This window comes from Dendrobates tinctorius, unplaced genomic scaffold, assembly GCF_039654945.1.
Source record: "Dendrobates tinctorius isolate UK_male_01 unplaced genomic scaffold, ASM3965494v1 ptg000091l, whole genome shotgun sequence".
In the NCBI taxonomy this organism is placed as follows: domain Eukaryota; kingdom Metazoa; phylum Chordata; class Amphibia; order Anura; family Dendrobatidae; genus Dendrobates; species Dendrobates tinctorius.
The window spans coordinates 13,162,465-13,306,643 of NW_027361759.1; positions in this window are offsets into that span (position 1 = coordinate 13,162,465).

Sequence of the window (144,179 nt, forward strand, 5' to 3'; positions counted from 1 at the left end):
TCCACTAGCTGCTCGATAGGGGGACACCTCGTGTGCAACAGTGGCAGCTGCAGATGGAGTGCTCGTACGACTGCACTCTGTGGACGAGCTTTCGCTTCTGGAGGAGAGGAGGAGGAGGAGGGTCGAACGCCTACAGCCAACTGTTTCCTATACCGTGGGCTAGGCAGCACTGTCCCACCACCGCTGTCCCCTGTGGACCCTGCATCCACCACATTAACCCAGTGCGCAGTGATGGACACGTAACGGCCCTGGCCATGCCGACTGGACCATGCATCAGTTGTGAGGTGCACCTTTCCACTCACTGACTGCTTGAGTGCATGGACAATGCGGTCTTTTACATGATGGTGGAGGGCTGGGATGGCTTTGTGAGAGAAGAAGTGGCGACTGGGTAAGTCATAGCGTGGTACTGCATAGGCCATGAGTTCACGGAAAGCTGCGCTTTCCACCAACCGATAGGGCATCATCTTAAACGAGATTAGTTTGGCAATGTGGGCGTTCAAACCCAGTGTATGCGGATGAGAGACTGAGTACTTTCTTGACCTACTCATAGTGTCTGGGAGGGTGAGCTGGACTTGAGAGCTGCATATGGTGGAAGTAGCGGTGGACAGGGCGGACTGAGAGAGGGTTGATGATGGTGATGGAGTTGGTGTTCTTTCTGATGGCCTAGATTCAGTATTTCGTTGATATAACAGTGGGATTCCCTGACTGCTGTGGCCTTGCAACGACACCTCAACATTTGCTGCTGTGCTAACCGGTGGGCTTACAGTGGGGGAAACAATGTAACGTTGCTGACTACCTTCTTTGCGCACTTCTTACAGATAACCTTGGCCTGATCATGAGGATTTTGTTCAAAAACTGCCACACTGCACTCCTTTGGCAGACATTTTGCGGCCTAGCACGCTGTGATCTTTTGACCCTCTGGACAAGCTGTCCAGCAACTCTTTTGATTTTTGGAACCTGTCTTTGGAGTGCTCCGGGCCTGCCAGATAACAGCTGTTGCGATGTCGATGTCTGCTGTGGATGCTCCTCATCTGAGCTATTGGAAGCAGCACCCTCTTCCCCCAATGGATGCCAATCTGGGTCAACAACTGGGTCATCCATCACCTCCTCTTCAATGTCATGTGCACCTTCCTCTGTGTCACCGTGTATGGTGGTATAGTGTGCGGGAAGGGGCACCTGAGTCTCATCAGGGTCAGAATCTGGCTCTGTACACTGCGAGGACAATGTAGTGCTCTGAGTGAATGTACCAGCAGAATCATCTATCAGCGGCTGTGCATCAGTGCACTCCATGTCAGATTCATCTTGGCCTGGGTAATTCACCATTTCACTTGATAATCCAGGCATGGTATGTGAAAACAGCTCCATGGAGTAATCAGTAGTATGGCCTGCGTCATCCTTCAATCTTGGTTGGGGTGAAGGACACAAGGAAAGGTGTGGTTCATGAACATGAGCCTCCAATGACGACTCAGTGCTTTTACTTTTTACAACTTCAGAAGAGGAGGCGATAGAGCTGGAGGCTGAGTCAGCAATGTAAGACAAAACTTTTTCCTGATGCTCTGGCTTTAAAAGCGGTTTGCCAACTCCTAGAAAACTAAGCCTTCGAAGCCTTATGGAGCCAGACGATGACGCAGGCTCAACAACTCCTGCATTCGGTCCTATTTTGCACTTGCCACTACCATCAGATCCACCACCAACACCATCATTACCAGCTGCTAACCCCCGCCCAATTCCACGGCCTCTTCCAAAAGCCTTCCTCATTTTTTGTAGAAATGTAGACAAAATCCAACAAACTATATAGTAATGTAAAACAAAGTATAAGGTGTCTATAGGACAGGGGAGATTTTGAATTTCTGCACACACTTGTGGACACTGGACACTTATGGATTGTGTGAGGCCCACTGAATATCAGAGCGCTATGTCACAGGCTCGATGGCACAGGTGTGAAAAAAGTGACTACAGCATAAGGGAGATTTTGAATTTCTGCACACACTAGTGGACACTGGACACTTTTGGATTGTGTGAGGCCCACTGAATATCAGAGCGCTATGTCACAGGCTCGATGGCACAGGTGTGAAAAAAGTGACTACAGGATAAGGGAGATTTTGAATTTCTGCACACACTAGTGGACACTGGACACTTTTGGATTATGTGAGGCCCACTGAATATCAGAGCGCTATGTCACAGGCTCGATGGCACAGGTGTGAAAAAAGTGACTACAGGATCACAGAGATTTTGAATTTCTGCACACACTAGTGGACACTGGACACTTTTGGATTGTGTGAGGCCCACTGAATATCAGAGCGCTATGTCACAGGCTCTTTGGCACAGGTTTAAAAAAAGTGACTACAGGATAAGGGAGATTTTGATTTTCTGCACACACTAGAGGACACTGGACACTTTTGGAATGTGTGAGGCCCACAGAATATCAGAGCGCTATGTCACAGGCTCGATGGCACAGGTGTGAAAAAAGTGACTACAGGATAAGGGAGATTTTGAATTTCTGCACACACTAGTGGACACTGGACACTTTTGGATTGTGTGAGGCCCACTGAATATCAGAGTGCTATGTCACAGGCTCGATGGCACAGGTGTGAAAAACGTGACTACAGGATCACAGAGATTTTGAATTTCTGCACACACTTGTGGACACTGGACACTTTTGGATTGTGTGAGGCCCACTGAATATCAGAGCGCTATGTCACAGGTTCGATGGCACAGGTGTGAAAAAAGTGACTACAGGATAAGGGAGATTTTGAATTTCTGCACACACTAGTGGACACTGGACACTTTTGGATTGTGTGAGGCCCACTGAATATCAGAGCGCTATGTCACAGGCTCGATGGCACAGGTGTGAAAAAAGTGACTACAGGATCACAGAGATTTTGAATTTCTGCACACACTAGTGGACACTGGACACTTTTGGATTGTGTGAGGCCCACTGAATATCAGAGCGCTATGTCACAGGCTCGATGGCACAGGTGTGAAAAAAGTGACTACAGGATAAGGGAGATTTTGAATTTCTGCACACACTAGTGGACACTGGACACTTTTGGATTGTGTGAGGCCCACTGAATATCAGAGCGCTATGTCACAGGCTCGATGGCACAGGTGTGAAAAAAGTGACTACAGGATAAGGGAGATTTTGAATTTCTGCACACACTAGTGGACACTGGACACTTTTGGATTGTGTGAGGCCCACTGAATATCAGAGCGCTATGTCACAGGCTCGATGGCACAGGTGTGACAAAAGTGACTACAGGATCACAGAGATTTTGAATTTCTGCACACACTAGTGGACACTGGACACTTTTGGATTGTGTGAGGCCCACTGAATATCAGAGCGCTATGTCACAGGCTCGATGGCACAGGTGTGAAAAAAGTGACTACAGGATAAGGGAGATTTTGAATTTCTGCACACACTAGTGGACACTGGACACTTTTGGATTGTGTGAGGCCCACTGAATATCAGAGCGCTATGTCACAGGCTCGATGGCACAGGTGTGAAAAAAGTGACTACAGGATCACAGAGATTTTGAATTTCTGCACACACTTGTGGACACTGGACACTTATGGATTGTGTGAGGCCCACTGAATATCAGAGTGCTATGTCACAGGCTCGATGGCACAGGTGTGAAAAAAGTGACTACAGGATAAGGGAGATTTTGAATTTCTGCACACACTAGTGGACACTGGACACTTTTGGATTGTGTGAGGCCCACTGAATATCAGAGCGCTATGTCACAGGCTCGATGGCACAGGTGTGAAAAAAGTGACTACAGGATCACAGAGATTTTGAATTTCTGCACACACTAGTGGACACTGGACACTTTTGGATTGTGTGAGGCCCACTGAATATCAGAGCGCTATGTCACAGGCTCGATGGCACAGGTGTGAAAAAAGTGACTACAGGATCACGGAGATTTTGAATTTCTGCACACACTAGTGGACATTGGACACTTTTGGATTGTGTGAGGCCCACTGAATATCAGAGCGCTATGTCACAGGCTCGATGGCACAGGTGTGAAAAAAGTGACTACAGGATCACAGAGATTTTGAATTTCTGCAGACACTAGTGGACACTGGACACTTTTGGATTGTGTGAGGCCCACTGAATATCAGAGCGCTATGTCACAGGCTCGATGGCACAGGTGTGAAAAAAGTGACTACAGGATAAGGGAGATTTTGAATTTCTGCACACACTAGTGGACACTGGACACTTTTGGATTGTGTCAGGCCCACTGAATATCAGAGCGCTATGTCACAGGCTCGATGGCACAGATGTGAAAAAAGTGACTACAGGATAAGGGAGATTTTGAATTTCTGCACACACTAGTAGACACTGAACACTTTTGTATTGTGTGAGGCCCACTGAATATCAGAGCACTGTCACAGGCTCGATGGCACAGGTGTGAAAAAAGTGACTACAAGATCACAGAGATTTTGAATTTCTGCACACACTTGTGGACACTGGACACTTATGGATTGTGTGAGGCCCAGTGAATATCACAGCGCTATGTCACAGGCTCGATGGCACAGGTGTGAAAAAAGTGACTACAGGATAAGGGAGATTTTGAATTTCTGCACACACTAGTGGACACTGGACACTTTTGGATTGTGTGAGGCCCACTGAATATTAGAGCGCTATGTCACAGGCAGAAATTGACTAGTGTATCACAAACTACAAGGTGTATGTAGAATTGGGCAGAATAGGAATCTCCCTAGAGTGTAGGTCTGTAAGAACGGAACAAGTCCTCCACTTATCCTTCCACAGTGACACACAGATATCTTCACTGTGGCCGTGATAACAGCCGTTACACGGTACTGAGAGGAGCGTGCACGTACACGGGTGTCCGGTGTACGTAAAATTGTCAAGCTCCGTGTTTTTTAAGTATACGGACTGACACGCTGTCTCTATAGTTTAAATGTGATCAAACAGCAAATATATTTAACTGTTTGAAAGCTAGACAAAACTAGTAGGTGCAGGTCTGTAAGAACGGAACATGTCCTCGACTTATTCTCACAGAGTGACACACAGATAGCTTCACTGTGGCCGTGATAACAGCCGTTACACGGTACTGAGAGGAGCGTGCACGTACACGGGTGTCCGGTGTACGTAAAATTGTCAAACTCCGTGTTTTTTAAGTATACGGACTGACACACGCTGTCTCTCTATAGTTTTGAATGTGATCAAACAGCAAATATATTTAACTGTTTGAAAGCTAGACAAAACTAGTAGGTGCAGGTCTGTAAGAACGGAACATGACTTGACTTATTCCCACAGAGTGACACACAGATAGCTTCACTGTGGCTGTGATAACAGCCGTTACACAGTACTGTGTGAGGAGCTTACACAGCTGTATGGTGTGAAAAAATGCACGCTCAGTACCTCAGCAGGACAAAAAAAAAAATTGGGATTGCTTTTAAAAAAGCAGTTTACAGAGCAGTGGGTAAACAGCAATGCAGCTGTCAGGAAGCCTTAGAAGGCAGCCTAACAACCAACACCGCTGATCCACCACAATATAGCCTCCCCTTGCACTGCACACACAGTGACTGGTGTGTTGTACAGGCAAAATCGCTAGCAGCAGAAGCAGTTTTTTTTTCTTCTTCCCTGCCTAACGCTCTCCCTACAGAATCAGCAGCAGCAACCTCTCCCTATGCTAAGATCGGCAGAAGTAAGATGGCGGTCGGCGTGCACGCCCTTTTATAACCCCTGTGACGCCCAACAAAGCAAGCCAATCACTTGCATGCCCTTCTGAAAGATGGTGGTGACCCCTGCCTATGTCATCACGTTGCCCACAGTGTCCGTGGATCCTGATTGGCTGAAAAAGAGCACAAAACAAACTTTTGAAACGCGACTTTGGCGCGTAAGTCGCCGACCTCGTGGCCGACCTCATCCTAGGGTCGGGTTTCGTTTCATGAAACCCGACTTTGCCAAAAGTCGGCGACTTTTGAAATTTTTCGACCCGTTTCGTTCAACTCTAGTGAACATGGTTAAAAAAAACAAAACAACTGTGGCATTGCACTTTTTTGCAATTTCACCGCACTTGGATTTTTTTTCCCATTCTCCATTACACGCTATGTTAAAGCCAATGATGTTGTTCAAAAGTACAACTCTTCCCGCAAAAAACAAGCCCTCGGCCATTTTGACCAAAAAATAAAAAAGTTATGGCTCTGGAAGAAGGGGAGCAAAAACGAAAATGCAAAAACAAAAATTCCTTCAGGGGTTAAGGGGTTAATGTGTTAAAAAAAATATTCTGTCGTGAGATAATCTTATAAATGTGTCTCCGTTGTGTACTGTGTAATAGCTGCATCTGATCTTGCTGGTACATGGTCTGATCATACCACAGCTCCAGGGAAAGGGAGGAAGCAATAGAGAGTATACAGACAGGACAACATGGGATTGCAGCTGCTGCTTTGTTTGAGGTAAAACACATTTAAAAATTAGCAGCAAAAGCTTTACCTCACAGAAAGAATCAACTGCGATCACATGCTGAGTCTCCTCCAGAATCCATTTTTAAAGTAACAATTTGTAGTATTTAGTGATGAGTGTACATGGTCAGATGAGGTGTTATTAGTGTTGAGCGATACCATCCGATATCGTGAAATATCGGATCGGATTGGATCGGACCGATACCCAAAAAGTATCGGATATCGCTGATTCCGATACCGGAAACTAATGGAAGTCAATGGGACAGAAATATCGGAATTAAAATAAACACTTTCTTTCCTTGTAGGTTAATTCTACATGAAGAAAAACAACTAATAATAATGTAGAATGTATTTGGGGAGGTGGAGGAGACATTAATGGCATAGAGGTTTAGCCCAAACAAATGGAATAGAAGGAATATTTTTTTTTTTAAAAGACGTTTGGAGTTACAAAGATATTGACTGTTAACCTTTTTTATATTTTGTCAGATATGTATATTTCACTACTTCCATGCTCTTCACCTTCGTTTTTACTTCTCCCACACTTTCTCCTTCATGATCCTCAGCAGCAGCAGCAGCAGCATCTTTTTCATCAACTTCTTCTTCACCTTATTCATCTTCTTCTTCTTCATCTTCTTCCTATTATTCTTTTTTTTTACATTCTTCATATTCTTCTTATTCAACTATTCTTCTTCTTCATATTCTACTTCTTCATCTTCTTCCTATTCTTCTTCATCATATTCTTATTTGTGACAGGCATTCCTGTAGTTGTTATCTATAAAAGTTTGAAGATTACACCTTCCGTTCTGCCTGTCACAAAAGATTTACAACAGGATTTGTCCGCGTTCAGTTTGGCCTGCAGCAGCAGGCATTTTCCAGGGACACCACGAGGAGGAACGGATTCACCCCCATACTCTGCTTAGTCTTCTTCTGCTTATAATTTATATAATATCTTTTGCTCTGATTTTTAGTCTTATGCTTAATGTTCTTCTGCTTTTTGTTCTTCTGCTTCTTGGTCTTCTGCTTCTTGGTCTTCTGTCTCTTGTTGTTCTGTATCTTGGTGGTTGTCTTCATGTTCTTTGTCCTCTTGGTCATCTTCTTCATGGTCATCTTTTTGGTATTCTTCGGGGTGGTCTTCCGGGTCGTCTTCAGGGTCATCATTTTCGTGGTCGTCATCTTCTTCGGGGTGGTCTTCAGGGTCGTCGTCTTCAGGGTCGTCGTCAGGGCGATCCAGAGTGATAACCAAAAACCATTTCCAAAAGCTTGAACTTGGAAATGCAGCAGAAGGTACAAGAAGTCTGAGGAACTACCAAGAACCAGTTGACGGTACTGGAACTCGGATGGGTAGCAGAAGGAACAAGAGCCAATGGCACTACCGAGGACCAGCTGATGGTACTGAAACCCGGTTACTAAGCAGGAGGTACCTGTGCTAGAAAGCACTACCAAGGACCAGCAGACATTGCTGGAACTCGGATACCGAGAAGGAGCCACCTAAGCCAAAGGCACTGCCGAGAACCAGCTGATGGTGCTGGAACCCGGATGGGTAGCAGAAGCTGCAAGAGCCAATGGAACTAACGAGGACCAGCTGATGGTGCTGGAACCCAGAGGGGCAGCAGAAGGAACAAGAGCCAATGGCACTACCGAGAACCAGCTGACGGTGCTGGAACCTGGCTATTAAGCAGGAGGTACCTGTGCTAGAAAGCACTACCAAAGACCAGCAGACATTGCTGGAACTCGGATACTGAGAAGGAGGCACCTAAGCCAAAGGCACTGCCGAGAACCAGCTGACAGTGCTGGAACCCGGATGGGTAGCAGAAGCTGCAAGAGCCAATGGAACTAGCAAGGACCAGCTGACGGTGCTGGAACCCGGAGGGGCAGCAGAAGGAACAAGAGCCAATGGCACTACCGAGGACCAGCTGACGGTGCTGGAACCTGGTTAATAAGCAGGAGGTACCTGTGCTAGAAAGCACTACCAAGGACCAGAAGACATTGCTGGAACTTGAATACCGAGAAGGAGGCACCTAAGCCAAAGGCACTGCCGAGAACCAGCTGATGGTGCTGGAACCCGGAAGGGTAGCAGAAGCTGCAAGAGCCAATGGAACAAGCGAGGACCAGCTGACGGTGCTGGAACCCGGAGGGGCAGCAGAAGGAACAAGAGCCAATGGGACTACCGAGGACCAGCTGACGGTGCTGGAACCCGGTTACTAAGCAGGAGGTACCTGTGCTAGAAAGCATTACCAAGGATCAGCAGACGTTGCTGGAACTCGGATACCGAGAAGAAGGCACCTAAGCCAAAGGCACTGCCGAGAACAAGCTGAAGGTGCTGGAACCCGGATGGGTAGCAGAAGCTGCAAGAGCCAATGGAACAAGCGAGGACCAGCTGACGGTGCTGGAACCTGGAGGGACAGCAGAATGAACAAGACCAATGGCACTACCGAGGACCAGCTGACTGTGCTGGAACCCGGTTACTAAGCAGGAGGTACCTGTGCTAGAAAGCACTACCAAGGACCAACAGATGTTGCTGGAACTCAGACACCGAGAAGAAGGCACCTCAGCCAAAGGCACTGCCGAGAACCAGCTGATGGTGCTGGAACCCGGATGGGTAACAGAAGGTACCCATGAAAAACAAAGTTGCAAGGCCGCGAGCCGGCCGCAGTTACCGAAACCCACAGTCCTACAGGGGGTGCTTGTCCTATTGGCACTACGGAACCAGCGTTTGTTGCCAGATCCCACAGCCCACATAGGAAGCCCATAAACTGCAGGCACCATAGACTTGGCTAACCCAACCGCAACATGACAGGAAAACGTATTGGTGGCAAAGTGACAGTGACACTACCCGGAAACAGCAGGCGTGCTGGAACCAGGCTGGGTAGGAGGTAGTACCTGTGCCAAAGACACTGCCGAGAACCAGCTGACGGTGCTGGAACCCGGAGGGGCAGCAGAAGGAACAAGAGCCAATGGCACTACCGAGGACCAGCTGATGGTGCTGGAACTTGGTTACTAAGCAGGAGGTACCTGTGCTAGAAAGCATTACTAAGGACCATCAGACATTGCTGGAACTCGGATACCGAGAAGGAGGCACCTAAGCCAAAGACACTGCCGAGAACCAGCTGACGGTACTGGAACCAGGATGGGTAGCAGAAGGTACCCATGAAAAACAAAGTTGCAAGGCCGCGAGCTGGCCGCAGTTACCGAAACCCACAGTCCTACAGGGGGTGCTTGTCCTATTGGCACTACGGAACCAGCCTTTGCTGCCAGATCCCGCAGCCCACATAGGAAGCCCATAAACTGCAGGCAACATAGACTCGGCTAACCTGACCGCAACACGACAGGATAACGTATTGGTGGCAAAGTGACATTGACACTACCCGGAAACAGCAGGCGTGCTGGAACCAGGCTGGGCAGGAGGGAGAACCTGTGCCAAAGACAATGCCGGGAAACAGCTGACGGTGCTGGAACCCAGGGAAAATACTACAGAGTGAAGACAGAGGCCTAATTGGAGCAATTTTAAAATCTGTAGTTGTGTGAGTGTGGACAGAGCAGGAGAAATTGCTGGACACACAGCTGGGGATCAGATGACATTTCTGAACCCCAATAACACTGGAGCATATGTTGACTGTGCAGACAGCACTTCTGAGCAGCAACTGGCGATGTTGGAGCCCAGGGTCAATCAGGGTGTAGGCTGAGGCCTAATTTCATCAAGTTTAATATCTGTTGTAGACTACTACTGATTTTAAACGTGCTCCAATTAGATCTCTGGCTCCACTCTGTCTCTAGTATTTACCCTGGCCTCCAACACAGCCAGTTGCTGCTGAGAAGTGCCGTCTGCACAATCAACACTTGTTCCTGTGTTACTGGGGTTCAGTAACGTCAGCTGATCCCCTGATGTGTGTCCGGCAATGTCTCCTGCTCTGTCCACTTTCCCACTACTAGTAGTGGGAATGTGGACAGAGCAGGAGACATTGCCGGACACACATCAGGGGATCAGCTGACGTTACTGAACCCCATTAACACAGGAACAAGTGTTGATTGTGCAGACGGCACTTCTGAGCAGCAACTGGCGGTGTTGGAGGCCAGGGTAAATACTAGAGACAGAATGGAGCCAGAGGCCTAATTGGAGCACGTTTGAAATCAGTAGTAGTGTGAATGTGGAGGCAGTAGTAGACATTGCCGGACACACAGCAGGGGAGCAGCTGACGTTACTGAACCCCACTAACACAGGAGCTAGTGTTTTTCTCTCTGCAGATGGCACATCTGAGCAGCAACTGGCAGTGTTGGAGCCCAGGGTCAATCATGGAGTAGGCTGAGGCCTACTTGGGGCAAGTTTTATATCTGATGTAGTTTGAATGTGGAGGCAGCAGGAGAATTTGCCAGACACACAGCAGGGGGGCAGCCAGCATTACTGAACCGCACTAACACTGGAGCATGTGTTTTTCTCTGTGCAGACGGCACTTCTAAGCAGCAACTGGCAGTGTTGGAGCCCAGGTTCAATCATGGAATAGGCTGAGGCCTACTTGGAGCAAGTGTAAAATCTGATGTAGTTTGAATGTGGAGGGAGCAGGAGATATTGCTGGACACACAGCAGGGGAGCAGCTGGCATTACTGAACCCCACTGACACTGGAGCATGTGTTTTTCTCTGTGCAGACGGCACTTCTGAGCAGCAACTGGCAGCGTTGGAGCCCAGGGTCAATCATGGAGTAGGCTGAGGCCTACTTGGAGAAAGTGTAAAATATGATGTAGTTTGAATGTGGAGGGAGCAGGAGATATTGCCGGACACACAGCAGGGGAGCAGCTGGCGTTACTGATCCCCACTAACACAGGAGCTAGTGTTTTTCTCTGTGCAGACGGCACTTCTGAGCAGCAACTGGCGGTGTTGGAGCCCAGGTTCAATCAGGGTTTAGGCTGAGGCCTAATTGGAGAAAGTTTTATATCTGATGTAGTTTGAATGTGGAGGCAGCAGGAGACTTTGCCGGACACACAGCAGGGGAGCAGCTGGCGTTACTGAACCCCACTAACACTGAAGCATGTGTTTTTCTCTGTGTAGACGGCACTTCTGAGCAGCAACTGTCAGTTTTGGAGCCCAGGGTCAATCATGGAGTAGGCTGAGGATTACTTGGAGCAAGTGTAAAATCTGATGTAGTTTGAATGTGGAGGGAGCAGGAGATATTGCCAGACACACAGCAGGGGAGCGGCTGGCGTTACTGAACCCCAATAACACTGGAGCATGTGTTTTTCTCTGTGCAGACGGCACTTCTGAGCAGCAACTGGCAGTGTTGGGGCCCAGGGTCAATCATGGAGTAGGCTGAGGCCTACTTGGAGCAAGTGTAAAATCTGATGTAGTTTGAATGTGGAGGCAGCAGGAGACTTTGCTGGACACACAGCAGGGGAGCAGCTGGCATTACTGAACCCCACTAACACAGGAGCTAGTTTTTTTCTCTGTGCAGATGGCACTTCTGAGCAACAACTGGCGGTGTTAAAGCCCAGGGATTACAGTTCAGGTGGTAGAAACATGAACACAACAGGAGACCTGGATACTGTTGCCAACCAATTATTTATTCTGGAAGAGGACTGGCAAATTCCGATGAGATCCAGGCCTTGTTTATTTTCAGAAAAGTAAGCCGGTCAACGTTATTGGAGGATAGTCGCGTGCGACGGTCTGTTAGTACACCACCTGCGGCACTAAAGACGCGTTCCGATAATACACTAGCAGCAGGGCAAGCCAGCACCTCCAATTCATACTGGCTAAGCTCTGGCCATGTATCCAGCTTAGAGACCCAAAACTTGAAGGGGGAAGAGCCGTCTGGGAATACACTGACAGGGCAAGACATGTAGTCTGTCACCATCTGACGGAAACGTTGCCTCCTGCTGACTGGAGCCGTCTGTGATGGTGTAGACATTTGTGGTGGGCACACAAAACTTTGCCACATTTGGGCCATACTGGTCTTGCCTTGTGCTGAGGCGCTGCCTCTGCTCCCTCTTTGTGGAGAGCTTCCTCCACTGCCTCGACGCACAGAGCTGCTTTGTAAAGTACTAGCAGCACTGCTCTTGGGTGGAATGGAGAACATGATGGAATGCACCAGTGTGTCTTGGTACTCCCACATTTTACGCTCCCGGTTCAACGGTGTTATGAGGCTTTTTAAGTTGTCCCGGTAGCGAGGATCTAGGAGGGTGTACACCCAATAATCAGCCGTGTTGAGAATGTGGGCGATGCGGCGGTCATTTCTCAGGCACTGCAGCATGAATTCAACCATGTGATGTAGACTCCCAACTGCCCAAGAAATGCTGTCTCCTCTTTGAGGCATCATCTCTGCCTGCTGTGCATCACTCCATCCTCGCTCTACATACTGAGTACTAGAGCATTGTGTACCTCCCTCCTCTGTAGAGATGTCTTCCTCCTCCATTGATTCCTCCTCATCCTCCTCACAAAGTGTCCCCTGCCTAGGCCTTTGTGAGGAACCACGTTGCGCAGACTGTCCAGAAGCAGATGGCATTTGTGACTCCTCATCCTCCACCTCTTCCAAAACCTCCTCCCTTAGTGCTTGCAGTGTTTTTTGAAGCAGGCAGATAAGGGGGACAGTCATGCTGACTAGTGCATCATCTGCACTCGCCATCGGCGTGGAATCATCGAAGGCATGCAAAATGTGGCAGATGTCCTTCATAGAGGCCCACTCGGTGGTGCTGAAGTGTGACCGGCGCACAGTGCGACTTGTTTGCGCCTGATGTAGCTGGTACTCCATTACTGCTGCCTGCTGCTCACACAACCACTCCAACATATGTAACATTGAATTCCACCTGGTGGGTAGGTCCCATATGATGCGATGTTCCGGAAGGCAGAATCGCTGCTGCAGAGCTGCAATGCGCGATCTTGCCATGCTGGAACGCCACAAGTGAGCGCACTCTGTGCGGACCTTGTGCAGCAGTGCATCAAGATCCGGATAGTCCCTCAGAAATCTCTGCACGACCAAGTTGAGCACATGTGCCAGACATGGGATGTGAGTGAGGTTGCCTAGGCCCAGAGCTGCCACCAGATTTCGGCCATTGTCACACACTACCAAGCCTGGCTGGAGATTCGCTGGCACAAACCACATGTCGCTCTCCTGCTTGATGGCATTCCAGAGGTCCAGCACTGTGTGGCTTCGATTCCCCAAAGAAATTAATTTCAGTACGGCCTGTTGACGTTTGGCCACGGCTGTGCTCATATCGGTCGTAACAAGCTCCTGCAGCGCTGAATCAGAGGATCTGGAGTATGAGGAGGAGTTAATGTGTACAGACTGGATTCCTGCAATCCTTGGAGTTGGCAGAACATGTACAACGCTACTCTCAAGATCTGTACCCGGCTCCACAACATTGACCCAATGGGCAGTGAGGGAAAGGTATCCCTGTCCATGGTTACTGGTCCACGCATTGGTGGTCAGGTGGACCTTGCTACTGATGGCGTTTAGTAGCTCATGTTTAATTTTTCCCTCCACATGCTTTTGCAGGGCAGGGATGGCTTGCCTGCTGAAATAAAAGCGGCTGGGCACGGTGTATTGTGGGACTGCCAATGCCATGAAGTTACGGAAGGTGTCAGTCTCCACCAGCCTGAATGAGAGCATTTCAAGGGCCAGTAGTTTTGCAATGCCAGCATTCAGAGCCTGTGCTCGGGGATGGTTTGCCGAGTATGACCGCCTTTTCTCCCATGCCTGTGCTACCGATGGCTGTAGAATGGCCTGGGAGTGTGAGGATGACAGGGAACGTGGTGCTGTGGGTGGAATGTCACTGAGTCTCTGGACAACAGTGCCAGAGGTTCTTCCATGGCGATCCTGTGAGGAAGCCGAACCAGCTGTGTGTGAGCTGGAGGAAGAAGCTACAACAAGAGCTGAAGAGGTGATAGGTGGTGCTGTAGGTTGGCCTACGTCTTCAGTGTGTCTTTGTAACTCCACCACGTGCTTGGTCCGCACATGTTTCCACATATTTGTGGAATTCAGGTTGCTGACACTTTTCCCTCTTTTGACTTTATGATTACACAGCTTGCATTTGACAAAGCAAATGTCATCTGCAACTGTATCAAAAAAGGACCACGCACTGCAAGTCCTGGGAGCGCCCGTTTTGGGTTTTGGAAGAGGAATGCTCCTAACGGGTGCCGAAGTGGAGGCTACAGGCAACCAAGTCTGCCCCCTCCCTCTCTCTCCTGTTTTGGCCGTTCGGGGAATCTCTTCCTCAGAGCTGCTCCCACCACCTTCCTGTTCCTCACGCCATGATGGGTCAAGGACCTCATCATCTACACTCCCCTCTTCAAACACCTGCTTCTCCTTTGTAGTCTCGCCAGCACAGTACGCACCAGAAAGTGGCACCTGAGTCTCATCATCTGATGCGTACTGAGGTGTGCTGACCATAGGCACTGGCCCACCCACCTCTTCAGATTCAGAGGGAAAAAGCAATTGCGCATCACTGCATACTCCCTCTTCTTCACATTCTAGAATGCTGCTTGGCTGGCCCCCTGTTTCCAAGCCAAGAGATTCAGAGAACAGAAGTAGAGATGGCTCCTATCCAGGGCTCTCTGACTGCCTGGGCAATTTGGCAGGTGGTGAAGAGACAGATGGTTGCTCTTTAGTGCTCTGGACCTGAGAGGATGTGGAAGTAGTTGAAGTCGATGCGTTAGCTGCCATCCATCCGACAACGGCTTCAATTTGTTCCTCCCGCAGCAGTGGGGTACGGCGAGCTCCTACAAAGCTGCGCATAAAGGCCTGTTCCCTGTTAAAACTGGGGGATGCTGAGTCACTGGTGCCCGCAGCAGGCACAGAATCCCCACGTCCTCTCCCTGCTGAAACTCTACGCCCACGACCACGACCACGTGCCTTACTCCCTGCCTTCTTCATCTTGGTAGACTGATAAAGATAGGCAGAAAAGTACAAAGGGGGGGCTTAGTGTGCTTATTCCTGAACAGCTGCTAACAGGTATAAGAAACACTAATTTTATAAAGTGTGTGGACTACACTTTAATATGGCCTACACAACTGTCAAGTGGAGTGTTTGGTGAATTTTATTTACATGTTTTTTTTTCAAAAAAAAGAAACGATGTGACCAAAGGTGTGAATGCGATAGTATCACAAACTTTTTGGAGCTATTACAATGCAGGAAGGTAACCTACAATGCAATAGATGAGGCTCCAAAAAATAGGCTAATACTAATCTGGCTGCGGCTGCAGGGCACAAGCCAGAAAAAAGGCTCCTCTATCTACTCCTATATAGTGTTTGCAACCAACCAATGTAGATGGATACGGATGGAAGCACACTAATAGGAGAAAAAAATCAGGAAAAATGAGCTGCAATAAAACAAAAAAAGGACTATGTATGAGGCAGTGACACACGCTGAGCAGACTACAACCAGAGGTGGCTGCAGAACACACTACAACGTGAGCTGCACTCACACACAGAGACCTCACAGACAGCCGTGAACAGTGCAGAGAACTGGGCACTAGCACTGAAAGGCTCCGCTGTCTACTCCTATAGTGTTTGCAACCAATGTAGATGGATACGGATGGATGCACACTAATAGGAGAATTAATGAAAAATGAGCAGAAATAAAACAAAAATAAATATATATGAGGCAGTGATGCACGCTGAGCGGCCTACAACCAGAGGTGGCTGCAGGACACACTGCAGCATGAGCTGCACTCACACAGACCTTGCAGACAGCTGTGAACAATGCTGCAAGGCAAAAGAAAGCTACACTGATTGATAATGTAGCCTGGGTAAAGCACAATATTATATAGCAAATCGCTATCTCTAACTGTCCATCAGAGTCTTGAACAGCAGCCTGTCCCTAACTGAATTCACAGCAGAGTGAACCAGAAATGGCAGTGGCGGCTTTTATAGTGCATCATGACATCATTTCAGCAGCCATTCACAGGCATGCCATTAGTTAACATGCCTACATGCCTAGCAGGATGTGCCCACACTTCTTAGGATTCCTCATTGGCTGAATCAAATCAAACTGGCTCACAGCATTATGGGAACTTCCAATTCCGGCATTCGATATGCAAAAAGTACGGGAACTTAGTATCGGAATTCCGATACCGCGAATATCGGCCGATACCCGATATTTGCAGTATCGGAATGCTCAACATTAGGTGTTATGCGAGAATGCTCGGGTGCTAATGGAGTGTCTTCGGCATGCTTGAATAATGTGTTTGAGTCCCTGCGCCTGCATGTCTTGAGTCTGTTCGAAAACCGCAAACAGGCAATCCATGCAGGAGTTGCAGCTGTTGAACAGCTGCAAGACATGCAGCCATGGGGACTCAAACGCATTATTCGAGCAAACTCAGTTAAGACTCAAGCATACTCGGATAACATCTTATCCGAGCATGTATACTCCTCAATAGTAGTATTACATTGCTCTTGGAAACCTAATAGTATATGATAACAATTTTATGGGCCTTAGTTGACACAGGAAGCCATTTCCTCATAACCGCTTTCAGAGAGTCTGCCTCTGTATGTAATTCAACCTCACTTACCCCCTTCATTCATGTATACAGTAGAGCATAGTGACCTATGTTGAAAAAGTGCACTAACCCTTTATAAAACCTACAGCATCTAATTAATCAAGAAAGAAACATACAAATCCTCTTCCAAACATTCACAACTCTGTCTTATAACAGTTGTAAAATTTTCCTAGAATATAAATTACAGTCAATCTTCAATCAGTTTATGTTCCTCAATATAATTTGTCACCGGATTAGCATCTTGACCATCGTGTCCAGTCTCATGACATCTATGGTGCGCCCTGTGCTTGACCAAAAGCTTGTGTACAATGTCTATAGCAGACTAATATTATGACATTAACTTTTTTCACCTCCCCAAAAGTAATACTGAAATATGGTCTGTAGCTTGTCTTACACTACCTGTAATCGCACATGCATACTTTTCATAAATAGTTCTCTGCTTTATTATTTGACTCAGCCTTTTCTAAAAAGTCAAGCACTATGAGGTTTCTAAGCAGAACATATTTCTAAATGAGGAGATACAAATGTTAAGCAGATGAATTATTCTGCATTATTCATCTAATTACTTGAATAATAATCATAATAAATCTGTAATAAACATGACATGCAAAGAAAGTACAAGGCACATAGAACAAAGCATCATAGAAAACTTGCTAGTAAGGTGTGTGAATGCTAAACACTGTAGGTGATATAAAGCAATTACCAAGCTGTTAGAGAATACAAAACAGCTTGAAAATTGCTATTTTAATTATTACTTTTTGCATTTTCCCACTTAATCTACAGGAAATGTTTAAGTAATAACCTCTAATTGAATTAATAGTTATGCCAAACAATAGCTCGGAGGACTGTTAGATAGCGCTTATTGCTGTTCCATAAATGAAATGTGGGTAACGTAAGCCCCGTGCAGCTGTCATGTGCTATTTCTCTAACAATCTGCTACAATTTGCTAAGTTTGAGCCTTTATGTGATAATTTGTTTACTACAGGACCTGTAGATTGAAAAATCCTGAGATTTAGTATTTTCTTTCTAAAGCCCATCTTTTTTAGGCTTTTTAAAGGTACTTTATTTATAGTAGTCACTAAGTCTTCAGATAAATTTTGCATAATATGCAAAAATAGCTAGAATTTAGGATAGAGAAAAGGAACATGGTCTTAAATATGGAAAACTTCCAATACAATTGGAGCAATGAAAAGAGAACATAAGAAGCCTATACACCCCCCTCCAAAAAAATAGAAAGATAGTTAAGGAACTTAAATGTCATAAAACATTACATTTTAATTGTAAATCTTTGTATGTAACATAGGTTTCAATAGTACAGTATATTACAAAGAACACAAGTAATAAACATTCAGGCAAGTGAAGAGAACTGTGAAGACCACAACACAGGCCATATATAGATGTTAGTATAAGGGCACTTCATTAAATGTCCATGTACTATAAAGACATGAATGGTGACTGTTATGAACAAGCCCATATGGGAAAAAATAAATAGAATCAAAAAAGTAAATGAAAAAAACTGAATAGAATGAAAAAATGTATATATGTAGGCAGATACAGTATGGAACATAGAAAAAGCAGTGCTGCAGCATATTGTACAAGCGGAGCACCAAGGTGCTGGTGAAAACAGGTAATTACCCTTATGCTACGTTCATAATAGCTACACTGCTTGTATCATACAATAGCAATAAAGGTGCATAAGTTAGCATGTAACTAGAAATAAAGGATGGTTCTTACCCATAAAGTGCAGATGGGCCTGTGCGTGTCAGGAAAAGCCCCAATGCAGGTTTCACGTTGTACCATGGGTACATTGCTTAAAGTTCATCCCTTGCTTGTCTTTTAGATGATCTGCAATATTAACCAAATAAGAAAGCCCCATGCATCTGTAACCGGGTAGCAGAGTTAAAAAACGGAAAAAAATAAAATAAAATAAAACACCCAGAGGAGAAAAATAATATAAAAGCAACAGCTGGCCAATTTTCACCTGGTGACAGGTCATCTTTAAATAGCTCTAATTGGGCACTGCATGATGCTCTCTAGACAATACTCAGTTTTATATTTGTGCAGTATATATAATTGGATGAGTACCATGCGGCACAACCTCCATACTGTAAAAGAACATCTGAAAATATTAACACCTTCCTAACAATGTATGAAGTACATGTATGGAGTGCATTTCCACAAAATGTGAATGTACTGAAGTGGGCTGCGAAGCTCATGCACTCAATTAAAAAAGGGACAATAATTTATTTTAAAATTTGCTATTTTTTTATAGTTTTTTTTCTCCATTGTGTTTCTTTGTATTTCACTTTGCATGAAATCCACTGTGAACGTCAATAATCCATAGCAAAAATAACATTTTAAGATACAGGCACTCTAATAAGATTTAACTTTTAAGTTCCTCATCATATTAATGGTGAATGTGTGTAAGGTTTTGTGAATGAAATACATTTGTTTCTGAAACTTATCTGTTTCATGATATTTAGCTCTAACCTGGTATCATTAAAATTCTGATATATCTCAATTAATTGTGTCCCTGGTGGAAAGTACAAAGTGCTATTTGAAAGTTAGTACATAGGGTAAGTATTTAGGAGAAAACTTTTCTCATTATAGATAGTATTACAGCAACTAGCTGAAGAGCCCAGCATTGCCCGGGCATAGTATCCCCTGTATATAATAAAAACCTGAATGTCATCTCCTTTTGTATATAGTATATACACCTCTATGTCATCTCCTCCTGTATATAGTATATACGTATATGTCATCTCCTCCTGTATATAGTATATACCTGTATGTCATTTCCTCCTGTGTATAATATATACCTGTATTCATCTCCCTCTGTATATAGTATATACCTGTATGTCATCTCACCCTGTATATAGTATATAGCTGCATGTCATCTTCCCCTGCATATAGTATATACCTGTATGTTAGCTCTCCTGTGTATAGTATATACCTGTATTCTATCTCCCCTGTGTATAGTATATACCTGTATGTCATCTCCCCTGTATATAGTATACAGTGGGAAAAAAAACTATTTAGTCAGCCACTAATTGTGCGAGTTTTCCCACTTAAAAAGATGGGAGAGGCCTGTAATTGACTTCATAGGTAGACCACGACTATGAGAGTCAAAATGAGAAAACAAATCCAGAAAATCACCTTGTCTGATTTGGCAACATTTATTTTGCAAATTATGGTGGAAAATAATTATTTGTTCATTAACAAAAAAGTTAATCTCAATATTTTGTTATATATCCTTTGTTGTCAACGAAAGAGGTCAAACATTTTCTGTAAGTTTTCACAAGGTTGGCAAATGCTGTTGGTGGTATGTTGGCCCATTCCTCCATGCAGATCTCCTCTAGAGCAGTGATGTTTTGGGTCTGTTGCTGGGCAACACAGACTTTCAAATCCCTCCAAAGGTTTTCTATGGGGTTGAGATCTGGAGATTGGCTAGGCCACTCCAGGACCTTCATATGCTTCTTAAAAAGCCACTCCTTCATTGCCTTGGTGGTGTGCTTGGGATCATTATCATGCTGAAGGACCCATCCACGTTTCATCTCCAATACCCTTGCTGATGGAAGGAGGTTTGCGCTCAAAATCTCACTATGCCCCATTCATTCTTTCAGGTACACGGATCATTCGTCCTGGTCCCTTTGCAGAGAAACAGCCCCAAAGTATGATGTTACCACCCCTATGCTTTACAGAAGGTATGGTGTTCTTTAGATGCAACTCAGCATTCTGTTTCCTTCAAGCACAACAAGTTTTGTTTCTGCAAAGCAGTTCTACTTTGGTTTCATCAGACCATATGACATTCTCCCAAAACTCTTCTGGATAATCCAAATGCTCTCTAGCAAACTTCAGATGGGTATGGACATGTACTGGCTAAAGCAGGGGACACGTCTGCACTGCAGGATCTGAGTCCCTGGTAGTGTAGTGTGTTACTGATGGTAGCCTGTTGTGAGTTCATTTTTCCCTTCACCATTGAGGTCTGATGAACTCCCTCCTCTGGTGAAGGAAGGTAGTGGGACTGATTACCAAACACCTGGGCAGCTAGATGATAACTGGGTGGCTGGAATTGAGGACTGGATATAAGGCTGCCGACGCCCTTCTTCCTGGCTGGTGATTTTCCTGCTGGATTCTTGGAGACCAGTCTGATTCCTGCGTCTCAAAGCTAAGTTTTTCTGCTCTGCTTTGTACTCCAGTTTTGTTTTTGTTTTGCCTTGTTTTTTGGGAGTTCTGCCATCCCCGGCCGGGGGTGAGCTGAATTCCATTTTTGTCTCTGATCTGTTGATTTTTTGCTCTGTCTTCAGAATATACCTGAGTGCTGATATAGTCTTTTGAAGCCTAGCGACTTCAGGGCCTGTTTTTCCTATCAGTCGGTTGGCTCATTTTGATAGGGTTTTTGCAGATGGCAGACAGCAGCTTTCCTATCCTGTCCTATGTAGTTAGCTTGGGCCCCATCATTTGCTCAACCTATCTTTCTATCTGTGGTAGTGTTTTCATCTTGCTTCACAGTCATTATATGTTGGGGGCTGCCTATTGCTTTGGGGTCTGCTCTGTGGCAGTTTAGTTTTTCCCCCTTTCTGTCTTTAGGCTATGTAGCTCTCCGGCTGTGATCGAGGGGTCTAGGGCACTGTAGGAACCCCCCACGGCTACTGCTAGTTGTTGTGGATAGGTTCAGGGGTCTGCAATCCGATAGCTGCCAACCTCTCTGGTTTTTCTGGACTTAGCTGGTATTTTGTTTTTTCCTCCTTCGGTGACTCATCATAACAGTAGCCTTTGTTACAGTGGTCCCAGCACTATGCAAGTCATTCACTAGGTCCCTCCATATGGTTCTGGGATTTTTGCTCACCCTTCTTTTGATCATTTTGACGCCAAGGGATGAGATCTTGGGTGGAGCCCCAGATCAAGGGAGATTATCAGTGGTCTTGTATGTCTTCCATTTACTTATTATTGCTCCCACAGTTGATTTCATCACACCAAGCTGCTTGCCTATTGCATATTCAATCTTCCCAGCCTGGTGCAGGGATACAGTTTTGTATCTGGTGTCCTTTGACAGCTCTTTGGTCTTCACCATAGTGGAGTTCGGAGTGTGACTGTTGTCTTTTTTTACTAATAACAAGTTCAAACAGGTGCCATTACTACAGGTAATGAGTGGAGGACAGAGGAGTCTCTCAAAGAAGAGGTTACAGGTCTGTGAGAGCCAGAAATCTTGCATGTTTTTAGGTGACTAAATACTTATTTTCCACCATAATTTGCAAAATAAAACTTGCCAAATCCAAGGTAATTTTCAGGATTTTGTTTTCCCATTTTGACTCTCATAGTTGTGGTCTACCTAGGATGTCGATTACTGGCCTCTCTCACATTTTTAAGTGGGAGAACTTGTATAATTGGTGGTTGACGAAATACTTTTCTTCCCCACTCTATACCTGTATGTCATCTCCCCCTGTATATAGTATATGCCTGTATGTCATCTCATGGCCTGTGTTGTGGTATTCACATTTGTCTTCACTAGCCAGATTGCTTATTGCTTGTGTTTTTTGCAATATTCTGTACTATTAAAACCTATTTTTACATATTAAGATTTTCAGTTACAATTTTATGTTTTGTGACATTCAGGTTTCTTGACTATCTTTCTAGTTATTTGTGGTGTATATGCTCCTTATGTTCTCCTTTCATTGCTCCAAATGTTGCATATTAGATGGAGATTTTTCAGCTTCAAGTCCACATTGTACGACAGAAAAAGATACAAATGTGGCAAACAGCAAACTATATGTTGTAGATATTGTACCACAAGCTAATGGTCATGCAATGCAGAATGAAAAGAATGGCATTTCATTTTTTTATTTTTTTTTTATTGGCAAATTTCTTTGCAGACTTCACCCTAGCAATTTAGGGGGTCATGTTTGTAGCAATTCTGCAGCAAATTTCATGTCAAAATCCACACATATCACATCAAGATTTTGCAATGATTTGGGGTGCAGTGAAAATGTTGAAATGGTTGGAAGAAGTGCTGAATGGAAGGAGAACAGCATGGGGAAGACCCCTGGAAGCATCTCTGACTCCCAGATCGCTGCTGAGAACAATGGTGTCACATTTTTACTCCACTTTAAAGACTGGCAATAAAACAGTTTACAGGAGGAAAATGACTTGTATATACAGTCATGGCCAAAAGTATTGACACCCCTGCAATTCTGTCAGATAATACTCAGTTTCTTCCTGAAAATGATTGCAAACACAAATTCTTTGGTATTATTATCATCATTTAATTTGTCTTAAATGAAAAAACACAAAAAGAATTGTCCTAAAGCCAAATTGGATATAATTCCACACCAAACATAAAAAAGAGGGTGGACAAAAGTATTGGCACTGTTCAAAAAATCATGTGATGCTTCTCTAATTTGTGTAATAAACAGCACCTATAACTTACCTGTGGCACCTAACAGGTGTTGGAAATAACTAAATCACACTTGCAACCAGTTGACATGGATTAAAGTTGACTCAACCTCTGTCCTGTGTCCTTGTGTGTACCACATTGAGCATGGAGAAAAGAAAGAAGACCAAAGAACTGTCTGAGGACTTGAGAAACCAAATTGTGAGGAAGCATGAGCAATCTCAAGGCTACAAGTCCATCTCCAAAGACCTGAATGTTCCTGTGTCTACCGTGCGCAGTGTCATCAAGAAGTGTAAAGCCCATGGCACTGTGGCTAACCTCCCTAGATGTGGACGGAAAAGAAAAATTCACAAGAGATTTCAACGCAAGATTGTGCGGATGTTGGATAAAGAACCTCGACTAACATCCAAACAAGTTCAATCTGCCCTGCAGTCCGAGGGTACGACAGTGTCAACCCGTACTATCCGTCGGCGTCTGAATGAAAAGGGACTGTATGGTAGGAGACCCAGGAAGACCCCACTTCTTACCCCGAGACATAAAAAAGCCAGGCTGGAGTTTGCCAAAACTTACCTGAAAAAGCCTAAAACATTTTGGAAGAATGTTCTCTGGTCAGATGAGACAAAAGTAGAGCTTTTAGGGCAAAAGCATCAACATAGAGTTTACAGGAGAAAAAAGAGGCATTCAAAGAAAAGTACACGGTCCCTACAGTCAAACATGGCAGAGGTTCCCTGATGTTTTGGGGTTGCTTTGCTGCCTCTGGCACTGGACTGCTTGACCGTGTGCATGGCATTATGAAGTCAGAAGACTACCAACAAATTTTGCAGCATAATTTAGGGCCCAGTGTGAGAAAGCTGGGTCTACCTCAGAGGTCATGGGTCTTCCAGCAGGACAATAACACAAAACACACTTCAAAAAGCACTAGAAAATGGTTTGAGAGAAAGCACTGGAGACTTCTAAGGTGGCCAGCAGTGAGTTCAGACCTGAATCCCATAGAACACCTGTGGAGAGATCTAAACATGGCAGTTTGGAGAAGGCACCCTTCAAATATCAGGGACCTGGAGTAGTTTGCCAAAGAAGAATGGTCTAAAATTCCAGCAGAGCATTGTAAGAAACTCATTGATGGTTACCGGAAGCGGTTGGTCGCAGTTATTTTGGCTAAAGGTTGTGCAACCAAGTATTAGGCTGAGGGTGCCAATACTTTTGTCCGGCCCATTTTTGGAGTTTTGTGTGAAATGATCAATGTTTTGCTTTTTGCTTCATTCTCTTTTGTGTTTTTTCATTTAAGACAAATTAAATGAAGATAATAATACCAAAGAATTTGTGTTTGCAATCATTTTCAGGAAGAAACTGAGTATTATCTGACAGAATTGCAGGGGTGTCAATACTTTTGGCCATGACTGTAAGGCGAAGTTTTTAAAGGATTTTAAAAAAAACCATAATTAAAGTAAACTAAAATTTAAATTGGTATTAAAATATTGGAAATGTCAGTTAAATTTATGAAGGAAGGATGAACTGCCAAAAATATGATGTAATATGTCTCAGATACACCCTTTATTTGAGATGAAGGAGGGTCTCATACACATTCTGTTCAAATTATCATGTAGTGGTACTCCTAGACTCAAAAAGGCTATGCACAAAGTGGAATGTCTGCTAAAAATTACAAGCAGGGTTATTCATACACCCTTGAAGGCACCAACTGTAGTACCTGATTAAAATATTGTGAACAAAGTGTAGTTGTGGTACTTCTACAGTCAAAAAGGATCTGCAGACAGTGCAAAGCCTGCCAAAAATTACAAGCTGGGTAATTCATACACCCTTGAAGGCACCAACTGGTGTGTCTCCCAAGCAAATTAAGAAAGTGTAGTTGTGTCACTTCAACACTCATAAAGGCTATTCACACAATGTAAAGCCATGAAAAAATGATAAGGAGGGTAATAGAGTCATCCACAAATGCTTAAAAGCAACAATTGGACAGCCTCATTAAAATATTTTGAAAGTGTAGATGATTTACTCCTACACTTATAGAGGCTTACCACAAAGTGCAAAGCCAGGAAACAATTATAAGTATGGTTATCCAGTCATCGATAGACCATTAACGTCAACAACTGGTGGGCCTCATTCAAATATTGAAGATTAAAAACACTTTGCACTGCTGCCATCTGGTGGTGTGGAAAAGCTGGGACCAATCTAAACATTGTTCTTTTTTATCAGAGTGAACCTGTCAGCACTTTCTGTGGACAGGCGAAAGCTCCTGTCTTTTTTGACCCCCTGGTGGCCCTAAAACCCACTCAGACAAGATGCTAGCAGCATGGCACCATAGCTATCCATAACCTCCAAGGCATAGAGGTACAGCTCATGTCAGGTGTCCAACTTTGAGACTCAATAGCTGAAGGTTGCAGAGGAATTACTTTTTATCAGTCATGTATTGCTTGACCATCTTTAAAAACATTTCCCTCCTTGTCAAAAATACCCAGTCATCAGGGCCTGGATGCTGGGAGGGAATCATGAAATTTATCCATGCCTTTGACAGTGTACCATGGACTTTGCTGTACCTGGTGTGTGTCCCCCACATCTCTCCTGCTTAGTTGGACAAGAAAACTTTCCCCCTGTCGCTAGTGTTGTCTTATGGGAATTTTAGCAATATATGTTCCACAATGCCCTTCTGCTATAGTACCATTTTAATTAACATCTCAGTAAGGAGAGATACAAGGTTCTCCTTGCAGTGTGGATTTAGCAGGATGAACAACAAGTACTCTTTTTTGTGCAAGATGAATGTAACGTGAGGGCCACAGGAAAGGCAGCAGGCGTTTTAGAGCTGGTATTCCAAAACTGTTTTCTGCTGCTCACAAAGCCTTGCGAGCATGTGCAGTGTGGTGATGCAGCACACCAGTCGGTGAGCTGGCACTTGCACGTGCTGCTTCAGCACTACCAGAGCGCATGGTAGCTGTAGCTGACTTGCTAAAATGGGGGCTGACATAGTGTATCTTTACCAGGAGCTCTGGGAAATCTCACTAGGTTTTCAGAAACCTCTGAATGCCAATCTGAGCATGTGGGCCAAACATGGTACATGTGTGAGCTTGCCCAGGTTAAGGCCATTATCACACATGACAATGCCTAGTTGGAGGTTCAGCAGCGAGAACCACAGATCTATCTAGTCTGTTATTCCTTTCAATAACTGTGCCATTGTGTGTGGTTTATCTCCTAGACAAATTAGCTTCAGCAGAGCCTGATGCCATTTCACTGAGGCAGTGCTGCCAGGGTAGTACTCAGCGCTGCCCTCCACAATGTTCACCTAGTGTGTCATCATGGAAATGTAGCATCCCTGGCCACGAGCACTTGTCCATGTGTTGGTTGCTAAGTAGACAATCCAAGTAACTACATTGGTAAGGGCACGGGTGATATTCTACGTGCTGGTAAAAGGCAGGGATGCCACAATGGGAAAAAGAGTGACTGCTGGGGATGGAGTACCCAGGGACCTAATTTGTACACCTGTAATATGCCAATTTTTGTTTTTGTTGAATCCAATGAAATTTCACACAAACCAAGTTCTACAGTACATATTACAATAGTCAATTTTTGAACAACCAAATTTGTACACCTGTAGCAGGCCAATTTTGAATATTATTTCAAACCAACGATAGTTCACACAAACCATATTCTACAGTACATCTGACAATAGTAAATTTTTGGAACACAAATAATTTTTGGACTGCGCCAAGCATAGTGGTTTTCAAAAATGTTAAACCACTGTATTTTTACACAAAGCACATTAAACTATATGGAGAACTAATTGAATCCAGAATTAATTTTTTAATTTTTTTTGAGTTTTATATAGCACCGTAATGTAACAATAACTGTGTTAAACTGTATAGGTGATTAATTGAATCCAGAAAAAAAATTTATTCATGTTTTTTGGAGTTTATATACCATCGAAATGTAAAACAAAGCATGGAATACTCTATGGATGACAAATTCAATCCAGAAAAATAGTTAACGCTTTTTTGGAGTGTTATATAACACCAACATTTAACAGAAAGCATTTAATACTCTATGGAGGACTATTTGAATCCAGATAAAACTTTGAATGCTTTTTTGGACTGTTATATACTTCCAAAATGTAAAACAAGGCACATAATACTCAATGGATGAAAAATTCAATCCAGAAAAGTTTTTGAATTAATCAATGAAGTGTTCCTGTCAAACCAATCTAATCAGTTTTTATGAAGAGGTAAGCTATAGACTGGACTAAGGTGAGTTCATAGGACATGATATATCTTGATATATGTGAAAATGGGTAAGTAACTGGCTGAGTCATAGAAAGCAGAGGGTGGTTATAAAGGGTATATAACTGGGTCGCTGTGACCAGTGGGATATGGCAGGGGTCAGTGTTGGGACCTATTCTCTTCAACATATTTATTAATGATCTAGTACAAGATTTCTACAGTAAAATTTTGATATTTGCAGATGATACAAAACTATGTAAAGCAGTCAATACAAGAGAAGATAGTATTCTGCTACAGATGGATCTGGATAAGTTGGAAACTTGGGCCGAAAAGCGGCAGATGCGGTTTAAAACACATTACATGAAAGGTAAACTCACCAAAACCTTGACTAATGCACTAGCAGGATGCAGCAAACCTCCATTGATAAAGTCTGGGGTAGCACAGGTGCATTCCACTGATGAAAACAACCAGTCACACAACTAGACAATGGAGGGGCTGACTGCCCAGTGGAAAAATGCACAAAAATAGGGCTTGCATAATACATCAGTCACACAAATAAGTGTGGTGCAAAGTGTCTAAACAGCCTATTGATAACTCTCATAGTATTAGCAGGTGGTCTGTTCAGCAATATATATGCATCACACAGAAAAACCAAGACAAAATAAAGACGCCTGGCTGCATTCTGCAAAAATGATAAAAAGTGCAAAAAAGATGAAAAAATATTTGGGGTATTATTTACTATTTTGGTCAAGACAGCTCGCAAGCCAACGTCAAGGATCCCCAATAATTGTGAGTCCCTAACACTAATCTCAAACAGCAAACATAGAAAATAAAAAAAACAACACATTACATGAAAGGTAGACCTACCAAAACCTTGAGTAATGCACCTGTGCTTCCCCAGCCTTTATCAATGAAGATCTGCTGCATCCTGCTAGTGCATTAGTCAAGGTTTTGGAGAGTCTACCTTTCATGTAATGTGTTTTTTTTTAATTTTCTATGTCCAGATGCGGTTTAACCATGATAAATGTAAGGTTATACACATAGGAAGAAAGAATCAATATCACCATTACACACTGAACAGGAAACCACTGGGTAAATTTAACATGGAGAAGGACTTGGGGATCATAGTTAATGATAAACTTACCTGTGGGAGCCAGTGCTAGGAAGCAACTACCAAGGCAAACAGGATCATGGGGTGCATTAAAAGGGGTCTGGATACACGTGATGAGAGCATTTTACTGCCTCTGTACAAATCCATGGTTAGACCACACATGGATTACTGTGTACAGCAGTTTTGGACACCAGTGCTCAAGAAGGATATAATGGAACTAGAGCCAGTACAAAGGAGGGCAACAAAATTAATAAATGGGATAGGAGAACTACAATACCCAGAGAGATTAGCAAAATTAGGATTATTTAGTCTAGAAAAAAGACGAATGATTGGCGATCAGTCATTAGGGGATATGGCAGTCAAAAGTTGAGGTGCTCAACCATCTCCGGTGCACTCAATTAGCCTCTTATATGGAGGATTCCATCAAACATGCCTCGTTATATACTTATTGAAAAGGAAGCTCCCATTCCCATTTCCTGTTCATGCACACCAATCAAGTGACGCTTCAGTCCGGCAGCCAATATCATGCCAAAAAAACTCTCACCTTATACGTGCACACAATGTGTTCTAATGCCACATGAAATGCTCCATCACCCTGGAATGCACACCACTCATGTGTAAGGAAGCGTTCCCAAAGAAACCTTGTAATACATTTACACAAGCTGGACTTCCGGACTTTGGAACACATGACCTATACCCATATACTTCCGGCCACCTCTTATCTTAGAGCGCATGTGTGAACCGCATACTAATGGAGCAGATAAGAAGTGTTTCCTGACGCTACTCACTTCCTATGTGTATCCCTCGAGAGTGCATGCGTGACATGCATAACGCTGGAACACATAAAAAGATTTTTTTGTATTTAATTCCACGCAGGTTAAATGTTATCAATTGTTAAATCACTTAATGTGCATGCGTGAACATCAGAACACCTAATTAATACCAAAATATGCCCAGCCGAAGCATACAGCGTTGTCAAATATTGAAAACTAAGGGCACACTACGTATGCTTTATTGCACTTAAAAAATGTCATAAATCATATCCACAAAGAAAAACCTTCTTATCTTTGGGGATTTTTTTTCAAATCATACAAATAGAAGGTTATTGGCCAACAAAAGGGAGCATATGTATTGTGTCTCAAAAAGTCACATTCTGGATCATCTAAATCACCAAAAAACGATCACAAAAATGGACCATTCACCAAATAACACCTTTATTCAGCGTAATCAAAAAAGAGCTTAGGCTGACCACCACTTAACCACATGAATAGAGATCATAGGACTGACCTAAAAGGTTTTGATATTATTGGTTGTATAAATTTCTATAATAGAGGAGGGAGGAGAGGATGTTGGACACCAGCACTTACAGGACAATCACAATACCATTAAGGGAAATGATGAAAGGAAAATACAAAAGAGAGATTTAAAAAAGCCTCTCAGTATCCCTAACAATTTTCCTATCACCTCTTCTGCCCTATCTATCAGCGGAGGTTGGAGCCCTAAAACCTGGGCCAGTGGCCCCACGCTCCACCCCCCGCTCATTGCTTTGAGTTCCTTTACGTGTGATCAGGGCCGCCATCAGGGCATGACAGGCCTTACATGTGTATGGGGCCCGGTGATTAGGGGGGCCCGACTATGCTGGCAGCCCGATCTGCGCTGGGGCCCCCCTACATTTTATACAGGCTTCTGCAGCTATATTTTAAATTCAGACTCAGCGCCTGCCGGGCCCCCAGGCCCCCGGGCCCCTCGGGCAGGCCCCCCCCGCACCATGGTCCAGCCAGCGCCGAAATCCCCCCCTGCACAATGGTCCAGCCACAGCTCCGCCCTCACCTGACGTCACACACTGCTCTGCTCCTCCACTTCCTCATTCAGTCAGTGTGCCACGTGGGACTGGGAGAGGGAGGGAGCCTCGCCGCTGGAGCACAGCCAGATAACAAGGTAAGAAGAATTTTTTTTTTTTTTTTTGAGAGCGGCTATCCCGGGGGCCTGGGGCAGAATGCTGGACGCTGGGGGCAGAATGCTGGACGCTGGGGGCAGAATGCTGGACGCTGGGGGCAGAATGCTGGGGGCAGAATGCTGGACGCTGGGGGCAGAATGCTGAAGGCAGAATGCTGGACGCTGGGGGCAGAATGCTGGGGGCAGAATGCTGGACATGGGGCAGGAATGCTGGGGGCAGAATGGACATGGGGCAGAATGCTGGACGCTGGGGCAGAATGCTGGACGCTGGGGCAGAATGCTGGGGGCAGAATGCTGGATGCTGGGGGCAGAATGCTGGACGCTGGGGGCAGAATGCTTGGGGCAGAATGCTGGACGCTGGGGGCAGAATGCTGGGGGCAGAATGCTGGACGCTGGGGGCAGAATGCTGGAGGCAGAATGCTGGACGCTGGGGGCAGAATGCTGGACGCTGGGGGCAGAATGCTGGGGGCAGAATGCTGGACATGGGGCAGGAATGCTGGGGGCAGAATGGACATGGGGCAGAATGCTGGACGCTGGGGCAGAATGCTGGACGCTGGGGGCAGAATGCTGGATGCTGGGGCAGAATGCTGGACGCTGGGGGCAGAATGCTGGGGGCAGAATGCTGGACGCTGGGGGCAGAATGCTGGGGGCAGAATGCTGGACGCTGGGGGCAGAATGCTGGACGCTGGGGGCAGAATGCTGGGGGCAGAATGCTGGACGCTGGGGGCAGAATGCTGGGGGCAGAATGCTGGACGCTGGGGGCAGAATGTTGGACACTGGGGGCAGAATGCTGGGGGCAGAATGCTGGACGCTGGGGGCAGAATGCTGGGAGCAGAATGCTGGATGCTGGGGGCAGAATGCTGGACATGGGGCAGAATGCTGGGGGCAGAATGGACATGGGGCAGAATGCTGGACGCTGGGGCAGAATGCTGGACATGGGGCATAATGCTGGACACTGGGGGCAGAATGGACATGGGGCAGAATGCTGGATGCTGGGGGCAGAATGCTGGACATGGGGCATATTGCTGGACACTGGGGGCAGAATGGACATGGGGCAGAATGCTGGACGCTGGGGACAGAATGCTGGACGCTGGTGGCAGAATGCTGGATATGAGGGCAGACTGTGAGACGGGGCAGAATGGTGGACATGGGGCAGAAGAATGCTGGACGCTGGGGCAGAATTCTGGACATGGGGCAGAATGCTCGAAGCTGGGGCAGAATGCTGGAGACTGAGGCAGAATGCTGGACGCTGGGGGGCAGAATGCTGGACATGGGGGCAGGCTGTGAGCTGGGGCAGAATGTTGGATGCTGCGGGCAGAATGGTGGACGCTGGGGGTAGAATGCAAGACACTGGGGCAGAATGCTGGACATGGGGGCAGAATGTGACAGTGAGACACAGGAGGGGGCAGAATGTGACAGTGAGACACAGAAGGGGGCAGAATGTGACAGTGAGACACAGGAGGGGGCAGAATGTGACAGTGAGACACAGGAGGGGGCAGAATGTGACAGTGAGACACAGGAGGGGGCAGAATGTGACAGTGAGACACAGGAGGGGGCAGAATGTGACAGTGAGACACAGGAGGGGGCAGAATGTGAGACACCGGGCATGATTGGAGATAGATGGAGCAGGGTCATGGGGCAGGATGGATACGATTTAGACAGATTGGTCAGGAGGGGAGATCATATGGGGCAGAATGGATACTGATGAGGGTGGGATGGGAGAACATATGGCTGAAGCCAAAAATGAGACACACGGGAGTCAGGATGGGGGATATTATTACCATAGGGGCTAATTAAGGGATATTATTACTGCAGTGATCTATTTTATTTTCTTGAGGATACTGTTGTAAATGGGGGGGCGGTCCTGTTACTGTGTAGAGTGATACTATGTCGCCTTTTTTTCTTCATGTGGTGTAATGTAGAAGTTGGGAAAAAATAAGTAATGTGTTCTGCAAGCGGAGCTCTAGATAACTGTGTTATTTCCTGCAGAGACAAGTCCTGGCTGGAAGACGTGATGGCGATCTGTGCTGGATGAAAGATGAAAAACAAAGATGAAGGACTTCACCTAGAGACATCACTGGTGAGTTAGTGTGTTACCTGTACACTGACACTATGTACAGAGGTCCTGTGTATAATGTCACCGGTGATCACTGTGTTACCTGTACATTATATACAGAGCTCCTGTGTATAATGTCATTGATCACTATATTACCTGTACACAGACACTGCATACTAAGTACAGATCTTGTGTGTATAATGTCTCTTATGGTCATAGTATTATGTTTTTTTAATTAATGTCAGTATTGTAGTATTCAGTCTCCATGTGGTGGTAATATGTGGTCTGGGCGTGGTGCAGTGGTATTTGTCCCTTGTATATTCTATTATTTGGTCACTTTGTGGTGGTAATTTGCGGTCTGTTCATGGTGCGGTGGTATTTGTTCATTGTATGTGATATTATTCGGTCACTATGGTAGTAATATGTGGTCTGGTCATGGTATGGCGGTATTTGTTCCTTGTATGTCTTATTATAGGTCACTATGTGGTGGTAGTATGTGGTCTGGACATGGTGTAGCGGTATTTGTTCCTTGTATGTGGTGGTAAGTTGTGGTCTGGACATGGTGCGGTGGTATTTGTTCCTTGTATGTGATATTATTGGTCATTTTAAAAAATTGAAAAATAAATAAAAATATACCTAAATTGTATTGCATATTTTAACAAATATTTAATAGGTTACAGTAGAGTAGGGCCTGGCCAAAAGTGTCTACCCTGTTATGGTGGCGACTTAAAACAATCTTTTGGCCAAAGCAAAAGCTGCTGGCTATATGTGTGACCTGGTGATGGGAACTGTTAATGTGTGATAGGTGAGAAGTGGAGTTTATCCAAGAGAGAGCGGTGGGACTGTGGACAGTTCGAGTGGTGGAGGCGGGGCTGGATGGAGCCTGGGCGGAGTCTAAAGGGGGCCCCGAAAATTTTGCCAGCATGGGGCCCCGAAATTCCTAGTGGCAGCCCTGCGTGTGATACTACTGATTTGAGTAAAATTGAGGAAGTGATGTTGGAACCGGACACCATTCTTGCAAGTATTGATGTTGAGGCCCTCTATTCCTCAATTCCCCACGAGAAGTGGGTTACTATGTGAGGAGTAGAGGGTTGCATTTAACAAAATGACAGCGAGTTCATACTTGAAGGTTTGAAATATCTATTGACACACAATTTCTTCACATTTGCCGGGAAGTACTTCCTCCGTATGAGAGGCTGATTGAGTGCACCGGAGATGGTTGAGCACCTCAACTTTTGACTGCCATATCCCCTGATGACTCCAAATTGGAAAAAATGCATTGGGAGGCGGTTCCATTTAGGAATGGCATAGTAATGCCCTTATGGATTCCTTTCTAATGAGCTATAGGAGGCGTGTTTCTGCTATTTGAAAGTTGGACTTCTTTCCAGATTGGTGAGATTTTTCTAATTATTTAATATACACCTCCTATATGTACATATTTTTACAACAAGATCATCAGTGGTACTGATTTATCTATGTTATGTCTGATCTATATTTCTATTGCAATAATTTTTGTCAGTATTACTGGTAGTCTCTTTATTCATAATCAGTTCCCTCTTTAAACTGATCATGTTATTTATGTGTGGGGATTTGATTTTTTATGATTGTGTCGCGCTATTTTAAACTTATATATTAACTGTTAAGTTTTAGTTAGGAAATTCCTTTCTTGCTGGTTATCTATGATAGACTGTAAGCTTGCGAGCAGGGCCCTCACTCCTCTTGGTATTTGTTATAATCTACTGTATGTGATTATTGTTATGCTGTAATGTCTATTGTCTGTACAAATCCCCTCTGAAATGTAAAGTGCTGCGGAATATGTCGGCGCTATAAAAATAAAATTTATTATTATTATTATTATTATATTCTGGGATCTGTGTATCTATAATATAACGGGCTAAGCGTCACTCTGTCTGAAGCCTGTATAGACTGCGCAAGCGCGACGCGCCATGCGCACTGCGCAGTGTTGCTCCAGACAGAGTGACGCATCCCCCCCAAGAGATCGTGGTATGCGGTATGCGTAAGCACTTAACGCATACCACGATCTCTGCAACACCTTACCAAGCCGGTATTGCTGCTGCCACGGGGTCTTGCGCCTTCATGTGACGTCAGGAGAGGGAGGGTTGTGGTGCTGGAATCGGCGCATGCGCAGTCCGCGCTTACCACCACCATTTTGTAGAAGACACACTGCAGTGTGTCTTCAACAAAATGGTGGCAGAAAGCGAGGACTGCGCAGGTGCCGAGTCCGGCACCACAACAAGCCCACTGCAGACATGAATCGACGCCTGTGCAGTCCGCGCTTACAGCCGCCATTTTCTTGAAGACACACTGCAGTGTGTCTTCAAAAACATGACGGCGGAAAACAAGGACTGCGCAGGCACCTAGTTTGGCACCACAACACGCCCAAAACAGGATGGCGCTGGACACAGGGAAGAAAGGTGAGTATAAATATTTGTTTTTTTTAATGTGTGCAGTTTAATAGGGGTGAGGGGGACCGATCATATCAGGATTGGGGGGTGAGGGGACCATGCATACCAGGATTGGGGCGTGAGAGGACAGTGCATACTAGGATTTGGGGGTGAGAGGACCATGCATACCAGGATAGGGATGAGGGGTGCAGCACATACCAGGATGGGAGACCATATACCAATAACAATGCCCTCCACCCGGGCGTAGAACAGGTTCATAGCTAGTATTTATATAAAGGTTGTTTGCTTCTTATGGTAATTTCAATTAATTAGAGCTCAATACGTTTTAGTTTCTTTACTGAAGGTCTTTCATTATAGTAACAGCTCTTTCAAAGATCGTGTTCTCTTTAGATTATTAAGCTATTTTTTTGCATCAGATATGTCAGTCAATGAGATAATACATTTTATTTGCTATAATGACAACCTAATCTAGGCAGTCCAGTGTGGAGATACTTAAAAGTGGGATTATACTTACTGTAGGGAGAACCTGTTTTAGGAAAAGTGGGGCATTTGTGTACTGACCTCTTTACAAAGGCTGATGAAGAATGATAGGCAAAGAATGATGACTAATAGATCTTTCTGTCCCCTTATATATTATGTTATATGCAGCACATCTGCTTACATCGAGTGATGTGCTAATGGTAGCAATGTCACTGATTCATTGAGACTGGCATTGTGCATGCCAGCTTGAATGAACAGGGCTGCTAGAATAAGATGCACCCAATTCATCAAAAGGCTCACACCACTTAATAAATTAGGAATCTTAAAAGAGCTATGCGCCTCCATACACACACACGTAAATACACACACAGAAAATACATACACATGTATGCGCATACACACAACCCATACACAAACAAGGAAAAGCGTAACAATGTTTTGAACTTAGAAACATAAGACTCCATAACTTACCACCCACTACTTCTTCAAACATGAGACTAACATCATTTTATTAACAATTATCTTGGCTATGTTAGGCATCAGGTTTCTGTGTCTGCTCTGCAGGAATCCAGAGCCTCACATTCTGCGGTCTCCTGCTGTCTTTCTACTGCAGTGGAGATTACTTTGCAGCAGACCGCTCCAGAGACTAAGTTCCTCTGTGCTCCTACTGGGCATGCTCATGAGATGATCTCCCATTGAAGATCGGGAGTCATGTGCCCAGGACCTGCTTCAGATCTCATTGGTCCATCTCGGAGATCTGGAAGGTCCCACATGGCTATAAAAATCGCGCATAACCGTTCGGCCATGCGCTAGTATAGACTATACTGCTATGTGTGAATGGTGACGGATGTATGATTCTGGTGACTAACTTATTATGAAACCCCTTCCCTCTGATATTACGCATGTGGTTAGGGAATTAGTTCAGTAGTCTGCGCCAGTCTGTGGCAAACCTTAGGCCACTGTGCACACCGCACCTCTGCGCTAGCGACCGACATAGCGCCTGCTTTCTAGCTGTGCCGTCCAGCGGCAGTGTCCTGCACCGTGCTGCAGTTGCAGACCTTCTTGGCATTCGCAGTAGCGACGCCGCACACACGGTAGGTCTAGACGGATGCAACCCCTCTGTCTTAGTTCCTGCTCCTGTGACCTTATACCGTTTGTGCATTTACCTGAGACCTGTGACTCTAACAGGCTCAGCCTTTTGTATGTTTTTGTTGCGGCGCCTCTGTGTGTGAACAGAGCCAGCTCTGCGCATTTCGGGTGAAGTTGAACCCGTGCACATTATATCGCCATATTGCTCGTCTGCCATTACTCAGCAGCGGTTGTAACACCTACTGCAAGGTAGACCCCGAGCGGCGAATGCACTTTATTATTATTTTTATTTAGTGCGTTCCGCCGTTCCTAACATTATACTAGCACCAGGGTCTGGCTAGTAATGGCAGATCAGCAGCATCTCCTTCAGTGCACTCACCAGCTAAAGGGCCGGTTGGCTACTCTTGAGAGTGTTATCGCAGCGGCAAAGTCTTCGGAGGCTGCTGTACAGGCGATCGCAGAGGCGGTTTCTCGTATGTGCACGTCCTCCTATGCACCGACAGTTACCCGCCTCCCGCTGCCTGATAAATTTTCTGGCGATGGCGCCTCATGTAGGGGTTTCATCAGCCAGTGCTCTATCCAGCTGGAGTTACTGGCTGCACGATTCCCTACAGAGCGGGCCAAGGTTGGGTCTATTGTTTCCCTTCTGTCGGGCAAGGCGTTGGAGTGGGCTATGCCACTATTGGAGAGTGGTGACCCAGAGGTTCGGACCGCTGCTCAGTTTTTAACAGCTATTAAGCAGGTCTTCCTGGGACTACGGGTCACGCACGACACCTCTCTACAGCTACTGGCTTTGACTCAGGGATCCCTCTCGGTTAGTCAGTATGCCGTTCGTTTTCGGACACTGGCTTCCGAGCTGGAGTGGTCTGACAAAGCCCTCATCCCTGTGTTTTGGAGAGGTTTAGCTGAGCATGATAAGGATGTTCTTTCTACCAGAGAGGTTCCTGCAAGTCTGGAGGAGCTGATTGCCATTGCCACCCGTACTGATCTGTTTTTCAGAGCATGGGCTGGAGCGTGCTCAATCCAGATGGAAGGTTACTCTGGCTCCCAACCTTTTTGAACCTCTGGAATCACCCGAGCCAGAGTGTTCACTCCCAGAGCCCATGGAGGTGTCTCGCACCAGTCTCGAGGCGCATCCGGCACTAAGCTCCACTTGCGGCTGCCACTGTCAGCACTCTGTTTACCAGGATAATGGGGCCCCGCAATGACCAAACTCTGTGCCACCGGGCAAGACCTTTGTCCCCCTCGCCTTCGGCCGAAGGTTCTCGCGTGGGCACACGCGTCCAGGTCAGGTGGTCACTGTGGCTACATGCAGACCACAAAACTCCTGGCAGGGTCGTATTGGTGGCTGCACAGGGCTCGGGACATTAAAAAATATATTCAGGCATGCGCCTCGTGTGCTCGGGTAAGCTTCCTTAAACAGAGAGTGGAGACAACCGCCGACACACCGCGGCATCCCACTTCAACTTATGCTCCGGGCGATTTTGCGGCTCCCGTTGTCTCCTACGTGTCCCTTCTTAAACCTGGCGATCTTGCCACCTCTGATACCTTCCACGTGTCCCGGTTTTCCATCTCACCAACCGGGACATCAGACTTGCCTTCGGACGAGTCTGAGGCCTATGCCTCTGATGGGCACAGGGTGGTGGATTGGAAGGCTCAGAGAGGAGGGGGCCCTAGGAGGGGGGGTAATGTTAAGCGTCAGGTTTCTGCATCTGCTCTGCAGGAATCCAGAGTCTCACATTCTGTGGTCTCCTGCTGTCTTTCTACTGCAGAGGAGATTACTTTGCAGCAGACTGCTCCAGAGACTAAGTCCCTCTGTGCTCCTACTGGGCATGCTCATGAGACGATCTCCCATTGGAGATCCGGAGTCATGTGCCCAGGTCCTGCTCCAGATCTCATTGGTCCATCTCGGAGATCTGGAAGGTCCCGCACGGCTATAAAAAGCGCGCATGACCGTTCGGCCATGCGCTAGTATAGACTAAACTGCTATGTGTGAATGGTGACGGATGTATGATTCTGGTGACTGACTTATTATGAAACCCCTTCCCTCTGATAATACGCATGTGGTTAGGGAATTAGTTCAGTAGTCTGCGCCAATCTGTGGCAAGCCTTAGGCCACTGTGCACACCGCACCTCTGTGCTAGCGTCCGACATAGCACCTGCTTTGTAGCTTTGTCGTCCAGCGGCAGAGTCCTGCGCCGTGCTGCAGTTGCAGCCCTTCTTGGCGTTCGCAGCAGCGATGCCGCACACAGACGCAGCCCCTCTGTTTTAGTTCCTGCTCCTGTGACCTTATACCATGTGTGCATTTACCTGAGGCCTGTGACTCTAAGAGGCTCAGTCTTTTGCATGTTTTTGTTGCAGCGCCTCTGTGTGTGAACAGAGCCCACTCTGCGCTCTTCGGGTGAAGTTGAACCCATGCGCATTATATCGCCATATTGCTTGTCTGCCATTACTCAGCAGCGGTTGTAACACCTACTGCGCAGTGGACCCCGAGCAGTGAACGCATTTTATTATTATTTTTATTTAGTGCGTTCCGCCGTTCCTAACAGGCTATCTCATGCATAAATTTGACTTGCAAATATTTTGTATTTAATTAGTAATTAGTGATAGGCAAGCACTAAAATGCTCGGGTGCTCGTTGTTCGGGTCGAGCAAATTAGAACACTCGGGTACTCGGACAGAACAATGAGCCCAATGTAAGTCTATGGGAGACCCGAGCATTTTTACCACGATCCCCCGGGGGTCCTTTAAAGGTCTAAAAACGTCTGAAAATGATGGAAACAATGCTCTAATGACATGGGGACATTATGGGGATCACCCCTGGAAGCATTCATGACTCCTAGTTCACAGTTTTAAACAATTTTTTCAGAGTTTCATGCCATTTTTACCGGTGCACCAAAAAACATACCAAAACGGATTTTGCTGGGAAATATGTTAAGGTACATCCTTTCCAGGTTAATGACTTGTATATAAGGCAAAATAATTAACCTCAGACCAAAATATTCCTCCCCCACTTGGACGATGTTCAGATGCAGCGTTTTTTAAGTGTTTTTCAACTTTAACATTGCTTTCAACCAATACAAATGCATTTACTTGGAAATATCATTGTAACATTTAACAACCCTAGCTGGCCATGTGGTGTGTGACACATAAGCAGACATATCTTGTTTCATTTATGAAGGAGGGACTCTTAAAGTCACAGAGCCTATTTTTACAGGGCCATCAGGCAGCATTAATCTTCTTAAAGGGCCATTATTAAACAGTGGGTCTCCTAAACTGTTATAGACTCTGCAGTGAGTGGATGGGCTGCCAATAGTTACAACAAACCCCAATACCCCTTCAAGAGATGTCCAGGATGGCTTCCATAAAAAATGTTGCATTGACTGCAAGGCCTGCCCTGCTATCAATCATATGCACCCCAATAAGCCTTTGAAGCCACATACTGGATGGGCCCAGGAAAATCCAGTTCACATTATTCATTTTGTACTCCCATTCTGTTTTCTTATGCATTGACTGCAAAGCCTGCTCTCCTGCCAAGTCATCTGCACCCCAATATGCATTTGGACCCAGGTAGTGGATGGACACAGGAAAATCCTCTTTGCATTATTCATTTTGTACTCCCATTCTGTTTTCTTTGACTGCAAGGCCTGCCCTGCTACCAAGTCATATTCATCCCAATAACCCCAATACCCCATTGGAAGGAACATGGAGTAGGGCCTCTTAACAAAACATGTCCCATTAAAAAGGAGCGTGTCTCCTTGACTTGTAATGCCCATGCACTAAGTGTGTTGACTGGCAAACATGTTCCCCTGTGTGGTACACCTCAATGTTTATCATAACATGTATTTTATGCCCAGCGAAACCACCCACCCTTGTTTGTGTTACGACTCCTGGAGTGGACCCCCTGGGCCATGATACCAACCCACCCCAGGCGAGTTGACCTAGTGAGGACCACCCCCTATACAGGGAGCATCAGGGGAAGGCCCAGGGGAATAAAGTACCACGAGTGCTGGAACCAGGTGGCCGGCTCGAAGGAGGCACGAGAGACCATGTTTAGCAGGGTGAAGACGGGGCACGCAGGGTACAGGAATATGTAAAGTGTGTACTTGGGGCACTCTGGGTACGGAAGTGTGTACAGCATGTACACGGGGGCACGCAGGGTACAGGATGATGCAGGATGTGTACTGGGAAACACGCCTGGGTACAAGACAGAGCAGAGCATGTGCTGGGAAGCACGTCTGGGTACAAGACAGAGCAGAGCACGACATAGTACAAGGTAGTGGACCTGAGTACAGAGAGCCACCATGCAGGCACCAAGAATGCCTAGCAAGGAAGCAAAAGCGATAATCAGGCACCACCTACAGGAAGAGGCATCCTGAATTAGGGAATGCGTGCCGTGACTTCCGGGTCAGGTCCTCCAGGACCATATAGACATCCAAGTTAGTGCGGGCACAGTCAGAGCTGCGGGTTGTGCGCCAGGGTGCCGGATGGAAACTAGTACTGGGCGCGCAGCCGCAGAGTCAATAGCACACGGCACGCATGCACACCCTACGGAACCTCAGCGACGGACGCGAGACCAGAAGTGAAGAAGTCGAGTGGCATGCACCAGCTGTGGAAGTACGCGGTGAGAGCGGCATAACAGTTCGGAATGCTATGCTGACTGTAGCAGCACAGAACACGTTAACCCTGTTGATCTAGTGGGGATGGATGATGAGACATGGAGGAAGGCCTGATTTAAAACTATGCCCAATTTAAAGGAGCCGGTCTCCTAGACTTGGAATGCCCATACACTAAGTGTATGGGCTGGCAAACATTTCCCCCTGGGGGTACATATCAACATAGTGTGTAAATTGTTTTTAGGGGCATCATAAACACCTTGCAAAACTGTAACTTGGTTTCCTACACAGTGGCTGCTGGGAAGGTGCAGGTTTTTAGTAAAAATATGGCAGATGAATCGTTGGATAAAGTGATCAGGAAAAGGGGCATGGTGATGACAGGAATGGGAACGTACATTATTAATAACAGCAGTCGCTATGGATGGTATTAGATCCAGGATACAGCCTACAATGATTCATTGTTTAGTAGTGTTGAGTATTCCGATACCGCAAGTATCGGGTATCGGACGATATTCGCTGTATCGGAATTCCGATACTGAGTTCCGATACTTTTAGCATATTGAATACCTGAATCGGAAGTTCCCATAATGCTATGAGCCAGTTTGATTTGATTCAGCCAATGACAATCCTCAGAAGTGTGGGCACATCCTGTTAGGCATGTAGGCATGTTACGTAATGGCATGGCTGTGATTGGCTGCTGAAATGATGTCATGATGCACTATAACAGCCGCCGCCGCTGCTATTTCTGGTTCACTCTGCTGTGAATTCAGTTAGGGACAGGCTGCTGTTCAAGACTCTGAGGGACATTTACAGATAGCTATTTTCAAAATCATATTGTGCTTTACCCAGGCTACATAATAAACCACTGTAGCTTTCTTTTGCCTTGCAGCAGTGTTCACAGCTGTCTGCAAGGTCTGTGTGAGTGCAGCTCACGCTGTGTAGTGTGTCCTGCAGCCACGTCAGGTTGTAGGCCGCTCAGCGTGTGTCACTGCCTCACACATATTTTTCTTTTACTGCAGCTCATTTTTCATTCTCCTATTAGCGTGCATCCATTCGTATCCATATACGTTGGTTGCAAACACTATAGGAGTAGACAGCGGAGCCTTTCTGCAGCCTTTCAGTGCTCGTGCCCACTTATCTGCACTGTTCACGGCTGTCTGAGAGGTCTCTGTGTGTGAGTGCAGCTCACACTGTAGTGTGTCCTGCAGCTACGTCTGGTTGTAGGCCGCTCAGCGTGCGTCACTGCCTCATACATATTTTTCTTTAATTGCAGCTTATTTTTCATTCTCCTATTAGTGTGCTTCCATCCGTATCCATCTACATTGGTTGGTTGCAAACACTATATAGGAGTAGATAGAGGAACCTTTTTTTTTGGCTTGTGCCCTTCAGCCGCAGCCAGATTAGTATTACCCTATATTTTGGAGCCTCATATTTTGCATTGCAGGTTACCTTCCTGCATTGTAATAGCTCCAAAAAGTTTGTTATACTATCGCTTTCAAATCTTTGGTCACATCCTTTTTGTTTTTTTGAAAAAAACAAAACAAAATAAAGTTCACCAAACACTCCATTTGACAGTTGTGCAGGCCACATTAGCTCATATTAAAGTGTAGTCCACACACACTTTATAAAATTAGTGTTTCTTATACCTGTTAGCAGCTGTTCAGGAATAAGCACACTAAGCCCCCCTTTGTACTTTTCTGCCTATCTTTATCAGTCTACCAAGATGAAGAAGGCAGGGAGTAAGGCACGTGGTCATGGGCGTGGAGTTTCAGCAGGGAGAGGAAGTGGGGATTCAGCAGGGAGAGGACGTGGGGATTCTATGCAGTGATGCGCAACTGCTTTGTCCCTCTGAATCTGAAGAGGCGGGTGGGCCAGTGCCTATGGTCAGCACACCTCAGTACGCATCAGATGATGTTGAGACTTAGGTGCTACTTTCTGGTGCATACGGTGCTGGCGAGACTACCCAGGAGAAGCAGGTGTTTGAAGAGGGGAGTATAGATGATGAGGTCCTTGACCCATCATGGCGTAAGGAACAGGAAGGTGGTGGGAGCAGCTCTGAGGAAGAGATTCCCCGAACGGCCAAGACAGGAGGGAGAGGAAGGGGGCAGACTTGGTGGCCTGTAGCCTCCACTTCGGCACCCATTAGGAGCATTCCTCTTCCAAAAGCCAAAACGGGCACTCCCAAGACTTGCAGTGCGTGGTCCTTTTTTGACACAGTTGCAGATGACATTTGCTTTGTCAAATGCAAGCTGTGTCATCAGAAAGTCAAAAGAGGGAAAAGTGTCAGCAACCTCAATACCACAAATATGTGGAAACATGTGCTGACCAAGCACGTGGTGGAGTTACAAAGACACACTGAAGACGTAGGCCAACCTACAGCACCACCTACCACCTCTTCAGCTCGTGTTGTAGCTTCTTCCTCCAGCTCACACACAGCTGGTTCGGCTTCCTCACAGGATCGCCATGGAAGAACCTCTGGCACTGTTGTCCAGAGACCCAGTGACATTACACCCACAGCACCACGTTCCCGTTCATCCTCACACTCCCAGGCCACTCTACAGCCATCGGTAGCAAACCATCCCCGAGCACGGGCTCTGAATGCTGGCATTGCCAAATTACTGGCCCTTGAAATGCTCTCATTCAGGCTGGTGGAGACTGACACCTTCCGGAACTTCATGGCATTGCCAGTCCCACAATACACCGTGCCCAGCCGCTTTTATTTCAGCAGGCAAGCCGTTCCTGCCCTGCAAAAGCATGTAGAGGGAAAAATTAAACATGCGCTACTAAACGCCATCAGTAGCAAGGTCCTCCTGACCACCAATGCGTGGACCAGTACCCATGGACAGGAACGATACCTTTCCCTCACTGCCCATTGGGTCAATGTTGTGGAGCCGGGTACAGATCTTGAGAGTGGCGCTGTACATGTTCTGCCAACTCCAAGGATTGCAGGAATCCAGTCTGTACACATTGACTCCTCCTCATACTCCAGTTCCTCAGAATCAGCACTGCAGGAGCCTGTTATGACCGATATGAGCACAGCCGTGGCCAAACGTCAACAGGCTGTTCTGAAATTAATTTCTTTGGGGAATCGAAGCCACACAGCGCAGGAATGCTTTCAAGCAGGAGAGCGACGTATGGTTTCTGCCAGCGAATCTCCAGCCAGGCTTGGTAGTGTGTGACAATGGCCTGTTATACCGTTTCTACTCTGTGGAAATTGATGCCACTTTAGTGGAGTGAGACAATATTTTTTTGAAATGTGGAGAATCTTTATTTAATAATAATCTTTATTTTTATATAGCGCTAACATATTCCGCAGCGCTTTACAGTTTGCACACATTATCATCACTGTCCCCGATGGGGCTCACAAACTAAATTCCCTATCAGTATGTCTTTGGAATGTGGGAGGAAACCGGAGTAACATAGTAACATAGTTATTAAGGTTGAAGGAAGACTTTGAAGTCAATCTAGTTCAACCCATATCCTATCCTAACTTGCCCTAACATGTTGATCCAGAGGAAGGCAAAAAAAAACCATGTGGCAAACAGTAAGCTTCACATTGGGGAAAAAAATTCCTTCCCGACTCCACAAACGGCAACCAGACTAGCTCCCTGGATCAACGCAATATTAAGGAAACTAGTGTATATATCATGTAATATTATACTTTTCAAGAAAGGCATCCAGTCCCTTCTTAAATTTTATTAGGGAATCACTCATTACAACATCATATGGCAGAGAGTTCCATAGTCTCACTGCTCTTACAGTAAAGAATCCGCGTCTGTGAGTATGCTTAAACCTTCTTTTCTCCAGACGTAGAGGATGCCCCCTTGGTCCCGTCACAGGTCTAAGGCCAGAGTCACACTAGCGATTAAATCGGACGAATGCATGCGATAAAAAATCGCATTGCATTCATCCCAATGTTATTCTATGGTGCTGCTCCCATCATGCGTTTTTTTATCGGATCCGTTCCTCAGACCGAGACAATCGCAGCATGCTGCGATTGTCACCGATTTTCGGATCGGATTCAACAATGCAAGTCTATGGATGCGATTAAAAATCGCATTGAAAACGCACCACACGTGTGACTTGCGATTAAATCGCAAGACTTTTCCAGGTCAACAGGAAAGAGCATCAGGCATTGGCATTGGATGTCATTTTGATGCTTAAATGCGAATAAAATCGGTTCATCGCCGGAAAATGGGATGACAGACGGATCTCTGGACAATAAACCTTTGTGCGATTTCGTACCGTTAAAATCGGACCGATTTTTACAATGTTGTGTGTGACTCCAGCCTAAGAGTAAAAAGATCATTAGAAAGGTCTTTGTATTGTCCCCGCATATATTTATACATTGTAATAAGATCACCCCTAAACCTTCGATTTTCCATACTAAATAACCCCAAGTATAATAACCTGTCTTGGTATTGCAGACCCCCTAGTTCCCTAATAACCTTGGCCACTCTTCTCTGCACCGGCACCAGTTCAGCTATGTCTTTCTTATACACCGGAGACCAGAACTGTACACAGTATTCTAAGTGTGGTCGCACTAGTATAATATAGAGGTAAAATTATGGTCTCCTCATGAGCATTTATGCCTCTTTTAATGCATCCCATTACTTTATTTGCCTTTGCAGCAGCTGCCTGACACTGGCCACTAAATGTGAGTTTGTCGTCCACCCATACACCCAGGTCTTTTTCAGTGACAGTTTTGCCCAGTGTTTTACAATTAAGCACATAATTATACATCTTGTTCGTTCTACCCAAGTGCATGACCTTACATTTATCCCCATTAAAGCTCATTTGCCATTTATCAGCTAAATCTTCTAGTTTACATAAATCCTCCTGTAATATAAAATTGTCCTCCTCTGTATTGATTACCCTGCAGAGTTTAGTGTCATCTGCAAATATTGAAATTCTACTCTCTATGCCCCCTACAAGGTCATTAATAAATATGTTAAAAAGAAGCGGGCCCAAAACTGACCCCTGTGGTACCCCACTGCTAATCATGACCCAGTCCGAGTGTGCTCCATTAATAACCACCCTTTGTTTCCTATCCCTGAGCCAGCTCTTAACCCACCTACACATATTTTCCCCTATCCCCATTGTTCTCATTTTATGTATCAACCTTTTGTGTGGCACCGTATCAAAAGCTTTTGAAAAGTTCATGTACACCACGTCCACTGCATTCCCTTGGTCCAGTCCTGAACTTACCTCTTCAGAAAAGCTTATCAGATTAGTCTGACAGGAACGGTCCCTCGTAAACCCATGTTGATATTGGGTCATGAGGTTATTCTTCTCCAGATACTCCAGTATAGTATCTCTTAAAAAACCCTCCAGGATTTTACCCACAGTTGAGGTTAAACTTACTGGCCTATAATTTCCAAGTTCAGTTTTTGTCCCTTTTTTGAATATTGGCACCGCATTTGCTATACGCCAGTCCTGTGGTACAGACCCTGTTATTATGGAATCTTTAAAGATTAAAAATAATGGTCTATCTATGACTGTGCTTAATTCCTGCAGTACTCGGGGGTGTATCCCATCTGGGCCCGGGGATTTGTCAATTTTAGTGATTTTTAGACGCCGCCGTACTTCCTGCTGGGTTAAGCAGGTGACATTTAATGGAGAATTTTCATCAATGATCATGTTATCCATCATGGGATTTTCTTGTGAAAATGCTGTTGAAAAAAAGTCATTTAGCATATTTCCTTTTTCCTCATCCTCATCCACCATTTCACCCAGACTATTTTTAAGGGGGCCAACACTATCATTTTTTAGCTTTTTACTATTTATGTAGTTAAATAATATTTTGGGATTATTTTTACTTTCTCTGGCGATGAGTCTCTCTGTCCCAATCTTTGCTGTCTTGATTTGCTTTTTACAGAATTTATTTAATTTTCTGTATTTATATAATGCCTCATCACTACCTACTTGCTTTAATTCCTTAAATGCTTTATTTTTATCTCTTATTGCACCCCTTACAGCTCTATTTAGCCGTAGTGGTTTCCTCCTATTTCTAGCATGTTTATTCCCATACGGTATATATTGTGCACAGGTCCTATTCAGGATGCTAATAAACGTCTCCCATTTTCTTTGTGTATTTTTATGTCTCAGGATATCATCCCAGTTAATTGCACCAAGATCATCTCTCATCCGTTGGAAATTTGCCTTCCTGAAGTTTAGTGTCCTTGTAACCCCTCTACTACACATCTTATTAAAGGATACATGAAAACTTATTAATTTGTGATCACTATTTCCGAAGTGACCCTCAACCCTTACATTTGATATGCGGTCTGGCCTGTTGGTTAATATTAGGTCTAGCAGTTCCCCCCCTCTTGTTGGGTCCTGAACCAGTTGTGAAAGGTAATTGTCTCTCATAGTTGTCAAAAACCCATTACCGTTCCCCAATGTATTTCAGGGTAGTTGAAGTCCCCCATAATAATGACTTCTTGTTGAGTCGCAGCTTCATCTGTTTGCTTTATGAGGATATTCTCTGTTGCTACCATTATTTTTGGAGATGTATAACAAACCCCTATCAGTAATTTATTATTTTTCCCCCCTCCCCTTATCTCTACCCACAGGGACTCTACATTTTCATTAGATTCATATATATTATCACAAAGGATGGCTTTTAAGGATGATTTTACATATAAACACACGCCTCCCCCTTGCTTATTTGCTGGTCAATTAGCCGCCCAGTCATGGCTCTCGTCCAGCCATGTCTCAGATATCCCCACCATGTCATAATTATGTTCCAACAACATTAACTCCAATTCCTCCATCTTGTTGGCGAGGCTTCTGGCATTATAAGAATAGAGGCACAGAGAGATACATAAAGTGCATGTATACTTTATGTATCTCTCTGTGCCTCTATTCTTTCTTAAATTATTAACTGTTCTAACCCCCCCCCCCCATGCCACCCCCACCCCCAATTTCATTATTTGTGCTCAGGTCTCTATCTGCACTGTCTTCCCCTCCTATAAAAGGAATACCCTCCCCCCGTACCTAGTTTAAACACTCCTCCAACCTTCTAGCCATTTTATCCCCCAGCACAGCTGCACCCTCCCCATTGAGGTGCAGCCCGTCCCTAGCGTAGAACCTGTAGCCAACTAAGAAGTCGGCCCAGTTCTGCAGGAACCCAAACCCCTCCTTCCTACACCAATTCCTGAGCCACTTATTAACCCCCCTAATCTCCCGTTGCCTCTCTGGCGTGGCACGTGGTACAGGAAGTATTTCCGAAAATACCACCTTGGAAGTCCTTGCTTTAAGCTTACAGCCTAATTCCCTGAAATCATCTTTAAGGACCTTCCACCTACCTCTAACTTTGTCATTTGTGCCAATGTGCACCATGACCGCTGGATCCTCACCAGCCCCTCCCAGTAATCTGTCAACTCGATCAGCGATGTATCAGACTCGAGCGCCAGGTAGGCAGCGCACCGTTCGACAATCCCTGTTTTTGTGACAGTTTGCCCTATCTGTTCCCCTAGTAATTGAGTCTCCCACTACCAGAACCTGTCTGGCCTGCCCTGCTCTCCTATTTCCCCCCTTACTGGAGCAGACACTCCTCCGGCTTTCAGAGGACATGCCTTGCTGCAGCAGTGCCACTCCTGCACTAACACTCCCCTCATCTGCCAACTTAGCAAACTTATTGGGGTGTGCCAGATCAGGTCTACCCTCCCTGGTGCTCTTCCCTCTACCTCTCCTTCTAACTGTCACCCAGCTAGCTGCTTCATTGTCCTGCAGCTCCAACCTAGCATCCCCCCATCTATCCCATTGAGCGTCTGCTCAGTGAGCAGAAGACTCCTTTCCATATTGTCTATGGATCTCAGTGTTGCCAGCTGCACATTTAGATCCAGTATCTGGGCTTCCTAATGCACAATGTGCTCACATCTCACACAGCAGTGTGCACCCTCGACCGGCTGCACTCGACGTGCACTGGATGGCATTGGCAATAGTGGAGCACATTCCTAATGGGGATTGCACCAGACAAAAAGATAAGCAAAAATAAATAAAAAGTATTAATAAAATATAACAGCAATTCAGTAATACCTCCCTTGGAAACTCCCTGAATCCAAAGTCACTGAATCACAAGTCACACACTTACCACAGTTCGCACTTACACTCAGCTCGTTCACACTGGCTCAGGCAGAAGATTTAAAAGATTTTTTTATTTTTTTATTTTCCTTTTACAAGCACACCACCCTACTGCTCAATGCACTTCCAAAAGGAGTTGAGCCCCAACCAGCTGCCCCTTATAAACCCTCAATTATGAACTCCCACCCTTAATTATCTCCTTGTGAATATAGTTACACCTCAAGATTTAAATGCAATGTAGTTAACCCTTAAAAACACAGATAGTAAAATAAGAGATTAACCCTGTAGAAAGAAAAAATAGGTTAAACAAGCCCTCCAAAAATTGAACAGGTGGAAAGTACTCAGCAACCTACAATTCAGAAACTCACACAGGTATTTGTTATAGGTTTTCCAAATACCTCTTCACTGAATCACAAGTCACACACTTACCACAGTTCGCACTTACACTCAGGTCACACTCAGCTCGTTCACACTCGCTCAGGCAGAGGATTTAAAAGATTTTTATTTTTTTTCCCTTTTACCAGCACACCACCCTGCTGCTCAATGCACTTCCAAAAGGAGTTGAGCCCCAACCAGATTCCCCTTATAAACCCTTAATTATGAACTCCCACCCTTATTTAACCCCTTGTGAATATAGTTACACCTCAAGATTTAAATGCAATATAGATAACCCTTAAAAACACAGATAGTAAAATGAGAGATTAACCCTGTAGAACCCAGAGGGAACCCACGAAAACATGGGGAGAACATACAAACTCCTTGCAGATGTTGTCCTTGGTGGGATTCGAACCCAGGCCTCCAGCGCTGCAGTGCTATCCACTGAGCCACCGTGCTGCCCGAAAATCCAAGTTAGGTCTCCTTCATGTGTCTTGTCTGTAGAAGTTGGGCTCCCAGAAGGTCAGGAATGCACTTACATTCACTCTACTACCTGTCCTACTATCCTTACATTTTCCACCATTAGTACTGTGTGAAGCTTATGTTTATGCCATCTGAGTATGGCTGGAAAAAAAAGAAGCTGTTGTATGAGGTTTCAGGGCTCCGAGCTAAAAAGGCTTACACTGCTCCCTTAACCACCAGGTTCTCATTGAAACTTCAATTACAAGCTGTAAATGCTGGGCCAGACCCTGATACCTCATGCATAGCCCATGGCTGTCTGCTTCTGTGCTATTATGAAAGGTTCTAGTGTGAGTCAATTCATCAGTCAGCAACCTATGTTACTTTTCTTATATTTTTCTACCAATAGTACTGTGTGAACCTATCGTTTGTGCCATCTGAATGTGGCTTAAAAAAAAAAAAGAAATTGGAGGTGTTGCATCAAGTATCAGGTCTCCCTGATAAGAAAGCTTACACCATTCCTTTAACCGCCAGGTCCTCATTAAACTTCAATTCCAAGATGTAAATGCTTGGCCAGACCCTGATACCTTATGTATGGCTTGTGGCTTACTGCTGCTGTGCCATTTGCAAATTTCTAGTGTGGGTCAACTGATGCCACTTTTCCTGGTGTCTGCCCCTAATTTTACTGTTTGGGAAGCTTTTTGTCACCCCTTAAGGTTTTGTGTATACATTTGTTTTTTCATCCTGTTGAATCCAATGGTGTTCGGGTCTGTTCCTGGAACCGTTTGCAAACACGTTCGGTGAAAGTCTAATCGTTCAGTGAATCAAACTGAACCTTGTTATAATTATACACAGCTAAGCAATGAGATAAAGGAGAGCAGTCATTACATGTTACACTGGTAACTCCCTCTTTTATTTCAAATAATCTCTGGAGGCAGAATTTTATGCTGATTAGTGTAAGGCCCATAGCCTGGAACAGCTCATTTACATAAAAGAAAGATGATGATTTTTCTGGAATAAGACGTCGAAAGGCAGATATCAAGGTATCATTATATTTAACTTCCTATGACCTACATGTCCATATAGATGGCTTGGGAAGGTTGATCCTGCTGACACGTCACCTTTAAGAACCCAGTGCTAACAGACTTTGTAAGCCACTTGATTTATAAAAATTGTCCAAAAATTATCCCTTTTTTTTGTGGCAGATTCCTACCTTGCTGGTGGCATGTACAGGTGTGATGTAAGAGTGGACAAAAAATTTGTCTAGTAGTATTTTTTTATTATTAATGTTTGCATGGAGGGCACAGTTATGAATCAATCAATATATTTACACCAGCAGCTGTATTACATCTTACAGTATTAGCTACTTCTTAGCATGCTAGGTGAATTTTGTTATAAAAAAGGGATTTTAATGGATTAATGGAGTGTACAGGTATAGTAAAGGTTTTATCGGTTAGGCACTGCCCAGAGAAAGACTATTGGGCTGGAACTGTCAGACTTAGAATGCAACCAGGAGCATAAAATCTGAAGTATTTCCTCGTAATCTATACTGATATGAGCAACCATGACTGCAGATCTACTTACTGCAATTTCAGATGATTAATGAAGCAAAGGAAAATTCAGCAACATTGTGCTGCAATACCATATGAAAGCATTATGTAAAGGAGGCAGAAAATTCTTTTGTGTTAATAGTGGACAGGCACACTATTGACAATCATTTAATATAACGATTACTGCAAATGAATGGATTTATGCCTATAAAATGGTATGTAACACTGGTCGTAAAAACCAATGTGGTACACAGAATCAGTAAACAATTTAATTTACTCCAATTATGGCAATAATATCTGCTTTAATGTGTAATCAATGGGATGTAAAGGATTGTGAAATAACAATATATTCAGTACAAAATGTACATAAAATCTTACAATTCATTTTCCAGAATAATGATAGAAAATCCATTAAAATATGAAATACTGTAAAATAATAACGTTTTACTAATACGGTAACTATGCAAACGTATATACTTTATCTTGTTTTCAACATTTTTAAATTGTTCCCCATCCCCTGTTGCATGTTATATTAGTTTAACTCTCTACATAATTTACATTTGATTGCTAAAAAAATGACTTTTTAGAAACTACATTTAGGGCATAATTGTGAGTATGCAAAAAAGTAAACCAATTACTAATTTAAAAAAGATTCTAATACAAGCATTTTAGCAATCATATAAACTAATAAGATTTACTTTGTGGAGAAAAGTATTGAAACACACTTCTTAAAGAGTGACCTTCGTTTTAAATAAGCAACACTTTATTGCTGTTACGGTGTTACTAGTACAAAAGAGGACAGAAAAGGTACCCGAAAGTGGACCCTCTGGGTCACGGCTCCAGAGCCCCGGAGGGCCAGCGCCCAGGTGAAGACCGCCCCCTATACAGGGAGCGTTAGGGACAGACCCCCAGGGGATAGAACCTCGACAGCCGGAACCAAAGGGGCGACTGGGCAAATAGACGTGTTAGGAGGCACAGAAGTATCCATAGAGTTAGACAGTGAGACACACAGAAACCTAGCAAAGCATCGGACTGGAGAGCCAGGGGAAACAAGGACTGGAGGCTGCAATTAGAGAAGGAGCACAATGAAGTATAAGGCAAGAGAGAGGATGAACAACAGAAAGGTACGGTGTGGGATAAGATGGAGGCAGGAACAGAACAGAGGAGCTGGATGGGTACGGGAGGCAAGAAACCCAGGGCACAGAGGGAAAAGACAGAGGCTGCGCAGACAGAGGGCAAATGCGAGGTACCCGGAGGAGTAGCACAGCGCAGACAGAAACAAAGAAGAAGGGGCCTGAGGACACAGCGAACGCCACACGGGGCAGAGTTACCGTATTTGATAATCAGGCGTCTTACCTGTCCAGACGCCAAGCATATGTAGCGGTGGGCGCCACCATGTTGGGGGGTGGGGCCAGCGTGTTACACTACCCAAAAGGCTGTGCGTCAGGTATAAGGCTGTGATCAAGTGCCCGACGCCGCGGTAGCTGGAGGCCGGGAGCGGGGACGCGCTGCAAAGCAGGAGCGCACCGGGTGGAGCATGCAGAGAGGTAAGGGGCTGTGACAGTACCCCCCTTTATGCCGCCTCCTCCTAACATTGGAGAGAAACCATTCCATAATGCGTGGAGCATCAATATTCTCCTGAGGCTCCCATGATCTCTCCTCAGGACCAAAACCCTTCCAATCAATCAAAAACAGATTCTTTCCTTTAGCAGACTTCATAGCCAAAATATCTCGTACCTCAATGGTGTTGTCAGAGCTACATGGTTGGGAGATTTGGGAAGGTGCAGAGTGGAAGTGGTTAAACACTGCTGGTTTAAGGAGAGATACATGGAAAGTGTTGGGAATCTTTAGTGAGGCGGGTAATCTCAACTTGTAGGCCACGTCGTTGATGCGACTTAAGACCTCAAAGGGACCAATGTAATGTAGACCTAAATTGTAGGAGGGGATTTTCAACCTGATATGCCGGGAAGCTAACCAAACCTTATCCCCAGGGCGATACGGAGGAGCATCTAGCCGTCTCTTGTCGGCATACCACTTCATTCTGAGGCTGGCACTCTCAAGAGCTACTTTGGTCTTCCTCGAAATCTGAGAGAAGTCCACAGACAAGGAATCCGCTGCCGGCACACCCGAGGTAAGGGGATACGGGAAGAGGAATGCCGGGGTGTTGACCAAAAACCACAAAAAAGGGAGTCTTGGTAGAGGCTTCACTTGGATGATTGTTGTAGGCGAATTCCGCCCAAGGAAGAAGAGAGACCCAGTGGTCTTGATGAGCATTGGAAAAATGCCGAAGATAAGATGTTAGCGCTTGGTTGACTCGCTCGACTTGGCCATTCAACTGGGGGTGATAGGCTGAGGAGAAGTCCAACGTTATCTTCAGCAATCCGCACAGAGCTCACCAAAAACGGGAGGTAAACTGAACCCCTCGATCCGAGACAATATGCTGAGGGAACCCATGGAGGCGAAAAACGTGAAGCAGAAAGATCTTCGCCAACTCGAGAGCGGTAGGCAAACCAGGCAGAGTGATGAAGTGGGCCATTTTGGAAAATTGATCCACGACCACCAATATTACCGTACATCGAGAAGAGGGGGGCAAATCAGTGACAAAATCCATGGCAATATGGGTCCATGGGTTGGCAGGTACTGGTAACGGATGCAAGAGTCCCGAGTGAGGATGTCGAGGAACCTTGTTCCTGGCGCAAGAAAGACAGGAGGCGATGAAATCTTGGACGTCCTTGCGAAGCAAAGGCCACCAGTAATGGCGGGAGACAAGCGAGAGAGTATTTTTAACTCCAGCATGCCCGGAAAATTTTGATGAGTGACTCCAGCGGAGAACCTTTGATCTATCTCCACTCTGAACAAAGGTCTTACCTGAGGGTGGGGAGACCAGGCTTAATGGGGCCACGGTAAGGATCTTGGCAGGGTTGATGAGATGGATTGGACCCTCCTCCTTGTCGACAGCCAGGAATGACCGTGAAAGAGCATCCGCCTTGATGTTCTTCTCCCCAGGTCGGAAGTGGAGTTCGAAGTCAAATCTTTCAAAAAAGAGTGACCATCTGGCTTGCCATGGGTTGAGCCTTTGGGCGGACCGAAGGTAGGCCAAATTTTTGTGATCCGTAAAAATAATGAACAGATGGAGGGCACCTTCGAGAAGATGGCGCCATTCCTCAAGAGCCATTTTTATGGCCAAGAGTTCTCTATCTCCCACGGCATAATTACGTTCAGGAGCGGAAAAAGCTTTAGAAAAGAATCCGCAGGTGAGAGTGCGACCCGAGGAGGATTTCTGCAGAAGAACTGCTCCTGCTCCTACCGAAGATGCGTCGACTTCGAGGATGAATGGCCTACTGGCATCCGGGCGATGGAGTACAGGAGACTTAGCGAATTCTTGCTTCAGGGCCTCAAAGGCAGTCTCTGCATCAGGGGACCAATGATTGGGATCGGCTCCTTTGCAGACAAGAGCAGAGATGGGTTTAGTCAAGGAAGAGAAATGAGGGACAATTTGCCTGTAATAATTGGCAAAACCCAAAAACCGCTGAATGGCCTTAACTCTGAGAGGACGAGGCCAATTGAGAACTGCCGAGACTTTTTCAGGATCCATCTCTAATCCCGAGTTCGAGACGATGTAACCAAGAAAAGGCAATGAAGTTTGCTCAAAGAGGCACTTCTCCAACTTGGCAAAAAGGTGGTTCTCTCTGAGAAGTTGGAGGACTTGGCGAACGTCTCGACGATGTGTGGCCAGATCGGAGGAGAAGACCAAGATGTCGTCTAGGTAGACTACGACACAGGAGTAGAGGAGGTCTCAAAAAACATCATTAACGAGTTATTGAAATACTGCAGGTGTGTTGCAGAGCCCAAAGGGCATAACCAAATACTCATAGTGTCCATCTCGCGTGTTAAACGCAGTCTTCCACTCGTCCCCGGAACGTATGCGAACCAGATTATAGGCCCCTCGTAGATCAAGTTTAGTAAACACACGTGCCCCCTTGAAGTGATCAAAAAGCTCAGAAATGAGTGGCAGTGGATACTTATTCTTCACCGTGATTTGATTCAAGCCACGATAATCGATGTACGGGCGCAGAGATCCATCTTTCTTCTTTACGAAAAAGAAGCCTGCTCCTGCAGGGGACAAAGACTTCTGAATGAAGCCTCTGGCCAAGTTGTCCTGGATGTGTTCAGACATCGCTTGGGTCTCTGCCGAGGACAGAGGATAAATCCTTCCACGAGGCAGAGTGGTACCAGGAACGAGCTCAATGGGGCAGTCGTAGGGACGATGCGGAGGAAGAGTCTCAGCCTCTCTCTTGTCAAAAACATCCAAAAAATCATGGTACACTGATGGCAATCCATGGGGAACAAGGGGAGAACGAGGGGTACCTATGGAGCGTACCGACAGCAAACACCGAGTCTGACACGACCCCCCCAGCGCAAGACGTTACCGCTATGCCAATCTAAAGTGGGCTCATGGAGCCGCAGCCAAGGAAGACCAAGCAGGATAGGATGAGAAATACCTGCTAAGACGTAAAACGTAATTTTCTCCTTGCGCAGAACCCCTACTTGCAATTCCACCTCATGAGTAACTAGAGTGACTGTCTCTAGCAGGGGTCGACCATCTACGGAGGCGAGAACTTGAGGTTTTTGCAGGGCCCTCACGGGAGCAGAAAGTTTATTAGCCTCCTCTAACCTAATAAAATTTCCGGCGGCACCCGAGTCCACTTAGGCCACTAGAGAAGCCCGCTTACCACCAACATGCAAGAGGACAGACAAAGCGAGAGGGAGAGAGGTATCACATACACCTAGGGAGGCCTCTCTTACCTGGCCTAGGCGGAGAAGTTTTCTGGACATTCTGAACAGATTCGGATGAGATGGGAACTGCTGCCACAGTAGAAACACTGACCATGGAGGCTCATCTCCTTACAACGCTGGTCAGAGAGCTTCAGGCGGTCCACCTGCATAGGTTCGGGTGCCGGAGATGAAGGAAGACTCCTAGGTCGAGGACTGGGTGGTCTGCGGACAGAAGAAAATGGACGAGAGGCCCTTCTCTCCCTAGCCTGCTCTTGAAACCGAAGATCAATCCGAGTGGCTAAAGAGATCAGAACCTCTAGGGCTGTTGGGGTATCGCGACCAGCGAGCTCATCCTTTATACGACTCGAAAGGCCTCGCCAAAAGGCGCCCACCAAGGCCTCGTTATTCCATCCTAAGTCAGAGGAAAAGGTCCTACACTGGATAGCATACTTAGCCACAGTTAGAGAACAAGTTAAACAAAGCCTCAGTGGTAGAGGCTAGATGGCCCAGTTCGTCAAAAACCCGACGGAAGGTATCAAGAAAAACAGAAAGCTGGGTAACTACTGGGTCATCACGCTCCCAGAGAGGATTGACCCAAGCCAAAGTGTCCCCCTCCAGGTGAGAAATGATGAAGGCCACTTTGGCTCGGTCTGTGGGGTACTGCTGAGGTAGCAATTCAAAATGGAGACATGACTGATTAATAAAACCCCGGCACAATTTGGTGTCCCCGCTATACCGGGGAGGCTTGACTAACTGCGGAGGAGGATGGGAACCCACAGCAGGAGGAGCAGACGCGGCCAAGTGCAGAGCGAGCAACCGATCGTCCACAGAAGCCATGTAGCTGAGGATATGTGACTGTCTCGCTGCCGAGCCAATTCCTGTTGTAAGCCAGCCAACTGGGCAGTGTTACCAGGGTCAGAGGACTGAAGGGCGGAAAGGCGCGAGTCCATAGTCTTCATAAAGGACATTATGCCCGTCTGGTTCTCCCAAAGGAAAACTAACTCTTTTTGGGCTGCCGTGGCTCCAATGGGGTCCATGGCCTGATTATGCTGTTACGGTGTTACTAGTACAAAAGAGGACAGAAAAGGTACCCGAAAGTGGACCCTCTGGGTCACGGTTCTAGAGCCCCCAAAGGCGAGCGCCCAGGTGAAGACCGCCCCCTATACAGGGAGCGTTAGGGACAGACCCCCAGGGGATAGAACCGCGACAGCCGGAACCAAAGGGGCGACTGGGCAAATAGACGTGTTAGGAGGCACAGAAGTATCCATAGAGTTCGACACCGAGACACACAGAGACCAAGCAAGGCATCGGACTAGAGAGCCAGGGGAAACAAGGACTGGAGGCTGCAATTAGAGAAGGAGCACAATGAAGTATAAGGCAAGAGAGAGGACAAACAACAGAAAGGTATGGTGTGGGATAAGATGGAGGCAGGAACAGGACAGAGGAGCTGGATGGGTACGGGAGGCAAGAAACCCCGGGCACAGAGGGCAAAGACAGAGGCTGCGCAGACAGAGGGCAAATACGAGGTACCCGGAGGCGTAGCACAGCGCAGACAGAGACAAAGAAGAAGCGGCCTGAGGACACAGCGAACGCCGCACGGGGCAGAGTCACCGTATTTGATAATCTGGCGTCTTACCTGTCCAGACGCAAGCATATGTAGCGGTGGGCGCCGCCATGTTGGGGGGCGGGGCCAGCGCGTCACACTACCCAGGAGGCTGTGCGTCGGGTGTAAGGCTGTGAGCAAGTGCCCGACACCGCGGGACCCAGAGGCCGGGCGCGGGGACGCGCTGCAAAGCAGGAGCGCACCGGGTGGAGAGCGCAGAGAGGTAAGGGGCCGTGACAATTATATCTTAATAGAGAAATCTGCTTCTTTCTCCTCCTGAACTGATCTTTCATTCACAATAGCCTCAATTCACAGGCAAAGTTTGTCTTTATAAAAAGAGTAGACTCACGCTGAAAGAAACCAAGAATTGTTAGAAAAAAGTATAAAATATTTATTAGTAATACTCAACAGAGCAGATGTGAAAACAAGGCTAAAAAATCAGTGGGTGCTGGCAGATGTAGCAATTATTGCAATTAGCCCGGTAGTGGAATCAGAGCTAGAAAAATAAATGCTAGAAAATAAATAGTGGTTAGATTAATATTAGATTAATAGAAGCAGTAGGTACAGTGGTCACTGAGTAAGTGGTTCACTATTGCTCACAAATAATGCAACTTGCCCCGTGGTCAATGGAGGCTAGAGAAAAATAATAATTAAATAAATAATTGGTTGAAGCAATAAATTGTTAGCTGAAATAATAACTCATTAGCTATAGCAACTAGGTCCAACAAAAGAGAGATGTGAGCAAATGGATTTCTACTAAGGCTGGTTTCACACTTGCGTTTTTTTGCACTGTATTTTAGCGCTAAAATACGGATGCGTTTTTTTCCCCTATATTTTGCAAGGGATGCGCTTATGTGCGCATACACATGCGTTTGTATGTGTTTTTCCGCGCATGCGTTTTTTTGTGGTGTGCGCTCGGGCGCACAAAATGCATCCTGTTGCATTTTTTGGGCGTCCGACTTGCCTCAAAAAAAAACATGCGCGCACAATGCGTTTTTTTTTACAGCAAGACACCCATTATAAGTCTATGGGTGCGCATTGGCATGCTTATGTATGCGTTTTTTTGCCCATGCGTTTTTTTGCTAACCATTAGTTATACAATGGAAATTAGGGGTTTGGGTTAGAGTTAGGGTTAGTTAATGGGGTTTAGGGTTAGGGTTTGGGTTATGGTTAGTATGGTTTGGTTAAGGGTTAGGGTTAGGGTTAGTATGGTTTGGTTAAGGGTTAGGGTCAGGGTTAGGGTTAGGGTTAGTATGGTTTGGTTAAGGGTAAGGGTTAGGGTATGGTTTGGTTAAGGGTTAGGGTTAGGGTTAGTAAAGTCATGGATGAGGTTAGTGTGAGGGGCCAACTAATGTTGGAAAAAAACGCAAACGCGGTAAAAACGCACTAAAAATGCATAAAAACGCTGCGTTTTTTTCATGCATGCGCATAAAAATGCTTGAAAAAAACGCAGCATTTGTATGCGTTTGTATGCGTTTTTTCAATGCGTTTTTTTGTGGGAAAAACGCGCTGCAAAAAAAAGCAAGTGTGAAAGTAGCCTTAGAGCTGCAAAATTAAGCAGCAAGAAATAAGTGGTTAGTGGAAATAACATGTATAAAACTATAATTTTCAATCATGAGAAGGTAGGTAATAAGTCCTGGCATAAAAAATTAGTCCAAAGTGTCCTGATACCAGGGTCTATACAAGACGTGTATCCATACTATAGTTGATAGCGCAACGTCTATTAACGTTTTGAGAGCTGCCCCGGCCGGTGGCAGCTACTCCAGGTAGATTCTTCGGTAAAAGATGGAGAGCCTGTTACCCGGTAAAGTGAAGCGTGCTCAGGGGCACAAAAACTTCCACGATTGCTGAACCCCTAGCTGTGCCTCTGGCCACCGGTACATTTTTTTAAACTGGGGTTTCTATGTGGGAGAAAGAAGACAGAAACTGAGAGCAAGGATGAGATCTCATCACCACACGATTACAGATAAAATTATTTTGGTGCTGATCATACATTCCCTCTTGGTACCATTAGGTCCTTGGAAATCCATGTATACCATTATTGTATCCTATATTTTTTACATGTGTTAGGCTGGTTTCACATTTGCGTTTTTTTTCGCGGTAATTTAGCGCTAAATAGCGCATGCGTTTTTTTTTCCTATACTTTGCATGGGATGCGCTTATGTGCGCTTACACATGCGTTTGTACGCGTTTTACCGCGCATGCGTTTTTTTGCGGTATGCGCTCGGGCGCACAAAATGCAACTTGTTGCATTTTTTGTGCGTCCGATTTGCCTCAAAAAAACGCATGCGCGCGCAATGCGTTTTTTTTTACAGCAAGACACCCATTATAAGTCTATGGTGAGCATATGTGCGCATTGGCATGCTTATGTATGCGTTTTTTTGCACATGCGTTTTTTTTTTTACCATTAGTTTAGACAATGGAATTTAGGGGTTTGGGTAAAGTTAGGGTTAGTTAAGGGGGTTTAGGGTTAGGGTTAGGGTCAGGGTTAGGGTCAGGGTTAGGGTTAGGGTTAGGGTTAGGGTCAGGGTTAGGGTTAAGTATGGTTTGGTTAAGGGTTAGGGTCAGGGTTAGGGTTAGGGTTAGGGTTAGGGTTAGGGTCAGGGTTAGGGTTAAGTATGGTTTGGTTAAGGGTTAGGGTCAGGGTTAGGGTTAGGGTTAGGGTCAGGGTTAGGGTCAGGGTTAGGGTTAAGTATGGTTTGGTTAAGGGTTAGGGTCAGGGTTAGGGTTAGGGTTAGGGTCAGGGTTAGGGTCAGGGTTAGGGTTAAGTATGGTTTGGTTAAGGGTTAGGGTCAGGGTTAGGGTTAAGTATGGTTTGGTTAAGGGTTAGGGTCAGGGTTAGGGTTAGGGTTAGGGTTAGGGTCAGGGTTAGGGTTAGGGTTAGGGTCAGGGTTAGGGTCAGGGTTAGGGTTAAGTATAGTTTGGTTAAGGGTTAGGGTCAGGGTTAGGGTTAAGTATGGTTTGGTTAAGGGTTAGGGTCAGGGTTAGGGTTAGGGTCAGGGTTAGGGTTAGTAAAGTCATGGTTTGGGTTAGTGTGAGGGGCCACCTAATGTTGGAAAAAAACGCAAACGCGGTAAAAACGCACTAAAAACGCATACAAACGCATAAAAACGCTGCGTTTTTTTCATGCATGCTCATAAAAATGCTTGAAAAAAACGCAGCAGTTGTATGCTTTTGTATGCGTTTTTCAATGCGTTTTTTTGCGGGAAAAACGCGCTGCAAAAAAAAGCAAGTGTGAAACAGGCCTTAGCTTGTCATCTAGCTGTGGTTTATGCAACTCTATTGTGGGTTGATTTATATATATCATTTCATGACTTTTTAAATGTTTTTAATTGTTTTGTGGCTATATTGTTCTTCAATAAAATTTGATATTTTCACGGTGATTCCTGTCTTTCATGGCACATTTCTTTCCTTTACATTGCAGCTGCATTTCTCACCTACTGTGTCCCCCCATTTCCTTGTAGATTGTAAGCTTGCAAGCAGGGGCCTCACTCCTAATGTCACTGTTTGAATTGTCTTAACTTGGATTGAATTTATTGTCTGTACATGTCCCCGCTTAATTGTAAAGTGCTGCGGAATATGTTGGCGCTATATAAATAAAAATTATTATTATTTATTATTAGCTGAAAAATATATCTGTCATAAGACCTATATTGCAAACCTGGTAGCTCTCACACCTTGCCCAGCGGCCCCTTCCCCACTGGGCAAGGTGTGGTAGCTACCATTGACTATGGGTAAGCAGGATTGATTTATTGCAGCGTTTGGTACAGTGTCTGGTATTGGACACTGTTCCTCTGTACTCTTTTCTACCAACCTCTCTATGATACGAAAAGCTGCATATAATGGTTACTGATCTGATCCTTCCCCCTTTGGGTATATACTGTCTACTGCCTCTTCTCTAGCTTACCTTCATGTCTCCTCCACATTCTCCTTCTGTGTTGATACCATAGTGTTTGTTAGACATTGCATTTGTATTTGTATGTGATTATTTAATAAAAGTTTTTTTATTTTATCATGATTTGTGGGATGTTGTATATACTCCATTTTGTTGTTTGCAATATCTTTGGGAGTTGCCGGTTTATGCATCCCTACTGGTTGCTCACTCTGGGAGAGAGATATTTTCTTGCTCTTGGCCACAGTGTTACGTTGTGCTTGACGATTATTATTTTAAGCACAAGACCTATATTGTTCAGTTTATCTAAGACATTGCAAAAATCTCATTCTATATAATTCATAAAAGTCAGAGAACTAATTAAAATAATAATCTACTTCTGCAAAAGTTAATAAAGTTCAATAAAGTAAACTTTACAACCTACTTGTACCCCGGATGCTTCATTTTGTTTCATCCCCTAATAATTCATGCTATTTTTCCTTTGGCATGAGCATTTTAGCATATTCCCCAGTTACAGCAGTAGAACATATCATTGTACTGAACAGCCATTTTTTCATTTGTAATCTTTCTGTCATTACATATTCATTCAATTATACATTACACTAGAAGGCAACATAATATTCATAATAAGGATTGTTCTATTTGCCTGTAATCTGTGATCTTTTATTTAAGCTTTTTTGTCTTCCTCCTGTACTTTTTACTTCAGGCCCATTTGACTCTTTAATAATTCTGTCACGGTCAAAGCCAATTAAAACTTATTCCCATTCTAGCCATATTTCAGTCCTTGGAAGTAAAATTTTATTCCACAGAGGTATGTAAAATTGTCTGCTACAAAGTTAAAGGACGTATATTCTCTGCATTTGCAAATGAAACCTTGCTCATGCACAAAAATAACGAAATGTGGCATCGTATTGTCATCCTTGAAAAGTCACATATGTTACTGAAATGTCATAAAGATTTTTTAAATGCTATTAGCATGCAGGTATCATTCTCCTGATCAAAATGAAAGCATTGAAGTGGCAAAAGCTTCCAGCTCTGTTCCACAGAAGATAACTTCTCAAAGGGGCTGATAGCAAAATGGCACATATGAAGGAAGGACAGGATGCAAATATTGCTACTACAAGCAGAACCAATTGAATAAAAAAAATTTCATTCAGTATTTTCATATTTTTACTTTAAATACCATTTTCCACTTAAAGTACAGTTAAAAAATGTTTTAATACCGGAAACCCTCCGTAACTCATTCTAAAGGATATTTTCAATTACTTTATAACTACAGAAAAATATTTGAGGAAAACCTAGAAGTCGATATTTTTTATAAGTTTCTATTTATCTGCTTTGGCATTCTCTGCGGCACTTTATTATAGCTTTTGCACTTATCTCGTACACTTTAGGAGAAAGCTTTCATTTTGACAAGCACCCTTCTCCATTGTAGTAAAAGTTATGAATGTATTAATGTCACACTTTAGGAAATTATTTCAAGAGACGCCCAACTTACTAGCAACTTATGAAACATCTACCAAGTTCCTGTGTTTCTGTGAGTAAATAAATTATAATCAAGCTATAGCTTGAAATGATGGCTATAAAGTTCTATGATGGAACTCTTCTGTCATGTTTGCTGCATAACCTTTCAAACCAGCTAAAACATAAGTTATAGTAGAAAATGTAAGCTTATCTTTTGGCAAGTCACATGGAGCTCTACAACTCCACTAAGGTCCAATTACCTTAATCCCATTGTCTCCATTAAAAAAGATCTTGTGCTCTACTAGTTAGCTAAAGCCCTTCACCAACAAATGTCACTGGAAGACTGCTTATCAAATATTACCATATTCACAGTGAATCAAATGTACTGCAAAGTATTCAATTGGTATGTAACATCATGTATTGCAATCTGAGATCTCCTAGGAAAGAAGGACTATTTTCAAGTACTTTGTAACAACCCTTTCGGCATCACTGCATGGCCTCCCATCCCCCACCAGCCTTACTCACTACTTCAGGCCATGCTGTGAGTTCTGTGTGCTGCTGGTTCCATGCTGTATGCCTCTTGCCTCCTGCCTCCTCTCTGCATACTTCCTGGCTGTGGGCCTAGGGGGGCGGTGCCGGCACTCTCTGGTTCTTTTAGAATCAGTATGCACCTGGCTATGGTGTTCCAAGCCAATTACCAAGAGGCCTCTAGTATTTAAGGCAGCTCCACCCGGTGGAAGCTACCTGAGCAACTATTTCCCTCAGTCAGTGGCTTGCTACTGAGGTACCAGGTCCTGTTCTGTTTCTGCCTTCTCTGGGGGCATTTCACCATAGTTGTGGACTTTGGTCCGTAAAAAATTTTTCTGTTACTCATAAATCCGTTTTACTTAACCATGTTCTCACCCTCATTTATGGCACAGACGAAATCTGAAAACTGCATCTACACTTATGGAATGAGTTTCTGCAGTCACTTTCCTTCACTATAGATCCTGCTTCTGACGTTAGATTATTATTTATTATTTTGAAAGTGTACTATATGTCTATGGCATTGTTCTGACATATTCTTTTGTTCTCTTGTTTATTTTTTTGTAACTTATAGTCTACTCTAAAGATACAAAAAGACCGTTCTGATGATGGTCTGTTGTTGGACCGAAAACGTTCATATGATATGAGTCTATTTTTGTCTGGATGCACAATAAAGAAAAAATTGCTTCCCCGATTTTGAGTGCCAAGTATTTTTGTACTTGTCTGAACTCAGTCCTAACCTCTGTCTGTTGGTCTCCTTGCCTGTGGCTCCTGTCCCTGCGGTGTCTATCCTTGTGTCCTCTCTGCCTGCCTCTGCTCCGCACTCTTGCGGCTCTGCCTTTTGCTCCGGACTCTTGCGGCTCTGCCTTTTGCTCCTCAATCTTGCGGCAACTCCTGCTCCGCAACCCTGTGGTTTTGCTGTTCCGTATCTTGCGGATCCTTGTCCTACCCATCTGTACTGGTTCCTAGTCAGTACCGACTTCTCCAGTGTGAACAGGTCCCATCCTGTTCCCTCATTCCCCTCATACCTGTCTATATTCATATCCTTCCCGAACCAGTTCCTTCACCTCCCGTGTGAACAGCTCCCTACCTGTTCCCACATACCACTCATAGCCATCCTTGCCTTCCTGCTAGTGTCTCAGCCATGCCTGCCTGTCCTGCCAGAGTACCAGCTGTGCATGCCTTTCCTGCGAGAGTGCCAGCCGTGCCCATCAGAGTGCCATTCATGCCGGTCAGTACCTGCCCACACCTGCTGTCAGTGTCCAGTCCCTCAGTAAGATCAGCAGCCACAGCCAGACACCACCCTGGAGTGGGACCTGGCAGCTACCTGCTGCACAAGCCTGACCTCACCATCAGAGGCTCCAGTGAATACCAAGGTAGCTGCTTAGTCACGCCCCTTCCAGGGTAGTCTGGTTTGTGGCACAGTGGGGCCACACCCCCATGCTCACGCCAACCAGTCAGTGTGCGAGCGTTACACACTTTATCTAAAACACACTCTTAATAATGTCAAAGTCGACCTCAACACATATGGATATGGGTTCAAATTGCGTCTGGTGGTAACCAACAGCCTGTTCTTGACACATTAATCTTCCTCACTACTGGTCTGTCAGACACACTTTTTGTACAATTTGTTTACTATTTCATGACTTTCTGTCCATTTTTTTCTGCTAAACTGTGAGCTTGTGACATCATAAAAATGGGCGCTGCACTTCTTGCTTATGCCTTTATACAGCCTACGACATTTCCTACTGATTGGCTTTGCTATATCATGTGACATGGTAGCTGCAAGGTATTATAGGAAAGTCCGGCCATGCCTGTAATCATGTGAGCTTTTTCTAACTGATGTAATATTATACAAAGTGTTAAATGGTGATGACCAATTTGTCATTTGGTACACAGAGAATAGAAATTAATTTTAATTCACCAGGGTTTAGCAAATTCCTAAAATTTCTACCTAATCACCTAGTCATCTATATTGATCATAGATTTTTGCTTTCAGCTTTATTTTACATTATAGTTTTTGACATATATGGTATATAGATACAGCTCTGACAAAAATTAAGAGAAAAATATTAAGATATGTCTGTGCTGAAGTATTCACACTGCTCCAGAAACCAACCTAGTTGCAGGACTTTAGGCCACCACAATAAATTGCAAGAAACTATAGATGTTTCCAAAATGATGAATAAGAATATAAATAAAAATATATAATAAAAATAAAATAAAAATAAAGATATATAGAGAAAATATATCTGATGTGAATATATATTATAGGAACACTATAAATAATCACTAATTGAGAATATATACCACAGATAACTCCATCAAAGTGCTAGGATTCACATGAAGGGAAAAAACTGTAGCCATTTCCTTGGAGCAGAACGGGATTGAAGCTTCGTCACTTCGGTGGTTATTAGGAAACTATCCTTCCCACATGCGATTGTACATTTTCCTTAAAAGCAGAGCGGGGTAAGTCGCTATCAACAGTTAATTATTAGAGAACTGTCCCGGCTGGTGACAGTCTCTTAGGTTACTCACTGCTCCCTCGGTGCGCCAGCGTTCATCACAGCGTTGTGCCGCCGGCTGCAAGGTAGCTGCAGGACCTTCGTGACGTCAGGAGTCACATCATGTGAATCCTAGCACTTTGATGGAGTTATCTGAAGTAACAGTGTGGATACTTCAGCACAGACATATCTTAATATTTGTACTTCAACTTACAAGTGTGGTGTGTTGTTCTGTCGTGCGGCGGGTATCCCCTTAGGTGTACTAGCGCCCCCAAATATACTCCTTTTTTTCCAAAAATTAAGAGACCACTGCAAAATTTTCAGTTTGTCTGATATTTCTGTTTATAGGTATATTTTTGAGTAAAATGTAAATTGCTCTTTTATTCTATAAACTACTGACAACATGTCTTCAATTTTCCAAGCACTAAATTTTGTATTTATTTTCAGAAAATGAGAAATGGTCAAAAATGCAAAAAAAATGCAGTGCTGCAGACCTCAAATAATGCTAAGAAAACAAGTTCATAATCATTTAGAAACAACAATACTAATGTTTAAACTCAGGAAGAGTTCAGAAATCAATATTTTGTGGAGTAACCATGATTTTTAATCACAGCTTTCATGCATCTTGTCATGCTTTCCACCAGTCTTGTACACTGCTTTTGGGTGACTTTATGTCACTCCTTGTATAAAAATTAAAGCAGTTCTTCCTTGTTTGATGGCTTGTGACTATCCATCTTCCTCTTGATTACATTCCAGAGGTTTTCAATGGAGTTCAGGTCTGTAGATTGGGCTGACCATGAAAGGGATTTGATTTGTCCTTCATCCACACATTGATTGACCTAGCTGTGTGACATGGTGCATTGTCCTGCTGGAAAAAACAGTCCGCAGAGTTGGGGAACATTGCCTGAGCAGAAGGAATCAACTGTTTTTCCAGGATAACCTTGTATGCAGCTTGATTCATACGTCCTTCGCAAAGATTAACCAGCCCAATTCCAGCCTTGCTGAAGCATCCCCAGATTATTACCAATCCTCCACCAAATTTCACAGTGGGTGCAAGACACTGTGGCTTGTACCCCTCTCCAGGTCTCTGTCTAACCATTAGATGACCAGGTGTTGGGCAAAGCTGAAAATTAGACTCATCAGAAAAGATTACCTTACTTCAGCCCTCTATGGTCCAATCCTTATGGTATTTGGCAAACTTAAGCCTGGCTCTCCTTTGCTTCTCATTGATGAAAGGCTTTTTTCCTACCTTTACATGACTTGAGCCCTGCTATTCGCCATTCCTTTTGTAGGTCATTTGATGTCATCCTGTGGTTACTGAGTGAAATTCGAATAAGATGACGGTCATCCCGGTCAGTGGAGAGTCGTTTTCTCCCTCTACCGGTCTGTAGCTTTATTGTCCCCAATGTCTGCTGCTTGACCTTGTAATGGACTACAATCTTAGAAATTTTAAGAATGAAGGCAACATGATGCTCAATGTATCCTTGTGCTAGTAATGCCAGAATTGAGCCCTTCTTTTCCTCACGCAAGACTTTTCTTTTCAACTTCATTGGCATGGTTAAAAGTTAATTTCTCATTCCTATTACTTTTGGGATATTACTAGCAATTGTTTTGCCATCCAGCTTGTCCTATTGCAAGAGGATTCTGAACACCACAGCAGGATTTTTATACTTTCCTTTGTTATATAAGATTTGGTTCAGGTGATCACCTAATCAGAAGTACAGGGTGGGCCATTTATAAGGTTAGACCAGGGTGGGTCATTTACAGTCATGGCCAAAAGTATTGACACCCCTGCAATTCTGTCAGATAATATTCAGTTTCTTCCTGAAAATGATTGCAAACACAAATTATTTGGTATTATTATCTTCATTTAATTTGTCTTAAATGAAAAAACACAAAAGAGAATGAAGCAAACAGCAAAACATTGATCATTTCACACAAAACTCCAAAAATGGGCCGGACAAAAGTATTGGCACCCTCAGCCTAATACTTGGTTGCACAACCTTTAGCCAAAATAACTGCGACCAACCGCTTCTGGTAACCATCAATGAGTTTCTTACAATGCTCTGCTGGAATTTTAGACCATTCTTCTTTGGCAAACTACTCCAGGTCCCTGATATTTGAAGGGTGCCTTCTCCAAACTGCCATTTTTAGATCTCTCCACAGGTGTTCTATGGGATTCAGGTCTGTACTCATTGCTGGCCACCTTAGAAGTCTCCAGTGCTTTCTCTCAAACCATTTTCTAGTGCTTTTTGAAGTGTGTTTTGGGTTATTGTCCTGCTGGAACACCCATGACCTCTGAGGTAGATCCAGCTTTCTCACACTGAGCTCTAAATTATGCTGCAAAATTTGTTGGTAGTCTCCTGTCTTCATAAGCCATGCACACGGTCAAGCAGTCCAGTGCCAGAGGCAGCAAAGCAACCCCAAAACATCAGGGAACCTCCGCCATGTTTGACTGTAGGGACCGTGTACTTTTCTTTGAATGCCTCTTTTTTCTCCTGTAAACTCTAAGTTGATGCTTTTGCCCTAAAAGCTCTACTTTTGTCTCATCTGACCAGAGAACATTCTTCCAAAATGTTTTAGGATTTTTCAGGTAAGTTTTGGCAAACTCCAGCCTGGCTTTTTTATGTCTCGGGGTAAGAAGTGGAGTCTTCCTGGGTCTCCTACCATACAGTCCCTTTTCATTCAGATGCCGACGGATAGTACGGGTTGACACCGTTGTACCCTCGGACTGCAGGGCAGCTTGAACTTGTTTGGATGTTAGTGGAGGTTCTTTATCCAACATCTGCACAATCTTGTGTTGAAATCTCTTGTCAATTTTTCTTTTCCGGCCACATCTAGGGAGGTTAGCCACAGTGCCATGGGTTTTAAACTTCTTGATGACACTGCGCACGGTAGACACAGGAACATTCAGGTCTTTGGAGATGGACTTGTAGCCTTGAGATTGCTCATGCTTCCTCACAATTTCGTTTCTCAAGTCCTCAGACAGTTCTTTGGTCTTCTTTCTTTTCTCCATGCTCAATATGGTACACACAAGGACACAGGACAGAGGTTGAGTCAACTTTAATCCATGTCAACTGGCTGCAAGTGTGATTTAGTTATTGCCAACACCTGTTAGGTGCCACAGGTAAGTTATAGGTGCTGTTAATTACACAAATTAGAGAAGCATCACATGATTTTTCGAACAGTGCCAATACTTTTGTCCACCCTCTTTTTTATGTTTGGTGTGGAATAATATCCAATTTGGCTTTAGGACAATTCTTTTTGTGTTTTTTCATTTAAGACAAATTAAATGAAGATAATAATAGCAAAGAATTTGTGTTTGCAATCATTTTCAGGAAGAAACTGAGTATTATCTGACAGAATTGCAGGGGTGTCAATACTTTTGGCCATGACTGTATATGGGTACACCAAAATTAAATAGGAATGGTTGGTGATATCAACTTCCTGTTTGTGGCACATTAGTATATGGCAGGGGGAAAACTTTTCAAGATGGGTGGTGACCATGGTGGCCATTTTGAAGTCGGCCCACCCAGGTGTATCCATATAAATGGCCCACCCAGGTGTATCGCTATAAATGGCCCATCCTTTACATTAAGCAGAATGAGGTGTACTCTGGTTGGAAATCAACTCACACTGGAATGAATTGGCTGTCAGACATGTAGAGAAGCTGATTTTTATAAAACTGAGCAGTGGTCTCTTAATTTTTGGCAGAACTGTATATATATATATATATATATATATATATAGGCCCTTGTGGATTACTTTTAGAATTTTAGTTATTGAGGTGCACTCCTCTTAATGAATCAGGTGTGTAATTCAAGTGGTGTGGGCTTCCACATGCACCTCACCACAAATCTTAATCTGGTCAAGGACTGGAGTAAGGTTTTAGATGTAAGGGTACCGTTACACCTTGCAATACACCAGCGATCCCAACCAGCCATATGACACGGTCAGGATCGCTGGTGCATCACTAGGTGGTCGCTAGTGAGCTGCCACACAGGCAGATCTCACCAGCGACATCGCTGGGGACAGGGATCGCTACTTACATGTCAGACGCGGCGATCCTGCGTCCTCCCGCCTGGCTCCACGTGTCGCTCGTCGGCGCCACAGGAAGCCCAGCAGGAAGCGCCCGACGAGAAATGATCCAGCAGCTTCTCGCGCGATCAGCGATAACCAGCGGGGGAGCCGGTCGGAGGTAAGTATCACATGTAGCGATATCGCTAGCAATATCGCTGCAACGTCACAAAATCGGTGACTTTACAGCGATATTGCTAGCGATATCGCAGTGTGTAACGGGGGCTTAAGGAATGTCCTTGTCATGCCCCAGATCTGCCCACCTTGTTGGAATTCAGCAAAACTGATGGGAGACCATCACAACATAACTCCATAGGAGGAAAAATGTTAGCACAGCCTTCCTTTACATCAAAACTTTGTAACTTTTCAAAGCTTTTAAGCGATAATTCTGGCATAACAAATTTAATAAATGGAGTCTTCTGGAATTAAACATGTCATGTTTCAATGGTAAACATTGTGCAGACATTACAGTCCATTGATAATAAATGTAACATTGTACCAAAGAGTTTAAAATATCATAGTAGCAAACTTATTATGCCAAAGTTACCTGTGTCTAATATTACTCAACTGTATATTGGCTTCTTTTTTCACTTAAAGAACTTAAATTCAATAGAAATTTAAGTTAATTCTCACAAATGCACTGTAGTAAAGTTTAATGCATATTATTGTATTACGAGAAACTATAGAATGCTCTTGTTCAAGATACAGTAAAGTAATTCAAATTTTTCAACGATTTAAGAAATTGCATGTCAAGTTTAATTTAATCCATAATGATGTGAGTCTGACCCATAGGAAGTCTTTAAGTTCAGGATTCATAAAGTAATGAAGAAATCAATTGGATACTTGTGGAAGCTGAAATTGTGTCAGACTCTTTTTGGAGATTGGAGGCACTAGTGACTAATTAATGCTTACTGCTTTTGATATATAACCGTTCTGTACCAGCAAATCTTAATTTTCACTTCCAACATTTAATTGAATCAAAAGTTTTTGGTCAATGTTAGAGAAAATATAATGTACTGTTGTAAAATATAAGCACTAAAAACATTATGCTTGATTTTTGAAAACCCAAGATAGCCATTAATATAAAGCAGAAATATTGCAAAGTTAAGTAGAGATTCATAAAAATGGATACAAATACAAATCAGCAAAATGTAGGATGGCATTTTGTCCTCTAGGACATTTTTGGATGTAGATCAAAAGTAAGGAAGGTAATTGTTAAAATGCATTTCATTTTTTAAAGATCAGTTTATACAGAATTTATGAGATTTTAGAGGGGTTGTCCGCTATTAAACTACAAGACTGCAGTCTCTCTATATCTCTGCAGACTTGTGAATCCTGACATTGCTCCAACTGTGCTCTGTGAGGATTGTCTGGTGCTGGTGTTGGGAATGATGATCAAATGATCATAACTATGTGATTTGCATACTCTTGGCCACATTCTGATTAGACTGTTTTTGGCTTCACTCAATACACTTGCATTGAACGATGCTGTGCCCATCTAGTCGGCACATGACTGCATGTATGCAAATAGCATACTTGCAGTCACAAGCCCGCTGCTCCATCACTGGCACTGGAGGAATATTAAATGTTACTATTAAATATTCATAAGTCTCCAGTCACATAGAGTTACTACAAACTTGTAGTCTAAGGCCAGACATCCCCTTAAAGATCTGTACAAGGCCAGGTTTGAAAGACTGTGTATATAGTGTGAAAACTTCTGTCCTGAAAGAATGCTGTTGGTGATACCTAGTGGCCTGTGTGAAACCTCCCTGTCGCAGTCTGTATGGCATTCGTGGTCTGCGACTAGTGTCCTGCACAAGACAATTGGCTGCCCTATGGCTTGTAAGATAGCTTGCCAGCTAGGGGACTGGTTGAGAATGCTTGAAAAAGCATTGTAGTGAATTCAAGGAGTCAGTGCAAAAAAAAACCCTGTTGGTAGTATGCCAAAAGCACTGTATTTTTGAACAGTGACTGTGTTAGTCTTAGACTTCCTGGTGGTACAGGACAGGGAAGGGATACACGTTTCATGATTCCTATTGGTCTAAGGAAGAGAAAAGATCACTGGACACATTTCTATTAGTTTAGGATAGGAATGGGGTTAATCTAAGCAACCATGTTGGTCGGGTTAATGGTACATGGTTTCTATGTTATTATTCACCTTCTTGGTCTCCAGCAAATCTCCATATAAATATCAGAGCATTGAGGGATCGAAAGAACTCTGTGGCTTAGCTCGCTGTTTGCTGATGGTAAAAGAATGTTAACTGGATGTGTAAATGAAGAAAAAATTTATGATACCAGCTCAGTTGAACAAACGGGGGATATCCATTAAAAGTGGTGCAAAAAATAAATCAACTGAACCAAGCAATCAAAGATTTTTACACCAACATTGAATCATTCTGTTTTTAGAGCAAAAACATGGATACTACTGAAATCTTTGCCAAGGAGGATTTAACCCCTTATCGACCGCCGATACGCCTTTAACGGCAGTAATTAAGGGTACTTAAACCACAGCGCCGTTAATTCACGGGGCTGTCGAGTAAGTAAATAGCGCCCCCAGTGTCGGATTTTTCTGGGGTCTCGGCTGCCGGGGTAACCGAGACCCCAGAGAACATGAATCGGGTTGGTTTTTACCGACCCCGCTTTTGCGATCGCCGTTATTAACCCTATAACGGCGATCGCAAAAAAAAGCCGCGATTTTGCATTTAATTTCTCTTTCCTCTGAAGTGATCGCACATCAGAGGAGAGAGAAATAGGGTCCCTGATCCCCCCCTGTACCTCCCGGTAGTCCTGGATTCCCTCCCGGTGGTCCTCTGTCCCGCCAGCGTCCTCCGGTGGGCGTCGCCATCTTGGATCCGGAAGAAAATGGCGGGCACATGCGCAGTGTGCCCACCACGATTCTGCCGGCTGGCAGATTCCATTCATTCATTTTGATCACTATGATAAACTATCATAATGATCAAAATAAAAAAATAGTAAACAACCCACCCGGTTATCACCCCCTTAGTTAGGCAAACATAATGAAATAAAGAAATATTTTTTTTTCATTTTTCCATTAGGGTTAGCGTTAGGGTTAGGGCTAGGGTTAGGGCTAGGGTTAGGGTTAGGGCTAGGGTTTGGGCTAGGGCTAGGGTTTGGGCTAGGGCTAGGGTTAGGTTTAGGGCTAGGGTAAGGGTTGGAATTAGGGTTAGGGTTGGAATTAGGGTTAGGGCTAGGGTTAGGGCTAGGGTTAGGGTTGGAATTAGGGTTAGGGTTGGAATTAGGGTTAGGGCTAGGGTTAGGGTTAGGGCTAGGGTTAGGGTTAGAATTAGGGTTAGGATTAGGGTTAGAATTAGGATTAGGGATTAAGGTTGGGATTAGGGTTAGGGGTGTGTTGGGATTAGGGTTGGAGCAAGAATTGAGGGGTTTCCACTATTTCCTAACTTTGGGGGTCTAATTTCTCCTGTTACCCTTGGGAAAATAACAAAATTGGGGGCTAAAAAAATCACTTTTGTGGAAAGCAAAAATACTTTTTTATTTTCATGGCTCTGCATTATAAACTTCTGTGAAGCACTTGGGGGTTCAAAGTGCTCACCACACATCTAGATAAGCTTCTTGTGGGGTCTAGTTTCCAAAATGTGGTCATTTGTGGGGGTTTTATACTGTTTAGGCACATCAGGGGTTCTGCAAACGCAACATAACGCCAGCAGACCATTCCATCAAAGTCTGCATTCCAAAATGGCGCTCCTTCTCTTCCGAGCTCTCCCATGTGCCCAAACAGTGGTTCCCCCCACAAATGGGGTATCAGCATACTCAGGACAAATTGCACAACAACTTTTGTGGTCCAATTTCTCCTGTTACCCTTTCAAAAATAAAAAAGTGCGGGCTAAAAAATCATTTTTGAGGAAAAAAAATGATTTTTTATTTTCACGGCTCTGCATTTATAAACTTCTGTGAAGCACTTGGGGGTTCAAAGTGCTCACCACACATCTAGATAAGCTCCTTGGGGGGTCTCGTTTCCAAAATGGGGTCACTTGTGGGGGGTTTATACTGTTTAGGCACATCAAGGGCTCTGCAAACGCAACATCTCGCCCGCAGACCATTCCAGCAAAGTCTGAATTAAAAAATGGCACGCCTTCCCTTCCAAGCTCTCCCATGCGCCCAAACAGTGGTTCCCCCACATGTGGGGTATCAGAGTACTCAGGACAAATTGCACAACAACGTTTGTGGTCCAATTTCTCCTGTTACCCTTAGGAAAATAAAAAATAACAGGCTAAAAATAATTTTTGAGGAAAAAAAATTGATTTTTAATTTTCACGGCTCTGCATCTATAAACTTTTGTGAAGCACTTGGGGGTTCAAAGTGCTCACCACATATCTAAATAAGCTCCTTCAGGGGTATAGTTTCCAAAATGGAGTCACTTTTGGGGGTTTATACTGTTTAGGCAGATCAGTGGCTCTGCAAACGCAACATGACACCCGCAGACCATTCCATCAAAGTCTGCATTCCAAAACGGCGCTCCTTCCTTTCCGAGCTCTCCCATGCGCCCAAACAGTGGTTCCTCCCCACATGTGGGGTATCAGCGTACTCAGGACAAATTGCACAAAAACTTTTGTGGTCCAATTTCTCCTGTTACCCTTAGGAAAATAAAAAATAACGGGCTAAATTCTCATTTTTGAGGAAAAAAAGTGATTATTTTATTTTCACTGCTCTGCGTTATAAACTTCTGTGAAGCACTTGGGGGTTCAAAGTGCTCACCACACATCTAGATAAGTTCCTTAAGGGGTCTAGTTTCCATAATAGTGTCACTTGTGGGGTTTTTTCACTGTTTAGGCACACCAGGGGCTCTCCAAAAGCGACATGGCGTCCAATCTCAATTCCAGCCATTTCTGCATTGAAAAAGTCAAACGGTACTCCTTCCCTTCTGAGCTCTGCCGTGCGCCCAAACAGTGGTTTACCCCCACATATGGGGTATCAGCGTACTCAGGACAAAATGCTCAACAGCTGTGGTGGTATGATTTCTCCTGATACCCTTTTAAAAATAAAAATTTGGGGGCAAAAATATCATTTTTGTGGAAAAAAATGATTTTTTATTTTCAGGCTCTACGTTTTAAACTTCTGTGAAGCACTTGAAGGTTCAAAGTGCTCACCACACATGTAGAAAAGTTCCTCAATGGGTCTAGTTTCCAAAATGGGGTTACTTGTTAGGGGTTTCCACTGTTTAGGAACCTCAGGGACTCTCTGAACGCAATATGGCATCCGATCTCAATTCCAGCCAATTCTGCTTTGAAAAAGTCAAACGGCGCTCCCTCCCTTGCGAGCTCTGCCGAGCGCTGATAAAGTGGTTTACCCCCACATTTTGGATATCAGCGTATTGAGGAGAAATTGCACAACAAATTTTGTGGTTCATTTTCTCTTTTAACACTTGTGAAAATTAAAAAAATTGGTTCTGAAGTAAATTTTTTGCAAAAAAAGTTAAATGTTAATTTTTTCCTTCCACATTGCTTTAGTTCCTGTGAAGCACGTAAAGGGTTAATAAACTTCTTGAATGTGGTTTTGAGCACCTTGAGGGGTCTAGTTTTTAGAATGGTGTCACTTTTGGGTATTTTCTGTCATGTACACCCCTCAAAATGACTTTAAATATGATGTGGTCCCTAAAAAAATGGTTTTGTAAATTTTGTTGTGAAAATGAGAAATCACTAGTCAATTTTAACCCTTATAACTTCCTAATAAAAGAAAATTTTGTTACCAAAATTGTGCTTATGTAAAGTAGACATGTGGGAAATGTTATTTATTAAGTAATTTGTGTGATACATCTATCTGATTTAAGGGCATAACAATTTAAAGTTTTAAAATTGCAAAATTTTCAAAATTTTCACCATATTTCCGTTTTTTTCATAAATAGACACAAGACATATCGAAGAAATTTTACCACTAACATGAAGTACAATATGTCGTAAAAAAAAACAATCTCAGAATCAGCGGGATCCGTTAAAGCTTTCCAGAGTTATAACCTCATAAATTGACAGTGGTCAGAAGTGTAAAAGTCATTAAGTGGTCATTAAGCTGCAAACTGTCTCTGTCACTAAGGGGTTAAAAGAGACATTGATACACTAATAAATTGTAATTATATTACAAGTTATAATTACAAAATTACTAGAGACAGGTCATTGATCAAAGGGCTTATTCAGATAAGTGTTTCCCAAATTACAGCCCTCATGCCCCCCAACAGATCAGGTAAAAATGTAAAAATACGCCCCATCAGTGTTTTCTATATCGTGCAACCTTTGCTGAGTCTTTATAGATATAGTTTTGTCCATAGTAAACATGTTTTCATATGAAATCTTCCAGACTCGCATTTTGTGCATAGTAAAGCAACATGTACTCAAGATTTCAAGAGTCACAAGAGAAAAAAATATCCTGCTGTTTTTAACTTTCAAATTCTCACACATTTAATTTATAGGTACTCAAATAATACCCCTTGAAAATATATTCCAATATCCAGGAGCAAAATGGACCCTGTATCTCCCACTCTTAATTAGGCCGGCGTCACACATAATGTATAAAAAATAGGTCCATTTTTCACGGCTGAGAATCGCAGAAATGTTCCCTGAATAGTGATTCATATGTCATCCGTGTGCAATGCGAGAATGTGATTTTTTTCGCATCTAAGCATCCATGTGACATCTGTGTGACATCCGTATGGCATCCGTATGGGGAGATTTTCTCGCAGTCTTGCAAAATGGACATTTAACTGATCCAAGGCCTCAAATGGATATATATACTGTGAGACACATACTGTATATATATATATATATATTGTGGCAGGGCTAAGGGTCGTGTAATTGATGGGAGATATGTGTCTCATAAATGGCTTATCTCCATAATGTAAGGCAGAAGTAAAGCATACCAGATATTGTTATTGTTTTTGTTTGAAGGACCTGTGGTGAGGTCACAGTCATGTGACCATTCAGCTGCTGGGAACGTGGGTGTGGCTACAGCCTTATAATGTGACCTGCTCCTGAACCAGGGAGCTGTATGTGGGGAGGACTACACCTCCCAGCACGTGCTGAGACTCGCGGTCTGAGTCTGCAACCACGAAGGTTTATGTTTTGTTTGCCTAAGCTAGAGGCTATTTTTGGTGATACGCTGTTTTATGGTTTATGACAGAAATAAACCTCATGAACTTTGGAAGAACCGGTCTCCTGATTGTCTCCCGCTGCACCTGAGCGAGTCACATCCCCACAATTGGTGGTACACGTGCGGGCAGCGGTCCCAGCAGAGACTTGAGACAGTTGCTGCATGTCCTGGGTGAAGTTTGCAGCGGGGCAACAAGCATTGCCTGGAATCATGGAGGACCTCATGAAACACCTGGTCCAGTCCCAGGCACTGCAGCAGGAAACCAACAAGCTGTTGTTACAGCAGATCCAGCAAAGCCAGCAGGAGCAGCGGCAGCAGTTCCAGCAGAGCCAGCAGGAACAACGGCAGCAGATGCAGCTTCTGGCAACCGCCATCCAGGAGGGCAGGACGAGCGCCCCAACCCCAGGTCGGGCTGATGCCACCGACGTCGAGAAGGCGGTAAGACGCGCATTACAAAAAATGACCCCTGAGGATGATGTGGAGGCCTTCCTGACGGTGTTTGAGAGGGTGGCTGAGAGGGAAAAACTTCAGCCAGAGCGGTGGGCGGAGGTACTGGCCCCTTACCTAACGGGGGAGCCCCAGAAGGCGTACTTTGACCTGACGGTACAAGATGCCAGAGAGTATCCCAAATTAAAAGCGGAAATTCTCGCACGCTTGGGGGTAACAATGACTACCAGGGCACAGCGAGTTCATCACTGGGCCTATCACCGGGACAAACCCCCGCGCTCCCAAATGTTTGACCTGTTGCACCTGGTCCAGAAATGGCTGCAGCCAGAGTCGGCTTCCCCTGCACAGATGGTAGAGCGAGTTGTGATGGATCGGTTTGTGCATTCTCTGCCGAGACCTCTACAGACTTGGGTTGCCCAGGGTGATCCCCAAAATGCTGATGAACTGGTTGGGCTGGTCGAGAGATACCAGGGGATGGAAGGTTCCTTGGGGAAACAGCCCATTCCATATTGGGGGTCCCAGCAGGGGGCGGAGTCACAAAAAGGGGTGGTGCGTCCAAGGTCAAAAGGGGTGGGGGAGGCGGTGCCCAAGGTCCCCTCGGGTGTTATTTGCTGGAAGTGTCATGGGCCAGGACATATAGCGGCCCGTTGTCCCCAGACCACCGAGCAGATGGACTGCAGCATGGGACGCCGTAGTTCATACTACGCATATCCAGCTTGCAGTGTGAACTCGCTACCTAACAAGGGGCCACAAGTGTGTCCCGTGAAGGTGAACGGTCGAGCAGTAATGGCGCTTCTGGACTCCGGGAGCTTGGTGACCCTTGTGAGGGCCAGTTTTCCTCTAAACATACTCCCGGGTAAAAAGATTGGTGTTCGGTGCATACATGGCGATGCAAAGGACTACCCTATGGCTAGGGTGAAGATTGAAACGGCGCATGGCACCGAGTCGCATGAAGTTGGCGTTGTTCGAGACTTGTTGCATCCCATAATTATTGGCCGGGATTTCTGTCTGTTTTGGGATCTGTGGGGGATGGGTTCTGAGTGTGCTAGCAAGAGCAGGGAACCAATCCACCCCACTGAGGTATCGCCACCACCAGAGGCAGACGAGTTCCCTTTATGTGTCCTTGTTGGGGATGAAGAGGAAGGGTCCCCTGTACCTGACATCCCGGAGTTAGGGGTGGCCGGGGAGAATTTTGGGACTGCCCAACATAGGGTCCCCACACTAAGGGAAGCCTTTAACAATGTCACCGTCATTAATGGGGTTGCACAAGAGCCGGGAGCAGACACAAGGTTTCCCCATTTTATGTTGAGTGGGGAATTGTTGTACCGGGTCACGAAAATAAGGGAGGAGGTGGCAGAGCAGTTAATAGTACCAGGCCCCTATAGACGAAAAGTGTTGGACATGGCCCATTCACACATCTTGGGGGGACACCTGGGGGTGGAAAAAACCCAGGAACGGATTGTAGAGAGGTTCTATTGGCCTGGGTGTCACCGGGAAATAGAAAACTATTGCAGGTCCTGCCCGACATGTCAGTTAACTGCCCCCACATCTCATTTTCGGAACCCTCTTGTGCCACTGCCCATTATTGAGGTGCCATTTGAGAGAATTGCCATGGACTTGGTCGGTCCCTTAGTTAAATCAGCTCGGGGCCATCAGTATATATTAGTCATCCTGGACTATGCCACACGCTATCCTGAGGCCATTCCCCTGAGAAACTCCTCTGCGAAGAGTATAGCCCGTGAGCTGGTCCATGTGTTTTCCTGGACGGGTTTGCCGAAGGAGATCCTGACCGACCAGGGGACACCTTTTATGAGCAAGGTGATGAGAGAATTGTGCAGAGTCTTGCAAATTTCCCAGCTGAGGACTTCAGTGTACCACCCACAGTCAGATGGCCTTGTTGAGAGGTTTAACAAGACCCTGAAGAGCATGCTGAGAAAAGTCATAGAGGAAGATGGTAGAGACTGGGATTGTCTCTTACCGTATTTACTGTTTTCTATCCGTGAAGTTCCCCAGGCCTCCACGGGGTTCTCCCCCTTCGAGCTTCTGTACGGCCGGCATCCGCGAGGTCTCCTAGATATAGCCAAGGAAACCTGGGAAGCCGAAGTCACGCCCCACAGAAGCATCATTGAGCATGTGGCACTGATGCAGCAGAGGGTTGCGAAGGTGATGCCCATTGTTAAAGAACATCTCCGCCAGGCACAAGAGGCTCAGGCCAGGGTCTACAACCGGTCAGCCAGAGTGAGGCAGTTCAATCCGGGAGACCGAGTTCTCGTGCTAATCCCGACGGTGGAAAGTAAGTTCTTGGCCAAGTGGCAAGGGCCATATGAGGTGGTGGAGAAACTGGGAGACGTAAACTACAAGATCCACCAACCCGGAAGACGGAAGCCATACCAAGTTTACCATGTTAACCTTATCAAGCCGTGGCAAGATAGAGAGCCAGCAGTAACTCCGTGCTTGCTGGGCAACCTAGAAGGGGAGGTTGGAGCCGTTACCATAGCGGAGACTCTATCGAAGGCCCAGAAGCAGCAGTGCCGGGAGTTACTCCAGAAAAACCGCGACCTGTTCTCAGAGTTGCCGGGGTGCACGAAGGTGGCGGAGCACGAAATTCTGACCGAGCCACATGTGCGGGTGAACGTGAAACCATATTGTATTCCTGAGGCCCGGCGAGAGGTAATCTCCAAGGAGGTGCAGCGTATGTTGAAGCTCGGGGTCATTGAGGAATCCAAGAGCGGCTGGTCGAGCCCGATTGTCCTGGTCCCAAAACCTGATGGTGAATGGAGGTTCTGCAACGATTACCGGAAGCTGAATGAGGTCTCCAAGTTCGACGCTTATCCCATGCCACGCGTTGATGAGCTCATCGAGAGACTTGGACCTGCCAGGTACATAACCACTTTGGATCTGACCAAGGGATATTGGCAGATCCCCATGGCACAGGAAGCCAAGGAGAAGACGGCATTCTCCACACCAGACGGGTGCTTCCAGTATGTCCGGATGCCGTTTGGCCTACAGGGAGCTCCAGCAACCTTCCAGAGGGCGATGGATAGAATCCTTGCACCTCATAAGCTATACGCTGCCGCATACCTGGATGATATCGTCATCTTTACCCCGGACTGGGAGACTCACCTGGAAAAGGTCCAAGCAGTGTTTGACGCTCTAAGAGAGGCGGGGTTTACAATAAACCCGAAGAAGTGTGCCTTGGGGAGAGAAGAAGCCAAGTACCTCGGATATGTAGTGGGGCGTGGTGAGATCAAACCCCAAATCAATAAAGTGGAGGCAATTCAAACATGGCCGAGACCTCTGTCAAAGAAGCAAGTTAAAGCCTTCCTGGGGATTGTGGGATATTACAGGAGGTTTATCCCAAACTTCGCCACAATGGCTGCACCTCTAACTGATCTGCTTAAAGGGACAAAGTCAGTGATGGTCAGCTGGTCCGAAGAAGCAGAGTCAGCCTTCCAAGAAATGAAGGGAGCTCTTTGTAAGCAGCCCGTTTTGGTGGCCCCAGACTTTAAACATGAATTTGTCCTCCAGACAGATGCCTCAGATGTCGGGGTAGGAGCTGTCCTTTCCCAAGAGATACGTGGGGAGGAGCATCCTGTTCTCTACTTGAGTAGGAAGTTGACTTCCTGTGAGAGAAATTACTCAGTTGTAGAGAAGGAGTGTTTGGCCATAAAATGGGCAGTGGACACATTACGGTACTACCTGGTGGGATGGAAGTTTAGGTTAATATCCGACCATGCCCCACTCAGGTGGATGAGGGAAACCAAGGGCAAGAATGCTAGGGTCACCCGCTGGTTCTTAGCCCTACAAGACTTCAGTTTCCATGTAGAGCATAGGGCCGGGAAGCTACATGGGAATGCCGATGCCCTCTCCAGAATCCCTTGCCTGGTAGGTGAAAGTGCCAAGCCCCACGGCTTTAGGCAGAGGGGGGAGGTATGTGGCAGGGCTAAGGGTCGTGTAATTGATGGGAGATATGTGTCTCATAAATGGCTTATCTCCATAATGTAAGGCAGAAGTAAAGCATACCAGATATTGTTATTGTTTTTGTTTGAAGGACCTGTGGTGAGGTCACAGTCATGTGACCAGTCAGCTGCTGGGAACGTGGGTGTGGCTACAGCCTTATATTGTGACCTGCTCCTGAACCAGGGAGCTGTATGTGGGGAGGACTACACCTCCCAGCATGTGCTGAGACTCGCGGTCTGAGTCTGCAACCACGAAGGTTTATGTTTTGTTTGCCTAAGCTAGAGGCTATTTTTGGTGATACGCTGTTTTATGGTTTATGACAGAAATAAACCTCATGAACTTTGGAAGAACCGGTCTCCTGATTGTCTCCCGCTGCACCTGAGCGAGTCACATCCCCACAATATATATATATGTCTTTTTATTTAGTAGGGAGGTACACAGTAGAATAGGTGAAAATTCATTTGTTGGCTTCTGTAAAATCACTGCAGAACCCAACAGGATAGGAGACATGGTTTACATACAGTAAACCATTGCAGAAAAAATAGATGTATAGATGTCAGTGACTAATAGTGTTAGTAGTATGTGTGTGTAAAATTTGGGACCTGTAGGTATTTACTAAAAGAATGTATTCACGGGAAAAATTGGCATGGGCTGAGGTGCAATTTTCTGCGCCAGAGAGGGAAAGCCAGTGACTGAAGATAATTTCAGCACAGGAACTTTTTATTTAAACACATCCTATCGTGAAACTTATTATTGTTCAAAGATCTATTAATTAAAATGTTGATTAAAATTAGCCTTGTTTTTGGGAAAACCCCTTTATATAATCTATTAATGTTACTAATGATTTGCTAAAAAAAAATAACTTAATTATTTTGGGACCGGAAGCCTCCAAATATTTAGATCTTTTATTTATATACAATAAAGGGCAAATATTAGGATATACATAATACAGAGGTCCTGTTAATAAATTTCAATATAACGTAAACCGTTTTTCTGACTTTAAGATCAATTTCTAATGAACTAGTATAACCCTTTCTGAAAATAGAAAGCCAATCAATAATTTATTTGAGAGGCAAAAAATTAGAAAAAAAAGTTGTGAGTGCCCTGTCACGATAAAGACGAAGATTAAGTGTAGAAAAACAGTGAACACTGAACAATGAACAAAGACCTGAGGCATACTTTCAAGCTATGTAGGAGCTATTTGATAAAAAAAGAAAAGTATGCATATAAGTGTCTATGACAGTTACTATACACCGATACTCTAAATTATAGATTCTTACTGTATTACTAAAAAGTAGCTAAAGAACTGCTTCTAATTTATACTAAAAAGTGTTATCATATGTATGTCTAAGTATCCTTGTTATTCCACGTAGCTTCTATTAGCCGTTTCTAGTATAATGTGCTATAGAAAATGGAAGTGAACACTCTTACTTATATAGTGTATTAGCAGAAAATTGGCTGAAAGGTTTCAGGGGGTTCTAAAAAGGTTCTAAAATGAAATAACACACTTTATATTGACCATTGTGCATGATTAGTTATGTTCTTTTGTCCCCTTTAATGTACTTCCTGCTGTTCAACCACTTATCCTGGCAAAATCATTCTATTTTTAAATATAAAATTGTATCCCAACTGGAGCAATTATGAGCTTTACATAGCCTAACACAGGAGCTTCATTGGTGCATGTTCTTGTAAAAAAAATCAATAATGAGTAGTGTTGAGCATTCCGATACCGCAAGTATCGGGTATCGGCCGATATTAGCGGTATCGGAATTCCGATACTTAATTCCGATACTTTTTTCATATCGGATTCCGGGATCGGAATCGGAATAGGAAGTTCCCATCATGCTATGAGCCTGCTTGCTTTGATTAAGCCAATGGGAATCCTCCGAAGTGTGGGCACATCCTGTTAGGCATGTAGGCATGTTAACTATTGGCATGGCTGTGATTGGCTGCCGAAATGATGTCATGATGCACTATAAAAGCCACCGCAGCCGCCATTTCTGGTCACTCTGCTGTGAATTCAGTTAGGGACAGGCTGCTGTAGAAGACTGTGAGGGACAGTTAGAAATAGCGATTCCACCAAACATCTAGTGCTTTACCCAGGCTACATAAACCACCACTGTAGCCTTCTTTGCCCTAGCAGCAGTGTTCACAGCTGTCTGCAAGGGCTGTGTGAGTGCAGCTCACGCTGTGGAGTGGGTCCTGCAGCCACGTCAGGCTGTAGGCCACCCAGTGTGATCACTGCTGCCTCATACATCTTTTATTTTTTGAGCTGCATTTTTTAAATAATTTCAATCTAGTGTGCTTCCATCCGTATCCATATACGTTGGTTGCAAACACTAGTAGTAGACAGCGGAGCCTTTCTGCAGCCTTTCAGTGCTAGTGTCCACTTTGCTGCACTGTTCACGGCTGTCTGAGAGGTCTCTGACTGTGTGTGAGTGCAGCTCACGCTGAGTAGTGTGTCCTGCAGCTACGTCTGGCTGTAGGACGCTCAGCGTGCGTCACTGCCTCACACATATTTTTATTTGAGTGCAGCTCATTTTTTCTTCTATTAGTGTGCATCCATCCGTCTCCATCTACGGTGGTTGCAAACACTATATAGGAGTACACAGCGGAGCCTTTCTGCAGCCTGTCAGTGCCAGTGCCCACTTAGCTGCACTGTTGACGGCTGTCTGAGAGGTCTCTGACTGTGTGTGAGTGCAGCTCACGCTGAGTAGAGTGTCCTGCAGCTACGTCTGGTTGTAGGACGCTCAACGTGCGTCACTGCCTCACACATATTTGTCTCTGAGTGCAGCTCATTTTTTCTTCTCCTATTAGTGTGCATCCATCCGTATCCATCAACATTGGTTGGTTGCAAACACTATATAGGAGTAGATAGAGGAGCCTTTTTTTCTGGCTTGTGCCCTGCCGGCGCAGCCAGATTAGTATTACCCAATTTTTTTGGAGCCTCATCTTTTGCATTGTAGGTTACCTGCCTGCATTGTAATAGCTCCAAAAAATTGGTGATACTATCAGTTTCAATTCTTTGTTCTCATACTTTGAGTTTGTTTCAAACAAAGAAACCACATAAAAAGTTCACCAAACACTACATTTTGAACTTGTGTAGGCCACATCAGCTCCTATTAAAGTCTAGTCCACACACACACACTTCATAAAATTAGTGTTTCTTGTACCTGTAACCAGCTGTTCAGGAATAAGCACACTAAGGCCCCCCTTTGTACTTTTTTGCCTATCTTAAGCAGTCTTGCAAGATGAAGAAGGCAGGGAGTAAGGCGCGGGGGCGTGGGCGTGGGCGTGGAGTTTCAGCAGGGAGAGGACGTGGGGATTCTGCAGGGAGAGGACGTGGGGATTCTACAGGTAGAGGACGTGGGGATTCTGGGCCTGCTGTGGGCACCAGTGGATCAGCATCCCCCAGTTTTAGCAGGCAACAGTCCTTTATGCGCAGCTTTGTAGGACCTCAACGTACCCCACTGCTGCGGGAGGAACAAATTGAAGCCGTTGTCGGATGGATGGCAGCTAACGCATCGACTTCAATTACTTCCGCATCCTCTCAGGGTCAGAGCACCGAAGAGCAACCATCTGTCTCTTCACCACCTGCCAAAGTGCCCAGGCAGTCAGAGAGACATGGACAGGAGCCATCACAGTCTCTACTTCTGTTCTCGGAATCTGTTGGCTTGGAAAGAGGGGGCCAGCCAAGCAGCATTCCTGAATGTGAAGAAGAGGGAGTATGCAGTGATGCGCAACTTCTTTGTCCCTCTGAATCTGAAGAGGCGAGTGGGCCAGTGCCTATGGTCAGCACACCTCAGTACGCATCAGATGATGACGAGACTCAGTTGCCACTTTCTGGTGCGTACGGTGCTGGCGAGACAACCCCGGAGAAGCAGCTGTTTGAAGAGGGGAGGGAAGATGATGAGGTCCTTGACCCATCATGGCGTGAGCAACAGGAAGGTGGTGGGAGCAGCTCGGAGGAAGAGATTCCCCTACCGGCCAAAACAGGAGGCAGAGGGAGGGGGAAGACTTGGTTGCCTGTACCCTCCACTTCGGCACCCGTTAGGAGCATTCCTCCTTCCAAAGGCAAACCGGGCGCTCACAAGAGTTGCAGTGCGTGGTCCTTTTTTGACACAGTTGCAGATGACATTTGCTTTGTCAAATGCAAGCTGTGTCATCAGAGAGTCAAAAGAGGGAGAAATGTCAGCAACCTCAATACCACAAATATGTGGAAACATGTGCGCACCAAGCACGAGTTGGAGTTGCAGAGACACCCTGAAGACGTAGGCCAACGTACAGCACCACCTACCACCTCTTCAGTTCGTGTTGGGCCCTCTTCCTCCAGCTCACACACTGCTGGTTCGGCTTCCTCACAGGATCGCCAAGGAAGAACCTCTGCCACTGTTGTCCGGAGACCCTGTCAGATTCCACCCATAACAGCACGTTCCCATCCATCACAGCCATCGGTAGCACAGGCATGGGATAAAAGGCGCCCTTACTCGGCAAACCATCCCTGAGCACAGTCTCTGAATGCTGGCATTGCCAAACTTCTGGCAGTTGAAATGCTGTCATTCAGGCTGGTGGACACTGACACCTTCCGGGACTTAATGGCATTGGCAGTCCCCCAATACAACGTGCCCAGCCGCTTTTATTTCAGCAGGCGAGCCGTCCCTGCCCTGCAGAAACATGTTGAGGGCAAAATAAAACATGCGCTACTAAACGCCGTTAGTAGCAAGGTCCACCTGACCACCGATGCGTGGACCAGTAACCATGGACAGGGACGATACCTTTCCCTCACTGCCCACTGGGTCAATGTTGTGGAGCCGGGTACGGATCTGGAGAGTGGCGCTGTACGTGTTCTTCCAACGCCACGGATTGCAGGACTCCAGTCTGTACACATAGACTCCTCCTCCTACTCAAGTTCCTCAGAAACAGCAGAGCAGGAGCCTGTTACGACCGATATGAGCACAGCCGTGGCCAAACGTCAACAGGCTGTACTCAAATTAATTTCTTTGGGGAATCGAAGCCACACAGCGCAGGAGCTCTGGAATGCTATCAAGCTGGAGAGCGATGTGTGGTTTGGGCCAGCGAATCTCCAGCCGGGCTTGGTAGTGTGTGACAATGGCCGAAATCTGGTGGCAGCTCTTGGCCTAGGCAACCTCACACACATCCCATGTCTGGCACATGTTCTTAACTTGGTCGTGCAGAGCTTTCTGAGGGACTATCCGGATCTTGCTGCACTGTTGCACAAGGTCCGCATAGAGTGCGCTCACTTGCGACGTTCCAGCACGGCAAGATCGCGCCTCGCTGCTCTGCAGCGACGATTTGGCCTTCCGGAACATCGCATCATATGTGACCTACCCACCCGGTGGAATTCAACGTTACATATGTTGGAGCGGTTGTGTGAGCAGCAGGCAGCAGTCATGGAGTACCAGCTGCATCAGGCGCAAACAAGTCGCACTGTGCGCCGTTCACACTTCAGCACCATTGAGTGGGCCTCTATGAAGGACATCTGCCTCGTTTTGCGTGCCTTCGATGAATCCACGCGGATGGCGAGTGCAGACGATGCACTAGTCAGCATGACTGTCCCCCTTATCTGCCTGCTTCAACAAACACTGCAAGCACTAAGGGATGAGGTTTCAGAAGAGGTGGAGGATGAGGAGTCCCAAATGCCATCTGCTTCTGGACAGTCTGCGCTACGTGTTTCCTCACAAAGGCCTAGGCAGGGGACACTTTGTGAGGAGGATGAGGAGGAGTCGATGGAGGAGGAAGACATCTCTCCAGAGGAGGGAGGTACACAAACCTCTACTCAGTATGTACAGCGAGGGTGGGGTGATGCAGAGCAGGTCGAGGTCACGCCTCAAACAGGGGACAGCGGTTCTTTGGCAGTTGGGAGTCTGCAGCACATGGTTGATTTCATGCTGCAGTGCCTGAGAAACGACCGCCGCATCGCCCACATTCTCGTCTCGGCTGATTATTGGGTGTACACCCTCCTAGATCCTCGCTACCGGGACAGCGTACAAAGGCTCATACCAACGTTGAACCGGGAGCGTAAAATGCGGGAGTACGAAGAGTCACTGGTGCAGTCCATAATGTTTTCCATTCCACCCGACAGCATTGTTGCTAGTGCTTTACAAAGCAGCTCTGTGCGTCGAGGCAGTGGAGGAAACTCTGCACAAAGAGGGAGCAGAGGCAGTGCCGCAGCACAAGGCAAGACCACTATGGCCCAAATGTGGCAAAGTTTTGTGTGTCCACCACAATTGTCTACACCATCAGCGACGCCTCGAGTCAGCAGGAGGCAACGCTTCCGTCAGATGGTGTCAGACTACATGTCTTGCCCTGTCGCTGTACTCCCAGATGGCTCTTCCCCCTTCAAGTTTTGGGTCTCTAAGCTGGATACATGGCCAGAGCTTAGCCAGTATGCATTGGAGGTGCTGGCTTGCCCTGCTGCCAGTGTATTATCGGAACGTGTCTTTAGTGCCGCAGGTGGTGTACTAACAGACCGTCGCACGCGACTATCTTCCGATAATGTTGACCGGCTGACTTTTCTGAAAATGAACAAGGCCTGGATCTCCAAAGACTTTGCCATTCCTCTTACAGACTAAATTAGTGGTTGGCAACTGTATCCAGGTCTGCTGGTGTGTTCATTTTTCTACCACCTGAACTATAATCCCTGTGCTTCAACACAGCCAGTTGTCGCTCAGATGTGTCGTCTGCACAGAGAAACACACTAGCTCCTGTGTTACTGGGGTTCAGTAATGCCAGCTGATCCCCTGCTGTGTGGACGGCAGAGTCACCAGCTCCATCAACATTCAAACCACTACTGATTTTTAACCGTGCCCAACTTAGGTCTCTGGCTCCACTGTCTCTACTATTTCCCCTGACCTCCAACCCCGCCATCTACATCTCTGAAGTGGCGTCAGCACAATCTACACTTGTTCCTGTGTTCCTGTGGCTCAGTCCCATCAGTTTATCCCCTGATGTGTGTCCGGCAAGGTCTCCTGCTCTGTCCACATTCCCATAACCAGTAGTGGGAATGAGGACAGAGCGGGCGAACTTGCCGGACAAACATCAGGGGATCAACTGATGGGACTGAGCACCAGTAACACAGGAACAAGTGTAGATTGTGCTGACGCCACTTCAGAGATGTAGCTGGCGGGGTTGGAGGCCAGGGTAAATAGTAGAGACAGTGGAGCCAGAGGCCTAAGTGGAGCATGGTTAGAATCAGTAGTAGTCCACAACCTCCATAAAAACCGATGCCCATTGGCCTCTGCATGCGGCATGCGTAATCCTGGGCTCCAACAGCGTCAGTTGGTGTTCAGAAGTGTCGTCTCCACAGAGCCAAACACATTCGTTCAAGTGTTAGTGGGGTTCAGCACTGCCAGCTGTTCCCCTGCTGTGGAGATGGCAAGTCTCCTGCTGCATTCACCTGCCAAAATCCAGTAGGCCCCAGCCTGCTCCTCGCCTAATCCTGGGCTCCAACAGCGTCAGTTGGTGTTCAGAAGTGTCGTCTCCACAGAGCCAAACACATTCGTTCAAGTGTTAGTGGGGTTCAGCACTGCCAGCTGTTCCCCTGCTGTGGAGATGGCAAGTCTCCTGCTGCATTCACCTGCCAAAATCCAGTAGGCCCCAGCCTGCTCCTCGCCTAATCCTGGGCTCCAACAGCGTCAGTTGGTGTTCAGAAGTGTCGTCTCCACAGAGCCAAACACATTCGTTCAAGTGTTAGTGGGGTTCAGCACTGCCAGCTGTTCCCCTGCTGTGGAGATGGCAAGTCTCCTGCTGCATTCACCTGCCAAAATCCAGTAGGCCCCAGCCTGCTCCTCGCCTAATCCTGGGCTCCAACAGCGTCAGTTGGTGTTCAGAAGTGTCGTCTCCACAGAGCCAAACACATTCGTTCAAGTGTTAGTGGGGTTCAGCACTGCCAGCTGTTCCCCTGCTGTGGAGATGGCAAGTCTCCTGCTGCATTCACCTGCCAAAATCCAGTAGGCCCCAGCCTGCTCCTCGCCTAATCCTGGGCTCCAACAGCGTCAGTTGGTGTTCAGAAGTGTCGTCTCCACAGAGCCAAACACATTCGTTCAAGTGTTAGTGGGGTTCAGCACTGCCAGCTGTTCCCCTGCTGTGGAGATGGCAAGTCTCCTGCTGCATTCACCTGCCAAAATCCAGTAGGCCCCAGCCTGCTCCTCGCCTAATCCTGGGCTCCAACAGCGTCAGTTGGTGTTCAGAAGTGTCGTCTCCACAGAGCCAAACACATTCGTTCAAGTGTTAGTGGGGTTCAGCACTGCCAGCTGTTCCCCTGCTGTGGAGATGGCAAGTCTCCTGCTGCATTCACCTGCCAAAATCCAGTAGGCCCCAGCCTGCTCCTCGCCTAATCCTGGGCTCCAACAGCGTCAGTTGGTGTTCAGAAGTGTCGTCTCCACAGAGCCAAACACATTCGTTCAAGTGTTAGTGGGGTTCAGCACTGCCAGCTGTTCCCCTGCTGTGGAGATGGCAAGTCTCCTGCTGCATTCACCTGCCAAAATCCAGTAGGCCCCAGCCTGCTCCTCGCCTAATCCTGGGCTCCAACAGCGTCAGTTGGTGTTCAGAAGTGTCGTCTCCACAGAGCCAAACACATTCGTTCAAGTGTTAGTGGGGTTCAGCACTGCCAGCTGTTCCCCTGCTGTGGAGATGGCAAGTCTCCTGCTGCATTCACCTGCCAAAATCCAGTAGGCCCCAGCCTGCTCCTCGCCTAATCCTGGGCTCCAACAGCGTCAGTTGGTGTTCAGAAGTGTCGTCTCCACAGAGCCAAACACATTCGTTCAAGTGTTAGTGGGGTTCAGCACTGCCAGCTGTTCCCCTGCTGTGGAGATGGCAAGTCTCCTGCTGCATTCACCTGCCAAAATCCAGTAGGCCCCAGCCTGCTCCTCGCCTAATCCTGGGCTCCAACAGCGTCAGTTGGTGTTCAGAAGTGTCGTCTCCACAGAGCCAAACACATTCGTTCAAGTGTTAGTGGGGTTCAGCACTGCCAGCTGTTCCCCTGCTGTGGAGATGGCAAGTCTCCTGCTGCATTCACCTGCCAAAATCCAGTAGGCCCCAGCCTGCTCCTCGCCTAATCCTGGGCTCCAACAGCGTCAGTTGGTGTTCAGAAGTGTCGTCTCCACAGAGCCAAACACATTCGTTCAAGTGTTAGTGGGGTTCAGCACTGCCAGCTGTTCCCCTGCTGTGGAGATGGCAAGTCTCCTGCTGCATTCACCTGCCAAAATCCAGTAGGCCCCAGCCTGCTCCTCGCCTAATCCTGGGCTCCAACAGCGTCAGTTGGTGTTCAGAAGTGTCGTCTCCACAGAGCCAAACACATTCGTTCAAGTGTTAGTGGGGTTCAGCACTGCCAGCTGTTCCCCTGCTGTGGAGATGGCAAGTCTCCTGCTGCATTCACCTGCCAAAATCCAGTAGGCCCCAGCCTGCTCCTCGCCTAATCCTGGGCTCCAACAGCGTCAGTTGGTGTTCAGAAGTGTCGTCTCCACAGAGCCAAACACATTCGTTCAAGTGTTAGTGGGGTTCAGCACTGCCAGCTGTTCCCCTGCTGTGGAGATGGCAAGTCTCCTGCTGCATTCACCTGCCAAAATCCAGTAGGCCCCAGCCTGCTCCTCGCCTAATCCTGGGCTCCAACAGCGTCAGTTGGTGTTCAGAAGTGTCGTCTCCACAGAGCCAAACACATTCGTTCAAGTGTTAGTGGGGTTCAGCACTGCCAGCTGTTCCCCTGCTGTGGAGATGGCAAGTCTCCTGCTGCATTCACCTGCCAAAATCCAGTAGGCCCCAGCCTGCTCCTCGCCTAATCCTGGGCTCCAACAGCGTCAGTTGGTGTTCAGAAGTGTCGTCTCCACAGAGCCAAACACATTCGTTCAAGTGTTAGTGGGGTTCAGCACTGCCAGCTGTTCCCCTGCTGTGGAGATGGCAAGTCTCCTGCTGCATTCACCTGCCAAAATCCAGTAGGCCCCAGCCTGCTCCTCGCCTAATCCTGGGCTCCAACAACGTCAGTTGGTGTTCAGAAGTGTCGTCTCCACAGAGCCAAACACATTCGTTCAAGTGTTAGTGGGGTTCAGCACTGCCAGCTGTTCCCCTGCTGTGGAGATGGCAAGTCTCCTGCTGCATTCACCTGCCAAAATCCAGTAGGCCCCAGCCTGCTCCTCGCCTAATCCTGGGCTCCAACAACGTCAGTTGGTGTTCAGAAGTGTCGTCTCCACAGAGCCAAACACATTCGTTCAAGTGTTAGTGGGGTTCAGCACTGCCAGCTGTTCCCCTGCTGTGGAGATGGCAGTCTCTCCTGCTGTCTCCGCATTACAAAGACAGTAGGCCTCTGCCTACACCCTCCTATTTCCTGGGCTTCAACACAGCCAGTTGTAGTTCGGAAGTGCCGTCCACACGGAAAGAGACACTTGCTCCCGTGTCTCAGTGGGGTTCAGTAACGTCAGCTGATCCCCTGCTGTGTGGATGGCAGTCTCTCCTGCTGTAAACTCATTCAAAATACAGTAGGCCTCTGCCTACACCCTCCTATTTCCTGGGCTTCAACACAGCCAGTTGTAGTTCGGAAGTGCCGTCCACACGGAAAGAGACACTTGCTCCCGTGTCTCAGTGGGGTTCAGTAACGTCAGCTGATCCCCTGCTGTGTGGATGGCAGTCTCTCCTGCTGTCACCTCATTCAAAATACAGTAGGCCTCTGCCTACACCCTCCTATTTCCTGGGCTTCAACACAGCCAGTTGTAGTTCGGAAGTGCCGTCCACACGGAAAGAGACACTTGCTCCCGTGTCTCAGTGGGGTTCAGTAACGTCAGCTGATCCCCTGCTGTGTGGATGGCAGTCTCTCCTGCTGTAAACTCATTCAAAATACAGTAGGCCTCTGCCTACACCCTCCTATTTCCTGGGCTTCAACACAGCCAGTTGTAGTTCGGAAGTGCCGTCCACACGGAAAGAGATACTTGCTCCCGTGTCTCAGTGGGGTTCAGTAACGTCAGCTGATCCCCTGCTGTGTGGATGGCAGTCTCTCCTGCTGTAAACTCATTCAAAATACAGTAGGCCTCTGCCTACACCCTCCTATTTCCTGGGCTTCAACACAGCCAGTTGTAGTTCGGAAGTGCCGTCCACACGGAAAGAGATACTTGCTTCCGTGTCTCAGTGGGGTTCAGTAACGTCAGCTGATCCCCTGCTGTGTGGATGGCAGTCTCTCCTGCTGTAAACTCATTCAAAATACAGTAGGCCTCTGCCTACACCCTCCTATTTCCTGGGCTTCAACACAGCCAGTTGTAGTTCGGAAGTGCCGTCCACACGGAAAGAGATACTTGCTCCCGTGTCTCAGTGGGGTTCAGTAACGTCAGCTGATCCCCTGCTGTGTGGATGGCAGTCTCTCCTGCTGTCACCTCATTCAAAATTCAGTAGGCCTCTGCCTACACCCTCCTATTTCCTGGGCTTCAACACAGCCAGTTGTAGTTCGGAAGTGCCGTCCACACGGAAAGAGATACTTGCTCCCGTGTCTCAGTGGGGTTCAGTAACGTCAGCTGATCCCCTGCTGTGTGGATGGCAGTCTCTCCTGCTGTCACCTCATTCAAAATTCAGTAGGCCTCTGCCTACACCCTCCTATTTCCTGGGCTTCAACACAGCCAGTTGTAGTTCGGAAGTGCCGTCCACACGGAAAGAGATACTTGCTCCCGTGTCTCAGTGGGGTTCAGTAACGTCAGCTGATCCCCTGCTGTGTGGATGGCAGTCTCTCCTGCTGTCACCTCATTCAAAATTCAGTAGGCCTCTGCCTACACCCTCCTATTTCCTGGGCTTCAACACAGCCAGTTGTAGTTCGGAAGTGCCGTCCACACGGAAAGAGACACTTGCTCCCGTGTCTCAGTGGGGTTCAGTAACGTCAGCTGATCCCCTGCTGTGTGGATGGCAGTCTCTCCTGCTGTCACCTCATTCAAAATTCAGTAGGCCTCTGCCTACACCCTCCTATTTCCTGGGCTTCAACACAGCCAGTTGTAGTTCGGAAGTGCCGTCCACACGGAAAGAGACACTTGCTCCCGTGTCTCAGTGGGGTTCAGTAACGTCAGCTGATCCCCTGCTGTGTGGATGGCAGTCTCTCCTGCTGTAAACTCATTCAAAATTCAGTAGGCCTCTGCCTACACCCTCCTATTTCCTGGGCTTCAACACAGCCAGTTGTAGTTCGGAAGTGCCGTCCACACGGAAAGAGATACTTGCTCCCGTGTCTCAGTGGGGTTCAGTAATGTCAGCTGATCCCCTGCTGTGTGGATGGCAGTCTCTCCTGCTGTCACCTCATTCAAAATACAGTAGGCCTCTGCCTACACCCTCCTATTTCCTGGGCTTCAACACAGCCAGTTGTAGTTCGGAAGTGCCGTCCACACGGAAAGAGACACTTGCTCCCGTGTCTCAGTGGGGTTCAGTAACGTCAGCTGATCCCCTGCTGTGTGGATGGCAGTCTCTCCTGCTGTAAACTCATTCAAAATACAGTAGGCCTCTGCCTACACCCTCCTATTTCCTGGGCTTCAACACAGCCAGTTGTAGTTCGGAAGTGCCGTCCACACGGAAAGAGATACTTGCTCCCGTGTCTCAGTGGGGTTCAGTAACGTCAGCTGATCCCCTGCTGTGTGGATGGCAGTCTCTCCTGCTGTAAACTCATTCAAAATACAGTAGGCCTCTGCCTACACCCTCCTATTTCCTGGGCTTCAACACAGCCAGTTGTAGTTCGGAAGTGCCGTCCACACGGAAAGAGACACTTGCTCCCGTGTCTCAGTGGGGTTCAGTAATGTCAGCTGATCCCCTGCTGTGTGGATGGCAAAGTCTCCTGCTGCCTACACAGTCGTACCACTACTGATTTTTAACCGTGCTCCAATTAGGCCTGTGGCTACACTGTCTCTCGTATTTCCCCTGTCCTCCAACCCCGCCAGTTACAGCTCCGAAGTGGCGTCTGCACAATCCACACTTGTTCCTGTGTTACAGGTGTTCAGTCCGGTCAGTTAATCCCCTGATGTGTGTCCGGCAATGTCGCCTGCTCTGTCCACATTCCCATTATCGGAATGTGGACAGAGCAGGCGACATTGCCGGACACACATCAGGGGATTAACTGACCGGACTGAACACCTGTAACACAGGAACAAGTGTGGATTGTGCAGACGCCACTTCGGAGCTGTAACTGGCGGGGTTGGAGGACAGGGGAAATACGAAAATCAGTGAAGCCACAGGCCTAAGTGGAGCTTGGTTCAAATTAGTAGTCTACAACCGATCTTAAAATTTCTTCAATGCAGCCTAAGCCTGCTCCGTGCTTGTCCCTGGGCTTCAACACAGCCAGTTGTTGCTCGGAAGTGCCGTCTTCACAGAGTAAAACACTAGCTCCTGTGTTTGTGGGGTTCAGTAACGTCAGCTGTTCCCCTGCTGTTTTGATGGCAATCTGTCCTGCAGCCTCCCAATTGACAGCACATCAGGCCTCAGCCTGCTAAGTGCTTGTCCTGGGCTCCAACATCGCCAGTTGCTGCTCATAACTGACTTTGGCACGGGTACTCCCTCCTGCCCAGCTTGGTTCCAGCCCTGCCTGCTGTTTCCGGGAAGTGTCAATGTCAGTTTGCCACCCCAAGTTGCCATGTTGTGTTGCGGTTGGGTTAGCCGAGGCTAGGGTGCCAGCAGTTTAGGTGCTTCCTATGTGGACTGCGGGTTCTGGTAAGAAAGGTTTGTTCCATAGTGCCAGTAGGACAAGCACCCCCTGTAGGACTGTGTGATTCGGTAACTGCGGCCAGCTTGCGGCATGCCAACTTTGCTTTTCAGGGGTAACTTCTGATACCCCTCCGGGTTCCAGCACCGTCAGCTGGTTCTCATCAGAGCCTTTGGCCTAGGTGCCTCCATCTCGGTATCCGAGTTCCGGCAACGTCTGCTGGTCCTTGGTAGTGCTTTGTAGCACAGGTACCTCCTGCTTAGTAACCGGGTTCCAGCACCGTCAGCTGGTCCTCGGTTGTGCCATTGGCTCTTATTCCTTCTGCTGCCCCTCCGGGTGCCAGCACTGTCAGCTGGTCCTCGCTATTTCCATTTGCTCTTGCAGCTTATGCTACCCCTCCGGGTTCCAGCACCGTCAGCTGGTTCTCGTCAGAGCCTTTGGCCTAGGTGCCTCCATCTCGGTATCCGAGTTCCGGCAACGTCTGCTGGTCCTTGGTAGTGCTTTGTAGCACAGGTACCTCCTGCTTAGTAACCGGGTTCCAGCACCGTCAGCTGGTCCTCGGTTGTGCCATTGGCTCTTATTCCTTCTGCTGCCCCTCCGGGTGCCAGCACTGTCAGCTGGTCCTCGCTATTTCCATTTGCTCTTGCAGCTTATGCTACCCCTCCGGGTTCCAGCACCGTCAGCTGGTTCTCGTCAGAGCCTTTGGCCTAGGTGCCTCCATCTCGGTATCCGAGTTCCGGCAACGTCTGCTGGTCCTTGGTAGTGCTTTGTAGCACAGGTACCTCCTGCTTAGTAACCGGGTTCCAGCACCGTCAGCTGGTCCTCGGTTGTGCCATTGGCTCTTATTCCTTCTGCTGCCCCTCCGGGTGCCAGCACTGTCAGCTGGTCCTCGCTATTTCCATTTGCTCTTGCAGCTTATGCTACCCCTCCGGGTTCCAGCACCGTCAGCTGGTTCTCGTCAGGGCCTTTGGCCTAGGTGCCTCCATCTCGGTATCCGAGTTCCGGCAACGTCTGCTGGTCCTTGGTAGTGCTTTGTAGCACAGGTACCTCCTGCTTAGTAACCGGGTTCCAGCACCGTCAGCTGGTCCTCGGTAGTGCCATTGGCTCTTGTTCCTTCTGCTGCCCCTCCGGGTGCCAGTACCGTCAGCTGGTTCAAGAGGACAAAGAACAGGAAGACAACCACCAAGATGCAGAACAACAAGAGAGAGAAGACAAAGAAGCATAAAAAAAACAAAGCAGAAGAACATTAAGCATAAGACTAATACTCTGAGCAAATGATATTATCTTATTTATAAGCAGAAGAAGACTAAGCAGTGTATGGGGGTGAGTCCGTTCCTCCTCGTGGTGCCCCTGGAAAAGGCCTGCTTCTGCAGGCCAAACTGAACGCGGACAAATCCTGTTGTAAATCTTTTGTGACAGGCAGAACGGAAGGTGTAAACTTCTAACTTTTCTAGATAACAACTACAGGAATGCCTGACACAAACAAGAATATGATGAAGAAGAATAGGAAGAAGATGAAGAAGCTGAATATGTAGAATAATAATTGTTGAATAAGAAGAATATGAAGAATGTAAGAAAAGGAAGAAGAAGAAGAAGAAGAAGAATGTAAAAAAAGGAAGTAGAAGAAGAAGAAGAAGAATGTAAAAAAAGGAATAAGAAGAAGAATGTAAAAAAAGGAAGTAGAAGAAGAAGAAGAAGAATGTAAAAAAAGGAAGTAGAAGAAGAAGAAGAAGAATGTAAAAAAAGGAAGTAGAAGAAGAAGAAGAAGAATGTAAAAAAAGGAAGTAGAAGAAGAAGAAGAAGAATGTAAAAAAAGGAATAAGAAGAAGAATGTAAAAAAAGGAAGTAGAAGAAGAAGAAGAAGAATGTAAAAAAAGGAAGTAGAAGAAGAAGAAGAAGAATGTAAAAAAAGGAAGTAGAAGAAGAAGAAGAAGAAGAATGTAAAAAAAGGAAGTAGAAGAAGAAGACATACATGTCTGGCAAAATATAAATGAGGCTAACATAGTCAATATCTTTGTAACTCCTAACATCTTTAAAAAAAAAAGTTTAATTCCTGCTATTCCATTTGATTGGGCTAAACCTCTATGGCTTTAATGTCTCCTCCACCTCCCACAATACATTCTACATTATTCTTAGTTGTTTTTCTTCATGTAGAATTAACCTACAAGGAAAGAAAGGGTTTTTTTTAATTCCGATATTTTGGCCCCATTGACTTGCATTGGTTCCCGGTATCGGAATCGGCGATACCGATACTTTTTTTAAAGATCGGCCGATCCATTCCGATCCGATATTTTCAAGTATCGGCTGGTATCGCTCAACTCTAATAATGAGGCATAATACATGAATATGAAATATAGAATATTAAAGGTTAATATTAGGAATGCTTCATCACGTACACAACATTTTAAGTGGTTTAAAATGCTGGTAACATAAAGCCTCATATTAAGTGTATTTCTAATGATTTTTTTCAAGATTTTTTTGTAAGATAACATTATAGGTCTTTTTTTACTCTGGCATTTTTTACATTACCACAAATAGAAATCTGTTATAATAAAAAGAGTATACAAAAGCAACACAAAAATCCATAAATACACTGTAAAACATTTTAAACCTGCAAACCAATAAGTATAAATCCAGTTTACCACAAGATATAAATGGAAATGTGCATACAACTCATATCCTCTGTGTTTTTCTTTTTCAGACCAGAAAACCTACAGTGAAATTCACTGCGAAAGACACTATTGTTGATTTCGTTATGGAAATGCTGTAGACTTTTCGTAGCTGAACCCACAACTTTAATTGAAATATTGCAGATTTCTACTTCATAACTCTTATTAAAGGGGTTAGCCACTACTAGGACAACCTCTTCTCAATCTGAATGTTTGCCCCTGTTAAAATAAAAACACTTATACTCCTAGCCCATGCCTACGCTGTTAAAGTGGTATTGGCACTCGCATTCACAGGGCTTATCTGAGGTTGTTAGGTCTTGTGAGTCCAGTACCCAATCTACGCTTGCCCCTGTCCCCGCCTTATGATGTATAAATAATCAAAAGAAAAGAGAGCTGCGGCTGGCCTCTCACTGCCTCTTGATTACTTTTACATCTGAAGGTGGGTACAGTGATGCAAGTGCTGATTGAGCGCCTGGCTCACGTGACATAACAACCTCGCATAAACCTCAGGAGCGAAGGTTCCGACACCTTTAATTGTTTATATCCACCAATGGGTAGGCGCTCAGGAGTAATGCAGGAAAGTCAGTCCGAAGGGTAGAGCCAGAAAGAAGTTGATTCAACTCTTGTAGAAAATTCTTACAGTATATATTTAAGTCAATATTTAAAAAATACATTATGATGAATGCAGTGATATAAGTAGACAAAGGACATGTTAGGAATTGGGGGTATGCACATTTCAAACCTGTTTCTGCCAAGTTCCTAACCACTTCACAAGATATAACATGCATGTAAGTCATGTCCTGACTTTAATGTGGTCTCGCACACTGAGCCCTCATCTTTCCTGGCAGATGATGACTGATTTAATCAGCCATCATATGCCTTTGACATCCATGGTTGGAGTGGAGCTTCGCTCACAGCTGTAACATTTTAAATGCCGCTGTCAATCTCTGATAGCTGCACTTAATAAGTGCTGGCAGGGAAGCTGTGATGTCATTGCGGGGTGCTGATGGGTTGCTATAAATAACAGTGTAGAGTCTGAGTGAAGATCGTGATTTTAGGTATACAAATTAGTGCTGAAGTATTCCTTTGGCAATAGTGATTAGACAAACACAGTTTCAAGTCAGCTAAGGAGATTATTAAGAGAAGAAAAAGTGAATTTAAAAAAAAAATACATAGAAAAACGCAATTTTTAATCACCCGCTTTTTGCCCCATTAAAAATAAAACAATTGAAAAAATTTAGGCACATTTGATATTGCTGCATTCTTAAAAGTCCAATCTATCAAAATATAAAAAAATTATTTGATCGATAAATAAAGTAATGAGCAAAACAATCAAAACTACACATTTATGATTTTTTTTGCCACTGCAGCATTCAAATAAAATTCCATAAGAAATTATCAAAACATTGTATCTACCCAAAAATGATATAACTAAAAATGTCAGATGAGGGTGCAAAAAATATGCCTCCGCACAGTCCCATATCCTGAAAAATGAAAATGTTACGAGTCTCAAAATGGTGAAAGAAGCAAAAAAAAATTCTTTGCAAATTTTTGTTTTTTCCACCAGTTAATTTTAAAAAATATGTTTGGTATCTGTGTACTTGCACTGACCTGGAGAATTATATTGCTAGGTCAGTTTTACCGTATAGTGAACATGGTAAATAAAAAAAAACAATTTTGGAATTGCACCTTATATGTTACTACCATTCACAGCGCTTTGGTTCCCAAGCTGTTTCACAGATGACAGTATGTGAGCCAGTAGCTGTGACTGGCAGTGAAAAGGTTACCGCCGGTCAGGCATCGTCTAATGAGTACAACTCTCATCAGCATATGCCTTGTTTCGCTAATAGTAGTGAGAGCAGGCAACGCTGATGAGAGTATTCACCAGACGGTTCACTTAGCTAATAAATTGTTAAGTGAAAGGAAAATTGAGTCACCTCTATTCTGATAATGAGCACAGGTAAAGCAGCCAGATGGCTGCATCACACAGCTGTCAGCTTTATCTTAGCTGGTTATCAATAATAAATACATACATAATTAAAAAAACTACATGGGGACCACCATTTTTTATACGAATCCAAGCTAAATCAGACAGCTGGAGGCTGGTAGGCTCAGATTTGGAAGGGGCAATGAATATTGGCCCTCCTTAGCCTAAAAATAGCAGCCTGCAGCCACCCCAGAAGAGTTACATCTATTAGATGCACCAATTCTGGCACTTTTCTCAGCTCTTCCTACTTGCCCTGGTGGGGTAGCAAGTGGTGTAATAATTTTGAGATTGATGTTTTATGTCCAATGACACCAAGCCCAGGGGTTAGTAGCGGAGAGGCATCTATTAGACATCCCCATTACTAACCACATTGTCAAATTTAATAAAGACACACACACAGAAAAGTCCTTTAATTAAAATAAACAGTCTCTGACCCTATTTTACTGATTTATTAATGTAAAAATAAAAAATCATAATTATACTCACCTGTCCACTAATAATCGATATGTCCCACGACGAGCTCCAACACAGCTACTGTACATCTGGATGCATTGCTGAGCAGTGACATAAGTAATGTGACTGCTCAGCCCAGCATCCAGTACACACTGAGCCGAGTTTTAGAACATGTGAGTAAACGGCCAGAGGAGCGCCAGAATTAAGTTTGAGTTTTAGAACATGGCTGCATGTAACCGGTGGTAACCATAATGACATCACTGCCAGTCATACGCAGGCATGTTCTCATGTTCAGCTCCATTCAGCTTAGAAAAGGAATGTAAGCCTGAATTACTGTGCAGGTAAGAGTAGGACAATTGCCCTTCAAATAAAAGAGGATAGGGAAATTACTTAAAATAACAGAGACTAAAATAAAATAAAAAAAATATAACCATGAGGCAGAGGTCAAAGAGAAGCAGGGGGCGGAGGTGGACTCTCTGGTGTAGGTGGAAAAGGTTAGTGGAGCCAATACATTTTTTTTTAGGCAAATGATTTAAAATAAATGAGGAAAAAATAAAATAAAATAAAAAAATTTAACCATGAGGCAGAAGTCCAAGTGCATGAATGGGTGTAAGTAGACACAGTGGGGTAGGATGAAGGGTGGGAGGAAATCAACACTTTTTTCAGGCGAATGACTAAAAATAACAGAGACAAAAAACAAAAATAGAAAAATTCAACCATGAGGCAGAGGTCCAAGTGGAAGAGGGGATGGAGGTGGAAATGGTTATGTAGGTGGAAGAGGTTGAAAGGGACAATGCTTTTTTTAGGCAAATGATTTAAAATAACAGAGACAAAAAAAAACTAAAGTAAAAAAATGAACTATGAGGCAGAGGTCCAAGTGGAAGAGGTGGACATGGTAGTGTACGTGGAAGAGAGGGAGGGTACAACACTGCTTTATTGATTTTTTGTTTTGTTTAAATTTGGGAAAGCACCAAAATTAAACTAATTTAAAATAGAGTGTAACTACGGCTGGTATAATTATCTAGTCAGCCAAAGGTGCAGACAAGTCCTACTTGATCCACGCCTGATTCATTTTTATGAATGTTAGCTTCCCCATGTTGTCTGTGGGCATGCAGGTGTGACTGTCTGTTATAACACCACCTGCAGTGCTAAAAAGATGCTCTGACATGACACTTGCAGGCCAGCACCTCCAAAGGATACAGGCAAGCTCTGGCCATGTGTCCAATTTGCACACCCAATAGTTAAAAGGGGCAGACCAATCAGTTAGTACAAAGATATGTGTGGACACATACTCTGTCACCATGTTGTGAAAATGCTGCCTCCTGCTGATATGGGCAGTATCACATGATGGTGACAAATTTGGAGTGCTCATGAAGTTTTGCCAAATTACGGTCATGGTAACCCTGCCTTTCAAGGTGGTGGTTGTGCCACAGCTGTGTTGGAGACTGTCAAAGATCATAGCCAATGGTGTCACTCTGAATCCACCACACTTTTATCTTTGGTTATGAGCAGATCTGTGCTTCCCCTTGTTGTCAGGACAATTACATGATTGACCAACAGTTAACGGATGAGGCTGCTGCTGTTACCACTAATAGGCCGGTTTTTGTAGAACTAACAGTGAGTGTATCGATATACACCTTCAACTCCAACGCATGCAATATATATGCCGTGGTACAGTCATTGATAATGCCACCATAATGCAAGAACTACTTGCTGCCACCATCTATCGTTTAATACAGGCTGATTGGATGCCTGGGTTCTGTTAGCGTATGTTATGAAAAAATATGCATATTCTGCTCCAATTAGTCCTGAAGTTGAAAATGTATGTCCCCTCAGTATCGGATCTATGAAAACCACTATACTCCTAACTTTCTACCGGTGCCCCAGTGTTGATTTATAGATCGTCCCTAAAGCCTACCTCCTTGGTTACTCCCAGGCAGGACAGGCTATCCGCGTTGCCATGTTCACTACCCTTCTTGTGCTGAAAGGGTAAAATCATACTGCTGTAGAGCCAGGCTCCACATCAAAGGTTTACCATTGTCACCATCCATGAGATACAATCAGCTGAGTGGGTTGTGTCAGTCACTATAGTGAAGTTGCACCCGTGTAGGTTGGGCTGTAGCTTCCGCATTGCCAACACAATAGTGAAATACTCTTTCTCCACAGTGGCATATCCCACTTCCCAGGGTAAGAGCTTGTGGCTGATGAACATCACCGGATGCTCTTATCCCTCTCCATTTACCTGGCTGAGAACATCACCAAGGCCAGATGCACTGGCATCCATTTGGGCTATAAACCGCCGGACAAAGTCCTGGCCCGATAGAACTGGGGAGCTGACAAGGGCAGCCTTCAGCACTGTGAAGTATTAGTCCAGAAGGTCCGCACTCCGTACTCAAGCTGTGGTGCACATGGAAAAACAACAGCGTATGAAATTAGAAGGCCCCTGCACTCATATGCTAGTTAATGCTGTTTAATGAAAATCCACACACAAGAAGTTTCAGTCCATCCCAGGCTTTTGTCAACTGTCAAAAGTCTGGGATGGGCTTAAATGTCTTGTAGAGAAGAAGAAAAAAAAAAGGTTGTTACAGCTCCTTAAAAAATTCTTGAAATTTTATTATTGCTTTACCAAAAATATTTCAGTGCGGTAAAAACCCCATAAGCAGTGTGCATGCAATGGTACAAGCGACGCGTTTCGATCTTATAAAGATCTTTTTCAAAGTTGACATGTCAGCTATTTTAAACTCGTGCTTCCGGCCATTGGGCCGGAAATCCGCCCACCAGTGACCTCTATGGTTGTTAGTGCCAAAATCACTATGAGCGCCACTTGGTGGTCGCCACGCATAGCAAGTGAGGTATTCTGTTACATAGAGGCGATGTGATCATCGCCTTTATGTAGCTGAACTGATCACATTATGGCAGCTTCTAGTTTTTCACGGAGACTATTGAAGCATGCCAAAAGTAAAAAAAAGGTTTTTTTTTAAAGTATAAAAAAATATAAAAGTTCAAATCATCCCCATTTCACCCCATTCAAAATAAAACAATAAAATAAAATCAAACATACACATTTTTGGTATCACCACGTTCAGATTCTCCCGATCTATCAATAAAACAAGGATTAACCTGATCGCTAAATTGTGTAGCGATAAAAAAGTCAAAACGCCAGAATTACTTTGAATTCTTTTCCTGTTTTCCAGTACACAATATGTTAAAACCAATGGTGTCGTTCAAAAGTACAACTCGTCCAGCAAAAACAAGCCCTCACATGGCCATATTGACCAAAAAATAAAAAAAGTTATGGCTCTGGGAAGAAGGGGAGCATAAAACGAAAACACAAAAATGAAAATAGTTCCGGTCATGAAGGAGTTAATATAATCTTACATTGGCCAATGAAAAATAGTAATTAAGAATTTGCCATACTGTCATCTAAACCATCCAAATATTAAAGTTTTCTATACTTTCCGACTCTTCGTGTCTTGTTTAGTGCTCAAACTTTCTCATCCTGATATTTTTTATCATCTGTATGTTGTGAAGAGCTTAAATGTGACATATCACACCGGGTGGTATGATCCATGCTGGTTTAGATTTCGTGATGTTTTGGTCCAATCCACTTGGCTAATGCAACTTGACATGGATTAATCAATAGTCTGCCTCAGGAGAAACTGTAGATGAGGGACGTTTATAAAAAGATGTTTCAAGTTTTGAAGTACTAGCTTTACATTTTGATGTGAAATAGCTACTTTGTTTGGCACACTTCATAAATGACAAAGAAAAAAGGAAGCATTTGCCTATTTAACAACATTAAGATATATAAGTATAATTTATATGTGCAAGTTTCAATTTACAATCTATAAAGATGAACAGATGCATAGAAAGAGATAGATTACTAATTCTTTCTTAATATTATTCTAACTGTACAATGTGCTCCTAAAACCCTTAAGCAAAATGCAATAAAAGTTTTTTAAAATCATAGACTATATTTGATGATAATGCAAATCCAAATAATCAGAATGTTATCATTAGCTTTTCAAAACTTTTCGAGCAAGAAAAGTCCATAAAAATGTCATTGCAGTTTAATATTCACCATGTTTTGTTTCAAGTAATATTTCGATTATATTCATAAATATCAATTATTACATATTAATCTATTCAAGAAAGGTCACTTCACATTATCACCACGGCTTCCGCTTTTACTCGAATTATGATGCAAATGTAGTGCAACTGAATCGAACAGATTACTTTGTATCCTATTGACAAATATTGGGTCTGTCAGAATTCCATTTATTATATAGAAAGAAAAATTCTTTAGATTGTCGTATTTTGGTTGTAAAGAAGCAACAACACTGGATGGAATAAATCTTAATGTCATTATGAGCAGAGACTAAACGGTTTCCCTGCATTTAAAAAAACTCCTTTCCAAAGCTAGCTTGTTTTAAGAAAAAAGCTGAACTTTACTCAACCTCCCAGATTCGGTATGAAGTCTCCACCACAGCTTCCGGTGGTGTCTGTTATTGTCTGTTGCATTGATGTCATGTCAACAAAATTGAAATCCATCAGTGAGCTAAGTGGCTCAGAGGGGCTCATGCCACAGGCAGAGCTTCTGAGCTCAATTACTGGCTGCAACACTATTCATGTAACATTAATGCTGGTGACAATATGAAGCACCAAGAGCAGCGGCATTGGAGGGGGTCAACTTCTTTAACTTCATAAGCTTCTATCAGTACTAAAATATATTTTTTCATTACTGTACTTAAGTTGCAAAACTCAAAAATAACCCATTAAACAGAATGTAATATAACTAATTCTAATACATTACCCCGTAAGGCCCTGGATGGTGCATAACCCAAGGTATATGTTTTGCCTGCACTTAGCCTTTATGATGTTAAATTTGCCTATTGAACATCGTTATTTGGTAAAAGTTCAGAATACTTAAATAAAGCAATAGATTTAGTCACATATACATTTAGATTTGATCTGCAATTGGATTGTGTGGCAGACTGTTGTGATGGTTGCACTTGCCTGAAGATGAAAATTTGTTCCTTTATTCCTACGACACACCACACTGACTCTAATTGTATTTCCACAGTTTCTGTTTTCTGCTTAAACATAGTCTAAAAGACTGACAAGAAAGCTTATTCTAAAACTTTAAAAACATTGAAATGCTTACAAGGGCCTGAAATGTAAAAGTATATATGACATGTCTAAGAGTGCATTGCGTTGACATTTTAGTACAACTCCTGGTGACTCATATTTGTAGATTTAACAAAAATTGTATTTTATTAAAATGTCATTTACAGATTGCATATACAAATTTCAGAGTTATTAGCTTTATCATATATTAAAATATGTGATACCGTCCGGAACATATGTAATGGCAAGAGATGAGTAGATCTAAAGAGATTCAAATTTGAAAATTGTCCAGTTTTTGCAGGTAAATTCTATTTATAACAAATTTATTTTCCCTGAATTGAATGTCTTTATTATGCTCGGGGGACTGGTCATTATCCAGAGCAAGAAAACCCTAAGATGTGAAAAAAGACCGTGAATACACACGTGGTCAAAATTGTTGGTACCCCTTGTTTAATGACAGAAAAACCCACAATGATGACAGAAATAACTTGAATCTGACAAAAGTAATAATGAATTAAAAATTATGAAAATGAACAAATGAAAGTCAGACATTGCTTTTCAACCATGCTTCCATGGTTCCATTTAGTGATCTGACCATGTGTTTTAAGGGTATAAAAATTAAAAGTTCAATAATTGCAAATGCCTCAAAATTTTCATCAAATTTCCATTTTTTTCCTAAATAAACTCAAATTGACCTAATCCACTACTATGAAGTGTGGCAGCACGGTGGCTCAGTGGTTAGCACTGCAGTCTTGCAGCGCTGGGGTCCTGGATTCAAATCTCACCAAGGACAACATCTGGAAGGGGTTTGTATGTTCTCCTTGTGTTTGCTTGGGTTTCCTTTGGGTACTCTGGTTTCCTCCCACATTCCAAAGACATACTGATAGGGAATCTAGATTGTGATCCCCAATGGGGATAGTGCCAATAATATTTGTAAAGTGCTGTGGAATTAATGATGCTATATAAATGAGTAAAATAAAATAAATAAATAAAATAAAGTACAATGTGTCATTAAAAAAACAATTTCAGAATCACTGGGACATAGTTCAGCATTTCAGAGTTATTACCTCATAAAGTGACATTCGGCAGAATTGAAAAGTGTGGCTTGGTCAGAAAGGTCAAAACAGGCTATGGCAGTAAGGTGCTAAACATCCACCTTCTAGAGAATATGGAATTTTATAATATTTTTATAGAATTCAGTCGCACTTAAATGTTCCCAACTCAAGTACAGGAGAAATGTTTGATGTTAGTAAAGAAGTGGTAATAATTTTTTCTAGGTGGTTGTCTCAATATAGCATTTCATGAGTAATGCTTGAGGCAGGACTGTTTTTTTGGTGGCACAGCAGTCAGTAGGGGCTCATGTCTGCTGCTCCACTAATCTGAGCAAGGAGGCAGCTACTGTACACTCACCACAACTCAGCCCCTGCCTGCTCAACCAGCAATGATGAATCTTATCCAGAAGAAATGTTTAGTGGAAATCCTCTTCGCTGCTGAATGATTGAGGAGACTTCAGTCCATATGTGGTTTAGCAATAAATTGTGGTTTTATTTATTATGAATAAAAATAAGCGCCTTCTAATTTCCGCTGTAACCCATGGATCGGCATCAGCTGTACAATACTGCAAACACAAAAGAAGTCTAATTAGGTTAGCCCAATCTAACACCTATACCCCTATTATATGTGGATAAACCCTATTTTGCACCATATTCGCTCCACAGCTTTTTTCATCACTGATGAATGACACAGATGATTGCAAGTAAAGCAACATTGTACTAACACTGCTTAGTTTACTTCTGTTATGTGGAGGAAAGAGCACAATTGATTGAACTCTGGATATCACATCCCTGGAGGGGAATGGGAGAGGGGAGCTGTTTTATTTACAGTCATAGTGGACTGTACATTTTAATTGTATGGGCAGCTTTTGGCATAATTCAAACATCCTTGTTTTACATACTCATTCTATTTGTATTTCTCACAGATAGAACAGGTACCCGTTATGGTCCATGGGGACAAAAATCAGAGATTGACAGCAGCATTTAACATGTTAACAGCCTAGAGTGGATCTAGATTCCAGCTGCTAGGAGCACATGACAGCTGATCAAATTAGCTGTCATGTGCTGTAAAAGATGCAGGCTCAGTGCTGGAGCCTGCATCAAATGCAAGGAAACGACCTATTACATATATATGTCATAGGTCTTGAAGGGGTTAAGAGTAAAATATACCTGGCTGTAATTGTACAGCCAGATTCTGATTCTTACTGACCATGGTTTGGACAGCATGACTCGTGTGACAAGTCCCTTATAAACACAACATTAGTGGACTTTCTAAAATGGTATGAAAAGGACAGCAGGAGACACCATGACAAATATACATTATAACAACAATTTAACACAGAAAGGAACATTAAAAAAACAAGTCCAATTAAAAATTATGAGCTGAATAAGAAATTAATATTAATATAATTTTCCAAACCCCTCACAATAGGAGATATGCTTGCAAGTTGTATTATAGCACACATTAGTCAGTCTGATGTTACATAAATCTGAGAAAGTCTTTGGTTTAAAGTGTTTAGTAATTCACACTGAGTAAGTGGCATTTGAGGAAGCAGAGACATGTTTTATTTTTTTGCATTTCAGTGAATTACAATATATGTCTTCAAGCAACCTAAAATTGAGTTTACTTTCTTCAAAGTACAGGAACTATAAATGTGTTTTATGACTTTACATTTGCTTATCATATGCAGAGCAGAACAAAACATTATAGCATCTGAAAAGCATTTGGAACCCTTTGAATGATGGATTTGAGCTTCTATTCATATGCTTAAATAAGCCGGCTGAATGAACTTGTGTCATGTAGAATTGTATTATGCTCATCACTTCCTTACTTAAAAAATGTAAATCAACAGTGCCAATTCATTAGCATTGCCTGTGTAGTGTAAAGTGCTACGGCATCACTATTTATATTCTTTCCTTAGTGATATAACATTGTCTCTAATGGAATATTCTAATGTAAATTATCTATATGTACATAAAGTTTACTGCCATTTCTATATTTGTGAATTGTTTTACCCCTATATTTGGAAATAATGAAAACATTTATATTCCTGAATATTGCATTTTCATGTTTTATAGTGTAGATGTTGGTGTAGTGTATTTCATTGGTTTTTTGGATTTGGTTCAATAAAATGAAAGCAAATCTCAGCAAAAGTGGCATTCCGTCACAATTATTTTGTAACCATGGACTAACTGAATTCAATTATCATGGACTGAGTTTTGGGTTATGTATGTTCATATCAGCCTAAGAGTTTAACAGGAAAAGTCTCCTGTATATATACGGTATAGGCAAAAATGTTTCATTAGGACATCATTCACAGGAAGGAGGCCAATAAAGTGTTTGTTTTCCCTCCAATCAGCCATATTTGCTATGTATGAAAAAAAGAAAGGAAGCCAGCTCACCGTTGCTGGCTATTTTCTTCTAGAGCATGGAATAGCCTCGCTGACAGGGTCGATAACAATCATGGTAACTAAAAAAAAAATTCTGATCAATGGATAAAATCTCCACCTTTATTGCTGTTACGGCGGCGGAACACGCTTAAAAAAATATAAATAAACTTGTTCGCCGCCCAGGATCCACCGTGCGGCAGGTGTAATAACCGCTGCTAAAAAGGCAGAGCACCAGGACGACAATGTGCACAGGAAGAACTGAACCTGGTGCACAAAAGCAAACTCTGTTAAAACTCACAGAGCTGTACCCAAAACACAAATGCAAAAAACGCTGAGTTTGTATTAGCCTCACAGACACTCAGCAGCACACGTGCGGTAGCCAAAACCGGAGTAGTTAACAGCACTACACCCGAATGGACTTACCGTAAGTAGGCGTGTGCACGGCGTCACAACTGCAAACGCCAAAAGCGGGCTGCAAGCGCGATATAGCAGTCGTGAAGCAGGACGCTGGCTGCTGCAACTGGCGGAGCTTGAGCGCGCTGGCGCTAGCGCGCATACTGGCTGTATCCCGATCACTCACACATTCGTATTATCAGAGGGAAGGGGTTTCTTAATAAGTCATTCACCAGTCCAAGCATCCGTCACCAAACACACAGCAGCAAGTATGGAAAATACTTGCGCATGGCATAGCGGCCATGCGCACTTTTTATAGCGTACGGGACCTGCCGGAAACCTCCAGAGGCCCGAGCATAACCAATCAAATCAGGAGCAGGACCTGAGCACCTGAGTCCTGAACTCCAATGAGAGCTAGTCCCGTGAGCATGCTCAGATGCAGGGAAAAAGGACTTAGTCTCAGGAGACAAATGTGAGAATCTGGGTTGCTGCATATGCATAGAATAACCCAGATTCCTAACATTACCCCCCTCCTAGGGCCCCCTCCTCCCTGAACCCTCCGATCCACCAGCCTGTGCCCAACAGCAGCACAGGTCTCAGACTCGTCAAAAGGCGAGCCTTATCTCCCGGTAGGTGAAACCGAAAACCAGGAGATGCGGACGGTATAGGGGGAGACCAGATCATCAGGTCTCAGGAGGGACACCCGGAAAACAATGGGATCTTTAGGAGAAGGCCGCCGTGTATCGGCGGGCGTAGCCGCTCTCCATTTGGGAAGGCTATCCCTAGCACATAGGGTGCATGCCCGAATGAATTTCTTTACATCCCGAGCCCTGTGCGGCCACCAATACGAACCGGCCAGTGACTTCGTGGTCTGCATATAGTCACGATGGCCGTCCGCATTGGGTGCGTGTGCCCACGCGAGAAATTTAGGCCGCTGGCGAGGAGGGACAAAAGTCTCGCCTACCGATTTGCAATCAGACCTTTGCAGGGTGCTGTCTTCCTGAGAAGCAGCAGGCAGATGGTGACAACCGCACATGGTCTCTTGCACCGGACATGTCTCCGAAATGGTGCGAGACACCTCCATGGGCTCGGGGGGTAGAACCTCTGGCTCGAGCAGATCCAAAGGCTCAAAAAATTTTGGAGCCGGAGTACCTCTAAGTTTGGTGTGAGCACGCTCCAAACCACGCTCCGAAAAACGGAGGTCAATATGAGAGGATATGGAGATTAGCTCCTCCAGAGTGGTAGGGATCGCTCTAGTGGAGAGCGCATCCTTCACGTGCTCAGCTAGTCCTCTCCAAAAAACTGGGATGAGTGCCTTGTCAGACCACTCTAACTCAGACGCCAGTGTCCGAAAACGGACGCGTATTGGCTTACTGAGAGTGACCCTTGAGACAAGGCCAGCAATTGGAGAGAGGTATCATGGGTAACCCGTGGACCAAGAAACACCTGCTTGATAGCGGTAAGCAGATTAGCCGCGGTCCAAACATCCGGGTCACCACGCTCCCAAAGTGGCGTTGCCCATTCCAGCCCCTTGCCTGACAGTAGGGATATAATAAAGGCCACCTTGGCCCTTTCTGTAGAGAATTGCGCAGCCAGCAGCTCCAGATGGATCGAGCACTGGCTGTTAAAACCCCTGCAGGAGGCACTATCCCCAGAATATTTCTTAGGTAACGGGAGGCGGGTAACTATCGGCGCAAGGGCGGACAGGGACATACGTCCCACTGCGTCCGTAAGTGCCTGGACAGCAGCATCCGTGGCCTGCGAAGCTTCGAGGGCCCTCTCAAGGGTGGTCAAGCGAGCCTTGAGCTGTCGCATGCATTGCAACAGTTGCTGCAGATCTGCCATTTTTAGCCAGACCCTGGCGCTAGTATTATGTTACGGTGGCGGAACACGCTTAAAAAATATAAATAAACGTGTTCGCCACCCGGGGTCCATCGTGCGGCAGGTGTAATAACCGCTGCTGAAAAGGCAGAGCACCAGGATGATAATGTGCACAGGAAGAACTGAACCTGGTGCACAAAAGCAAACTCTGTTAAAACTCACAGAGCTGTACCCAAAACACAAATGCAAAAAACGCTGAGTCTGTATTAGCCTCACAGACACTTAGCGGCACACGTGCGGTAGCCAAAGCCGGAGTAGTTAAGAACAGCACTACACCCGAATGGACTTACCATAAGTAGGCGTGTGCACGGCATCGCAACTGTGAACGCCAAAAGCGGGCTGCAAGCATGATATAGCAGGCGCGAAGCAGGACGCTGGCTGTTGCAACTGGCGGAGCTTGAGCGCGCTGGCGCTAGCGCGCACACTGGCTGTATCCCAATCACTCACACATTCATATTATCAGAGGGAAAGGGTTTCTTAATAAGTCATTCACTAGTCCAAGCATCTGTCACCAAACACACAGCAGCAAGTATGGAAAATACTAGCGCATGGCATAGCGGCCATGCACACTTTTTATAGCGTGCGGGACCTGCCGGAAACCTCCAGAGGCCCGAGCATAACCAATCAAATCAGGAGCAGGACCTGAGCACCTGACTCCTGAACTCCAATGAGAGCTAGTCCCGTGAGCATGCTCAGACGCAGGGAAAAAGGACTTAGCCTCAGGAGAAAAATGTGAGAATCTGGGTTGCTGCATATGCATAGAATGACCCAGATTCCTAACATTTGTGGAGCACTGGTGAGCACAGCAAGGGTGCAGTGGATTGAATGTAATGATTAGTGATAAGTAATCAGCCGATCTTCTAAAAAAAGGTTTGATTTGGGTACCAGAGAGGTACCCAAACCTGTGCCCTATTCAGATGAATAAGGTACCCGAACATCTATTGTTTGCCATGCTGTCATGTGCGTGACTTCGCGGCAAACACAGGCTCTGATTGGCCGTAAGATCTTTACCGCCAGTAAGAGAGCTGTGGGTAGCACACTGTCAGATGACAGTGTGAGCAAGAAGATGTTACCAGCTGTAAATGGTTAACGCTGGTCAAAGGCATTGGCTGAGAGAGTACTGCTTTCACCAGCGTACACCTGCTGTTGCTGATAAAAGCAAGAGCAGGCACTGCTGATGGGAACATTAATCAGGCGGCACCTGTGCTATAAATGAATAGTTTAAAAAAATGATGTGGGGGTCGCTTCTATTTTTGATAACCAGCACTGGCAAAACTGACAGCTGTCAGCTTTATCATGGCTGAGAATCAAGAATAAATGGGTCCCACACCAATTTTAATTAGCTAAATAATTCTAAAAAACAGTGTTGGGTCCTCCTCCATTTTTGTCCAAGCTATAGCAGAGAGCTGGTGGCTGGTATTTCCAGACAGCTAAGGGGCCATGGATATTGGATCTTTCATCTTAAAAATAGCAGCCCACAGCCACCCAAAAAAGGTGCATCAGTTATATGTATCAATTTTGGCACTTTGCCTGGCTCTTACCACTTATCCAGGCACAGTGGTAAGTGGCGCAATATTTGTGGGGTTGATGTCAGCTTTGTAATGTCAGGTTACATCAAGACCACAAGTTAGAAAAGGAAAGGTGTCTATAAGACAACTCATTACTAAACCCATAGATAGCTTGTAAAAAAAGCTCAGCCAGAATAAAGTACTGTATTTGAAATAATGACACAGACTCTTATTTGAAATTTAAAAAAGCACAGTTATATTCACCTTTACAAATAATCCACTGAAGCCCATGTCACCTGTAAAAGACAGAAAGTAATAAACAATCATAATACTCACCTTTACATCGAATCCACTAATCCCTCACCTGTCCAAAGTGAGGATAATCCATACTGTCCCATGAAGATCCAGATGATTTGGATGATGTGACTGCTATGCAAGTCAGCTGGCTCACAATGAGACAGGTGCGTAATCACACTCCTGCAGTGTGTAGATCTTAGCTTTAGTGAGAAAGGTCACCAGAGTTCATAGCTGATGAACCCCCATGCAACCTCACTTATGGCACCTCTCACTGCAGTGAAAGTTTACACTCAGCAGGTGTACGCTGATGAAAGTAGTACTCATTCATCAGCCAACACCTGTGACCGGCTGTATTCTTTTTACCGCTGGTCACAACTGCTGGCTTATTCTGCCATCTGACAGCATAAGACCCTCAGCTCTCTGATTGGCGGCAACTAACTTACTGCTGATCAGAGCCGCCGATGTTTCTTGTGCTGTCACACAGATGACAGCATGGGAAACAGCTGATGTTCTGGATGCTAAAGCCAAACAGTAACATGGACATCCTGGTGTTCGGTATGGACAACGAACTTTACTGTTCGAGTTCACCCATCTTTAGTAATGATGTTTTAACACTGCACCAATAGAGTTGAAGCTTGTATCAACTGAGCTGAATTTCCTTCTCAATTACCATATTTGCTACAGTTGTGCTCAAAAGTTTACATACCCCATCCAGAATTTTTGCTTTCTTGGCCTTTTTTCAGAGAATATGAATGAGAGCACCAAAACTTTTTCTCCACTCATGGTTAGTGGTTGGGTGAAGTCAAAACTACTTTGTTTTCTCTTTTGAAATCATAATGACTACCCAAAACATCCAAATGACCCTGATGAAAAGTTCACATACCTCATTTCTTATCACCCTGTATTGCCCCCTCTAACATCAATGACAGCTTGAAGTCTTTTGTGGTAGTTGTGGATGAGGTTTTTTATTTTCTCAGATGGTAAAGCTGTCCACTCTTCTTGGCAAAAAGCCTCTAGTTCCTGTAAATTCCTGGGCTGTCTAGCATGAACTGCGTGTTTGAGATCTCCCCAGAGTGGCTCAATGATATTGAGGTTAGGAGACTATGATGGCCACTCCACAACCTTCACTTTGTTCTGCTGTAGCCAATGACAGGTCAACTTGGCCTTGTGTTTGGGATCGTTGTCATGTTGGAACATCCAAGTATGTCCCATGAGTACTGTAGCTTCCAGACAGATTATTGCAAATTTGCCTCCAGTACTTGCTGATAACATGCTGCATTCATCTTTCCTTCAACTTTGATCAAGCTTTCCATGCCTTTGTAGCTCACACATCCCCAAAACATCAGCGATCCACCTCCCCGATTTACAGTAGGAATGGTGTTCCTTTCATCATAAGCCTTGTTGACCTCTCTCCAAATGTAATGTTCATGGTTGTGGCCAAAAAGTTCAATTTTGAATTTTATTCCAAATTACCTTGTTCCAGAAGTTTTGAGGCTTTTCTCTGTGCTGTTTTGCATATTGTAGGTATGATACTTTGTGGCATTTGCGCAGTAATGGTTTTCTACTGGCAACTCAACAGTGCAGCCCATTTTTCCTCAAGTGACTCCTTATTGTGCATGTTGAAACAGCCACACCACTAATTTTCAGAGAGTCCATTATTTCAGCTGATGTTATTTGTGCTTTTTTCTTTGCATCTCTAACAATTTTCCTGGCAGTTGTGAATGAAATTTTTGCTGATCTACCTGACCATGGTTTTGTTTTTACAGAGCCCCTGATTTTCCATTTGTTAATCATAGTTTGAACGCTGCTGACTAGCATTATCAATCCCTTAGATATCTTTTTGTATCCCTTTCCTGTTTTATACAGTTCAACTAACTTTTCCCATAGATGCGTTGACAATTCTTTTCCTTTCCCCATAATTCACAATCCAGAAACATCAGTTGCTGGATGAAAGATGCTGCCTGGATCCAAGAAACTCACTCAGCTTTTATGCACACACACACTGATTACAAGCAAACAGGTCACAGGTGAGGATGTTACCTTTAGCAGACATTCAAACCCATTTGTGTCAACTTCTGTACATGTTATCAGGCCAAAATCACCAGGGTATGTAAACTTTTGATCAGGGTCATGAGGATGTTTTGGGTTGGGTTTTGGGTTGTCATTATGATTTAAACAGATAAAACACAGCAGTTTGACAATAAATGGCTTCACCCAACCACTAACCATGAGTGGAGAAAAAGTTTTGGTGTTGTCATTCATATTGTCTGAAAAAAGGCAAAGAAAGCAAAAATTCAGGAGGGGTATGTAAACCTTTATTTTTGTGGTATGGAATAACCTGTAAGAATATGGGATTCCAGACTAAGGTATACAGTAAAAAAAATATGCCATCCAACAAGATTCACTTTTTTTCTACAGGTGCCTAATAATGATGCATTTCACAGTATGCCTATTCAGAGAGATACAACATCTTTTGTGAAGCTGTACATCAGAATAATTAAACTCATTAGACAAGCATAACAATGTTCAATATGGACCATAGAAAAACCCTCACACATACTGTCCATCTGTAAAATATTCCCCCACTACCCCTCTGAATAAAGGTACCCTCCACCACCAATACCTCTTGCAAAACTGTGACACCTTTCACAATTGTCCCCCCAGTATGTGCCTTCACAGTAATATTAAACCTCTTCCCACCTCATCCACAATGATAAGGCATTTAATTTTCGGCTCCTTGTTGGAGCACTTACTATTGCCCGCACAGTCTTTGGTGCTAAAGTAACAGCAGCAGTATGATGATGTCACAGCATGCTGATCTCATCATGCTGCTGCACATCGGGGCCGGGACTGACGAGTGATCCTCTGTCTCAGCCCCAGCGCCACAGGGTTCACATGTACATTGAATATAAGAATGGAACAGCATCTCCTGGACAGTAATCTGGACCACAGCAAAACCTTTGATGAGCCGCATGCGATCCAAGAGTCGTATGTTTTTCAGGCCTGCCCTAAACAGACGATATATTGTGGCTCATGGCCTTGATTTCTCTGGTTGATGCTACTTTGACAATTCAAATTATATTGATTTTGTGAAATTCTAGTAAAATTCAATTCCACTCAAATGAGTTTTTCCATCTCTACCTCACCACTTGTGACATATCTGTTTTAATAAATACTTGTATTCCCCATAAAATAACAATTTGGGGGAATTTTTTCTCTAGAACTTGGTGCTCGAATGTACCTGTAGGTGGATGATTCGGACAAAACCACATGAGCACCACACTGCTACACCTTCTTACAGGAAAAAACACGGGTATTACATACCTGGTAATGTGTTTTTTCATGAGACATGATGGCACAACGAGAGAAGGGATCCACCCTTCAAGGACAGGAAACCTTCAAGATAAAATGGGCGGCTCCTCTCTCCGCATCAGTTGTTTTACAGTACGTATAAATCCCCAATCCTATGGGCTGATGTGAGCACCACTAATAAGGCTGTCTTTAAAGATAAAACTTTATCTGATGTTGTGTTTAGTGGTTCAAACGGACTCTCTGTCAAAGATGATAAGACTAAATTTAGATCCCAAGGAGGAGGAGTAGGAGATGGGACAGAGTCAGCGCTAGTACAGGCCTGGATAAATCTGGCCATCCACCTATTATTTGCTAGGTCACAGTTGAATAAGGCTGCCAGGGCTGAGACGTGTACTTTGAGGGTACTGACAGCTAACCCCAACTCTAAACCTTTCAGCAGGAATTCCAGTAATGCCACTATTGGGACTTCCCCTTCCCGTATTGGGCCTGAGACAGATTTTTTCCATATCCTCCCATAAATTCTTGTAGTCACTGGTGTTCTGCTACTAAGTAAGGTGGATATTAACCCCACTGAGAATCCCTTTTTTTCAAGTAGTGACCTTTCAAATTTCAGGCTGTCAAATGCAGCTCGGACTTCTGAGGGGGACTGAAGGGACCCTGTGTTAGAAGGTCCTGGTCCTCCGGGAGCACCCATGGGTCCGTCACTGATATCACTCTCAGCCAGTAGAACCATGGTCTTTTCGGCCAAAAGGGGGCTATCACAATCACTCTGGCTCTGTCCTCCCTGATCTTCCTCAGAACCGCTGGTATGAGGCATATTGGAGCTAAGACGTACAGGAGACCTGATGTCCACTCTATCCTGAAGGTGTCTACTGCCAACGGCCTGTCTGCTGGACTTAGGGAGCAGAATTTCTGAACCTTCCTGTTGGCTTTTGAGGCAAAGAGATCTATACTGGGTTTTCCCCACATGTGCACTATCCGATCAAAAATGGACTCTTAGGCACCATTTGCCTTGCCTCAATTGGTTCCTGCTCAGAAAGTCTGCCTTCAGGTTGTCTACACCTTGGATATGCAGGGCCGATAATGAGAGGAGCTGCTGTTCCGTCAGAGTCATGATCCTTTTTGTTATCTGCTTCAAGGACTGAGAATGGGTGCCCCCCTGGTGGTTTACATATGCCACTGCTGTTTGGTTGTCTGATAGGACTCTCGCATGGTGTCCTCTTAGGTGTGTCAACAACCCTTTTAGTGCCCTTTCGATTGCTAGAAGTTCCCAATCATTTGAGGATAGATTTCTTTCCTCCTGGGCCCAGGGATTCTGGAGCCATAGTGTGTCTAGGTGGGCTCCCTACCCCCAAGGACTGGCGTCTGTTGTGACCACATTGGAGGCTGTGTATGTCCAGGGTACTCCTCTCGGAGATGACTCTATCTGTAACCACCACCTGAGTAACTGGAGTACAGGGTCCGGGAGGGTGAGCTTCTGCTCTAACTGTCCCTAAAGTCTCAGGTCGTTTTGTAGCACACACCATTGTAGTTCCCTTGTGTGGAACTGGGTCCATTTCACCACCGGTATGCAGGAGGTTAGGGACCCCAATACAGACATGGCCCTTCTCAGAGTCACTTCCGATTTTTTTATTGTTTACGATTAATTTTTTGATCTTTTCTTCTTTCTCCTCTGGGAGGCAACACTACTGCACCACTGAGACCACTGTTAACCACAGAAAATTCTGGATCATTGCTGGTTCCAGTTTGGAAATTTTGAGGTTCAGCTGCCATCCCAGCGTCTGTAGTGTCTCCATCACTATTTTGACTTGTTCTTGACAGTGAGAGAGATTTCTTCCCACTATCAAGAAGTCGTCCAGATATGGTATCACCAGAGTACCTTTTTCCCTGAGATGCGCTGTGACCTCTGCAATTAATTTCGTGAAAACTCGGTGGGCTATTGCTACCCCAAAGGGCAGAGCCCTGTACTGAAAGTAATGCCACTGAGACCTCATCTGGACCGCCACCCATTCCCATTCCTTTTTCATAAGCCCTTCAAGCTGTTCGTTAATAGGGAAGACTCTACGTTTCTTCTTTTGCAAACTGCTAAACATGAGTTCCTGAGGCGTCTTTTTTGCTCACTCATCTACCAGCCCCATGGTAGATCGGATTGCTTTTATAAGCTTTTCTGTAGCTTCCACTGGGAATTTGTCTTCCTCATCAGAACTGCTATCTGATTAGCGGGATTTATCTGAGTCCTCCTCTGATCCTTTGGAGTCCTCCTGAGAGACCAATGAGGCGCTGGATCTATCCCTTGCTTTGCTATCTGTGTCCGTTGTCTGTAAAGCCCTCACTGACTTACAGACCTCCGACTGAATCAGGGATCTCAGATTTTCAGCGAAAGAGGGTGTCTCTTCCGCTACTGTCTTATCAATACAGTACTGGCACAATCTCTTATTCCAGGATGCTCCTAAGGGACTTTTGCATAAGGGACATTCCTTATTCTTAGATTTTGATCTACTCTTTTTAGGGACCTCCTATACTCCACCCCACCAATGTATGTAAAAAGAGGGAAGAGAGGAGACAAGAGAGAGAGAGTAAGAGAACAGACATTAGCGTGCTGGACTTTCTCGAAGCTCACTCACCACTCGGACACTTCACAGAACGGGTACCGGATCTGGAGGCTGACTGGTCTTCTCACTGTCTCCCAAAGAGACTATGGACCCCTCCTTTTTGGAACAGTGACGATCTGCCCGTACGCTGCCCGAGCGGCTCCCACTGCTGCTGCGGCGTGTCTGGCTCTTCTCATTTGAGTGAGAACGCCTTTCCTGCACCTCCTGGTGCGGATGCAAGTGCTCTGGCAAAGGGCTCTCCATCTCACAAGCTGCTTAGCTGCTGCTGCTACCTGATGAGAGCAGTCACATTCAACCCAGTAATGGCCTGGTGACGCCCGCCAGCATTCCTGATTGCCTTTAAATAGCAGCATTTTTTTAATTAATTGACCACCTGGTTGATCCTGCACCTGCCGGCCGCTTGCACTTCCTGGATGTACCCCCACGCATGCGCACTGCAGCTGGCCTATGCGCACACCCGGCAACCACATCCCGTGTGTGCTGCTTTAACTAGTGTCCGCATCCCCCAGTTTATTACCCGGGTGTATGTGCTCTCTGCGCACACCCGGCTGAGGATCATGTGTGCACGCGCACTTGGCAACCACTTCGGGTGCACGCTGCTGACATTCTGCCCCGAGGAATGCTGCTGGTGTGTGTGCTCTGTACATGTCCCGACCTTTACTTCCGGAGCATGCTGAAGCACTTCCGGTGCACGCTCTCTCCAGGTGCCTGGTCGGCACCTCTGTTCCCCAGGTGTACACGCTGCTTGTGTGCCCCTGGATTCTACTTCCGGTGCGCTCCCGGGTCACTTCCGGTGCACGCTACCACTCCATTCCTGCCATGACACCTGCTGCCCCCCTCATACCTGCGGTCCCACAGGACCCGGCCTCACAAGAGGATCATCAACATCACCCTGGCCACCACTGAATCAGGTATCTTACTTCCTTCCAGGGCTCACGTCCAATGGGGTCTGGTGTCTGGGATCAACAGGGAGGGTCCCAATAACCAAGGCCTCCGAGGAGTTTTAATTCTGCCTGGGCACCAATGTGCCTCACAGACTGCATGGCCACCAGATGTCGACAGGGAGGGCACAGTAATATGTGGCCTCCGAGGACTTTAATGGGGTTTTGTTGGCATCAGGAAGGGTGCACTCAACGTGGCCTCCGAGGCTCCTGTTTTCACCCAGGCATTGCCTCACGGGCTGTGGCCATGCGTTCGCTCAGGGGGGCATGGGAATACATGACCCCCGAGGCGACTACCGGTACCTGGTGACGGATGTAGCAGACCGGTGCCTGCCAGTAACCATCTGACCTAGGCCCAGACATCCTCTTTCTTCAAGAATCTTCAAGAGTCTTCATCTTGAGGGTTCCCCATCGAGGCCAGGAAACCAACTGATACAGAGAGAGGAGCCGCCCCTTTTATCTTGAAGGTTTCCTGTCCTTGAAGGGCAGATCCCCTCTCTCATGGTGCCGTCATGTATGATGGAAAAAATTATTTTTCAACTGACCAGTGAAGTACCTGGCATTCTAGTTATTATTTGCTAAAGAAAATTATGCCCTCTAATTTACTTAGTAGCAGAAAAGTAAAGTGCATCCTAGCCCTCCACAGAAATTCATGTGAACAATAGCATTTAAAGAAACCAAGTCAATGGAGGTTGGTAATATAAAATGAGCTGTGTGTGTCTTGGTCAGTAGTCAACTACTGTAATAAGTGATGGTACAGTGGGGGTCTAGAGGTCAATGATGAGACTTATGTATAGCAAAGCCTTGAGAGCTAAAACAGTGGTTGACGGTTATCATCGATTATTGGTGGCATGCTGCTGTGCAAGTGGCTGTACAGACCATTAGCCGTGGAAGTAGTTAGTAGACCGCTCCCTGATGACTACTAATAATAAAATAATAATGTAATTGCCATCAATAGTGCATTCTCTAAGCGTAATGGCACAGTACGGTTGTATAAGTACTCATACTGAGAAAAAAAAACAGATATAGACAGCACTTCTCCACACAGGGAAAGATACTTCAGTGATGTTTGGGGGAAAAATAATCAGAAAGGCCCTACTTCCCACACGCCATAAGCCAGTAAATAACCAGTTATCTTAGAAAAATGAAATGGCCCTCACCAGACCCTTTAACTTTCTTTATTGCTTCTCACACGGCATGTAAAACATCACAAGGGTCAGGAGTACCAATAGGTATTACTGTATAACCACTAGGGATGAAGGAATTATTTTGAAATTTGAATTTGGCAGTAACTTGCAAATTATCCCAAAAAAATATGTTTGCAGCAACTAAATTTGCCCTAAAAAGATGTGTGTAACTCTCTGAGGTCTCCTTCATCTCCCTTTTAAGCTCTTTAATGCATTTACATCCTGATTCCTTAGCAATGGAAAAGTGATCATAATATCTAGGTCTTGTAAGTCTTCTCTGGCTGATGCAGTCTTGTACATTGTGTAAAATAATGATGGGAACTTTTGGCACGTCTTGCGATTTGAATAGCAAATTTCCTAAAATTTTACACAAATTTGATTGATTTGCATTTAATCAGTTCATTATTCTTTAATAACCACTAAACTCAGTGTCTCAGGATTGAAGAATAAGGCTGGAGTCACACACATCGTAGAAAAATACGGACCGTATTTTACGTCCGTAATACGCATAAATGGTCCTTAAATAGTACTCCGTATGTCATCCGTTGTCAGGGTGTGGCCGCGTATTTTTCTCATGTAAGCATCCGTATGTAATCCGTATGTGATCCATATAGCGTTTTTTTCTCGCAACCTTGCAAAAAGGACATTTAACGGTTTTGAGGCCTGCACATAATTTAACTAATCAGCACCAACCCTATTTATTGCCTCAACATCAGGTGCTCTGCTTGTGTTGGTGTCTTGGTGGTTGTTAGCAAATGTCAAGATCTCAGTGCGGGTTTGACTCGCACACGTGGGGTTAATGTCTGGAACCAGTGCTGATGACTGGCATTTCTGGGGTTAAAGGTTGTGATCCCAGTGCAGGCTTACCTGCACACCTGGGGCTATGATTGTGGCCTCTCCCTGGTTCTGGGAGAGGCTTCTTATAGCCTCAGGACTCTCCCATCCCTGTCAGTTATACTCTTGCCCTTGGCATAGTGTGGTGGCCTCTGAGTGTGTTTTTTGCTGTGTTCTGGTTGCTTGATAATCTGTGTATGACTCGGTCTGTTCTCTGGATAATGCTTTGGATTCTGCTTGGTACCTTCTATGTCTGTTTGGTTTTGACTGCTGCTTGGCCCTGACTATCCGCTCTGTCTCATCCTTGGTACATTACGGGTATCTCTGTGTATGAACCCCGTTTTGCCTGACTCTGAGTAATTCTGTATAGTGTCTTTCCATCTCACTAAGCAGGACGCTAAGCCCCGCCCCCTTGCAGTCACATGACCGCAGGTCCCGTGTCTGCTTGCTAAACTTCAGCATCCACAGGTCCTGTGCATCGGTACTTTCTGGCTGTACCTGACCCCGGTACCCCTACAATGCGGGTGAGTCCCTGCTCAGCGGAGGCTGCACGCCGGCGCTGACAGGATCCTGACACTCAGGACACGCGCACTGGCTCAGTGAGCAAGTACAGTGCGGTGTTCCTGACATTATAACTGACCATTAAGTTTTTGGGTTTTTTTTTTTCTCTACTGAGAATTATGGATCCCATACAATCTCTTGCTGAGCAAATGAAAAATCTGAGTCAGATGTTTCAGGGTTTATCTCTGGAGCAGCAAGCTCTGGCTCGTTCTAAGCAGCAGGTTTCTGAGACAGTGCGGGGGGCTTTAGCTGCTGGATCTCTGGGGGCTGGGGCGAGTGATGTTGTTTTGGTGTCCCCAGAACCACCTGTTAAACTGCTTGATTTATTTTCTGGGAACAAAAAGGAGTTCAGGTTCTTCATGGAGGGGTGCAAACTCTTCTTTAGTTTGAGGCCACGTTCCTCTGGGGACAAAAGTCAGAAGGTTGGGGTCATTATGTCTCTGTTAAGAGGGTCGCCACAAGCTTGGGCTTTCTCACTTCCTCCCACTGCCCCTGAGAGAGTGTCTGTGAATGCGTTTTTTGAGGCCCTCGGGCACATATATGATGAGCCGGACCGAGTGCGATTGGCAGAGGACATGGTGATGAGTGTCTGTCAGGGGAAACACTCAGCTGAGTGGTTTTGCACAGAATTCCGCCACTGGGCCGCAGAGGACTCTTTTGCAGAGGCTTGTCCGAGCGATTACAGGATGCCTTGGCATTACAACCCCCACCTAACTCTCTCAAGGACGCCATGACCCAGGCCATCCGAATGGACTGCAGGCTGCGGGCCAGGGGGTGATGCAGGCGGAGACTCCATTATTCCCTAGTGGAAAAGAGACTGTTTCTGTACCCATGGACGTAGGGGCTCTCTCCCTGAAGGAAAAAGAGAGACAGCGCCAGAGAGAAAAGCAGTTATGCTTCTACTGTGGTAAAACGGGACATTGGAAAAGGGAGTGTCCTGATTGTCCATCGTCAACCCGGTTGACGGGAAACCACTAGGTCTGGGTAGTCAGCGGGGAGACTACTCAGACCCTCAGGTACCCTTTTCCTCATTTTCTAAGGTGTTGCTTCATGTGGAACTGTTAGTGGACGATTGATGTTTTCCCTCTACAGCTTTCGTGGACTGCGGATCATCCATCAATCTCATTGACTCCCAATTGGTCACACGCTGTAAGATAGGGACAGTTAGACTTAAGGTTCCAATCAAAGTGGTGGCCATTGACTCCTCCCCCCTCACAAAAGAGGGAATTCTCTTTATGTCTGACTTGTTTTCACTCAAAGTGGGCGCTACCCATGTGGAAAAATTAAGTTGTTTGGTTCTGGACAATCTACCAGCAGGATTGGTGTGGGGCATGCCCTGGTTACAACGCCATAACCCAGTCATTAACTGGAAAACGGGGGAGATTGTTCAGTGGGGGTTTAATGATTCGATGTTATGTGATAAGTCTGCACTATTGGTTGAACCTGTTAAATCTGTATCTGTGTCATCTGTCGAGCTGGAAGGTATTCCGGAGTACCTGAAAGAATTCGAAGATGTGTTCTCTGAAAGCGAGGCCGAGACGTTGCCGCCACATAGACCCTTTGACTGCGCTATCGAGTTAGTCCCGAGGGCTAAATTGCCTAAAGCCCATCTGTTTAATTTATCTGGCCCTGAGCACTTGGCCATGAAAGATTACATTGCTCAGAGTCTTCGCAAAGGACACATACGTCCTTCAGTCTCACCTGTGGCGGCAGGGGTTTTTTTGTTAAGAAAAAAGATGGTGGTTTACGTCCCTGCCTCGATTTTCGTGAGCTGAACAAGATTACTGTACAAAATACGTAACCCCTTCCGCTGTTTCCCGATTTGTGTAACCAACTTTCAGGGGCAAAATGTTTCTCCAAACTGGATCTTTGGGGGGCATATAATTTGATAAGGGTCCGGGAGGGGGATGAATGGAAAACCGCGTTCCTCACGACCGAGGGACTGTTTGAAAATTTAGTCATGCCGTTTGGTCTTACCAATGCCCCAGCCATATTTCAGAATTTCATCAACGTGGTATTCTCGGATCTCATTGGTCGTTTTTTTGTCATTTACTTAGACGATATTCTGATATACTCACACAACAGTCAATCTCATCTGAATCATGTACGAACCGTTCTCCAAAGACTGAGGGAAAATCATCTGTATGCTAAATTGGAGAAATGTGTGTTTTTTGTTCAAGAATTGTCTTTTTTGGGATTAATTGTGTCCTGTGAGGGTTTTCGCATGAACCCCAAGAAGGTGCAGGCGGCCATTGCGGATTGGGTGCAACCCCGAGACCTTAAGGGTCTTCAGCGCTTCTTGGGGTTCGCCAATTATTATCGCAAATTTATTCAGGGGGTTTTCACAGGTGGTCAAACCACTCACAGATCTTACTTGTAAAGGTGCGGATGTGAGAAACTGGTCCTCGCTCGCAAAAGAGGCCTTTGCGACCCTGAAAAGAAGCTTTATGTCTGCTCCTGTGTTAGTACAGCCAGATCCGTCCAAACCATTCGTTGTGGAAGTGGATGCCTCTGAGGTGGGGGTGGGGGCGGTGTTGTCCCAAGGGCCTGCCACTCTAACTAACCTCAGGCCATGTGCTTTCTTTTCCAAGAAGTTCTCTGCTGTGGAAAGAAATTGCGATGTAGGCAATAGAGAGCTTCTTGCGGTCAAATTGGCGTTTGAAGAATGGAGGCACTTTTTGGAGGGGGTCAGTCACTCGGTTACGGTGATCACTGATCACAAAAATTAGTCATACATTGAGTATGCTAAAACACTAATGCCCAGACAGGCCCGTTGGTCACTTTTTTTTTCCTGTTTTCAGTTTACGATTACATTTCGTCCAGGGTCTAAGAATGTCAAGGTTGACGCCTTATCGCGCAGTTTTCAGCCGGTGTTGCCCCCTGAGCCACAGTCCTCCATTTTTCACCCTGGGGTTGTGATAACAGAGGTCTCATCTGAATTGGAATGGGAGATTCAGGGGGCCCAGTCGCGGGCCCCGGCGGCCAAGCCGAAGGGGAAGTTGTTTGTCCCAGCAACTTCGCCTGAAACTCTTGCAGGAGTTCCATGAATCCAAGCTGAGTGCTCACCCTGGTATTTCAGCCACACATCTGGCAGTGGCTAGGATCTTTTGGTGGCCTACCCTTGGTTCGGACATAAAAAAATTCATTGCTGGTTGTGGGGTCTGCGCTCATTCTAAAAGCTCTCATAGCCGGCCGGCAGGGGAACTGATGCCCTTGGCAGTGCCCGAAAGACCATGGACTCACTTATCCATGGATTTTGTTACCAATCTCCCTCCATCTAAGGGTAATACAGTGGTATGGGTAGTGGTGGACAGGTTTTCTAAGCAGGCTCATTTTGTACCCCTGTCCGCACTACCGTCAGCTGAGACGTTGTCCAGGTTGCTTGTGCAGCATGTGATCCCGTTGCATGGGGTACCCCTGAATGTGGTGTCTGATCATGGTGTGCAGTTTGTGGCTAAATTTTGGCGTGTTTTCTGCAAAAAATTAGGGATGTCTCTGTCCTTTTCATCTGCATACCATCCTGAGAGCAATGGTCAGACGGAGCACACTAACCAGTCCCTGGAACAGATCCTCAGGTGTCTAACCTCTGCTAGACAGAATGACTGGTGCGATGCACTGCCGTTGGCTGAATTTGCCTTCAATAGTCGGGTGAGTCAATCCACGGGTATGACTCCTTTTTTGATCAATTATGGGTTCAGTCCTCATTTTGGTGAGTTTTCTCGTCTGGACTCGGGGTGTCCCGGGGCTGAGGGCTCTGTTCAGCGATTACAGAATATGTGAGCAGAAGTTCAGCGGAGTATATCTAGGTCTCAGGGCAGGTATAAGTTTTTCGCGGACAGGAAAAGAACACCAGGGCCCACGTTTCAGGTTGGAGACAAGGTTTGGCTCTCCACTCGAAACATTAAGTTGAAGGTTCCTTCAGCCAAGTTGGGGCCCAAATTCATTGGCCCATACAAGATTGTGGAAAAAATCAATCCAGTGGCGTATAGGCTGTGCCTTCCACCCTCTTTCCAGATCCCTAACGTCTTCCACAAATCTCTACTGAAACCTTTTGAAGTAGTGCGGGGAGACTCAGAGTCTGCTGCTTCTCCTGTTTTGGTTGAGGGGCAGGTGGAGTACGAGGTTGGTCATATCGTAGATTCCAGGTTGGTACGGCGGTCGGTACAGTACCTGGTTCATTGGAAGGGGTATGGACCGGAAGACAGGTCCTGGGTACCGGCCCGGTTGATGCATGCTGATCTCCTGGTGCGGGCTTTCCATGCTAAGTACCCGGCAAGCCTGGGGTTCCAGAGGCCCCCCATTGAGAGGGGGGTACTGTCATGATCTCAGTGCGGGTTTGACTTGCACACGTGGAGTTAATGTCTGGAACCAGTGCTGATGACTGGCATTTCTGGGGTTAAAGGTTGTGATCCCAGTGCAGGCTTACCTGCACACCTGGGGCTATGATTGTGGCCTCTCCCTGGTTCTGGGAGAGGCTTCTTATAGCCGCAGGATGCTCCCATCCCTGTCAGTTATACTCTTGCCCTTGGCATAGTGTGATGACCCCTGAGTGTGTTTTTGCTGTGTTCTGGTTGCTTGATAATCTGTGTATGACTCGGTCTGTTCTCTGGATATTGCTTTGGATTCTGCTTGGTACCTTCTATGTCTGCTTGGTTTTGACTGCTGCTTGGCCCTGACTATCCGCTCTGTCTCATCCTTGGTACGTTACGGGTATCTCTGTATGAACCCCGTTTTGCCTGACTCTGAGTAATTCTGTATAGTGTCTTTCCATCTCACTAAGCAGGACGCTAAGCCCCGCCCCCTTGCAGTCACATGACCGTAGGTCCCGTGTCTGCTTGCTAAACTTCAGCATCCTCAGGTCCTGTGCATCACTACTTTCTCGCTGCACCTCACCCCGGTACCCCGACAGTGCGGGTGAGTCCCTGCTCAGCGGAGGCTGCACACCTGCGCTGACAGGATCCTGACACTCAGGACATGCGCACTGGCTCAGCAAGCAAGTACAGTGTGGTGTTCCTGACAGCAAACATGTCTGACACACTTCAGTTCACCCCAACTGACCGTGCTCTGTTCAACTGGGTTTTGTCCCGACGCTTTGGCCAACCATACCCACTGATTGTGGATCCGAGGAGGAGGAGACAAATGTGGGTGCATCCGCATTTGAGACAACGCCTCAATAAAGGCCATTTTCACAGGCTTTATGCAGCTCTGAGGACACATCCTGACACGTTTTTCCTCTATTGTCGGATGACCGCTTCTACCTTTGATGTTTTGTTGGAGACAGTGCACCCAGGGATCACCTTCCAGGACACCCGGATGCGCAAATTTTTCTCTGCGGAGGAGCGCCTTCTCCTTACGTTATGGTATGTATTTCTCAGCTACAGAATGTGTGTAGATGGTTATTTTCTCAAATAATTCTCTTACTCAGTAACCCCTTTTTGGCCAAGAAACATTAGGTATTGGTACCAAATATATGCTCTCAAAGTTAGAACTCTTTGATATGTTATTCCACATTACATACCCGTGGGACATGTGTATATGTATTGTTCGCCTAGCTTCTTACTTACACAATGTTCTGGTGTTCTATATGTAATATATATATTTTCTACATTTGTTTAATTGTAGGTTCCTCTCAACTGGCCTTTCTTATGCAGCACTCCATCTGGAGTTTTTGATTGGGCGATCGACAATATCTGGCATCGTTCATGCTACATGTTCGGAAATCTGATCCAGAGTTCATCATCTGGTCATGCCAGAGCCCAAGATGGGAGACTGATTGAGGATTGCCAGGGGATTTGAGTTGCACTGCCAATTTCCCAATTGTTTTGGAGCCCTGGATGGGAAACACATCTGTGTGCGTAAGCCGCTGAACTCAGGGTCCCAATTCTATATTTATAAACAATATTTTTCTGTAGTTTTGTTGGCTCTGGTTGACAGTAACTACAGGTTTATAATTGTAGACATTGGGGCTTATGGAAGAACTGGAGACTCTCGAGTCTTCAATTCTTCCATTATGGGTCGGCGGCTGCGCAATAACCTGTTGGACCTAACACCACCACGTCAGCTGCCAGGCTCAAATCAAGAAGCGGTGCCTTATGTCCTAGTAGGGGATGAAGCCTTCCAATTGACCAGGCATGTCATGAGGCCATACCCGCGCAGAAACCTTGACCACCGGCGCAGGATTTTTAATTTGTGCCTTTCACGTGCCCGAAGACTGGTGGAGTGTGCCTTCAGCATTCTTTGTGCTAAATGGCGTGTCCTCCAGTCTGCCATTCAGCTGAGTGAAGCCAATGTCAATGAGGTCATCAAAGCTTGTGTGGTCCTCCATAACTTCACTAGACGGCATGATTGCTCCTCATCTGACGTAACTGAAGGTGTGGTGGAGAATGGGGACAGGCCTAGGCCACATGTGCTCCCTTTACAGGGTCCTCTCTCAGGACTCAAAGTACGTGATGTGTTCACCCAGTATTTTGTTTCACCTCATGGTGCTACTACCTGGCAAGATCAGGCTGTATCTATGTTGTGATGTTTTTATGTGTGTGTATATCATTTTTTTGGGGGTGTTCTATGATTTGTGCTGTCTGTTAATATGTGATAAAGTTGACCTACTTAATCGAATGCCTAAAATAATTCATGAAGAAGGCCAAAGATGCATTTTCAAATGTTTGATAAATGCAAAATATAGCTTAGAATACGGTTTACCATATTGTTTTCATATGGCAGATATTGCCCAGGCCATTTAGCCTTTTCTGTATATACCATTTGCATTTTTTGACACACAAATAGGTAACAAGAAATGATAAATAGTAACAAAAACAAAAAATAAAACAATTATGTATTTTACAACTGCTGGTAGCTTGGCGGAGGTGATGGCGGGAGGCCTTCATCTCTTGTTGGGGGTTGGGGTGCCAAGCTTGAACATCACCCTGTTGGGGTGGATGATCTTAGCCCTGTGGGAATATGTGGCCATATTCCTGCAGCTGCGCACCAAAGAGACCATAAGGATACTGTCGATTATAATCCTGTGGCTGATTGTAGCCACGTCCATCATACCCCCCAATATGACCATGTCGTCCAAACCCAGGTTGGGGCCAGCCTCCAACACCAGGTCTGTACAAGTTGCCATATTGGGCAGGTTGGTTATAGGCTGCCATTTGGCCATGTTGTTGCCAAGGTTGGTTTGGGGGGGAATGGGTGGAGGTGTAGGCACACGTGCAGGCGGACACTCAGATCCTAACTGAGCATGCACAGCTGGCTGTCGGACAAGGCGGAGATGGTTACGGGTTGAGAGCTGCCACCTCTCAAGATACTCAGACAACTCATATGGGTCATTGGGGTGTGTACATGCATCAATTAGGATCTGAATGGATCCTCGCACACGTAGCCTCACCTCACAGGGTAGGTGACGGAGGTACCAGCCCAGGCTTTGGGAATATGCCTCTTCACTCTCATCCTGGGCAGCCCTGGACAGGTAATTTAGGACACCTGTGTCTACATGCCTCCGGGTATCAGAGGCAGTGTTGTCCCTTCTCCGTCTCCCACGGCGGCCTATGGCTGCAGTCTGGGGGACCCCTCAACATGGCCAGTAGGGCTGATGCATTTGCCAGGGTCTTCTAAGTTGCTGGCTGCTGGTGGCTCTGCTGGGTCTGGACCAGGTCCAGAACCTGATGCTGGTCCTGATGCTGGTGGAGCTTGGGGGTTGCAAAAGCTCTGGTCAGAAGATGGGCCAGCCACCTCTTCACATCCCCCGTCCAGGTCTATAATGGGCTCAGTATCCAACCCTGTCTCCCTCTCTGTGAGGTTGGACTGAGTTCTGTTAGGAAATGTACAAAAAACAAATTGTAGCTCTGACCCTAAAAAGCATATGTGTCATGTGCTGTGATGTCTGTACTTACGGTCTGAGATCCATACTGGGTGCCAAAAATGCCAAGTGGTCAAAATCGATGTATTTCCGCTTGGTCGGTGCTGCTGCCCCACTCCTGGCCCTCTGCTGTCTTTCCCGCCGGTACTTGTCGCGGATGCTGCGTCAGCACCTCATCACATCCTCAACTGCAATGTGAAGTGAAAAGGGACTGTATCCTTTGGGAATTGTGCCAAGCAATATTCCTAACATTTCACATAGTCAAGTGGCCTAGTAGGGGGTGGTTTTTAGATATATTTTTCTTTAGCAAACAGGGATACCTACGTACACAGTATAGGATTGTAGGGGCAACATTTAAAAAAGCTCACTTATGGCCTTTAAGCTGATTGGTAAAAATGACAATTACTTATGAATGTGTTGTTGCTCCACACTTGGCCGTTGGGCATAGTCTGGGAACATGTGTGCACAGATGCGCCTCCATGCCGCCTCTTTGCGGCCCCGGTCAGAATACTGGGCATCCCGTTGGTCCCAAAGTTCGGACCTTTCCTGGACCAATACAATTAGGAGCTCCACATTAATGTGGCCAGACATGACACTGCAGGACTCCGTGGAGGCGTACTTCCTAGATGTCTGGAGCGCTTTTTGAGCTAATTTGCATGTCTAAGCTTCCTGATGATGGATTGGCCCATTTTCTGTCACCAGGAGAAGTCTTGCGTATTTCTTGCAAGTCACATGGGTGGTCCGTGTGTAATGCATTTTTTTGCGCAGCCATAGACTTGCATTGGCGTACTACAGTCGTAATACGCTGACAATCACAGCATGCTGCGATTGGCACGGACCGTATAAAATACGCTCAAAAACTACGGCTGATGGGAGCTACCCCATAGAGAATCATTGGTCCGTGTCCGTTTTTTTAATGCCTCTCACTCGTCCGTATTCCTCTCTGGTGTGACGCCGGCCTAACTGCCATTTTTTGTTCCAACACTGTTGTATAACCATTGAGCTTTGTGCCTCAATTTTGAAGTGTAGCCAACATGATTTTAAGTTTAAGCTGTTGAGTAATTAACTCAGCTTAACAAGCTCAAGGGTATGAGGTGACGTGTAATTTTTTATTTGCATCCTCCTACTGCTGCTTAGTAATAAACTTGCCACAATTTTCTTTTTGGTCTTTTCATGGTACTGTTAATATAATAAAAACTGACTTATCACGTATGACCTTTTCTTTTCAACTTGAATCTTTGAAACTCAGGGGTTTTTTTTACTAGGATAACTTGACTATGAACATCTTGAGAAAATATTGTGACATCTTACAAGCAGATCCGGATATTTTGGACTGTATTTCTCCAACACCATCAGTTACATTTTGGAGAGGCAGATCGGTAGGGGACTATGTTATGCAAAGCCATTACAATACCCTGAAACCAGCAGGCACTTTGCTTGACCGGAGAGAATCTGGCACTTTCAAGTGCTGCACCTGCAGTTTTTGTTGCTACATCAATGTTTCAAAAACTTTTTAGAGTGTGGTAACTGGAAGGACCTACTATAATAGGGATATCGCAAACTGTAAAACAATTGGGATAGTATATATGTACATGTACTTGTCCTATGAACCACATGGGAAAAAACAAAAGACAGCTTAGGGTAAGAATAGGTGAACATATTGGCGACATTAATCATTGGCGGGATACTTCTTAAGCATGCCACATAGTCAACAAACACCAAAGGGACATGAAATTGTTTTCTTTTATGGTGATTGAGGTAATACCACAATCTAAGAGTCTGCGTGACTGGAATAAAAAGATTATCCAAAGAGAAACCAGATGGATATTCTGGCTGGAATTGATGAGTCCAGGTGGAATAAATGAGCAACTCAGCTTCACTATCTGCGTATGATAGGTGTTGACTATCTATCACATTGTGCGGGTTAACATTGTCAGGGTGTATTGATCCAGATAGACCACACCAATTATTATTTTTATCCTATATTGGTGGGATTAATGCTCATGATTATCTATATACAGTATGTTCAATGGACCCTTTCTGACAATCTTTCAGTAATAGTGATAGTCTAATGGCATGGGTTCAGTAACCTAGTGTCCATAGAGGCTATTTAACATATTTGTACCTCAAAATGGGTGCTTTAATGTGCTCTTTTTACACTTTTTACACTTTCTACAGTGGGGCGAGTCTGTGTCCCACCTTTTGATAGACATCACTTCTGGTGGCGCCTTCTGTACGGTGGAACGCATTTGCATCACCGGAAGTGACATATGGTAAATGGTGGAATGCAAATGCACTTCACAATAAGGCCCGAACCACCGGAAGTGACATATGTCGTGAGGTGGAATGCAAATGTGCTTCACCATGAAGCCTGCACCACCCGAAGTGACGCAGAGTGAGAGGTGGAACGCATTTTCGCATTTATATATATAAATAATAATAAAAAAATCTAAAGATAATATACCCATAAATAAGTATTTGTATGAAAAAAACTATAAAAGTACATATATTTGTTTGCATCCGGAACGACCCTACCTATAAAACTGTCCCACTAGTTAACCCCTTTAGTGAACACCATAAAAAAATTAAAAAACAACGCAAAAGACAGTGCTTTCCTATCATATCATCATACCGCCAAACAATAAGTGGAATAAAACTTGATCAAAAAGACGGATAAATAAACATGGTCCTGCTGAAAACAAGCTTCATACAGCTCCATCAATGGAAAACTAAAAAGTTATAGCTTTCAAAATAAAGTGATGCAAATATAATTCTTTCTATAAAATAGTTTTTATTGTGCAAAAGCGCCAAAACAGAAAAAAAGATTTAAGTGTGGTATTGCTGTATTCGTTCTGACATGAAGAATAAAACTGACTTATCAATTTTACCACATGTGGAACAACATAAACCCCCCACTAGTGTTGAGCATTCCGATACCGCAAGTATCGGGTATCGGCCGATATTAGCGGTATCGGAATTCCGATACTTAATTCCGATACTTTTTTCATATCGGATTCCGGGATCGGAATCGGAATAGGAAGTTCCCATCATGCTATGAGCCTGCTTGCTTTGATTAAGCCAATGGGAATCCTCCGAAGTGTGGGCACATCCTGTTAGGCATGTAGGCATGTTAACTATTGGCATGGCTGTGATTGGCTGCCGAAATGATGTCATGATGCACTATAAAAGCCACCGCAGCCGCCATTTCTGGTCACTCTGCTGTGAATTCAGTTAGGGACAGGCTGCTGTAGAAGACTGTGAGGGACAGTTAGAAATAGCGATTCTAAAAACAATATTGTGCTTTATCCAGGCTACATAAACCACCACTGTAGCTTGCTTTTCCCTAGCAGCGCTGTTTTCACAGCTGTCTGCAAGGGCTGTGTGAGTGCAGCTCACGCTGTGGAGTGGGTCCTGCAGCCACGTCAGGCTGTAGGCCACCCAGTGTGATCACTGCTGCCTCATACATCTTTTATTTTTTGAGCTGCATTTTTTAAATAATTTCAATCTAGTGTGCTTCCATCCGTATCCATATACGTTGGTTGCAAACACTAGTAGTAGACAGCGGAGCCTTTCTGCAGCCTTTCAGTGCTAGTGTCCACTTTGCTGCACTGTTCACGGCTGTCTGAGAGGTCTCTGACTGTGTGTGAGTGCAGCTCACGCTGAGTAGTGTGTCCTGCAGCTACGTCTGGCTGTAGGACGCTCAGCGTGCGTCACTGCCTCACACATATTTTTATTTGAGTGCAGCTCATTTTTTCTTCTATTAGTGTGCATCCATCCGTCTCCATCTACGGTGGTTGCAAACACTATATAGGAGTACACAGCGGAGCCTTTCTGCAGCCTGTCAGTGCCAGTGCCCACTTAGCTGCACTGTTGACGGCTGTCTGAGAGGTCTCTGACTGTGTGTGAGTGCAGCTCACGCTGAGTAGAGTGTCCTGCAGCTACGTCTGGTTGTAGGACGCTCAACGTGCGTCACTGCCTCACACATATTTGTCTCTGAGTGCAGCTCATTTTTTCTTCTCCTATTAGTGTGCATCCATCCGTATCCATCAACATTGGTTGGTTGCAAACACTATATAGGAGTAGATAGAGGAGCCTTTTTTTCTGGCTTGTGCCCTGCCGGCGCAGCCAGATTAGTATTACCCAATTTTTTTGGAGCCTCATCTTTTGCATTGTAGGTTACCTGCCTGCATTGTAATAGCTCCAAAAAGTTGGTGATACTATCAGTTTCAATTCTTTGTTCTCATACTTTGAGTTTGTTTCAAACAAAGAAACCACATAAAAAGTTCACCAAACACTACATTTTGAACTTGTGTAGGCCACATCAGCTCCTATTAAAGTCTAGTCCACACACACACACTTCATAAAATTAGTGTTTCTTGTACCTGTAACCAGCTGTTCAGGAATAAGCACACTAAGGCCCCCCTTTGTCCTTTTTTGCCTATCTTAAGCAGTCTTGCAAGATGAAGAAGGCAGGGAGTAAGGCGCGGGGGCGTGGGCGTGGGCGTGGAGTTTCAGCAGGGAGAGGACGTGGGGATTCTGCAGGGAGAGGACGTGGGGATTCTACAGGTAGAGGACGTGGGGATTCTGGGCCTGCTGCGGGCACCAGTGGATCAGCATCCCCCAGTTTTAGCAGGCAACAGTCCTTTATGCGCAGCTTTGTAGGACCTCAACGTACCCCACTGCTGCGGGAGGAACAAATTGAAGCCGTTGTCGGATGGATGGCAGCTAACGCATCGACTTCAATTACTTCCGCATCCTCTCAGGGTCAGAGCACCGAAGAGCAACCATCTGTCTCTTCACCACCTGCCAAAGTGCCCAGGCAGTCAGAGAGACATGGACAGGAGCCATCACAATCTCTACTTCTGTTCTCGGAATCTGTTGGCTTGGAAAGAGGGGGCCAGCCAAGCAGCATTCCTGAATGTGAAGAAGAGGGAGTATGCAGTGATGCGCAACTTCTTTGTCCCTCTGAATCTGAAGAGGCGAGTGGGCCAGTGCCTATGGTCAGCACACCTCAGTACGCATCAGATGATGACGAGACTCAGTTGCCACTTTCTGGTGCGTACGGTGCTGGCGAGACAACCCCGGAGAAGCAGCTGTTTGAAGAGGGGAGGGAAGATGATGAGGTCCTTGACCCATCATGGCGTGAGCAACAGGAAGGTGGTGGGAGCAGCTCGGAGGAAGAGATTCCCCTACCGGCCAAAACAGGAGGCAGAGGGAGGGGGAAGACTTGGTTGCCTGTACCCTCCACTTCGGCACCCGTTAGGAGCATTCCTCCTTCCAAAGGCAAACCGGGCGCTCACAAGAGTTGCAGTGCGTGGTCCTTTTTTGACACAGTTGCAGATGACATTTGCTTTGTCAAATGCAAGCTGTGTCATCAGAGAGTCAAAAGAGGGAGAAATGTCAGCAACCTCAATACCACAAATACGTGGAAACATGTGCGCACCAAGCACGAGTTGGAGTTGCAGAGACACCCTCAAGACGTAGGCCAACGTACAGCACCACCTACCACCTCTTCAGTTCGTGTTGGGCCCTCTTCCTCCAGCTCACACACTGCTGGTTCGGCTTCCTCACAGGATCGCCAAGGAAGAACCTCTGCCACTGTTGTCCGGAGACCCTGTCAGATTCCACCCATAACAGCACGTTCCCATCCATCACAGCCATCGGTAGCACAGGCATGGGATAAAAGGCGCCCTTACTCGGCAAACCATCCCCGAGCACAGTCTCTGAATGCTGGCATTGCCAAACTTCTGGCAGTTGAAATGCTGTCATTCAGGCTGGTGGACACTGACACCTTCCGGGACTTAATGGCATTGGCAGTCCCCCAATACAACGTGCCCAGCCGCTTTTATTTCAGCAGGCGAGCCGTCCCTGCCCTGCAGAAACATGTTGAGGGCAAAATAAAACATGCGCTACTAAACGCCGTTAGTAGCAAGGTCCACCTGACCACCGATGCGTGGACCAGTAACCATGGACAGGGACGATACCTTTCCCTCACTGCCCACTGGGTCAATGTTGTGGAGCCGGGTACGGATCTGGAGAGTGGCGCTGTACGTGTTCTTCCAACGCCACGGATTGCAGGACTCCAGTCTGTACACATAGACTCCTCCTCCTACTCAAGTTCCTCAGAAACAGCAGAGCAGGAGCCTGTTACGACCGATATGAGCACAGCCGTGGCCAAACGTCAACAGGCTGTACTCAAATTAATTTCTTTGGGGAATCGAAGCCACACAGCGCAGGAGCTCTGGAATGCTATCAAGCTGGAGAGCGATGTGTGGTTTGGGCCAGCGAATCTCCAGCCGGGCTTGGTAGTGTGTGACAATGGCCGAAATCTGGTGGCAGCTCTTGGCCTAGGCAACCTCACACACATCCCATGTCTGGCACATGTTCTTAACTTGGTCGTGCAGAGCTTTCTGAGGGACTATCCGGATCTTGATGCACTGTTGCACAAGGTCCGCATAGAGTGCGCTCACTTGCGACGTTCCAGCACGGCAAGATCGCGCCTCGCTGCTCTGCAGCGACGATTTGGCCTTCCAGAACATCGCATCATATGTGACCTACCCACCCGGTGGAATTCAACGTTACATATGTTGGAGCGGTTGTGTGAGCAGCAGGCAGCAGTCATGGAGTACCAGCTGCATCAGGCGCAAACAAGTCGCACTGTGCGCCGTTCACACTTCAGCACCATTGAGTGGGCCTCTATGAAGGACATCTGCCTCGTTTTGCGTGCCTTCGATGAATCCACGCGGATGGCGAGTGCAGATGATGCACTAGTCAGCATGACTGTCCCCCTTATCTGCCTGCTTCAACAAACACTGCAAGCACTAAGGGATGAGGTTTCAGAAGAGGTGGAGGATGAGGAGTCCCAAATGCCATCTGCTTCTGGACAGTCTGCGCTACGTGTTTCCTCACAAAGGCCTAGGCAGGGGACACTTTGTGAGGAGGATGAGGAGGAGTCGATGGAGGAGGAAGACATCTCTCCAGAGGAGGGAGGTACACAAACCTCTACTCAGTATGTACAGCGAGGGTGGGGTGATGCAGAGCAGGTCGAGGTCACGCCTCAAACAGGGGACAGCGGTTCTTTGGCAGTTGGGAGTCTGCAGCACATGGTTGATTTCATGCTGCAGTGCCTGAGAAACGACCGCCGCATCGCCCACATTCTCGTCTCGGCTGATTATTGGGTGTACACCCTCCTAGATCCTCGCTACCGGGACAGCGTACAAAGGCTCATACCAACGTTGAACCGGGAGCGTAAAATGCGGGAGTACGAAGAGTCACTGGTGCAGTCCATAATGTTTTCCATTCCACCCGACAGCATTGTTGCAAGTGCTTTACAAAGCAGCTCTGTGCGTCGAGGCAGTGGAGGAAACTCTGCACAAAGAGGGAGCAGAGGCAGTGCCGCAGCACAAGGCAAGACCACTATGGCCCAAATGTGGCAAAGTTTTGTGTGTCCACCACAATTGTCTACACCATCAGCGACGCCTCGAGTCAGCAGGAGGCAACGCTTCCGTCAGATGGTGTCAGACTACATGTCTTGCCCTGTCGCTGTACTCCCAGATGGCTCTTCCCCCTTCAAGTTTTGGGTCTCTAAGCTGGATACATGGCCAGAGCTTAGCCAGTATGCATTGGAGGTGCTGGCTTGCCCTGCTGCCAGTGTATTATCGGAACGTGTCTTTAGTGCCGCAGGTGGTGTACTAACAGACCGTCGCACGCGACTATCTTCCGATAATGTTGACCGGCTGACTTTTCTGAAAATGAACAAGGCCTGGATCTCCAAAGACTTTGCCATTCCTCTTACAGACTAAATTAGTGGTTGGCAACTGTATCCAGGTCTGCTGGTGTGTTCATTTTTCTACCACCTGAACTATAATCCCTGTGCTTCAACACAGCCAGTTGTCGCTCAGATGTGTCGTCTGCACAGAGAAACACACTAGCTCCTGTGTTACTGGGGTTCAGTAATGCCAGCTGATCCCCTGCTGTGTGGACGGCAGAGTCACCAGCTCCATCAACATTCAAACCACTACTGATTTTTAACCGTGCCCAACTTAGGTCTCTGGCTCCACTGTCTCTACTATTTCCCCTGACCTCCAACCCCGCCATCTACATCTCTGAAGTGGCGTCAGCACAATCTACACTTGTTCCTGTGTTCCTGTGGCTCAGTCCCATCAGTTTATCCCCTGATGTGTGTCCGGCAAGGTCTCCTGCTCTGTCCACATTCCCATAACCAGTAGTGGGAATGAGGACAGAGCTGGCGAACTTGCCGGACAAACATCAGGGGATCAACTGATGGGACTGAGCACCAGTAACACAGGAACAAGTGTAGATTGTGCTGACGCCACTTCAGAGATGTAGCTGGCGGGGTTGGAGGCCAGGGTAAATAGTAGAGACAGTGGAGCCAGAGGCCTAAGTGGAGCATGGTTAGAATCAGTAGTAGTCCACAACCTCCATAAAAACCGCTGCCCATTGGCCTCTGCATGCGGCATGCGTAATCCTGGGCACCAACAGCGTCAGTTGGTGTTCAGAAGTGTCGTCTCCACAGAGCCAAACACATTCGTTCAAGTGTTAGTGGGGTTCAGCACTGCCAGCTGTTCCCCTGCTGTGGAGATGGCAAGTCTCCTGCTGCCTTCACCTGCCAAAATCCAGTAGGCCCCAGCCTGCTCCTCGCCTAATCCTGGGCTCCAACAGCATCAGTTGGTGTTCAGAAGTGTCGTCTCCACAGAGCCAAACACATTCGTTCAAGTGTTAGTGGGGTTCAGCACTGCCAGCTGTTCCCCTGCTGTGGAGATGGCAAGTCTCCTGCTGCCTTCACCTGCCAAAATCCAGTAGGCCCCAGCCTGCTCCTCGCCTAATCCTGGGCTCCAACAGCGTCAGTTGGTGTTCAGAAGTGTCGTCTCCACAGAGCCAAACACATTCGTTCAAGTGTTAGTGGGGTTCAGCACTGCCAGCTGTTCCCCTGCTGTGGAGATGGCAAGTCTCCTGCTGCCTTCACCTGCCAAAATCCAGTAGGCCCCAGCCTGCTCCTCGCCTAATCCTGGGCTCCAACAGCGTCAGTTGGTGTTCAGAAGTGTCGTCTCCACAGAGCCAAACACATTCGTTCAAGTGTTAGTGGGGTTCAGCACTGCCAGCTGTTCCCCTGCTGTGGAGATGGCAAGTCTCCTGCTGCATTCACCTGCCAAAATCCAGTAGGCCCCAGCCTGCTCCTCGCCTAATCCTGGGCTCCAACAGCGTCAGTTGGTGTTCAGAAGTGTCGTCTCCACAGAGCCAAACACATTCGTTCAAGTGTTAGTGGGGTTCAGCACTGCCAGCTGTTCCCCTGCTGTGGAGATGGCAAGTCTCCTGCTGCATTCACCTGCCAAAATCCAGTAGGCCCCAGCCTGCTCCTCGCCTAATCCTGGGCTCCAACAGCGTCAGTTGGTGTTCAGAAGTGTCGTCTCCACAGAGCCAAACACATTCGTTCAAGTGTTAGTGGGGTTCAGCACTGCCAGCTGTTCCCCTGCTGTGGAGATGGCAAGTCTCCTGCTGCATTCACCTGCCAAAATCCAGTAGGCCCCAGCCTGCTCCTCGCCTAATCCTGGGCTCCAACAGCGTCAGTTGGTGTTCAGAAGTGTCGTCTCCACAGAGCCAAACACATTCGTTCAAGTGTTAGTGGGGTTCAGCACTGCCAGCTGTTCCCCTGCTGTGGAGATGGCAAGTCTCCTGCTGCCTTCACCTGCCAAAATCCAGTAGGCCCCAGCCTGCTCCTCGCCTAATCCTGGGCTCCAACAGCGTCAGTTGGTGTTCAGAAGTGTCGTCTCCACAGAGCCAAACACATTCGTTCAAGTGTTAGTGGGGTTCAGCACTGCCAGCTGTTCCCCTGCTGTGGAGATGGCAAGTCTCCTGCTGCCTTCACCTGCCAAAATCCAGTAGGCCCCAGCCTGCTCCTCGCCTAATCCTGGGCTCCAACAGCGTCAGTTGGTGTTCAGAAGTGTCGTCTCCACAGAGACAAACACATTCGTTCAAGTGTTAGTGGGGTTCAGCACTGCCAGCTGTTCCCCTGCTGTGGAGATGGCAAGTCTCCTGCTGCCTTCACCTGCCAAAATCCAGTAGGCCCCAGCCTGCTCCTCGCCTAATCCTGGGCTCCAACAGCGTCAGTTGGTGTTCAGAAGTGTCGTCTCCACAGAGCCAAACACATTCGTTCAAGTGTTAGTGGGGTTCAGCACTGCCAGCTGTTCCCCTGCTGTGGAGATGGCAAGTCTCCTGCTGCATTCACCTGCCAAAATCCAGTAGGCCCCAGCCTGCTCCTCGCCTAATCCTGGGCTCCAACAGCGTCAGTTGGTGTTCAGAAGTGTCGTCTCCACAGAGCCAAACACATTCGTTCAAGTGTTAGTGGGGTTCAGCACTGCCAGCTGTTCCCCTGCTGTGGAGATGGCAAGTCTCCTGCTGCATTCACCTGCCAAAATCCAGTAGGCCCCAGCCTGCTCCTCGCCTAATCCTGGGCTCCAACAGCGTCAGTTGGTGTTCAGAAGTGTCGTCTCCACAGAGCCAAACACATTCGTTCAAGTGTTAGTGGGGTTCAGCACTGCCAGCTGTTCCCCTGCTGTGGAGATGGCAAGTCTCCTGCTGCCTTCACCTGCCAAAATCCAGTAGGCCCCAGCCTGCTCCTCGCCTAATCCTGGGCTCCAACAGCGTCAGTTGGTGTTCAGAAGTGTCGTCTCCACAGAGCCAAACACATTCGTTCAAGTGTTAGTGGGGTTCAGCACTGCCAGCTGTTCCCCTGCTGTGGAGATGGCAAGTCTCCTGCTGCATTCACCTGCCAAAATCCAGTAGGCCCCAGCCTGCTCCTCGCCTAATCCTGGGCTCCAACAGCGTCAGTTGGTGTTCAGAAGTGTCGTCTCCACAGAGCCAAACACATTCGTTCAAGTGTTAGTGGGGTTCAGCACTGCCAGCTGTTCCCCTGCTGTGGAGATGGCAAGTCTCCTGCTGCATTCACCTGCCAAAATCCAGTAGGCCCCAGCCTGCTCCTCGCCTAATCCTGGGCTCCAACAGCGTCAGTTGGTGTTCAGAAGTGTCGTCTCCACAGAGCCAAACACATTCGTTCAAGTGTTAGTGGGGTTCAGCACTGCCAGCTGTTCCCCTGCTGTGGAGATGGCAAGTCTCCTGCTGCATTCACCTGCCAAAATCCAGTAGGCCCCAGCCTGCTCCTCGCCTAATCCTGGGCTCCAACAGCGTCAGTTGGTGTTCAGAAGTGTCGTCTCCACAGAGCCAAACACATTCGTTCAAGTGTTAGTGGGGTTCAGCACTGCCAGCTGTTCCCCTGCTGTGGAGATGGCAGTCTCTCCTGCTGTCTCCGCATTACAAAGACAGTAGGCCTCTGCCTACACCCTCCTATTTCCTGGGCTTCAACACAGCCAGTTGTAGTTCGGAAGTGCCGTCCACACGGAAAGAGATACTTGCTCCCGTGTCTCAGTGGGGTTCAGTAACGTCAGCTGATCCCCTGCTGTGTGGATGGCAGTCTCTCCTGCTGTAAACTCATTCAAAATACAGTAGGCCTCTGCCTACACCCTCCTATTTCCTGGGCTTCAACACAGCCAGTTGTAGTTCGGAAGTGCCGTCCACACGGAAAGAGACACTTGCTCCCGTGTCTCAGTGGGGTTCAGTAACGTCAGCTGATCCCCTGCTGTGTGGATGGCAGTCTCTCCTGCTGTAAACTCATTCAAAATACAGTAGGCCTCTGCCTACACCCTCCTATTTCCTGGGCTTCAACACAGCCAGTTGTAGTTCGGAAGTGCCGTCCACACGGAAAGAGATACTTGCTCCCGTGTCTCAGTGGGGTTCAGTAACGTCAGCTGATCCCCTGCTGTGTGGATGGCAGTCTCTCCTGCTGTAAACTCATTCAAAATACAGTAGGCCTCTGCCTACACCCTCCTATTTCCTGGGCTTCAACACAGCCAGTTGTAGTTCGGAAGTGCCGTCCACACGGAAAGAGACACTTGCTCCCGTGTCTCAGTGGGGTTCAGTAACGTCAGCTGATCCCCTGCTGTGTGGATGGCAGTCTCTCCTGCTGTAAACTCATTCAAAATACAGTAGGCCTCTGCCTACACCCTCCTATTTCCTGGGCTTCAACACAGCCAGTTGTAGTTCGGAAGTGCCGTCCACACGGAAAGAGATACTTGCTCCCGTGTCTCAGTGGGGTTCAGTAACGTCAGCTGATCCCCTGCTGTGTGGATGGCAGTCTCTCCTGCTGTAAACTCATTCAAAATACAGTAGGCCTCTGCCTACACCCTCCTATTTCCTGGGCTTCAACACAGCCAGTTGTAGTTCGGAAGTGCCGTCCACACGGAAAGAGACACTTGCTCCCGTGTCTCAGTGGGGTTCAGTAACGTCAGCTGATCCCCTGCTGTGTGGATGGCAGTCTCTCCTGCTGTAAACTCATTCAAAATACAGTAGGCCTCTGCCTACACCCTCCTATTTCCTGGGCTTCAACACAGCCAGTTGTAGTTCGGAAGTGCCGTCCACACGGAAAGAGATACTTGCTCCCGTGTCTCAGTGGGGTTCAGTAACGTCAGCTGATCCCCTGCTGTGTGGATGGCAGTCTCTCCTGCTGTAAACTCATTCAAAATACAGTAGGCCTCTGCCTACACCCTCCTATTTCCTGGGCTTCAACACAGCCAGTTGTAGTTCGGAAGTGCCGTCCACACGGAAAGAGATACTTGCTCCCGTGTCTCAGTGGGGTTCAGTAACGTCAGCTGATCCCCTGCTGTGTGGATGGCAGTCTCTCCTGCTGTAAACTCATTCAAAATACAGTAGGCCTCTGCCTACACCCTCCTATTTCCTGGGCTTCAACACAGCCAGTTGTAGTTCGGAAGTGCCGTCCACACGGAAAGAGACACTTGCTCCCGTGTCTCAGTGGGGTTCAGTAACGTCAGCTGATCCCCTGCTGTGTGGATGGCAGTCTCTCCTGCTGTAAACTCATTCAAAATACAGTAGGCCTCTGCCTACACCCTCCTATTTCCTGGGCTTCAACACAGCCAGTTGTAGTTCGGAAGTGCCGTCCACACGGAAAGAGATACTTGCTCCCGTGTCTCAGTGGGGTTCAGTAACGTCAGCTGATCCCCTGCTGTGTGGATGGCAGTCTCTCCTGCTGTAAACTCATTCAAAATACAGTAGGCCTCTGCCTACACCCTCCTATTTCCTGGGCTTCAACACAGCCAGTTGTAGTTCGGAAGTGCCGTCCACACGGAAAGAGATACTTGCTCCCGTGTCTCAGTGGGGTTCAGTAACGTCAGCTGATCCCCTGCTGTGTGGATGGCAGTCTCTCCTGCTGTCACCTCATTCAAAATTCAGTAGGCCTCTGCCTACACCCTCCTATTTCCTGGGCTTCA